General features: G+C 32.3%; 10 protein-coding genes, 1 long non-coding RNA gene, 3 other non-coding genes and 1 pseudogene across 18 annotated transcripts in view; 6 read left to right on the top strand and 9 right to left on the bottom strand.

Annotated features, from left to right (window-relative positions):
* Positions 1 to 5568: 5568 nt before the first annotated feature.
* Positions 5569 to 5675, bottom strand: LOC128283274 (small nucleolar RNA R71). Its single transcript, XR_008273615.1, has one exon. It is a non-coding gene; the product is annotated as a small nucleolar RNA R71 (small nucleolar RNA).
* Positions 5676 to 13243: 7568 nt separating this feature from the next.
* LOC128282999 (small nucleolar RNA R71) lies at positions 13244 to 13350 on the top strand. The gene has a single exon (XR_008273345.1). It is a non-coding gene; the product is annotated as a small nucleolar RNA R71 (small nucleolar RNA).
* Positions 13351 to 29609: 16259 nt separating this feature from the next.
* On the top strand, positions 29610 to 32709 carry LOC108487063 (uncharacterized). Its single transcript, XM_017791287.2, has 5 exons — positions 29610 to 29831; positions 30837 to 31093; positions 31176 to 31383; positions 31734 to 31771; positions 31855 to 32709. The coding sequence occupies exons 1-5, from the start codon at positions 29775 to 29777 to the stop codon at positions 32045 to 32047; spliced, it is 753 nt and encodes a 250-aa protein (XP_017646776.1). The 5' UTR covers positions 29610 to 29774; the 3' UTR covers positions 32048 to 32709.
* A 3994-nt stretch (positions 32710 to 36703) lies between these two features.
* LOC108488507 (uncharacterized) lies at positions 36704 to 39067 on the top strand. The gene is made up of 5 exons (XM_017792783.2): positions 36704 to 36902; positions 37387 to 37643; positions 37732 to 37936; positions 38243 to 38280; positions 38360 to 39067. The coding sequence occupies exons 1-5, from the start codon at positions 36846 to 36848 to the stop codon at positions 38550 to 38552; spliced, it is 750 nt and encodes a 249-aa protein (XP_017648272.1). The 5' UTR covers positions 36704 to 36845; the 3' UTR covers positions 38553 to 39067.
* A 9435-nt stretch (positions 39068 to 48502) lies between these two features.
* On the bottom strand, positions 48503 to 54172 carry LOC108488175 (plant UBX domain-containing protein 4-like; annotated as a pseudogene).
* Positions 53927 to 64355, top strand: LOC108489375 (kinesin-like protein KIN-UC). The gene is made up of 21 exons (XM_017793893.2): positions 53927 to 54605; positions 55480 to 55580; positions 55798 to 55920; positions 56139 to 56324; positions 57705 to 57926; positions 58012 to 58156; positions 58573 to 58722; positions 59094 to 59182; positions 59395 to 59607; positions 59801 to 59935; positions 60296 to 60475; positions 60602 to 60781; positions 61344 to 61463; positions 61599 to 61727; positions 61802 to 61937; positions 62034 to 62126; positions 62339 to 62464; positions 62833 to 62958; positions 63219 to 63362; positions 63443 to 63571; positions 63735 to 64355. The coding sequence occupies exons 1-21, from the start codon at positions 54374 to 54376 to the stop codon at positions 63887 to 63889; spliced, it is 3114 nt and encodes a 1037-aa protein (XP_017649382.1). The 5' UTR covers positions 53927 to 54373; the 3' UTR covers positions 63890 to 64355.
* Positions 64161 to 65388, bottom strand: LOC108489376 (uncharacterized). The gene is made up of 3 exons (XR_008272180.1): positions 65302 to 65388; positions 64710 to 64977; positions 64161 to 64544 (listed from the first exon to the last, which is right to left on the bottom strand). It is a non-coding gene; the product is annotated as an uncharacterized LOC108489376 (long non-coding RNA).
* Positions 65388 to 70010, bottom strand: LOC128279224 (uncharacterized). 2 transcript variants are annotated; one of them, XM_017793896.2, is made up of 3 exons: positions 69302 to 69432; positions 69140 to 69197; positions 65388 to 68564 (listed from the first exon to the last, which is right to left on the bottom strand). In XM_017793896.2, exon 3 carries the CDS (start codon positions 68520 to 68522, stop codon positions 65529 to 65531), a length of 2994 nt encoding a protein of 997 aa, XP_017649385.1. In that variant the 5' UTR covers positions 68523 to 68564; positions 69140 to 69197; positions 69302 to 69432; the 3' UTR covers positions 65388 to 65528. The 2 variants fall into 2 exon arrangements, with proteins under 2 accessions (XP_017649385.1, XP_052876012.1); XM_053020052.1 differs by having other exon boundaries at positions 69140 to 70010.
* Positions 70011 to 76478: 6468 nt separating this feature from the next.
* Positions 76479 to 96637, bottom strand: LOC108487187 (exocyst complex component SEC8-like). The gene is made up of 27 exons (XM_017791455.2): positions 96401 to 96637; positions 95736 to 95860; positions 94952 to 95164; positions 91602 to 91775; positions 91331 to 91435; positions 90367 to 90476; positions 90053 to 90163; positions 88448 to 88583; positions 88227 to 88333; positions 87548 to 87846; positions 87132 to 87277; positions 86893 to 87008; positions 85269 to 85339; positions 84357 to 84490; positions 82590 to 82639; positions 81786 to 81886; positions 81108 to 81220; positions 80740 to 80847; positions 80217 to 80414; positions 79915 to 80000; positions 79149 to 79317; positions 78991 to 79068; positions 78410 to 78511; positions 78210 to 78284; positions 77149 to 77244; positions 77009 to 77058; positions 76479 to 76923 (listed from the first exon to the last, which is right to left on the bottom strand). Exons 2-27 carry the CDS (start codon positions 95775 to 95777, stop codon positions 76836 to 76838), a joined length of 3078 nt encoding a protein of 1025 aa, XP_017646944.1. The 5' UTR covers positions 95778 to 95860; positions 96401 to 96637; the 3' UTR covers positions 76479 to 76835.
* Positions 96638 to 102462: 5825 nt separating this feature from the next.
* LOC108488729 (dehydration-responsive element-binding protein 2A-like) lies at positions 102463 to 103497 on the top strand. The gene has a single exon (XM_017793016.2). It carries the CDS (start codon positions 102709 to 102711, stop codon positions 103411 to 103413), a length of 705 nt encoding a protein of 234 aa, XP_017648505.1. The 5' UTR covers positions 102463 to 102708; the 3' UTR covers positions 103414 to 103497.
* A 2368-nt stretch (positions 103498 to 105865) lies between these two features.
* LOC108487420 (vacuolar protein sorting-associated protein 24 homolog 1-like) lies at positions 105866 to 108722 on the bottom strand. 2 transcript variants are annotated; one of them, XM_017791763.2, is made up of 6 exons: positions 108368 to 108722; positions 108120 to 108188; positions 107246 to 107348; positions 106875 to 106996; positions 106235 to 106429; positions 105866 to 106154 (listed from the first exon to the last, which is right to left on the bottom strand). In XM_017791763.2, exons 2-6 carry the CDS (start codon positions 108132 to 108134, stop codon positions 106074 to 106076), a joined length of 516 nt encoding a protein of 171 aa, XP_017647252.1. In that variant the 5' UTR covers positions 108135 to 108188; positions 108368 to 108722; the 3' UTR covers positions 105866 to 106073. The 2 variants fall into 2 exon arrangements, with proteins under 2 accessions (XP_017647252.1, XP_017647251.1); XM_017791762.2 differs by having other exon boundaries at positions 108120 to 108196; positions 108368 to 108721.
* Positions 108723 to 109754: 1032 nt separating this feature from the next.
* On the bottom strand, positions 109755 to 113759 carry LOC108489740 (uncharacterized). Of its 3 annotated transcripts, none has more exons than XM_017794462.2 (5): positions 113586 to 113759; positions 112191 to 112463; positions 111537 to 111624; positions 110458 to 110524; positions 109755 to 110161 (listed from the first exon to the last, which is right to left on the bottom strand). In XM_017794462.2, the coding sequence occupies exons 2-5, from the start codon at positions 112315 to 112317 to the stop codon at positions 110108 to 110110; spliced, it is 336 nt and encodes a 111-aa protein (XP_017649951.1). In that variant the 5' UTR covers positions 112318 to 112463; positions 113586 to 113759; the 3' UTR covers positions 109755 to 110107. The 3 variants fall into 3 exon arrangements, with proteins under 3 accessions (XP_017649951.1, XP_052876621.1, XP_052876620.1); XM_053020661.1 differs by lacking the exon at positions 113586 to 113759 and adding an exon at positions 113428 to 113577; XM_053020660.1 differs by lacking the exon at positions 113586 to 113759 and adding an exon at positions 112737 to 113404.
* Positions 113760 to 118243: 4484 nt separating this feature from the next.
* Positions 118244 to 118334, top strand: TRNAY-GUA (transfer RNA tyrosine (anticodon GUA)). Its single transcript is given in 2 exon segments — positions 118244 to 118280; positions 118299 to 118334. It is a non-coding gene; the product is annotated as a tRNA-Tyr (tRNA).
* Positions 118335 to 125568: 7234 nt separating this feature from the next.
* On the bottom strand, positions 125569 to 126789 carry LOC108488174 (stemmadenine O-acetyltransferase-like). The gene has a single exon (XM_017792471.1). It carries the CDS (start codon positions 126787 to 126789, stop codon positions 125569 to 125571), a length of 1221 nt encoding a protein of 406 aa, XP_017647960.1.
* A 17154-nt stretch (positions 126790 to 143943) lies between these two features.
* The window catches only part of LOC108487218 (probable cysteine protease RD19D), a 1962-nt gene continuing 1726 nt past the window's right edge, over positions 143944 to 144179 (bottom strand). The window contains exon 4 of the mRNA XM_017791504.2: positions 143944 to 144179. This exon is cut by the window's right edge and continues 148 nt beyond it. Coding sequence (XP_017646993.2) covers positions 144056 to 144179 — 124 coding nt within the window. The 3' untranslated portion in view covers positions 143944 to 144055.

Genomic DNA, 144179 nt, shown 5'->3' with positions numbered 1-144179 from the left:
TGCATCCTTGAATAATATTGGCCAAAAGAATCTGGCTTGCAATACTTTAGCCGCCGTACGAGTACCTCCAAAGTGTCCCTTACTCGGAGTTGAGTGACAATGGTATAAAATCTTTTGTACTTCATCTTCTGCCACACATCTCCTAATCATCTGATCTGCACACTTTTTAAACAAATATGGTTCTTCCCAGAAATAGTACTTCACATCGTGAAGAAACTTTCTCCTTTGTTGATATGTCTTATCAATTGGAATCAAACCACAAGCTAAATAGTTAGCAATATCAGCAAACCAAGGGGTATTATGGACATGACTTACCTTCAGTATATGTTAATCTGGAAACGTTTCCTGAATTTGTATAATAGGAGAATTCCCTTCTTCCGGCTCCAATCTAGACAAGTGATCTGCTAGTTGGTTTTCTACTCCCTTTCAATCTTGAATTTCTAGATCAAACTCTTGAAGTAGAAGCACCCACCGAATCAGTCTCGGCTTAGCATCTTTCTTGGCAAGTAAGTACTTAATTACCGAGTGGTCTGTATAGACAGTTACTTTGGTACCTACAAGATAAGATAGTAAGTACTTAATTGCCGAGTGGTCTGTATAGACAGTTACTTTGGTACCTACAAGATAAGATCGAAACTTGTCAAAAGCAAATACAATAGCAAGTAACTCTTTTTCTGTTACCGTATAGTTCAGTTGAGCTCCTATAAGAGTCCAGCTTGCATAGTAGATGGGATGAAAACTTTGTTCCTTCGCTGGCCCATGACAGCTCCTATCGCGAAGTCGCTTACGTCACACATCAATTCAAATGGCAAATCCAAGTCTGGTGTGACGATTATGGGTGCCGTAACAAATCGACTCTTCAAATCCTTGAAAGCTCTTAAGCATTTATCATCGAACTTGAACGTCGTGTCCTACTCCAATAATTTGCATAAGGGTTTAGCACTTTTGGAGAAGTCCTTGATAAATCTTCGATAAAAACCGGCGTGGCCCAAAAAGCTCCTAACACCCTTTACAGATGCTGGTGGTGGAAGCTTCTCAATAACGTCTACCTTCGCTTTATCTACCTCGATCCCATGTCTCATTATCCGATGCCCTAGAACAATTCCTTCTCGTACCATGAAATGGCACTTCTCCCAGTTAAGTACGAGGTTTGTTTCTTCGTATCGCCTTAGTACCTTAGCTAGATTGGCTAAACAATCATCTTTGAAATGTAGCAGGTGCATTATATAAACCAAATCGTATGCGTCTAAATGAAAATGTACCATACGGGCAGGTGACCATTAACTTGTGTTGATCTTCCAGTGCTACTGTAATCTGATTATACCCCGAATATCCATTGAGAAAATAGTAATAGACTCGCGGGCATCTGGTTTAAGAACGGCAAAGGAAAGTGATCTTTCCTAGTCACCTTGTTCAGCTTCCAGTAATCGATGCAAATCTTCCATCTCGTAATTGTTCTAGTTGATACCAACTCGTTATTCTCATTCTCTACGACTGTGATACCTCCCTTCTTTGGCACGCACTGGACTAGACTGACCCACGAACTGTCTGCGATGGGATAAATGATACCTGCATCTAACCACTTGATAATCTCATTTTTCACCAAGTCCTTCATTATTAGGTCCAGTCTTCGTTTCCATCAATCATCCCTTTTTCGCCATCTTTCAGGATAATCTTGTGCAAGCATACAGATGGACTAATACCGCAAATATCAGTTATGGTCCATCCGATAGCCTTCTTGAATTGTTTCAAGACTAAGATAAGTTTTTCTTCTTGCTCAATAGTCAATTCTACTAAAACAATCACAGGCAGAGTAGAAGCGTTACCTAAATAGACGTATTTTAAATGTGAAGGTAGTACCTTGAGTTCTAATTTAGGTGGTTCCTCGATTGACGCTTTTGGTTGGGCATACTCCCTCTTCTCTAACTTCAAAGATTCAAAATGGGATTGCGGATTAAATCCCCTTTGATTAGCCTCTAGCAAAGCTAAGTACTCATCCTCCTCTTCATCATTTGGAGGGTCCGATGCCAAAATTCTTTCCAATGGATCCTCAACAGAGTTGAGTTCCTTTTCCACTATTAAATTCTCTAAGTCAGATACTGTAGAACAATCATCAATAGCGTCAGGAAATCGCATAGACTTAAAAACATTAAATATTACCTGGTCATCCTAAGCATCATAAACTCGCCCTTCTGCACATCAATAAGGTCCTCCCAGTTGCTAAGAACGGTCTTCCTAGGATAATTGGCACTTTTTTGTCTACTTCAAAGTCTAGGATAAAAAATTAGCAGGGAAGATAAATTTATCTACACGTACCAATACATCTTCGATTTTTCCTTCTGGATGTGCTAAGGATCGATCAGCTAGTTGAAGTGCAACCGTAGTAGGTCTAACTTCACCTATCCTCAACTTCCTAAATATTGACATAGGCATCAAGTTAATTCCCGCACCTAAGTCACATAATGCCTTACCATAATACGTTGCTCCAATGTTGCAAGGTATGGTAAAACATCCAGGATCCTTCAACTTTGGGTGTAGTTTGTCTTGAAGATAAGCGCTGTATTCCTTCGTCCGAGCTAACGTCTCAAATTCTCCAAGTTTTTGCTTCTTGAACAGGATATCTTTCATAAACTTGACGTATTTTGGCATTTTTTCAAGTGCTTCTACCAACGGAATGTTGATATGAAGTTGCTTGAGTACATCAAGGAACTTCTTGAATTGAATTTCTTATTTCTGCTTCTGAAGTCTTTGAGGGTAAGGTGGTGAAGGTTTCCTTACTGGAACTGGTACTGATTGATTTGTCTTTGGTGGCAATTCTGCATCTAACGTATTTGTTAATTGATCAGAATTAGGTGGTTTTGAGGTTACTTTGTCGGTTTTTGCAGATTCTGGTTCTGTTGAAACTGGGATTTCAACACTTGGTTGAACTTCCTCAAAGTCTTAAGTGTCAGCTGGCTCTTTTTCAGCTTCGATGGTATTGGGCTCTACTGTCTTTTCGCTCCTCAATGTTAACACTTTTCAATGTTCCTTCCCCGGATTTCTTGGATTCTCCGTATCACTGGGTAAAGCACCTTGTGGTCGGTTCCTAAGTTCAGCTGCAAGCTGGCCTATTTGGTTTTCCAAGTTCTTCAATGTAGTTGATTGGCTTTGAATTAATGTATCATTCTTCGCCATGTAAGCCTTCAGTAGATTCTCTAAGCTATTGGATGATTCAGCTTGGACTGGTTTCTAAACTTGTTGGGAAAAACTAGGCGGCTGGGTCGGTCTAGGTTGGGCGTAGTTGTTACTGGTTCCAACCTCTTAGTTACTCCAGGAAAATTTTGGGTGGTTTCGCCACAATGGGTTATAGAAATTGGATTGCAGTCATTGCCTTCCTCTATTTTGGTTCTCGTTACCCATGTAATATACGAATTCGGGGTTCCATGGACATTCTTCGAACAAATGTTGTTCCCCACAATAAAACAGGCTATACTTTCAAATTTGTGAGGTATGATAAACCGTAATTCATACATATTTCTATCCCATGCCTAACACATTTTAGGGATGATTTTTCATTAAAATTGGTGAATTCGATGCTCCTAATGCCTTAATTTCATGTTTTATACTTAAGTGAGCATAAGAGAGTGTAAGGAACGAGAAACGAGCCAAAAATGGAGAAAATGGGCCAACATATGAAATCAACACGGCCTGGACTTCCTCACATGAGTAGACCACACGGCCATGTCAATTTGGCAGAATCGAAGCACGACTCATACGGATAGACTACACGCCCGTGCCTATTTAACAGGCTTGACCACGGCCTGAAGTAATCACACACGGGCGTGTCCCTATCGAGCCCAAGTTTAGTCTAATTCGGAAAAGGCCAATTTTGAGGGTTCTGAGACATTCTAAAGCCCATAAATACACCCTAGAGGAGGAGGAAAAGGGGACCACAGAGAGGAAGAAGGGAACTGCTCAAGGAAAGTCGATTGATCCATCTCAGAAGCCGGATTCATCATCAAGACTGAAGATCTCCCCTCAATTTCCCTTCAGGAGTTTTGGGTTTTTCTTTATGTTTTGTATTCATTATTCTTCTGAGATGTTTACCTTTTTAGTTATGAACTAAAACCCCTAAATACCTAAGGAGAATGAAACCTAAGACAGATCTTGTTATTATTATCTGAATTGTATGATAAATATTTGATTTATTCTTAATTATGTGTTCTTAATTCTTGTCTTTATATTCCAGGATATTGATTCAAGTTAAGCTCTTATTCAGAGGAGGAATAAACCCTGTCTAAGAGTACATTTGTCATAATTAAGCGGAATTGATTGCGCGCCTAGAGATAGGGTGACAAGATTTTACCGGATTAGGGTGAAACCTAATAAGGGTATCTATAGATCGAGTTAATGTAACCCTAGGGAGTTAATTAGAAAGAGATTTCAATTATTCAACCTAGGGTTAGACGTTGTTAGTCTCGAGAGGGATAATAATATAACTTAAGGATTTCTACAGATCAAGTCAAATGAATAAATCGTCAGATTCAGATTCAAATAACAAGTGAAGTATAGGTTGATTTTTCCTTAGTTATTGTCTTAATTCAATCATTTTTCCAAAAGTAATTCCCCAATCCTATTTTCTGTGATTTCTTAGTTTAGTTAATTAGTTAGATAAACAAAACCCTTTTATTTTTTTGACTAGATAATAAAAAGAAAGTTAATACTAGTACTTTTAGTTCCTTTAGGTTCGATAATCCGGTCTTCCTAAAGCTATACTACTGTTCGATAGGTACACTTGTCTTCATCGTGATAATAGTTAGTTTCAAGAACGATTCATTATAAATATTTAAAACCTGTCATGAATATCACGTATCAAGTTTTTGGCACCTTTGTCGGGGAGCTAAGATATTAGGAACACTCAATTTTTATTACTTTAGTCATTTACTTTTACTTCAATTTAAATTTTATTCTAATTTTTATTACTAATTCTTCTCTTTCTGTTTTTTCTGGCAAGTTTTTATAGTTTATTACTAGAAGAAACCCGTTAGGACTATTACTTTTTGACAGTGAGATCGATCACACAGTTCGCAGAAACCAAAGAGAAATAAGGCGAAGCTTAAGATACACAGATTACGAGCAAGAGGATGATATTCAAACCACAACCGAGGAGATGGCTGAAAACTAAGAAAATCCGCTACCTCCTGCAATTGCTGTTAATCAAAATCCTGCTCCGTACACTATTTATGATTATGCTAAACCTAATTTAATAGGAACTGAGTCAAGTATAGTTAGACCTGCTATTGCTGCAAATAATTTTGAACTGAAACCTAACACAATTCAAATGATACAACAGTTTGTTCAGTTTGATGGTTTGCAGGACGAGGATCCCAACGCTCATTTGGCAAATTTCCTAGAATTTTACGATACCTTTAAAATTAATGGCGTTTCTGATGATGCCATTCACCTTCGGTTGTTTCCCTTTTCATTAAGGAATAAGGCTAAACAATGGTTGAATTCGTTACCATGACTACTTGGGAACAAATGACCAAAAAATTTTTATTAAAATATTTTCCACCGGCTAAAACAACCAAATTATGTAATGATATCTCTTCTTTTGTGCAGATAGATTTAGAAACACTCTACGATGCATGGGAGAGATACAAGGACCTATTGAGAAGGTGCCCTCACCATGGGTTACCGCTTTGGCTACAGGTTCAAAAACGTACCATAATAGCCTGAATCCTTCGACTCGGCAGATGATTGATGCAGCCGCTGGAGGAACTATCAATAATAAGACACCTGAGGTAGCTTACGAATTTATTGAGAAGATGTCACTGAATATCTATCAGTGGTAAGTTATGAGAACAAAGCCGACGAAAACAGCCGGTGTTTTCAACCTCGACGCGGTTACTATGCTATCTAACTAAGTAGAACTCTTAAATAAAAAGATTGACGATTTGTGTGGTTCTACTCAGGTACATCCAGTGATGAGGTGCGATTCGAATGGAGGAGGAGCATGCACAGAATATTTACCCTTCAACCCTAGCATCGAGGAGGAACAAGTCCAATACATGGGTAACAATAACTCTAGAACCCAAAATAACCCATATAGTAACACTTATAATGCAGGTTGGAAGAACCATCCCAATTTCTCGTGGGGCGGTCAAGGAAATCAAAGGCTACAACATCTTCCGAGTTTTCAACAACCACCTTACCAGCAAGAAAATAAGCCGAACCTTGAAGAGATGCTAACCAAATTCATCTCGGTGTCAGAAACTTATTTTGAGAATACTGAGACAGCACTCAAAAATCAACAAGCATTGATCCAAGGGCTCGAAACTCAGATTGGACAGCTTACCAAGTTGATTTCTGAATGACCACAAGGTAGCTTGCCAAGCAACACAGAATCTAACCCAGGGGAGCAACTCAACGCGATTACTAGTCAAGATGAGGAAAGGTTAGTCACACCTGAACCAGAACCAAGGCAAGAAACTAAGATAAGCAAAGGTAAAGGTGAGGTAGACCACAATGAGCAGAAATCGATAAGTACAGAATACAATCCTCGTGTGCCACACCCCAATATGACAACGAAAGACCGCTCAGATGAACAATTTCGTAAATTCCTTAAACTCTTAAAAAAATTACATATTAACTTACCGTTTATTGAAGCTCTATCACAGATGTCAAACGCAATGAAATTTTTAAAGGAGCTATTAGCAAATAAGCGGAAGTTGGACGATGCTTCTCTTGTGAAGCTAAAAGCAGTTTGCTCAACTATTTTACAGAATAAGCTACCCAACAAATTGAAAGATCTAGGGAGTTTTACAATTCCTTGCTAAATTGGTAGTTTAGATGTTAATAATGCATTAGCTGATTTAGGGGCTAGTATTAACGTCATGCCTAACAAAATGTTTAAACAACTAGGTCTTGGGAAACCCAAACAAACTAGGATGAGCATTCAATGAGCAGATAAAACTATAAGATTTCCTACGGGTATTATTGAAGATGTGCTAGTTAAAATTGATAAATTTATATTTCCCGTTGACTTCGTTGTTCTAGACATAGAGGAGGATAGCAACACTCCTTTGATTTTAGGAAGGCCCTTTTTAGCAACTGCTAGAACGATTTTGATGTTGGCACAGGTGAGTTCACACATCGTGTGGGAGACGAAACAATCACCCTTCAAGCTCGCAATTCCGGTAACACATCAAAAATTGAAGGTGATTGTCTAAACCATTCTACTAAAACTGACAATATGGTGCAACCTACTTTGCTGGAAAGGAGTATGAAGGAAGTACATGAGCCATTTTCAAGCAATAGTAGAGGACCTATTCATGAAGAACGAAGGCTACAAATCGAGGAGCTAGATGAATGGCGGACACATAAACCGAGAACACACGATAAACCAAAACTATGCCAGAACAAGCTCAATACCTTTCCAAATCAACTTAAGGTTGGAGATAAAGTTCTATTCGATACCGCAGATCCTCACATTGTCACTGCCAAACCGAATGAAGAAAATCCTCTTACGGTACTTAGCATTTTCCTATTCGGTACAGTCGAGGTAAGTCATCCCAAGTTCGGCACTTTTAAGGTAAATAATACCCGCTTAAAATCTTATTTTCATGAGATTTACAGCAGGAATGAGGAGTATAAACTCCTCGAACCACCATGACCATTCAATGGAGAGGTAAGTCGAGCTTAGACTATAAATAAGCACTTCTCGGGAGGCAACCCGAGCACTAACTGTATTAACTTCTTTAAATTTTAGTACCTAACTTACTAACGGAGCTCTTGAATACAGGTTTACCACACAGACATGGCCAAGCACACGGGCGTGCTTAGGACCGTGAGGAAATAAGGTAAAGATTTTCCCTAGCACAGGCTACAATAAATCGCCACGATGGTGCGGCATGGCCATGAGCAAACCTGCCAAAACAACACGAGCGTGCAACACACCCGTGCCTTGAAACCGTGGCTGAACCTGTCAAATTAACACGGGCATGGACCTTCATACACGGGCGTGGTAAAAGTGAACAAAGACATACACGGCCGTGCAACACGGCCGTGTGCACTAACACGCCCAAGGTACACGGGCATGGGGAAATTGTCAGACGCACTAAAATTCGAAAAAACACGAAACAAACGGGCTGAAATTAGGGAACACAGGCGTGTCCCCTGGCCGTGTGTCCCCAAAATCTATAAATACCTTTCACTATTCATCATCTTCTTCATCAAAAATCCCTAACCCTAGCCGCTGCAAGTCCACACGGCCTCCCTACTACGCCCGTGCGCCGCTTCTAACCCTATTTTTGACGCTCATTCTCCTCTTTCTAGCATTTGTTTAATTTTTTCCTTTTATTTTACTGATTTCTAATGCTATTTATCATAGTAATCTGTATTTTTCATGTTATTTTCATATTTCTATCGCTCAAATTTTGTATCTAGAGTAGTTACCATCTTTTTCATGTTAAAGTTCTTACTTATTGCATGATCTATCTGCTCCATTTGACAAGTTTAAAGTGAATATTTATGGTTAGGATAATAGAAATACCCATACCTTTTGGGTTGACATTTTCCATCAATAAAATATGCTACATAGAATTATTTTCCATTTTTTATGAAACTAATACTATTATCATGGTAATGATACAACATAAAATTAACTGTTTTTGATTAAGTTTGCTAGTAGTCAGAGATTATTAGTTTTAATTTATGACTTTTGCCCTTTTGAATTTGTTTTCGTCTTACCTTGAACATTCATCACGACGAAATAATGGTTTTGTTTGCAGGTATACCATGTCGTCTTCACGAAGAAAGAAAGCCTCCGTATCTACTTCGAAGAAAAGGAAAGGAGCGTCATCTTCCTCAGGTCCTACCGCGAAAATTTGTCACCCTTTTCTGCAGTTCCCCATTGGGCCCAAGAAGAACTTCTCCAAATTCTACGGGCCCGACGTGGGCCGCTGTATAGACTAGGCCGTACTAGAACAAATCTAACTCGCGGATACAATTCGGGCCCTCCTCACCACCGATCCTTGGGGGCTTTTCTTTGAGATTGTCGAGCTGACATATCTCGAACTCACAATGGAACTCTACTCAACGTTCCATCTTTAGCACGTGATGGCCCACTTTGATGACCCGGGAACAATCCAATTTCGCATCTGTAATGTAGTCTGCCAGTTGAACGTCTCAGAGTTCAGAACCACACTGGGCCTTTACACTGAGGAGTTCATGGAGAAGAATGAACTCCACGCTCTCAATCGCCACATCCATCACTCTCCTTCACGGTGTTCGAACACCCTCACCCCCGGCGCTGCCTCCTACAATCCTAGCTGCTCCAAGGCATCGGCTCTCCCTCCATCTCTGAGGTACTTACATGTCATTTTGGCTCACACTTTAACAGGAAGGCGAGAGAGCACTGGCATCGTCAACACTCACGACGCCTACTTTCTATGGTGTATGTCATACGAGCACGTCATAGACCTAGAATATTTCATTGCCCTGGCCATTCAACATCAGACGAAGCGGCATAGGAAGGGGGTCATCTCCATTGGACCCTATGTGACGCGGTTGACTCGGCACTTCGGGCTCCTCAACACAGCAGCCCAATCATCCTCTCTCACTCTCATGGGCCAGATGTCCCCACAGGACATCTCGAGCATGCTAAGTATGAGGATGATCGAGAAACAACGTGGCACATTCCCTCCTCAGTACCGTCTCACCCAATCCACTGAGGAGGAGGCCCCTGAGGACATTACTGATGATGTCCCTCCACGTCATGAGGATTCACCATCTCAGCCACCACCACCCTCTCGTCCAGTTCATGCGGCAGCTTCATACGCTGACATCTTTGAGCGCCTAACTCGATTCGAACAGTTGTGTTTTCAGTGCTTCGATCACATTGATGCTACACTACATCAGATTTGTCAGCACTTCCACATCTCATCGCCACCCCCACCTCGCGAACCATCTAGCGATGAAGATGTTTAAAAACTTTTATTTATTATTTTATGTTTTTACTTTTATTCAACTTTAAAACTACTTTTTATTTTTCTTTAAGCTTGTTTTTATTAGGTTTTATAATTTTTATTTAAAAATTTTTACTTTCGGCTATTTCATATCGAGTAATTATGCTTACTTATATTTCCTAAAAAGTCCCTGATTCTGTCACAGTTATAAAGAGCTCCTAAGCTCATCATCGCATAGGAACTAAAAACTCCACCGGAAAAGGTTCTCCACGACTGTCATGTTCTACTCGACCACGACCATAGCTACCACTAGATATAATATTCTTTTGGCACAGGACTTATGGACTAATGAACCTCTACCACCACTGGAGTATCCCCCTTCACTCTCACGCTGATTATTCTCCAAAACACCAATTCAAGGAATTCATTCATCATTCAGGAAGTTTCACTTCTCTCCCTATCTTATGATTACATATCTATCTTTTTCAAATAGCTATCTTTGTACATTGAGGGCAATATACATCTTAAGTGTGGGGGGTCTTTTATATCAGAAAAATCCCTGAATTTTGTTTTATTCTCATGTGACCTTCTCATATCATTATTAGAATGAATTCCAATTAGTCTATAATGTTTATTGATATATCTTGAATTAAAACATAGGCATTTATGCATTGATTGTTTAAACTTTAAAACATTAGGGAATCAAGCATGATAAGTTGATTTTTGAAGAATTAAAAACTTTATGGTTGTTTCCCAAGTTTAGGTATTATTTTTAGTTGGAATATACAAGTTTAAACATAAAAAAGCCATAATTTTTGTGAGATCTTGAGCGTTTAGAGCATCTATTATTTCTTTCATACTCACTTTCATTATGAGTGCGTCAGTATTGAATTGTTATTCTAGAACTTGCTTGATTATGCATGTCAAGACCACACCGTTTGACTTGATATGTCAAAATGATAAAGGCACTTAGGTTTAACCCACTCACTCCATAAAAGCCTACCTTCATAATTAACCCTTTGTGAACCCCCTTGAGCCTAACAACCCATTCATTAATTTACCCTCAATGTTAACCCATAATTTATTATTGTTGAAATCCCCTAAATTAATTTGATCCCTATTTTTGTCGAGATTTGAGTTGGAATAGCTGCTTAGCTATGTTTTATTCTACTTTGTAATTTGACTTGTTTTAAAATAAATAAATAAATAAATACATGTATACATATTAGTAGTAGTGATCTTCTGAGCTAAACAAGTTAAATTCCATATTCTGAGAAAAAGCTCTGTTGTACGCAATTGATGACTAGTCATTTTTCTAGTTAGGCAATTTTTTAATTCAATCTCGATTCTAACCATTTCTTTCAGCTTGTGACCACACCCTCTAACCAAACATCGTTACAACCCTCTAAAGACCTTTTGATTGATGTTTCATCTTAATTTATAGTGGTGGAGATTTGATTTTCATGCAAGCCTATAGTAATGACTTTTCATTATTGACTATTGAGTGCTTCATTTATTGTCCTTAAACACCTCGAGTGATTTGAGTGAATCTTTAGTGAGGATGTGAAACTCTGTGATATTTTGAATCAAAGGTATTTACTTAGACGAGGGGAGACACCTATGTTTTCATGATAAAATACTCAACTTGGAATGTTTGAAACTTTGATGTTCTTTCAGTTGAATTTTCAATGTATGATTACCTATGGATTATTTTGAGATATTATCGATAGAAATTATAAGTTAAGAAGAATTTGTTTTGATTATGAGTTGAGCATTTTGCTTGAGGACAAGCAAATGCTTAAGTGTGGGGGTATTTGATAAACCGTAATTTATACATATTTCTATCCCATGCTTAGCACATTTTATGGATGATTTTTCCTTAAAATTGGCGAATTCGATGCTCCTAATGCCTTAATTTCATGTTTTATACTTAGGTGAGCATAGGAGAGTGAAAGGAACGAGAAACGGGCCAAAAACAGAGAAAATAGGCCAACGTACGAAATCAACATGGCCTGGACTTCCCCACACGGGCAGACCACACGGCCGTTTCAATTTGGCAAAATCAAAGCACAGCTCACATGGGTGGACCACACGCCCGTGCCTATTTAACAGGCTTGACCACGGCGTGTCACACAGGCGTGTCCCTGTCGAGCCCAAGTTTAGTCCAATTCAGAAAAGGCCAATTTTGAAGGTTCTTAGGCATTCTAAATCCTATAAATACACCCTGGAGGAGGAGGAAAAGGGGGCCACAGAGAAGAAGCAGAGAACTCCTCAAGGAATGCCGATTGATCCATCTCAGAAGCCGGATTCATCATCAAGACTGAAGATCTCCCCTCAATTTCCCTTCAGGAGTTTTGAGTTTTTTTTTATGTTTTGTATCCATTATTCTTCTGAGATGTTTACCTTTTTAGTTATGAACTAAAACCCCTAAATACCTAAGGGGAATGAAACCTAAGACAGATCTTGTTATTATTACCTGAATTGTATGATAAATATTTGACTTATTCTTAATTATGTGTTCTTAATTCTTGTCTTGATATTCCAGGATATTGATTCAAGTTAAGCTCTTATTCAGAGGAGGAATAGACCTTGTCTAAGAGTACATTTGTCATAATTAAGCGGAGTTGAATGCGCGCCTAGAGATAATGTGACAAGATTTTGTCAGATTAGGGTGAAACCTAATAAAAGGATCCATAGATCGAGTTAATGCAACCCTAGGGAGTTAATTAGAAAGAGATTTCAATTATTCAACCTAGGGTTAGACGTTGTTAGTCTCAAGAGGGATAATAAGATAACTTAGGGATTTCTATGGATCAAGTCAAATGAATAAATCGTCTGATTCAGAGTCAAATAACAAGTGAAGTCTAGATAGAACGTCCCTGAGTATCGCCTATTAAGAGTAAATAGGTACACTTACCTTCATCGTGATAATAGTTAGTTTCAAGAAAGATTCATTATAAATATTTAAAACCTGTCACAAATATCACGTATCAAGGTGCTTGGGCTGCAAAACTGTTAGGCCCATTAGTGGTAAGATTGTTAAGCATTGAGGATATTGAAGATACCTGAGTGCGAGTGAAGTGAGAGCGTCCACTTCATGTATTCCAGCGACTCGTCCTCCTGACACGGCTCGATTGGTTGGCCATTGCTAATTGTTACTGGCGATCCTCTCGATGATTTCGTAAGCCTCATTACAAGATTTAGAAAGGAGAGCACCATTAGCGGAGACGTCCATTACCATCCTCGCGTGAGCGTTGAGATCATTATAAAATGTCTCAAGTTGGATGCAATGTGGGATTCCGTGATGAGGGCATTTCTATAATAATTCTTTGTATCGTTCTCATGCCTCATACAAGGACTCATCATCCATTTGTTAGATGGCAGTGATCTCGTTCCTCAACTTAGCGTTTTTGCTAAGCGGGAAATACTTCATGAGGAATCTTTCGGCTAACTCTTGCTATATAGAAATTGAGTTTGGTGGCAATGAATTCAACCAGGCTCGAGCTCTGTCCCTAAGTGAGTATGGGAATAGCTTCAATCGTAATGCATCTTCGGGTACTCTGGCTAATTTGAAAGAGTCGTACACCTCCATAAATAGTCTTAGGTGAATATGAGGATCTTCAGTAGCCATTCCACTGAATTGGCCCGCAGTTTGAAGCATCTGGAACATGACTGGCTTCAGCTCGAATTGTTGTGCCTTGATTTCGGGTCTCCTAATACCCGGATTAAGATCGTTAAATACTAGCACATCATATTGTCTTAAGGCTCTATCCCTATCATCAGCAATAAGGATAGGATTTTGAGTAAGGTTAGCTCTATTTCCTTGATTCATATTCTCGAAATTTATTCCTTTAGTCCTTCTCTGGTTCGCTTGTCTTCTTCACTGTCGAAAGGTTCGTTCTATCTCAGGGACTACAGAGAGTAAGTCAATAATCTGGTCAATACTCATAAACACCTGAAGTAATCATAGAAAAATTAAGTAAAAATTTAAACAGGAAAATAAACCAAAGTGTAAATCTAACAAATTCACAAATAATGGCTTTTTTTTTAAAATAGTCCCCGTCAATGGCGCCAAAAACTTGGAACGACGGAAAATGTGCAAGTGTACACAATGGCAACAAGTAATAAAGTGACAAGTAAATGTTGAGTTATCGTACCCACAGGGACTGTAAAAAGAATTATTTATGAAATTAATTGTAAAACACTTTTGTGAGGTAAAAATAATTTGGTTTTAAAAGATGGTCAAAAACTATTTAAAAACTAAGTAAATAATTAAAATAAAACAAATGAGTTCTAATGCACGATTTCAAATAAGATTTAATCAAGATAACATACTTGTGTTGGATTAATTATATTTCTTTAACTTAGAGTTGTTAAACTTATGTTTATATTGCTACGAATAAATTCACGGCAACTCGGTAATTTGCTAACTACTGCTCATACATACTTATTAAATTAATCAATCTCTTGAACATTTTTCAATGTCAATCCAAGCGGTTAATCAATCTTCACAAGCATATAAAAGATTAAGTGAGGTAACAGGGTATTTCTACCTTGAAACAGTTTAATCACAAAAATCTTGCAAGTTATGTAAGGCATATGTATCGCCAAATACAATGCTAATTTAAACTGCAACTACCTTAGAAGAATAAACATGCACTGATTAAGCATTGTGTCTATTAATTATAATTTCAGTACGATTTAATAATTAATTCATTAGTTATTTAACAATTATATTGTAAGAATAACTTAGGCATGATTTTACTTAACCAAGCAATTTACCGAGGCCTATAACAACATAAACATCATTTTAATAATTCAAGCAGGCAGAATATAATCAACCCAACACAAACTTAATTTAAGCTAAATTGATTAAAATAACCATTTCAATAGCATAAATATTCATAACCATGTTCATCAAAACAATAACAAAAATTAAAGAGATAGGGAACAAGAAGTAAATCTGATGTTTCTCCGTGGCTTGACTAGTTGCTTTGTTCTTCGTTCTTCGTTGCCCTCAGCTATCAAGGTGGCTTATGAACACCTAATTGCTGCTCCAAAATGGCTGATGAGAGCCTCTTTCCCAAGAGAAGAAATCGGCACTTGAACAAAAAGGGAAATGGGATGAAAAAAAATGGAGAGAAAAGTGAGAGAGGTGAAGAGAGAATGAGAGAATGTTGTGGGATTGAGGGATGGTTTGAATGATCAGAAAGGAGTGGCTTTTATAGCTGATTATGGCTGCTAAAAATAAAAAATTCCAGCAGCCAAAAATCCCCCCTATGGCCCGCCATCTACTTGGCAAAATTTGAGACTTTCAACTTTGCTAAAATAGCCTGGGGCAAATCTACAAAGCCACAATTAAAGGTGAGGTTTGAATGCAATTTGGAAGTCTTTCAAGGGTGGCCTTTTTGCAAGCATATTTTATCAGCTAAAATGCTGATTTGGGTCAGCATATGGACCGTTTTGGGCTGCCGAATTAGTGGCTGGTTCGGTTCACTCAATTTGGTTCGACCAGTGCGGTTCAACTTGACCCTTTCTCCATAATTAATTAAAAATAATTTATTTAACCCAAATTAAATGGGGAATAAATTAAAATTAATTAAATTATGAATTAATACACATTTTTGGACCATCTTATGCTGGAAATTAATGTGTCTCGATACTTCAAATTACTTCTCGATTTTGTGCTTTCAGCAGTGTCAGCCGAGCCAATTTTCGCCCTTTGTACGAATCTGTCGAAAAAATACTCAAAATTAATCAAAATTAAGTATAAAATTAACTAAAATTCACCATGTTCATATTTTTAACACAATTTAAATATATTTAATTATTTTTCGACAAGAATTTAACCGGATTTGCATGAATTTAAGTAAAAATGGGTATGAAAAAGTATATAAATTTTTGTGTTTCTAGTCATGTCCATTGCAGCATGTGTGCCACCCAGGACATAAGGGGCATGTTGACTTGACGTCATCCTCACCTTTTTTTAGCTAATCACCGATAGTCTATTCAGGGTTTCAAACTCAACAGTGGCAACTATATACGAGAGTTGTACTCGCTGCGTGACTTAACCCAACACCTTACGGTTTGAGCTGGAGACAGCCATGCACCACCTATGTCCGCATTCCTGAAGGCACCCCTCTCGTTTAAGAGGATTCGCGGCATGTCAAGCTCTGGTAAGGTTCTTTGCTTTGCATCGAATTAAACCACATGTTCCAACGCTTGTGCAGGTTGTCGTCAATTATTGAATTGTTATTTCTTTTATAGAAATATTGACTAAATTGTAAAAATTTTAAACATGATGGCTTGCATGACAATTGACGAGTACTTCATACTAATTTTTAAATTTTTATCAATTTTTTTATTTTTGTATTATTTTATTATAATTTTTGAATATTTTTATAATTAATTTTTTTTAACATAGCATACAAAATAAATAGTATCATGTCAACATAAAATACATATAAACTAGAGCTGATCATGGGTCGGGCCATCCGGCCTGGTCCGAAGGCCCGCCCGAAAAATAGGAGGGTTTGGGCAAAAATATAGGCCCGAAAAATGGGCATGGATAAAAAAACGAGGCCCATTTAGAAAACGGGTTGAGCCTCGGGCAAGATTTTTTTGGTCTGGGCCTGGCTCGGCCCAAATTATATAATAATTTTGTTTTATTTTATTTTATTTTTAATCATTTTAAATTTTTAATATTACCACTTTTTATTATATTTTCAATTTGTTTATTGTTTTAAGAATTGTTTTAATATTTTTTTTATTTGTTTTTATGTTTTTAAATGTATTTTATTTATTATAGTTTAAATTTTTTTATTTAATAAAATAAGCTAAAAATTTTAATATAAATTTGGTCGGTTTGGGCTCGGGCTTGTAATTTTATTTTGGACCAGGCTTGGACAATTTTTTAGGCTCATATTTTGGGTTGGGTCGGGCCTGGGCCTAGAAAATGAGCCTAAAATTTTTGTTTCGGCCTGGCCCAGCCGATGATCAACTCTAATATAAACTATCATGCAAGTTCTCAAATATATAAACCTTAAAAGCTATTTTTTTTATGTCATAAAAATTGAAAATTTTAAGTATAATTATTTCCTGTTTCAAGAAAGTAATAAATCATTGTTTCGAAATCCGAATTATAAAACCATTATCTGCTGCAAATCTAATTAAAATTGGAATAGTTTTACCAATATATCAACAAAAAGAACCCTAGTGATGACAATTTCAACATGAATTGATTGAGAATAATTATTGCATGAATAATGACAATTTCAACGCGAATAATTACAAGAAATTAAATAGCTTTTTCATAAAAATATCCAAAAATTTTTGTTATTTACATAAATAATTCGCTTTAAAAATTATGTACATAAATGATCTGTTTTGAACTGTAAACGTCAGTGATACTACTGACATTGGCATCACCACTTGTCACTTCCACCCAATCATTGGTTGTAGGCAATAGAAAAATATTTTTTAAGGTCACATAAATCAATGGCAATGGCATCATCGACGTTTACGGTTCAAAACAGGCCCTTTGCGTACATGGTTTTCAAAGTGGGTCAATTTGTAAATAATCAAAAGTTTTAGGTTATTTTTATAAAAAAAACTCTCACCGTTGGCCTAATCAGGTATGGAGGTGGGTCAAGTGTAATGTCGATGCAGCAGTGTTTCAAGGTGAACGCGCAATAGCGTGGGGAGCAATGTTGAGGGACGAAAATAGAGTCTATACTGGCTTTTCTCAAAGGGTATATGCTTTTCATGTTGCGTAAGCGGTTTCGAACAGAGAGGTGCTATCTTGCATAAAGTCTTTGCATCTTGAAAATGTCGTAGTTGAAATCAATTGCCTTGTAGTGCTTCTAGCTTTAGTTAATAGATGGGCTGATTGTTGGAAAATAAGCTACTACAAAACAAACTCTACTTTGTTAGCACTATTTGAAAAATAAATAACGAATTAAGAAATCAGAAACTTACTGCGTCATGGTAAACCACTGTCTTAGAAATGAATTTGCCCTGATCGGTGTAATCGTGTAGTAGATGTTGTCCCCCAAGGTTAACACAGTGCTTCAATATTCGTACATCCGAATAAGGAAGATGAAACTCGATTGGTGTTGCTCTTCTCAGGGAAATCACAATAGGATCAATTCCTAAGAAAGTTTGGAAGGGTAATAGTCGGTCTCGCTTAAAACCCAAACTCCTAGACAGAATTTTCTCTAAAGTGATTTAGGGGAAAAATTGATAGAGAGGGAAAAGTTTTTCAGAGAGTGTTGTGTTTTCTTTCTATGTGTAAAAATGAGGAAATCAACCCTTTATTTACACTAAAAAGTGGAAAAGAAAAATGGTAAATAGGTAGGGGAAAAAGAGTAAAAAATGCAGGAACAATTTTGAAACAATCCCACAATTTCTGCCTAACAGCCAAATTCCAGAATTTTTTGAAATAGTAAATATGGAAAAAAATTTGTTTAAAGATATTATTTTCTGAAAAAAAAATAAAAATTTTATCCAAAAAAATATACTTTGACAAATGTTAACATAGACACAGATCGAACTGAGCGAGTGGTAGCAAAGACAGGGGATCTATTCAGTTATTAAATGATAGGCCCAATTACTCAATTAGAGTAAAAGTAAAACTATATAAAAACTCTCTTGATAACTTGTACTTAACCAATGTGAGATATACCCACTAACACTAACACTAACACCAACACCAACACTTTGCATTACCAACACTAATGCCTCTATATTTGGTTCTGTTATTCATGACTACCTCTGTCTGAAATTCTAGTTTCATTCTATTTCTTTCCATTGGAAAGGTAGAAGTGTTAATAAAGCATATCATAGCTTAGTGTGGATGGCTTTATTTAGAGGCAAAGCTAAAAAAAAATTTTGAATGACTAATGTCGAAACCTTTTTTTTTTAAATTGACTTTTATTTTAAAAATGACTATGGATTCGCCACCAATATTTTTTAATTAGGCGTGGTCGGATCACCTCAAGGCCCAAAATTGGTATGAGGAAATGGGTTTGGGAGTCATTCTCTGTCTATAAAAATCTAGGAAATGGGTTTGGGAGTCAAATACGTATGAGGAAGGATTAGCACCCTCATAACACCCAAAATTGGTACCAATTTGATTATTTGAATCTTAGTGTCAAAAGTTGAAAATTCAAAGAGAAACTAAAACACAGTCCCTCTTTGCATAATGTTCTTTTTTAATTAAAATCACTTAACTAAATTAAAACTTATGTAAAATGTAACAGCCTGATTTTAGGCCTAGTCGGAACAGTGGTTTTGGAACCACTGTTTTGGGGCTGGAGAAATTATTTTTAATGTTATTTTATGTGTTGTAGTTTGATTATATGAGTGCATGAAAATTTTGGTGAAAAAATTTTAGCAATTTCATGCCTAATTGCGAAAAAGGACTAAATAGCATAAAGGGAAAAAGTTTTGTTTTGCTAGATAACTATGTTAAATAGTTAGAGAACCAAATTTTGGGGTATTTAAAGTGCAAATAAACCCTAAATAGGGTGCTTGGCCGGCCATAAAGAGAAAGAGTTTGAAAAGTCAAAGTTTATGGGTATTAAGTAGCTTATTTGGCATTAAAATAAAACAAAAAGAAAAAGACGTCATCTTTTCATCTTTCTTCCTTCCCCCACCGAAAATACCAGCAAAATAAGGGTTTTGAAAGCTCAAAATTTCAGCAACTTTCATCCCTTGCAAGTAAGTGATTTTGATGATCATTTTTGTTGATTTTTGTGTTTTTGGGACCCTTATAGCATGAACTAGCTAATGGGGGATTATTTTGCAAAATAGTTGAAAGTCTAGAGTTTTTCCATGTGAATATTTATGTTGTTTCCTGAATTTTTATGGAAGAAAATGAGTCTTGTTGTGTAATAAACAACTTTTGTGAAGGGATTTTCATGAAAACACCTAAAATGGACCATTTTGTAAAGATGGCAAAATAAGTGATGAGTATGAGTAATAATGAGAATTGTGGGCTGCTTCTAGTATAAAAAGAATTCGGCTAGGCTTGGGTAGTGAGGAAATTCAATAAAAATTGATTTACGAGCCTAGGGGTAAAATCGTAAATTTGTGAAAGTTTAGGGGCAAAATGGTCATTTTGCCAAAGTATAAATTATAAAATGTATTGGTTAATATGATTATTAAAATAGTTGATTTTATCATTATAGATCAAGAAAATTAGGATTCGAGCTTAAATCGGAAAGCACGACGTTATGGGCTAAAATGGAATAATTGGCCAAAATTTTCCTTCAAGGTAAGTTCATGTGATAATAATATTGCAATGTTATAATTGAAATTCTTTATTGTTATTATTATATAAATTGTATGATTGATTATACGAATATTCTTGATGAAAATTAGACAAGGAAGTACATAAGTAAATAATGTGATGTTGTAGTATATTTTAATGCTTTGATAATATGTACATTTAAATGTTTTATTGCTATCATGAAAGTATGAAATGTATTATGGAAGAATAAATGACATTATGAGCAAGTGCATCGACATTGAGTTAGACAAGAAACCCGATTTGAACCTCAGGAATAGTATAGGATACATTGGATATGTCATAAGAAATAATGTGATCTGAACTCATGGGTTGTGTCTGAGTTCATAAGATGAGTGATATATGTAATGTGGGTCCGGGTGCTGACTATGTGATCAAGCCCATGAGTAACTCGCTAAGCGGGCATATCATGTTAATGCTTTGGGGTCCAAGTGCTGACTTCGTGTACAAACCCGTGAGTAGCTCAAATCCGAGCATTACATAGTATGTAGTAGCCTTAGCTACATATGTTATGCGCTATGAGCTGGTTCTAGCCGTGTATATGACACTATGTGCAGGTTTTCATGTATCTATTAGTGTTCCTAGTGTTCCTAGTGTTCAATGGGTAATTCAAGAAGGATTTGATGATGGTCCCAATGAGGTATGTCATTGGTGAGAACGAACTTTAGTTATGTTACGAATGAGTACAGGTATGTACAAAAACTCAATTGAATATGAAATCTACGAATGGTAAGTCCATGAGTATTGTGAAATGATGTTGTGTTAATTTGGTGGACTAAGATCTATGTTTATAAATGCATAGATTTCTAATTTAAAAGAAATGAAGGTGTGATGAACTTAGTCATCATCATTTTTGTACTAAAACTGTTTTGGACAGTAGCTATAGTCCAAGTTTGAAAATTTACCAAAAATTTTGGAATTTGAATTTGAGGTTGAATAAAATATGAAATTAAATATTATTGAGTCTAGTTTCACATAGAAGAAACGGTGTAAGAAAATGAATATCAGATTATAAGATATTTATATTATTGTGAGACAGAGTCAAAATGATTTCGAAATCCCCTATTATGATTTGAAAAAATCATTGGAAATTGTAAAAAAATAGTTATGGATTATAATTTATATGATTAAAATCATTAATGAATCTATTTTCAAGAGAAATAGATGGGAACATCATCTGAGTCCCGTATTATGAGAGAATTAATTTTTAGTGAAGAAGGGTCGAAATTGTCAGACAGCGTAAAGGGGTAACTTTGAAGAATAAACTGTAAACCAAAAAATTCTAAAAATTTTATGGTAAGAATATATGTGAGTCTAGTTTCTGGAAAAATTAGTGGATTTTAATTTGGAGTTCCGTAACTCTAGATATAAATAATTTAGTGACTGTGACTTGGGAAAACAACTTGACTTGAACATAGGTAAAAAGGCAATTATGATAGTATTACCTTGAGATCATGTTGTAAGAATTGGTGGAAGCATATTGATAAATTTCTTATCATTTTCATATGGACTTGCTAAGCTTGAAGCTTACTCCCTCATCTCCATTTCTTTTAGCTTGTCAGGTTAGCTCAGGGTTAGAGATCGCCGGAGGCAGCATCACACTATCAAGTCACTACTTTTGGAATAATGAAGCATATATTAGAATTCAAGTGAGTGGCATGTATAGGAATCTAGTTTTATGACATGTGTCATTACGCATTGGCCAAATGTATTGACTTGTATTGAGTTATATGTATATGGCCATGAGATATGGCTCATATTGATTATGACTTGTAAACCTAGCTATTCATGTCATGTCTAATGTTTATGTTGTGATTATGTTTGTTTGCCATGTATGGTTGGTAATATGACATGCATGTTGGATGTATGCTCTATGACCATTTGAGGTGATCATAACCATGTAGTCATTGTATGTTATAGAAACAACATGACGATGGTTGAATATGAGTACTCGAGGGATAAGTTGGTAACTTAGCATAATGGTAAAAGTGGTCATCAAAATGACGGGCCTTATGAATATGAATTAATGAATCTAGACTTGGTATTTTATGAGTAGGTGCATTACATGTAAAAAGATATGTCAAGGTTATGAATGTGTCTTAATGAAGGGTGTTTAATCACTAAAATGATGCCATGATTTGAGATTTTGATGTGCATAAGGCTGTAAAGGATTATAGGTAACATGAAGGCTTAGAAAATAGCCTAAGTGTTGGCCACACGGGCTGAGACACGACCGTGTGTCTCAACCGTGTGAGTGACACGGCCTGGAGACACGGACATGTGGCCTGGCCGTGTAGTTAGATTTGCACGCTGACGTCATAAACAGAGAGTTACACGGCCTGAGGACACGGGAGTGTCAAAGACACACGGACGTGTCCCTATGCACACACGGGCGTGTGACCCTGTTTCATGGGAAAATTTTCTAAGTTTTCCCAAAACTTTCTAAGGTTCTTGGTTAAGTCCCTATCTACTTTCAATGCATGTTTAGGGCTTCGTAGGCCCATGAATGGGACATTATGCATGTGTATGAAAAGTTTTGATTTGAATGGAATTTTGTAGCCCAGTTTTTGCATGTTTGTGAACGATTAAGTCCGGTAATGCCTCATACCCTATTTCGGCGTTGGACATGGGTAAGGGGTGTTACATAAAAGACCTTCTTATCTCGAGGTAACTAAAACGAAAAGGTCATATCCCGTAAGTTAGGGTACGATATCTCGAATCCTCGAAAATAAGATTGCTCATTATTTAATTACTATTTAAATCTCATGTGTTTTTAGTTTTAAAAAAGATGTTCAGTTATTTAGGTTCAAAGAGAAAGTCGAACCCCGTAAGTTAGGGTACAACTTCTCGAATCTCTAAATAAAGAATGTTGCCTCGGTTTTAAAATTTTCCTTTTTTGCATCGGGTAAAAAATAGATATGACATTTAATGCAATATGTGATTGATTTATTCAAGTGTTGTTACAAAAATAAACGAATATTTAAACATGTTGCATAATATGGAAATGACAAAAATAGTATAGAATAACTTAGGTGGTCACAAAATGATAACAAAATAATAACATATGATAGTCGGAATAATTTTTAGCCGATTAATAATACTATTTAATAATGGTAACAATAGTAAAATAATAAGTGGAACATTAGTAATAACCAAAAAAGGTGAAATAAAAAAAATATGATAATGCTATGATCACGGTTGTGTAGTATTAATGACGACAAAATAAAATATTAATTAGCAAAAATAATCATTTAATAATAACATCAACATAAAAAAAGAACAAAAAAGAACTAAAATGAGATGATTAAGAAACTTAAGGATAAAAATGCAAGCTATGTAAATTAAAGGATAAAATATAAATAATGAATTAAAAATATTGAAAATTAAATAAAAAAGATTAAATCGAAACCATAATAAAATTTTAGGGATAAAATAATAAATAAAGTAAATAAAAGGCGTAATTAAATAAATGAAGGATTAAATTGAAATTTAAACAGAACTTAAAGCATAAATAAGAAATAAATAAGAAAAAAAGGGAAGTAAAGGACTAAATTTAAAATATAACAAAATTTAGCACCTAAATTACAAGGAAATAGAATATAAAGGATTAAATTAAAATAAGATAGAAAACTTTAGGGGGTCAAATGAAAATTATCCCTATCATATTGACATGTGTCACTCCCAAAGGGGTTCACAGTGGGTCAGGGGAATAAATTGCACAGGAATTTAAATTATGGGGCAAAAATTAAAACAAATAAAAATAAACATGACTAAATTAAAAAGATGAAAAAAAGCAGAAGGACCAAAGCTGCAAATATCCCCTCCCCTAAAAAACATGCGGATCCTAAGGGAAACTGGTCGGTTTTCTGGTTGAATTCTAAAACGATGTCGTTTTGGGGTTTCTGAAGCCAGGCCAAAACGACGTCATTTTGATATACCTATATAAGTCAAAAAAAAATTAAATCATTTTCCCCTTGTTTTCAAAAAAAAATCACTTCTTCCCCCATTTTTTTCCTCTTGGCTCCCCCTAAATCCGGCCACAAGGTCGTCGGCGCTCCGCCATGACAACCGGTCATAGGCGACGTCGACCGTCGCCTCCGATAGTTGGAAATTTCAAAAAAATGTTTTTTTTTATCCTTTAAATGCATAAAATGCGAATATGGGGTTAAAACCCCCAAAATCTCATCCAAAATCCGACCCAAAGCGGAGAAATCGAAACTTTTCTAACGCGGCCTTTGACAAATTCCAATGGATTCGGAGCCCTCTAAAGTCGAAAAAGAGGACCCTCACGACGGAGGGGCGGCAAAACAGGTAAAAATGCGCTTCGTTCTTTTTTTATATATATTTGCTTCAAAAATAGAAAAAAAATAAAAAAAGCTACCTTTTTAAAACTCTGTTTTTTTTTTTTTGTATCTGATCTCTTGCGTGTTACAAAGATCGGTTTTTATAACTGAAATAATATTCCAATATATGTTTTTCCCTATTGCTTGTTTTTGTTTCTTTTCCTTTTTTGTGTTTCTTGCAAGGTCGATGGAAGTCAACAAGGTTGCTGCGGCCGTTTTGGTGCGAGGGGGAAGGTTTCGGGTGCCGCGTTCACTGACATGTCGGGGAGCGGCATGACAGGTGGCTAGGGCAACTATGGTTTCTGCTGAAAGATTAGGATTTTGGGTCATTAGACCTCTCTTTGTATTTGGGCTTGTAATAATTTTTTTGGGGTCTCAAGCCATGTAAATGGACTGTTATTCTTTTTTTTGCTGTTGTTTTATTATTGGGCCCGGGCAAAATGGAGCTCTTACAACTAAAACTAAATTGTATATTTTTACAATAGTAAAAATACAATTTTACCATTTTAATAGCCTATATTTTATAATTTTTAATAGATTAAATCAACTTTTTATCATTTTAGGGTCCAAAGTACTATTTTATCATTACTAATTTAAAATTTTATAAATTATAATAGGGCCAAAATAAAAATTTTTCCATTTTAAAGGGTGCGAAGAACCTTACCACCCCTAACTTCGCCACTAGCTTTATTGAATGATTGGAATAGTCCTCCTAATTTTATTATTAATGCTTTTAACTTTGATGCTTGTTTGACCGGTCCTTAAAATAGGTGCCCGAGAGAAACTTATTGGCATGAGTCTATGACTGATCGTGAAAATTCAACTTTTTTACATCAGCTTTTTATGGTACCTTTAAATTTTCTAATTTTACCTTCTTTCTTCTTTTACATAATCACTGTATCAAGAGTTAGCTTGATCACATGGATACAATTTATAGTAACAAAGCAAGCCAACTATCGAATTAATAACCATTGCATATGAACCAAAAGCTTAGTTCAATTAGTTCATATAGCTATCCGTAAGAAATAATATTTAGAAGGTTTAAAATTTGAATCTTATCATTTGCAGTTATGGATACCTTATTTGTACAAAAGAGAACCATCACAGTCCTCTAACCTTGAATTAATTATCCTACTGATTATTTAACCTTCTTAAAGTACCACTTTCAATTGTAAGAGGTTTCATGAGAGCCCTATATTTTCCCCATGGAGGAGGCTTCAATCAGATATTACACATCCCTCAAGCCTTGTATTTATCGAGAGCATTGGAATTGATCCCTTCATGGCAACAATATATAAGAGCATGTCTTAAGCGTGCCAGAAAAAATAAAAAATTTAAGTGTTAAAGTACAATTTTATCATTATATTAATTTGTGATTTCATAAAAATTGAAGGGATTATATAAACCGTTTTTATTTTTATTTTTTATGGAGGCAAGGCCACTACTATCCTGATCTTCATCTCTAAGCTTTATTTTAGTTGGTACCGTTGTTATTGTAATAATAAGAAGAACATGATTAAAGTTTATTTAAGCGCATATTTTCATTATTTGAATTTGTATTCAATGAATTAAGGAATTCGCTTCTTTATGTTTTTGTTTATGATTATTAAGTACATATTTAATGGAAATTGATTCTTTGAAATATAATTGTTAAGAATGTAGTTACAAAAATATAACATTACAACCTTTGATATATACGAAAAAGTGCTAATTAATAATATTACCAAAAGATACATTTTGTTCATTGTGCAATTTTATAGGAATGAAATAGTCAATTTATTATTAATAAATTTGTAATTTAATATATCTATTTTTTAACAATATTTATTTATTTTAAAAATAAATTAATATATGGTTAAATTTAAAATATTTAATATGTTTTAAGTTTTTTATACAAATATTATTTAAGTTAGAATATAGTTTTATTTTTAATTTAATAGTATTCAAAAATAAATTTAAAATTAAATAGTTTTAAGATTTTATGGGGAAAAGTAGAATAGATTTTAAGAAAGGTTTCTTTTATAAGTAAAAGACTTGACAATTCCACTCAATTTTGAAATTGAACAAATTAGTTCTTTTAAAACAAATCAGAGTTAAAGATAATTAGTTATGAATTTAATGTCTTACATCAATTGTACATAATTTTGAGAGCCATATTATTTAATAACTAAATAATATTTATTTTCATAATATTTTAATAAAAATGTGGAGGGAGAAAGATTTATCTTTCCTTAAAAGAAAAAAAAGGCAACAAATGGGTTTTAAGCCCAAAAGTGAACTGGGCCTGAATTTTTTGTTTTAGACCCGCATAATAAAGCCCAACTTTTCTCAAAAAAATATATACAGCTGTCTTATACATATATACAGCTGTCCTAAAGAAAGAGATGATAAATATACAGCTGGTAATAATAAATTAAAGAAATTTTAATTTTTTGTTTATTAAAGAAAACGCTCACAATTTCTCTTTCTCTTCCTCCCTTCTTCTAAGTCTGTTTCATTTTCTCAAAATTTCTTTGACTTTTCAATTTTTGAAAGTAAGGCATCATAAGTTTTTTTTTTCTTTCTTTTTTAACTTTTTTATGTTTTCTTCATGCCCCCATTTAAATAATTTTTTTTTCGAAAACAACCAAAAAATATTTTCGGTGCCAACAAAGAAGTTCGACACTAGAATAAAACCTGACAAAAAATTAAAAATACGATACCGGTGCTAGCAATAGGGATGCCGATACCTATTAAAAATATTTTTTTATCCCGAGAAATACACGTATTTTGCAAAAGGAAAATAAAAAAATATATACCGATGTTAGTTATAATAGGGCTAACACCAAAAAAATATATATATTTTTAAAGTTCAGGCGAGGCAATAATTACACGATGATGAGTGGTTGTTGGCCATCAAGGTGCCAACATGTGTTGGCATTGTTCATTTCAAATTATTTTTATCATTATTTTTAAATTTGGGTCATTCTTATTAATATTAAAATTTTTTAAGTTAATTTAGTAAACTAATTCAAAATATAAATATTTACAAAAATGATCTAAAATTTACGGTGTCAATTGGCATCACTCACCCCAATTATCAACATCGATATGTATTTTTTCATTCTCTTTTTACAAAATGTGTATATTTTTCGAAATAGAAAAATAAAATATTTTTTAATAGGTGTAAACTTCTCTATTGCTAGCACCGATTATTTTGGTGTCGAAAAAAATAAATTTAAATGGGGGCATGAAAAAAGCAAAAAGAAAGAAGAAAATGATAAAAGAGAACATGGTTTACCTGATTAGAAAATGAAAAGCTTGAAAAAAATGAAAAAGTTAATTTTTTTTCCTTAAAAGAAGAAAAAGACAAACTATACCTCCGATTATGCTTCTCTAACTCTACCTGGCGTGTATTTGAAAATGAGATTCTATTACGAATGATGTCAAAAGTTTACTTTTCTTTATATATATAATTTTATATTTTATTTCTTTTATTATTAATATTGATAGTTATTTTATAAGACATCAACTTAGGATACACGTACAAATTATATAAAGGGTCTGTTTATTTATATTTTAAGAAATTTTACAGAAAATATTTTTTGTATTTCTTTAGGTTTATTTTATAGAAAAATAATTTGATCAACGAAAAATTACTTACAATTTAACTTAAATTAAGTCGCTTTTTCTGTAAAATTACTTATTTTTTAAAAAGCATAAATCATTTTAGAAAAAGAGATAATTTTATTTTATATAAAATTAACTTAAATCAAGTTTAATATTATTATATTGATAATACAATTTATTTTTATTTTTAAAATTATATAAAATATTATATCTTTTAATATTATTAAACATACATATTTAATTACTTATTTTTAATCATATAATAAATTATTAATATAATTAATATAATTTATTATTTTAAAATTATTTAATATTTAAATTTTATTTTAATAATAAATTTAAATAATATTCTTCACATATTATTAAAAATATTCAATATTAATATTTTAATAATAAATATTTATTACAACCATAAATATATTAATAATAAATGTTTTGTAATATAGAGGTTAAAATATGTTATTAGTCTATGTACTATTAACAAATTTATAATTTAGTCTCTATACTTTTATTTTCAAGAATTTAGTCCTCTACTTTTTACATTTGAAAATCAAGTCCAATTGTTGACATTGTTAAATTTTTTGTCAATTTTGTAAATAAGAAATACTCACTTGATAGTCATGTAACTAAAAAATGGCGTTTTCATGAACTGAATTTAACAAAATAATTTACTATATGCAAAATAATATAAAATATAAATTTATAATTTTTAAAAATTTTATATTTTTTATATTTTTATAATTTTCTTACGACTCTATAAAATATTATAAATTTTCTATATTTCTATATATTTTATAATTTTTTACGATTTTTATAATTCTTTTATCTAATTTTAAATAATTATTTAATTTTTAATTAAAATTTAATTATTTTTATAATTTTTATTTATTTTTATTTTTATTAAGTTTTTGCCATAAATGACATCGTGGTTGTGACACGTGGTGAAACTAAAAAAGAATAGGGGTGGTTTAAGTACCCAAGCAAAAAAAACAAGATCTTAATTTTTTTTTGAAAAAAATTTGAGGATTTTTTTTTATGTATTTTGAAAATTTAAGTCCATAGTTGAGTGGAAAAAAAAAACAGAGGCTCTTTTTAATGCATTGTGAAAGTTAAATGAAAAAAATAAGAAATTAATTTTTTTTATTTTTTTTTTAAGTTTAAGGGTCTTTACACCCTTTAAACCTAAAAATATAAGAAATTAAATAATTATTTGGAATGATATGGTGGTTTCTGGATTATTCTGAAATCTAGATGGTCTTCTCACGGCAACTTGATTCAGGAAATCATCCGGTCAGCGCATTTGAAAAAATGATTTATTACGTGGCGGTGTATGAACTGAAAAGGGCGTGCACATCTATTTAAATTTAATTTCAAAATTGCAAAAATAGGTCAAAACCCATTTAATTTGGTGAAGTTCTACTAACAGGTGGCAACCTTGTTTTAGCCGTATTTGCCTTTGCTTTACATTGAACAAGTTTTATGTTACTTTAGGAAAATTGCTTTTCTTAAAAAGTGACCATCTATAAATCTTTCCTTCATCTTTTAGTTAACAGAGTTACTTTGAAGATGTTGATATCCAAATTCAATGCCATTCAGAGCAACACCCTGTCTCAGCTTCATAAGGTAATTATTAACATCTCTTCTCAGTCCTTTGTGTTTGAGGTCTGGGTTATCCCTGTCTTTGTTTTTTGAGGCTGTGAGAGGTATACTGTTCCATTGGGATTTGCTTGGTTTAATCAGCGCATTAGGTGAATGAATCTAATGGCTGAAGCCCTTGTTTTGGGGTTTAATTCTCTGTGTTTTTGGTATGATGGAGCCTATGTTACCTTTTCACTTCCTTGTTTTTAGCAGGGTGTCACATCACAGTCCAGCGCATTCTATTCCTCGGTTTCTACCGCTAAAATATACATAAAAATATAACTATCACTATTATTTATTATATGTCTCATAAACGGTTCAATGAACCGTCTTCCTTTTCTTGCCTTTCCGCTCTTCGGGCGGTGAGATTGGAATGAATCTGTTTTCCGGCTCTCTTCCTTCTCCTGCTGCCAGGGCCTTTGTTTCTTTTGGGTGCTATGCAGAGGCTCCTGAATGGTTGTTGTGCGGCGGTGCCAGTCTGCGGGTTTGGAGAGTTAGGGGTTCCGATGATGGACTACCCGAGCCTTTTGAAGGGTCTTGATTTGCGTGCTTAGTCCTTTTTGTTTGAGGTCTGAGTTGTCCTTGTCTTTGTGTTTTGAGGTTGTGAGAGGTATACTGTTCCATTGACATTTGCTTAGTTTGATCAGCGCATTAGGTGGATGAATCTAATGGCTGAAGCCCTTGTTTTGGGGTTCAATTTTCTATGCTTTTGTATGATGGAGCCTCTGTTACCTTTTCACTTGCTGTTTTAGGGCCTTCCTTGCTTGCTTTGGGTATGGCCTTGCCTGAAAAGAAAACAAGAATCTATTATCACTCTGTTTCAGATCTAGGAACCTTTTTTTTTTTCCATCATTTGTTTTCTCATAAACATGTTGAGATATCTGATGTTGATGACGAGGCTCAGCTTAAAGAAGTCTGAAATCACCCTCTTCATCACTTGCGCCTTCCCAGATTTCGGTGTTTACTTACTTTATTTCTCGATTTTTGCAGTCTGGACTTGCTTTGCCCAAGAAATTGAAGAAGGGTGACAAGTTAACCAAAGCAATACTGGCTTTTGCCTTGCCCTGCTTGCTGCTGCTGATTCAACCAGTACAAGGGGCTTCCAAAACCCCAACTTTACAGTATGGCACAATTGGGAGGAGGAATAATGCTCCTTCGACACACCCTCCACCTGTTAATGACCCGACAAGGGGTTGCAATGCCGAAAACGGTTGTCGCCAGTTTACTCTGAGTCTTGAAAACCGCAGGTGGGTGAAATGAAAATCCATGTTAATGCTCATTCATTTTCCCTTCAATACTGTTCCCCTGATGTTGAAAGTGTTGATACAGAGGAACCCTAGTTGAAGCTGTTGGCAATGTTACAATGGCGGAAGGAACTTTGAACCACAGAGAGCCAGGTACCGAGGCCATAGCTGCTGGGATTGCCACTTGGTTCTTGAACAAGACTGAGTCCAATAGCAATACTTATGGCCGATTAAGCATTTCACAGGACCCAATTTCCAGTGCCGCAGTGTCATCACAAATGTTGCAGCTACAGGTATCTGAAAGGGAGTCCCATCCTTTGGTTGTTTCCTTTAATAGCAACTTTCAATAGTTAATGTTCATTCAACAAATTCGTTAGCAAGAAAAAGAGATTGAGGAGTTGTTTAATATTGCTAATTGCATAACTCATTAGGTGAGGTTTAGTTGTAATTTGGAAGTGCTATTGCCTAAACCCGGCAAATAAACTCTCTAAAGAAAGTGAGATCTCCATTAATTTCTGTTTCCATCTACTCATATATTACTTCTCAACATTTCCTATGGCTACTACATCTGTTATATCAAATATGGGTTCTCTTTTTTGCTTTGCTACAAATGATTTGTTTACTTATCTGAGTTTGCTTGCAGGCTGTTTCTCGAGGGATTGCTCGTATGGGACTGCAAGTGTGAGAATTCTCATAATATTTCAAATGAAGTTTGTAAACAAGTGATTGCTTAAAGTCTTTAAGCTCCCTTACCTATTTTGCAGGTATTCATCAATGTCAACTGAAGATAACTCCAAGATACCTCCGGCAGATGGAAACATTGAAATAAAAGTTAATTCAACATCGAACATGGTGGACTTGAGGTTCTTCACTAGCCTTGAAATCAGTCTAGGGGAACCTGATATTACACGCGTCTTGGAATCTGCTAAAACTATATTACAGTCCACTCGACACTGAAGCTGAGTTTAGCATGGCGGACTTGAGGTTCTTCACTAGACTTGAAATCAGTCTTGGGGAAGCTGATATTATACGTGTCTTGGAATCTGCTAAAAATATATTACAGTCCACTCGACACTGAAGCTTAGTTTAGCATTGTTGTTCCGGTTAGGAAAAAATCTGTTGCGAGAGAAACCAGTGAAAAACACTTGCACTTTCTTGAAGTTGCGATGTCAATCTACTGTATTTGAAGTCGCAACACTGCATTATTGAAGTCATGACGCCAAGCATCTGCCGTTGATGTCGCTATGTGAGCCTTCCATGGTCGCGATGTCAACTCGATAAACTTTGAAAACTTTACATTGTGGTTCTTGAATGGCCTCGAGTTAACAAAAGAGTTTTCGTAAGCTCGTATAAACTCCAAATTAGAATATATAATGGGTTATAAGGGTGAAATGATCTTATCAGTTGGTATAAATTGTGGAATTGATTGAAATTTGTGATTATAGTTACTCTGGTAACGAATATGGCATCTCATGACTCGGACTTGACGATTGTATTGAGTTTAAGGTGTTACATTTTCCTTATTTGGTTGTGTTGTTACCTTGTGTATGAGTTTAGACTTTTTTTCATTCGAGAGGTTATTATTACTATTATTATTTTATGATAGACAGATTTTTAAATGATTGTTTTTTCTTTAAATTGAATCCTTAAAATGATGCTAATGTTGTATAGTTTTAAGTTATTTAATTTTTATACAATTTTAACAATCCCTAAAAAGAAAGTAAAAATGATAAAATAAAGTGTTACATATATTTTCAATTTATTATAAATAATGTGAAATATTTAAATAATAATCATTTAAATTCTATCAAATTGTTTAATTATATTTTATAGTTAATTTTAAGTAATATATTGTATAAGTGTTTTTTTCAAATAAATTAAAGGGTAAATTTTATCCAAAGTCATTAAATTATTAGTAAGTTCATGTTTTAGTCATTTAATTTTAAAAAGTTACAAAATGGTCAAAGTTTTTATTTAAATCACTAAGTGGTTAAAATTATTGTTGTATGACATTCTCTATTTGCACTGCTTGTAGTTCAGTTTTTTTCATGAAACAGCTTTGAACGTCTTAAATTTGCAGATCGAAATCCAAATAATTGTATTCTTTGATCGACTTGGATTTAAAGTATATTCTTCTCCTCGTTGACGGATATTGATCCACCATATCGATCATCGAATCATCGCTTAGACTTCGATAGCTAGACTTTAAAAAAACTTAACAACTCAGTGATTTAAATAAAAACTTTTAAATAGTTTAATAACCTAAATGAGAACTTTTAAATGGTTCAATAACCTAAATGAGAACTTTTAAATAGTTCATTAATTTAAATAAAAACTTTTGAATAGTTCGGTGACTTACATGAAAACTTTCGAAGAGTTCGGTGATCATTTTATAACTTTTAAAGTTAAATGATAAAATGTAAACTTATTAATAGTTTAATGACATTGGATCTAATTCACCTAAATTAAATTCATGTTTATGAAAAATTCATAATTAAAAGAGTTGAGTTTGCTATGTTGAAAGTATGGTTTTATTTTGATGGAATTGAAAATTTATGATTAATTTTTCTACAATATTTTTTAGATAAAAGTAACATTTAATTTTTAAATATGGTAATTTATCTAAAAAAATTGTAGAAAAATTATAGTCATTAAGCTTTTCTTTGATCCACATTTGTTTTAAAATTTAATAATTATGTATATCCTAAATTTGAATTCCGTTAAAGCATGATAATGTGATGTGAATATGAAGGTTATAAATTTTCAAACACTTTTTCTCATATATAAGAAAAAAATAATTATTTGACAAAACATGATACGGATTGAATTAATTAGAGATATATGAAATAAAATAATTATTTAGAAAAATAATTAATGTAGGCAAAAAATCGATGATATTTGAAATATTTTACATATAAAAGTAATAATGATATTTAAAATAATTATTTGTTTTATAATATTAAAATAACCATACTAATAATGTAGGTAGAGAAAATAAATATTTGACATATAAAATTTATATATAAAGAAAAATATGTCAAAAAATTAGTTGGTATTTTACAAAAATAAAATATATTTAACATAATTATAAATATAAACAATATATTTTCATTATATAATTACATATTTGTTAATTTATTTTATATAAATAAAAGAGTTATTAGTCAAAAGATGAATTAAAAATATAAAAACTTTAAAACAATGTTTATTAATTAAAAATTAAAACAAAGCTTGAAACAAAATAAAATAAAATAAAATAATAAATATAAATATATTTATGAGATGAATCGAAATTGGGACTAGAGTTGTTCATGGGTCGATCGAGGTTTGGATAGGGCCAAATAAAATATTAGGCCCATTTTCTAAGCTTAGGATAGTCCGACTTAAAAAATAAGTCTAAAATTTTGTCCAAGACTGATCCAAATAAAAATGTTAAAACTTGAGCCCGACCCAACTGACATTAAATTTTTTTTATAAAAATAAATTTTAAAAACATAATACATCAAATACACTAAAAATTTAAAATAAATATTTGTCAATAAATGGAAAAAATATTGAAATAACACTAAAATAAATGTAACTTAACAAGCAAATACCTCTAAAATAGTATTTAAATAATAGCAAGAAAATAGTAGTAATATAATAGCGAAATAATAGCAAAACAATGAAAAAACAGTAGTAAAACAGCAACAGTTGTTTTTTTTTACAAATTTGGGCTGAGCTAAACTAGGGTCAAAAAAGCTTGCCCAAGGCTCGACTTGTTTAGAAAATGAACATTATTTCTTTTGTTAAAATCTATTTTTTAAATTTATATTTTTATCCAAATTTTTTTTTAATTTTTCAATTGGATCAAATAATCTGATATAATTCTATTTGGGACTCAACAATGAAAACAATTACATTTGATGAAAAGAAAACGTTTTTGTCAATGTGTACGTTAATCAGCTTACATTCCATTTGACAATTGAGTTTGAGTAGTTGCGTGTGTTTTCCTTTTACCTGTACATTCAACCATGTTTATTTAATGGATAAAGAAAGAGACATAAAGCATGTGACTCAGTTAATAACTAGGCAGCTTCTAGAATATATCACACCAACTTGATGCGACCTTTCCAAAATATCATATTCGCAATCACCAGTTCGCCGCATTTGAATGGTAATTCATTACTTATATCACTTTTCAATAGATTGAGTAAAATACAATTAGATTTAAAGAATTTTGAATTTTGAATTTTAAATTATTTAAATTATTTGAGTTAATTTAATTTAAGTTTTGAATTTAAATTGAATTAAATTTTATAATTTAAATAATTTAAATAATAAATTAGTGTAAATATTATTTTGGTCACTGTCAATTAGATCTAAATGTCCATTCAAAAAATAAGAGGGTTTGGATAAAAAAAATAAAGCTAATTTAAAAAATAGATCAGGCCTCAGATAATGTATTTTTTGCCCCTAGCCTAGCCCGAATTCACAAAATAACAAAAAAAAAATTACTATTTTTTTCCTGTTTTAATGTTGATTTCTTGGTTTCTCACTATTTTGCTACCATTCCACTATTTTGTTGTTATTATAAGTATTTTGTTGTTAACTTTGTTATTATTTTTAGAAGTATGTACTTATTAAGTTGCATTTATTTTAGTATTATTTAAGTATATATGTATTTTTTAAAATTTATTTTTAATTTATTGGAAAATATTTATTTTAGTGTTTCTAATAATTTTGATGTATTATATATATTTAAAAATTATATGAAAAATTTAATATGGTTAGGTTGGTCGGGCTCGAGTTTTAACATTTTTATCCAAGTTAGGCTTGAGTAAAAGTTTAGGCTCATTTTTCGGCTTAAATCCAACAAATGAGCCTAAAATTTTGGTTTAACCCGACCCATGAACTTCAACTTTAAATAAGAGCAAATTAGTCTTACTTTCAACAAAAATTTAAAAAAATAAGAATACTTAAAAAAAATCCAAAATTTGTTTTTTTCAAAAAATTATAAAATTTCTAAAAAGATAACTTCAAAAATTTGAGAGCGATTACCAGATGATCACCCTCTCTCACCTTCATAAGGTATTTATTAACATCTCTTCTTCAAATATCACCATTATTATTATTGTCATTACTCTGTCATGTCTCATAAAGCCGCAATCGAATTGGCCCGGTTCAATGAACCTTCTTCCTTTTTTGGCCTTTCCGCTCTTGTGGAGGTGAGATTGGAATGGTTTTCCTGCTCTCTTCTGGCAGAGGCTCCCGAATGGTTGTTGTGGGGCGGGGCCAATCTGCGGGTTGGGGATGGACTACCCGAGGCTTTTGGCGGGTCTGCATTTGCGTGCTTCTCAATCCTTTTTGCTTGAGGTCTGGGTTATGCCGGTCTTTGATTTTTGCGGCTGTGAGAGGTATACTGTTCCATTCACATTTGCTTGGTTTAACCGGCGCACTGGATGAATGAAGCCCTTATTTTGGGGTTTAATTAAAAAAAGCAACTTGAAACATAGTGAAAAGTACAAATATCCTTAATTTATTCTTGAAATCAACTTATATTCCTAATTTTGCCAATTTTGCCCACACTACTAGTTTGAAAAGGCACACAGTCGGCTTTGATTAGTTGCACGTGTCCTGACTTTAGCAAAATTACTTTCCGTACAAGGAAACCTGTCAAAACTAGAATCCTTTGGTAGTCAACATCACCGTCCCAAGACCATTGTTAAATCTTCCCTTCATATTCTCGTTTTTAAGTTTCAGAGTTACTTTAAAGATGTTGATATTCAAATCCAATGCCATTCAGAGCAACACCCTCTCTCAGCTTCTTAAGGTAATTATTAACATCGCTTCTCGGTCCTTTGTGTTTGAGGTCTGGGTTATCCCTGTCTTTGTTTTTTGAGGCTGTGAGAGGTATACTGTTCCATTGACATTTGCTTGGCTTAATCATCGCATTAGGTGAATGAATCTAATGGCTGAAGCCCTTGTTTTGGGGTTTTAATTTTCTGCGTTTTTGTATGATGGAGCCTCTGTTACCTTTTCACTTGCTGTAGGGCATTCCTTGCTTGCTTTGGGTATGGCCTTGCCTGAACAGAAAAAAAAGAGAGAAAAGAAAAAAAGAATCTATTATCACGCTGTTTCAGATCTAGGAACCCTTTTTTTCCCTTCATTTGTTTTCCCATAAACATGTTGAGAGATCTGACGTGGATGACGAGGCTCAGCTTAAAGAAGTCTGAAATCACCCTCTTCATCACTTGCTCCTTCCCAGATTTCGTCCGGCTTTGGTATTTACTTACTTTATTTCTCGATTTTTGCAGTCTGGACTTGTTTTGCCTAAAAAATTGAAGATGGGTGACAACTTCACCAAAACAATACTCGCTTTTGCCTTGCCCTGCTTGCTGCTGATGATTCAACCAGTACAAGGGGCTGCCAAAACCCCAACATTACAGTATGGCTCATTTGAGAGGAGCAATAACGCTCCTTCGACGCACCCTCCACCTGTTACTGACCCGACAAGGGGTTGCAATGCCGAAAACCGTTGTCGCCAGTTTACTCTGAGTCTTGAAAACCGCAGGTGGGTGAAATGAAAATCCATGTTCATGTTCATGTTCATTTATTTCCCCTTCCATACTGTTCCCCTGATGTTGAAATCGTTGATACAGAGGAACTCTAGTTGAATCTGTTGGCAATGTTACGATGGCGGAAGGAACTTTGAACCACAGCGAGCCAAGTACCGAGGCCATAGCTATTGGGATTGCCACTTGGTTTTCCAACAAGACGTCCAAAAGCAATACATATGGCCGACTAAGCATTTCGCTGGACCCAATTTCCAATGCTGCAGTGTCATCACAAATGTTACAGCTACAGGTATCTCAAAGGGAGTCCCATCCTTTGATTGTTTCCTTTGATAGCAACCTTCAATAGTTAATGTTCATTGAACGAATTCATTTGCATAACTCATAAGGTGAGGTTTAGTTGTACTTTGGAAGTGTTATTGCCTAAACCCGGCAAATAAACTCTCTAACGGAAGTGAGTCCATTAATTTCTGTTTCCATCTACTCATATATTATTTCTCAACATTTTTTATGGCTACTACATCTGTTATATCAATTATGGGTTCTCCTTTTTGCTTTGCTACATGTGATTTATTTACTTATCTGAGTTTGCTTGCAGGCTGTTTCTCGAGGCATTGCTCGCATGGGACTGCAAGTGTGAGAAGTCTTATAATATTTCAAATGAAGCTTGTAAACAAGTGATAGCTTAAAGTCCTTAAACTCCCTTATTTTTCAGGTATACATCAATGTCTACTGAAGATAACTCCAACACACCTCCGGCAGATGGAAAAATTGAAATAAAAGTTAATTCAACATCGAACATGGTGGACTTCAGGTTCTTCACTAGCCTTGAAATCAGTCTCGGGGAAGCTGATATTATACACGTCTTGGAATCTGCTAAAACTGTTTTACAGTCCACTCGACACTGAAGCTTAGTTTAGCATTGCTGTTGCTGTTGGGAAAAATGTGTTGCGAGAGAAACCACTGAAAAACTATTGCACTTTCTTGAAGTTGCGACGTCAGTCTATTGTTTTTGAAGTCACGACACTGCATTATTGAAGCCGTGACGCCTAGCATCTGCCGTTGATGTCGGGATGTGAGCCTTCCATGGATGCGATGCCAACTCGATGAACTTTGGAAATTTTGCATTTTGGTTCTCAAATGGTCTCAGGTTAAGGAAAGAGTTTTTATAAGCTCATATAAACTCATATTAGATTATATAATGGGTTATAAGGATGAAATGATCTTATTAGTTGGTACAAATTGCGGACTTGGTTGAAATCTCAAGATCCGACAATTGCTTCAAGTATAGAGTATTGCATTGTCCTTATCTGGTTGGGTTATTACCATGTGTATGAGCTTCAATGTTTTTAATTAGAGAGGTTATTGTTACTCTTATTATTTGATAATGAACATATTTTCAAATTATTGTTTTTTCTCTAAATTGAATCCAATGATGCTAATGTGATGTAGTTTTAAATTATTTAATTTTTATACAATTTTAACAATCCTAGTAAAAATATTGTAAAAATGATAAGATGAAGTGTTACTTATATTTTCAATTTATTTTTAAATAATGTGAAATATTTAAAAATAATAATTTTAATTCTACATTTATCAAATTGTTTAATTATATTTTATAGTTAATTTTAACTAATATATTAAATAGGTTTTATATATTTTTTGAGGTTGAATTATGTCGATTTGAATTACAAGTGAGTCTATCCAAGTCCAAGACAATTCGAGTCAGGCTAGACTCTCTAGATAGATCCAAGTTATGCTCGAGTGTTCTGTTTTTTTTCCAAATAAATTAAAGGGTAAATTCCACCAAAATTACTAAACTATTAGTAAGTTCACGTTTTAGTCACTTAATTTCAAAATTTTATAAAATGGTCAAAGTTTTTATTGAAGTTATTGGGTTGTTAAAATTGTTGTTGTATGACCTTTTTTGTTTGCATCACTTATACCAATCGAAAGCTCTCCTTCTTTTTTCTTCTATAGTTCAATTTTTTTCATAAAATCACTTTAAACGTCTTGAATTTTCAAACCAAAATCCAAATAATTGTATTCTTTGATCTCCAACACTGATCATCAGATCGAGTTGAATCCAATGTATGTTTTTCTACTTGTCAACGGATATTGATCTACTATACCGATCATTGAATCATCGTTTAGAGTTTTATAGCTAGACTTTAGAAAAGGCTTAACAATCTAGTGAGTCAAATAAAAACTTTTAAATAGTTCAACAACCTAAATGAAAACTTTCAAAGAGTTTAATAACCTAAATGAAAATTTTTGAATAAATTAATGACTTGAATGAAAGCTCTCGAAAAGTTAAATGACTATTTTATAACTTTTGAAGTTAAGTGATAAAATATAAACTCATTAATAGTTTAATAATATTGGGTATAGTTCACGCTAAATCAAATTCATATTTATGAAAAACCATAATTAAAAGAGCTTAATTTACTACATTGAAAGTATTGTTTTATTTTGATGAAATCGTAAATTTACTATTGATTTTTCATATAAAAAATTTAAATCTAACTCAAAATACAGATAATTCCGCATTTTATTTAAAAATGCACAAATTGATATCTTACTATAAAAATATTTTTCATTCATAGCTATTATGAAGGAGAGGGGCGTATCCATTTTTTTTTCCCTTTTTTTTTCATTTGAAATTTACGTAGTGGGTACATTAATACACCAACAAATATCAAAAATTATATTTGAATTTTGGTTTCACGTTGTTGTTAATGCAAAGGGTTGGTGTTAATAGATATATCTCACATTGGTTAAGTACAAGCTATCAAGAGAGTTTGTATATATCTTTACTTCTTATCATTATTGAATAATTGAGCCATAGGTCTATTACACGCGTGAGTTGTTGTTGCTTGCTTGTTTGTGTTTGTTTCTTTGACATGTATCATATGTATATTTTTTTGGTTATAAGTTATTATTTTTCTAGGAAAAATAATATCTTTAACAGTCTAAAAATTTTGGTATTTTTTTACTATTGGGCGTGAAAATAGTGAGGTGATTTCAGTGCATTTTTTACTCTTTTGCCCTGTCTAATTAATGTTTCATATTTTGTTATTTATTTTTCAGTCAATGCTAATAGATTTGTTTTGCAGTAGTCTATTTTCCAACAGATATGATATAAGAATTTTAATTACATCCATTATATACATGAAATTTAGATTTAATTTAATTTTTACAAATCACTAACAATGTTATTAGATATAATATTATTTTACATTTGCTTATTGCATACACCAACAATTATAGTTTTCTAACATGAAAATAGATAGATGCATTTATTTTTAAAACAAGTATATTTGAACAAAAATCAAAACTTTATGTATATAATTGAACCAAAATCAAAATAATTTTATATAATTATGCTAAACCAGAATTCATATATTACATTGCAAATCGAACCAAAGCTTACACATGTAAAATTGAGATTTATCCCTAATAATGCATGGTACAAAATAACAATAAAACAAAATGAATAAATTAATGCTTCAAAATTTATATAATTCAAGTTATTAATGCATCGATGAACGAACGGATGTCACCCATTGTATTGTGCAAATTGAAGCGAGTGACCATGTGAGTCCCGTCAACCAACCTATGTTGAATTGAGGTTGATGGTAAACTTTCATCTACAATAAGGCTGGGAGATGGATTTGGAGAGGATTGGCACTGCTGGTTGGTTTAGGAGGATTGTGGTCTTACGAATCCAACCTCATCTTTTTCATCGGCGGCCCCTCTTCTTCAGTGTCAACTTTAGCATTTTATTCCGAATATCACAAATGACATAATCACCGATCTACAATATTTAAGAAGAAATAATTAGTAATCTCAACCCTAGATGAATAAAATATATTATTTACGAAATTAATCAAAAAGATTTTGATAAAATAGGGCTAGGATGAAATAAAGAACCTACTTGTTCATCGTGGTGGTCAACAAGTGAAAACTCATGCATGAGCCAATGCCCTTTTCGGCCTTCGTTGGAACCCTTCACTTTGAAAACAAAAAGTTTCCGATTCCCGATTTTCTTCTTGCCACACATGATAGGATCCATTTTTTGACCTTTTCATGTGCCACAATAGCTCAATGTTTTTGCATTTACCCTTTTTCTTCAACTTGGTGAAGACGTAAAAAGTTTCAGTTGAAGTCTCTTCGAAAATCTTCCACGGCTCTTTACTTTTGTCCTCGTAGATTTTGTATTCGGAGATAATACTGTAGGGTAACGGTTCACTATTCTAAGGGTATTCAAATTCCAATTAAAATTAAATTAACCGACCAAATCGATCTAATTCGATTACGGTTAATCGATCTAATTCAGTTGAGATCGGTTAATAATTTTTTTGGAAGTTCGGTTAATTCGGTTCGAAATCGGGTAATTAATTGAATTAATTGAACTTAATAATTAATAATACAAATTATATATAGTTTAATACGATTAATTCGATCAAATGAACATTATCAATTTATTTTTTTTGATATGTTTTATACTTGTTTTAACCAAAAAACAAAAAAAAAAACATATAAATTTTGGTTAATTCGGTTAACCGACCGAATTAACCAAAAAATTTAGGTTCAGTTAATTTTTTTGAAAAAAATTTGATTCATTTAACTGTTAAAAAATTAAAAAATTCAGTTAATTCGGTTAATATAGTTCATTCGGTTAACTGACCAGTTAACCGTTTGAACACCCCTGGACCATTCACCTTCTTTAAGAGGTAATGTTAAATGAGCTCAACGTCAGTTGATTCAAACCGATAACCCAGAGGAATCCCCATAACTGATAATGGTAAGTATCAAAATCCATAAGTTGAATATCTGAATGAAGAAAACAGGTAGCTTAAAATTTGGTTTGCTCCTGTATTAAAGTTCTGAAAACCTAATTAACATGTTGATTAGCATCACAAAAATATATATGTATATAAGTACGGAATAACTTAAAAATATAGTTTTAAGCACCAATAAAATAATACCACATTGTCAAATTTTAAAAACATACAAATCACATAAAAATTATTATATATGGCATTTTCTTTAACTTAATTATACTTTAAGTAAATCACATAAAAATCATTAAAATTTTGAGGAAAAAATACAAATATGTTGGAACTATAGTGAAAAAAACGGTAACAAAATTAAAAATCCTAAAATAAATAATTAAAATTAAAAGAAGAGATAAAAGAAAAAGTTGAAAATAAGAGAAAAATGAAACTGTTAGAATTAAGTGACCAATTCTTATTTAAATAAAATACAATGGAAAATAAAATAAAAGTAAAATCCATATAGAACTAGACTTCTTTTATTTTATTTTAGAATAAGGTTTTTTAAACCTTATTAAACTCCATCTATTTTGTATTGATTAGGATAAGGTGCTTCAATCCTACTAGAATATGGCTTTATAAGCCTATAAATAGACATAGTCTATTCCTCTTGTATTGAATTCAATTTTTCGACATAGTGAATTTTCTTCTCCTCTGTCCGTGGTTTTTTCCCGAAAGGGTTTCCACGTAAAATTTGTGTGTTCTTTATTTTTTTATCTTTTTTTTTATTTTTTACAAATTGGTATCAGAGCTTCTGGGTTGTTCATCTCAATCACAGTAATGGCGTCTTTGAAGTATGAAATTTCGTTGTTGGATCACAACACTAGATTTGCATTGTGGCAGATTAAGATGCAAGCAGTTCTTGCGTAGATGGATCTGGAGGATACCCTGCTAGGGATAGATAAGATGCCTTCGACATTAACAGATGAAGAGAATAAGCATAAGGATCGAAAGGCGTTAACACAATTACATCTGCATTTGTCCAACGAAATTTTGCAGGATGTGATGAAAGAGAAGACTGCCGCTGCATTATGGAAGAGGCTAGAACAAATATGTATGTCAAAAACTCTAACAAGCAAGTTGCATATGAAGCAGCGTCTTTATGCTCATCGTTTGGAGGAAGGTGCGTCTGTACACAAACACTTAATAATGTTTAAAGAAATTAAGGTGCGTCTGTACACAAACACTTAATAGTGTTTAAAGAAATTTTCTCAAACTCGGAGGCCATGGAGGTTCAGTATGATAAGGAAGATCTAGGGTTGATTCTACTTTGTTCGTTGCCCCCGTCTTATTCAACCTTTAGAGACACGATTTTATATAGCCGCTAGTCTCTCACAGTTGATGAGGTTTATGATTCTTAACCTCGTATGATAAGATGAAGTATCTTATGGTTAAACCCGACTCTCAAGGAGAGGGTCTCATTATTCGTGGGAGACAAGATCGGAATGCTGATGATGATCGTAGTAGGACACAGGAACGAAATCCTTGTGGTAAATCTAAGGGTAAATCGAAGTCTTCAAATAGAGGTAAAACTTGTAACTTCTGCAAGAAGAAAGGGCACATTAAATCTGAGTGCTATAAGCTACAAAATAAGATTAAAAGGAGGCTGCGAATCAAAGGAAAACAACCGAAAATTCGGTGAAGGCGATGTTGTAGAAGACTACAGCGATGATGAACTTCTAATCGCTTCTGTCAATGATTCTAAAGTAAGCGAGGAGTGGATACTTAATTCAGGCTGCACCTTCCACATGAGTCCCAATCGGGATTGGTTTACAACTTACGAAATAGTGTCTGAAGGTGTTGTTTTGATGGGAAATAATGCTTCATGTAAAATCACAAGTGTTGAAACAATTAAAGTTAAGATGTTTGATGGAGTTGTCAAAACACTTTGTAACGTACGACATGTTTCAGAATTGAAAAGAAATTTAATTTCGTTGAGTACTCTTGATTCAAAAGGGTACAGATACACAGCTGAAAGTGAGGTTATAAAGATTTCCAAAGGGTCCCTTGTTGTGATGAAAGGGCAGAGAAAGATTGCCAAGTTATATGTTTTGCAGGTTTCTGCTGTTACTGGTGATGCAGGTGTCGTTTCCTCTTCCTTGTCAGATGATGATATTACTAAACTTTGGCATATGCGCCTAGGACATATGAGTGAGAATGGCATGGCAGAATTTGAGCAAAAGAGGACTTCTTGATGGGCAAGGAATTTGCAAACTGAATTTCTGTGAGTACTGTGTTTTTGGGAAGCAAAAGAGAGTTTGATTCACTAGAGGAATCCATAACACAAAGGGAACGTTGGAGTATATTCATTCTGATCTGTGGGGGCCATCTAGAGTGCCTTCGAGAGGTGGAGCTAATTATATGCTAACCTTTATTGATGATTTTTCCAGAAAAGTTTAGGTGTTCTTCCTGAAGCAGAAAAATAACGTGTTTTCTGCATTTAAGTCTTGGAAAATTATGATTGAAAAACAGACAGGAAAATAGATAAAATACCTCCGCACAGACAATGGCTTAGAATTCTGTTCTGATGAGGTTAATAGATTGTGCAAGTTAGAAGGGGTCATGAGACACTTGACAGTTCGTCATACTTCACAGCAAAACAGCGTTGCAGAACGAATTAACAGAACGATCATGGAGAAGGTTCGATGTATGTTGTTAAATGCCAACTTACCGAAGTTATTTTGGGCAGAAACAGCCTCTACTACATGTTTTTTAATCAACCAATCTCCATCCGTTGCCATTGAGAAAAAGACTCCACAAGAGGTATGGCCTGATAATCCTGCTAATTATTCTGATTTAAAGATTTTTGGGTGTCCTGCATATGCTCATGTTGATAATGGAAAATTGGAATCTAGATCCATTAAATGCGTTTTTCTTGGTTATAAAGCTGGTGTAAAAGGGTATAAGTTATGATGTCTTAAAAATAAAAAAATTGTGATTAGCAGAGATGTTGTTTTTGATGAAACTGCTATGCTACCTAACTTATCTCTTAAAAACTCTTCCAATAAAGAAAATCAAAAGCAGGTGGAGCATCAGATTAATACAGAGTCAACTCATCAAGCCGGAACAAAAATTGATAATAGAGTTGCTTCTTCACCGCAATACTCTATCGCCAAAAACAGAACTAGAAGAGAAATTAAACCTCCAAAGAAGTATGCTGAGGCTGATCTAGTTGCTTATGCTTTAAATGTGGCTGAAGATATAGATGCGAAGCAAGAGCCATCTAATTATTCTGAGGCGGTTAGCTGTGAAGACTCAGAAAAGTGGATGTTTGCTATGCAAGAAGAGATGGAATCACTCCACAAAAACAGAACATGAGACCTTGTGAAACTTCCTAAAGGCAAAAAGGCTGTTCGTTGTAAATGGGTGTTTAAGAAGAAAAAAGGGACTCTAGGAGTTGAAGAACCCAGATATAAAGCAAAGCTTGTTGTAAAGGGTTACAGTCAAATTCCAGAAGTGGACTTCACAGATGTGTTCTCTCCAATTGTTAAGCATAGTTCGATTCAAGCTTTGCTTGGTATTGTGGCCATGCATGATTTGGAGCTTGAGCAGTTAGATGTAAAAATTGCATTTCTGCATGGAGAACTTGAGGAGAATATTTACATGTAACAACCAGAGGGTTTTACAGTCTCAGAAAAAGAGGATTATGTTTGCTTGCTAAGAAAGTCCCTTTACGGTTTGAAACAGTCACCAAGACAGTGGTACAAGAGGTTTGATTCCTTTATGACTTCTCATAATTTCAAAAGAAATAGTTTAGACAGTTGTGTTTACTTTAAGAAAAACAGTGATGGTTCTTTTGTGTATCTACTTCTTTATGTTGATGATATGTTGATAGCATCCAAAGATAAATGAGAGATAAGAAATGTTAAAGCCCAACTAAGTGAAGAATTTGAGATGAAAGATTTAGGACCATCAAAGAAGATACTTGGTATGGAGATTCTCAGAGATAGAAAAACAAGTAAATTGTACCTAAGTCAGAAGGGGTACATTGAGAAAGTTCTTTGCAAGTTCAATATGCAGAGTGCTAAGCCTGTTAGTACTCCTTTAGCAGCCCATTTTAGACTTTCATCGGCTTTGTCTCTACAATCAGATGATGAGATTGAGTACATGTCACATGTTCCATACTCTAGTGCAGTGGGATCTCTCATGTATGCTATGGTTTGTTCACGTCCAGATTTATCATATGCAATTAGTGCAGTTAGCAGATACATGGCAAATCCCGGTAAAGAACATTGGAAAGCAGTTTAGTGGATTTTAAGATACTTACGAGGCACTACTGATGTTTGCTTACAGTTTGGAAGAACTAAAGATGGAGTCATAGGGTATGTTGATGCTGATTTTGCTGGAGACCTTGATAGAAGAAGATCTCTCACAGGTTACGTCTCTACAATCGGAGGTTGTGCAATTAGTTGGAAAGCGACTTTGCAAACTACAATCGCTTTGTCTACCACTGAAGCTGAGTACATGGCGATTACTGAGGCTTGTAAAGAAGCTATTTGGTTGAAGGGGCTATTTAATGAACTCAATGAAAACCTTCAAATCAGTACAGTATTTTGTGACAGTCAGAGTGCCATCTTCCTTACAAAAGATCAAATGTTTCATGAGAGAACAAAACATATTGATGTTCGGTATCATTTTGTTCGTGATATTATTGCTCGTGGTGATATTGTTGTAAGCAAAATTAGTACTCATGAAAATCCTGTAGATATGATGACTAAGTCACTTCCTATAACCAAGTTTGAGCATTGCTTAGACTTGGTTGGTGTTCATTGTTGAAGTTAAACCCTTAAGGGGTTTTATGGAAGAGGTAGAGAACTTGTTCATTAAAAGTTCGCGATGAAGAACTTGTTCATTGAGAATTTGTGTCAAGGTGGAGATTGTTAGAATTAAGTGACCCGAATTCTTATTTAAATAAAATACGATGGAATATAAAATAAAAGTAAAATCCATATAGAACTAAACTTCTTTTATTTTATTTTAGAATAAGGTTTTTTAAACCTTGTTAAACTCTATCTATTTTATATTTATTAGGATAAGGTGTTTCAATCCTATTAGAATATGGCTTTACAAGCCTATAGATAGACATAGTCTATTCCTCTTGTATTGAATTCAATTTTTCGACATAGTGAATTTTCTTCTCCTCTGCCCGTGGTTTTTTCCCGAAAGGGTTTCCACGTAAAATTTGTGTGTTCTTTATTTTTATCTTTTTTTTATTTTTCACAGAAACCAACAATTTAGAAAAAATAAAAACCTTTAGTAGGAAATTGAAAACTATAGCCTCCACTAATTGTATTATCAAACTATGTTATTTAATTAAAAGTTAAAAAATACATAAATAATAATTTAAAATGAAAAAAAATTAAATGCACAAGAATAAAAAATAATAACTTTTGGAAAAAACTAAAATATTTAAAAATTGTAAAAGAAAAATAGATGTATTATTTAAAAATTAATTATTTTAAGTAATTTAATTAAAGTTACATTAAGTTGAGAAGATAGTAGGTATAGATGAATGTTTAAGGATATTTTATTATCTTTAAAATTAGTTGATGTCGCAATATTTTAATAATACCTAAAAATTATACTTTTTAAGATAACCTTAATACAAATTATTCTTATATAAGTATTCATAGCATAGGTAGTTTAAAGCATTTATTAATAAAATTGTACTTTTACCACATTTATAGGAACTATTATGACGTAATTAATGAACTTTTGATTAATTGGATAAACCACATTATTTTATTACAAAATTATAATTATTTTTTTAATAAGGTGATGTATTTACCCATCAAAATATTAATTTTGATTAAATTAGATAAAGTGATGTAATTAATGAACATTCGATGTATTTCTTTGAAAGCCAAGGAGTCTATTAATAACTTGAGCCATAATCTTTGGTGTAATTCGATCCCATTTAACCAGACTCGGCCATCAAAACCTGCTTCTTGTACATACTTCACTCGGTACAATAAGCAGTTACAGTAATGACTAGATGGACGAGTTCTATGCAGCCCAAGCTAGAATTTCTGTATTACCACAGAATTGATCAGGCCTGCCTGCTCGACGGTTTGGGTTGGATCAACACGAGGTTTGGGAGGGAATTCCATCATCTGCAATTGATAAATTGTTGCACTCTCAGGTCTAAATGCATCGATGAACGAAATAATGTCTCCAATTGTATTGTGCAAATTGAAGTGAGCGACCAGGCGAGTCCCGTCAGCCAACCTAAGCTAAATTGAGGTTGATGGTAAACTTTCTTCTACAACCAGGCCAGGAGAAGGACTTGGAGCACTGTTGAGAGGACTGGTAATATATATCAAGGGTCGCAAATTTGTTTTTTTTTTTTTTTTAAGATTTTAAGGGCTCAAAAATCTTTTTTATCAACTTTTAAAGGACCTAAAATAGTTTTTTCTCCAACTTTTAATAAATTTAAAACCTCATTTTTTTTATTTTGATTAGGCCTCAAAATGTCAAGAATGGTTGTCGAGAGTTGTTCCAACACCCTGAAATGTTGTCTGGTGCTTCTTCTTTGGTTCCTGCATGAAAGATAAAACACGGGATTGATATCATCGAGTGGACTTCAAGAATCAGCCAGCTAGTGTTAAATGTTCGTAAGAAAAAGACAGATACATGTCTGAAGAAGGCCTTTTCGATCCCTTCCTAAATTCTATACAATGCTGAAAACAGAGACTTAGTGACTTACAGGGTATTTCTCGTTTCTCTTTTATCAGATTGACATGAACAGGACCTTTTATCAGCACTCTCAAGTTCTTTAGGACACCCGGACTTTCTGATGCTCCGCATCAAGATTCAGCCAAGTTATTAATAAAACACGAAAAGGTATTCTGAAAACATATAGAATGAAACAAATGTTTGCGAGATGCATGAAACAGAAACGACAAGAATGGAATGCCTAATTAACATTACCTCTAAGAAATGTGCATTTTCGGGATCATCCAACCTTCTCAGAGGAACATCATTTACTGTGAAGCCATCAGTCCAGAAAACAATGTTGTGAATAACAGTCTGAGGCAGCTGAGGTACAGAAGATACATTTTCCCCTGAATGTAATCTACCGGTTCCAGTAAAACTAGTTGAACTTGACGATGGATTAAGCTGTTCAATTGGCCGTTCTACGGCTCCCAGTTGCCTAGCTTGATTGAAAATCTCATCTACTTCATTATTCTTCGAAGGATCTTGAACAAGAATGCCACTGCAAAATCTAAAGAGTTATACTCGATCACCCTTAAGCATTTCATCATATTGAATTATAGGCTTGGTATTTGCTTTAAGTTGAACACCTTGAGAAAGCTTAACATAGAAAAGTAAATGGTTTCATCAACAATGAAAAAATGACGAATAGGTATATATAAAAGTTGTCCATTCCCCGGGACATTTGAAAAATGAGATGTTATGAACAAAAATTTAAGTTTGAAATATAGGCTTAGAAAAAAATTAGGTCCGTTTTCTAAACGAGTCAGGCTTTGTTAAGTTTTTTTTGGCCTGGCCCTCCCAGATACATGTCTTTTTAAAATTTATTAAAAAATATTTATTCTAATGTATTTGATAAATTGTATTTTTTGAAATTTATTTTATATAATAAAATAATTTTAAAAATTTTAATCTGAGTCAGGCAGATAAAATCTAAATTTAACATATATAATTTAGGTTAAACTTAAATAAAAATTTAAACTTATTTTTTTAATAAAATCGAGTCCAAATCTATATGGGAATTAAAATTTTGTTATGATGAACAAAAGTGTACAGGTGAGTGAGTATTTCAACACTCAATGTCAGTGCAATATTGCAAGTAGAAAATGACAAAACACTGAAACAAGGTACCTTTGTGATGTAATGCAAGTCTTGTAAGTTTGGATTGCATTTAATTATTAGGGTCATAAAATTAATGAAATAATGAATGTTTTGTTTTTCTTATGAAAACAAATATTTGGGCTATCATTTTCATTAATGTTACACAATATTGCCATTTGCCAGCAATTTAGTTTCTCTTAATAATTTTATGGTTAGCTTCACTCCTATAAAGTTGTTCATTCTTTTTAAGGAAACACACTCAACCACCTCAAGTTTATATAGGATTTTATTTTCTTTTTTGGTAGTATAAATAATGGTTAAATAGGTAATATGATTATTTTTTTAATTAGTTAAATAGATATTTTTTTCAAGATTTAGGAAAAGAGATTGATTTTAGAGAGTATGTGAAAACGCGTCCAACTAGACTTACTTTCTGCATACCAATTGAGCGAATTTTTCTGTTTATATACTAAAAAAAGCGTGCCCACCTAGGCATGTTTTTTCCTAAATTATAGTAGAAAGTTTGTCCAATTAGACGTTCTTTCACACAATCTCTTCAAAATCGATTTATTTTCTTAAATCCTGAAAAAACCGGCATATTTAACCTATTTAGCCATAAATAATATTTTATTGATGACTATTTTAAAATTGGTTTTATGAGAAATTTATATTATATAAAATAATTGATTATTGATATTACGAGTTAATTTAACATTAAATTTAATTTTAAATTTAACATTAAATTTAATTTTAAAATTTTAAAATACCCTTTAATAATATTTTATCTTTTCATATTTTATATAATCTTTAAATAAAACAATTAAAAATATTATTTGAAAATAAAACAAAAACTGATAAATTCATATAAAATTCTCTTACTACTCTACCAAAACTATTTATTAAAATAATTTTATAAATATATTTTAATATAAAATATTTTCTTCCACCAAAATGTATAATTAATTATAATTTAGTTATGGAAGAATATTTTGTAATCTAGATGGAACCATGAAATTCACTATTTTAAAGTGTTACAAGTACATTAAAATCATTTTTTTAGATATGGTAACGAGAACAAATTCCTTATGATAATACATTTTAGGTTTTATAATGCATTGAAAGAATTTATTTATTTACATTGTTGGAAAGGACAACTACGAACCCCCATATGAATCGTAAAATGAACATGTATAATATAAAAAACAAAAACAAAATAATAGACTAAAAAGTAAAACCTTTTAAATTCAAGTTAATAAATGAGGTCCCAATGGTTTTTCTACATATTTAAAATTTAATCTCTCTATTTTTATTCCAATTTTCAAGGAATTTAGTCATTCTATTTTATAGATTTAAAAATACAAGTTCAATTGTTGAAATAGTAAAATTCTTTGGTTAAATTCAGTTTTATTACAATATCAAAATTTTTGTTACATGACTACCAAGTTAATACTTCTTTTATTTCAAAATATCACCCCATCAAACTTGAAAGATTTTTAATGGTATTAATAATTGGATATGAATTTAAAAATTTAAAAAGTAAAAGGACTAAATTCTAAAAAGTAAAAGTTGAATGACTAAATTTCAAATATGCAAAAAGCATAGGAACTTAAAACATAATTTAACCTACAATTAATTTCATTAATGATGTAAGTTATCATTCAGGTTGAAGCAATGAGAATATTTCGCATTAATTTATTAAATGCATTTATCACCAGTTCAAATATGCGAGGGACCACAAAGATAGGAAAATTTATATTTAAGTGTAGAATATTTTGAGAGAAATATAGGATTAGTGGACCAATTTGGAAGGTTTATTTGATTAATGGGCCAATAAACATAAATATTCACCAAATTCATCAAGGTAGTAGGGAAGGGAATATCAGAAACTTCAATAATTTGTTGCTACTGATGGAAATAGAATTTATCAGATTTGTACCTATCATAATTCATAACAACCAAATCCGTCCTTCAACTTAGATTAATTTTCAATTCAAGTGAGGATTTAATAATGACCAAATTAAATAAGTTTATAATTTTATATAAATTGGACCGACTTGGTTAATTATTTGGTCAGTACAATTTTCTTTTAATTTGATCATTTTCTTAATTAAATTTCCAATTTGATTAATTTGTAATTCTCGATTCAACTAATTAATTCATACGATTATATTTTCTTAACAAATTAATATTTAATAAAAGTAAAATACTTAAAAGGGCATGATTAATACATTGACGATTTAACCATCATATTTCATGTTCTATTCATATATAGATCATGTTAAAAGAATTTCAATTGTGAGATATATATCAATATAAATAACATTTTATATCTATATGGTAGAGATCGCAACATGTCTATTTATTCTTAATTATGGTTTTATCTAATATAGCCGCTTAATGTTGTCCTTTTCTACCAAAAAAAATAATACTTGGATTGTTAAAATATCAATCATATAAAATAATTATGAATGTATGTAAAACTTCGTAAATTTTTATATCACTATAAGTGAATTTTCTTTATATTTAAAATATATTTATATGTTATTAAAACATGATTTCAATTAGGCTAAATTTATAAAAAATAATTTTTGTATTGAATTAATATTAAATTTAATCTAACTCTACTTTGTTACTTTGGCTTTCATTCTTATTTTGACGTCCAATTTACAAGTTTTTATCATCATTGGATCATTGGTTATAATCAATATATTGGAAAGTTATGAACAAAAATTTATTTAAAGAGAAATCCCAAAAGTGTAAATAATATATATTGTTATATTTATATTAATAAAAAATATACAATGATTGAATTAAATAATTTTACATTACATAAAATTATAAACTTATTTAAAATTTGACCAGTATAAATGAAGTATATATACACTTGTATATATAAAATAGGTCTTGTATTTGTCTTTGAAAAATTCTATTTTATAAATTTAAATTGAATTTGGTTGAACTCGATGTATCATATGAAATAAACAATATGATTGGAACTTGAAATTAACTTTAACGCAAAATACTAATATTTTATAATTTTAGAAATAATGTTAATATTTGTGAATATTTATCTTTTTAAATATTTAAATATTTTATAATTTTAATATCATTTGTTGATGTATCATTTTAAGTAAATAATGTCATGTTAACATGAAGTATAAATGAACTATAACGAGAGTTGACACTTCAATATCATAATAAAAAAATATATTTTAGTTAACATTTTCATTAAAAAATCAGGCTTTTTCTAAAAGGAAAATGATCAAATTTAACTAAAAATTAAATTAAAAAAGATGCAAACATTGAGTACTAAATTTGATATTATGCCTAAAAAGGAATTTTTTAAAGGTAAACTATACCATTAGTCACTAAACTATAGATAAGTTTTCGTTTTTGTCACTTAACTAAAATAATTATAATTTGACCACTAAACTATTCAAAAGTTTTTATTTAAGTAATTTTTTTTTATAAAAAAAGTTTCACTAACGAGTTTCAACCAACAATTCGACGACTAGTACGAGTGAAAAATCAACAAAAAAACTATATAACATCAATTTTAACAGCTAAATAATTAAATTGTAACTTTTGAATAGTTAAGCTACTAAATTGAAAATTTTCTAGTTAACTTACAGTTTACTTTTTTTTTTTTTTTACTCTTTTAGCTCGCAAAGCGAAGCTTTTTGAAAATATTGAAAAGGAACAGCAATGGTGACAAAGACACTACCTCTTTCGAAAGGAAGAAGATAGATATCCAGAAAGGCATTTGAAATGTGGTGAGTGCATTTTATGCCGGCCCCCCACCTTTTTTCCATTGACGTTTTCTCACACCCAACAGAAACAAACTACCCAACAACGCGGGAATCCCCCTTTGCCATTTCTTCTCTTTTTCATTTATTTCTCTTTGTGTCGTGCCGGCCTCAACTGCTACCCAATCCAAAACTTGTCAATAACCCTTTTTTTTTATTTGTTGTTTTCCATTTGGGTTTTGTTCTTTCTAAGTGCCCATTAGCTCACTTTCTTTTAAAACCAACTCTTTTTAACAATACCCAGTTTCAGATTCTTTTTTCACTCTGACAATGGCTACAACCAGTTCTGGTTTGAGACCAGCACAAAGGGCTGAAAGGCAAAGAGTTTCTCAACAAGGTCTTATCCATGGTGGGAATTCATTAACGAGAAGTTTAAATAATGGCCAAAACTCTCTTCGCTCAAGTGATACCAAACCTCTTCATTTTCCTCCTGCTCCTACATCTAGACGTTCAGTTACTCCAAATTCTCGTTCTAACTCCAGGGACTTTGATGATGATAATGGTTGTTTTTCCCCTCTGTCTTTAATTTGCTTCATTTTTTACTTAAAAGTTTCAGTTTTATTTTTTGGTGTGCTATTTTGCTTGCTTCTGTTTGAAGGTCTGAATTTTTTTGGCTGGTGGGGTGGAGTTGCTTTTGGCTTCCTTAAAATGGGTTTATTCTCGAGTTTCATTTTGACTTTGGTGGACTAATAATAATGACCGGTTATTTGTTTGTTGCTCTTATGCTTGTTTGATCTCAAGTTTTGGCTCTTATAATCATAGTTTCATAGTCAAATCATAAACAGGGAAAATATTTGGCTATTGATTTCCTACTCTTGGCCTTTCTCATTTGTACACAGAAAAAGAAAAGCTTTCAGAACTTACATGGGTAATATGAAAAATGTAGGAACTATTCTTGGTATGTTTTGTGGGGGGGGGGGGGGTGATGATGTAAATGAAGCCAGGCTAAAAACGTGAAAATTTGGGGGTCTACTTGGATGATGTCAAGGTTTTTGGCTAAAATGTGAAATTGGACTATCAAGTATCAACATTTGTCTTCAGCTTAATGATCTGCATTGCTGTTAGGAATTTAATTTCATTTCAAGACGAGATGAAATTTTTTCCAAAGAATCATGCATTCAAGGGCTTTCTTTTCTTTTCTTTTTGGCTTAGAGTTTACAATATCTTTTAGTTTTTATTCTGGAAACTTTAAATAAGGGGGAATAATTTTGGATATAATTTGTTTGAGCAAGGCTGAATTATTTGAAAACATGATTTTAAGATATGGGCTTAATAAAAAAAGTCCTTGCTTTATTGAAGGATGAAACCTGCTACTGACTGTCATTTGATTAATGTATTTTTCTGAAATGTCCTTTGATTCTGTACCTGGTTTATAGATCCTGGGAGGGTGAGAGTTGCTGTAAGACTTCGACCAAGAAATGCTGAGGATCTTCTTTCAGATGCTGATTTTGCTGATTGTGTTGAATTGCAACCCGAGGTATTAACAAATTCACAACTCTATTTTGACATTGTTGTAAATTATCAAAGCATGTTTTCTTTCTGGTTCATAGCATGATTTCATGGTTTTTTATCATATCTAAGTTGATCCTGCAGCATTTCTCTTGTTTTTGCAATATTCATTGACTTCCCATTTGGGGCCTCCCCTGGAATCATAGATTGATGGTTTCTTATTTATGTTGTTCGGTGCAATGTAGCTGAAGCGTTTAAAGTTGCGTAAAAACAACTGGAGTTCTGAATCTTACAAATTTGATGAAGTCTTCACGGGAACTGCTTCTCAGAAGCGAGTTTATGAAGTTGTTGCAAAACCTGTGGTCGAGGTGAGTGAGAAACATCTTAAGTGGTAGAGGTTTTCTTCAACCAGATGATACCTATTGCTTGTTCATTCTTCAATGCTCTCTCCATGTGTGTCACTTAACCCCCTTATTATGTTTGCATTTTCATCTTAAAATTGGTTGCTTTGAAGCCATTGTTTCTGCCTTCTAAGATTGTTTAGTTTATATTTAATCTTTTTGGTTGATTTAATATGTTTTTGCAGAGTGTATTGAGTGGTTATAATGGGACAGTTATGGCCTATGGTCAAACAGGCACTGGCAAAACTTTTACACTTGGCAGACTTGGTAAAGATGATGCATCTGAACGTGGTATTATGGTTAGAGCTCTAGAGGACATAGTGGCCAACATATCTCTTGCTTCCGATACTGTGGAAATCTCGTATTTGCAGGTAAGATTCATATTGCGTTCTTTTGTGTGATCGTTTGTAGGCACTTGTCTCATGGTTGTTGATTAAATTTACTGTTGAGGTGTGTTTTCTTCCTCAACCTATAGCTAATGTATTAGTTTTGAGTTGAATTTATCATTTGATGCTTTATCTACTAGATAGGCATGGTTGGGTTTTGTTGTTTGGACCTTTTTGATTTAATATTTAGCCACATGACAGTTATACTGGATGAAAACAAACTAACATACTAGTGATATGGAGAGAAACATGATATAGTCTATTGAGACTTGTACACAACAAAGAAGTAGCAAACAACAATAATTATGCGAAGACAGCACTGTGTTCAGCTACTAGGCTTCAGAATCAAGATCCTAAAATGTGTATAAATATGGCGTAATAAGTTGATGAAAATGGAAAGCATGAGCCCCATTTGGCTCTTTATTGTCAGTCTAAGGGTTGAAAAGTGCCTTTCAACCCAAATCATGATTTCAAACCAAAAATAATGTAAACAAGGAGTTTTTCTAGCCAAACCATGTTTTTAAAATGAGATTTTAACCGAAGCAAAAAGCTAAAATTTTTACCTTTTGGCTGAACTTAATTTCTTATCCTCATTAAAGAAGTCCAACATTTCTTCTACTTTACATGTCTAAAATGGACATTTTATTTGTTCAAAAGTACTTTTTGACAGCAATAGCAAACACTGTCAAAATTTTCAAAAGTACTTTATCACAACACTTTTCAACCTCAATGGTAAACTGGCCCTAAGAACCCTAAAGTTTTTAGTCAATTTCTTTCTGCATTATCTGAAATATCTCTTCGTCAACTGAAAACACAATACATTCAAGAGCCTTGTTGGTAGATTGAGTTTTGGTTGGTATCTACATTGAAAACAATGCAAAATTCAGTAAAAAGTTTGTGAAGTTTACAGCAAGTATGGTTACGGAAAAACTCAGAAATTCAAAATAACACTAATTGGATGAAGGACCCTACCATACCTTATTCACCTTTATGGTAATATTACAATTAGCATATTTATGGTGCCAAAGCTTATGGAATCCGTGCTTTAGAGGATGGCTCAGCAGATGACATTATTTGGATCAATAGCTTGTGTCTGCATCAGTCTATTTTTCTCTAGTAATCTTTTAATAGTTAATTATGGAGACACACACAGACACTTTTATGTATTAGTCAAAAGCAAACTAAATTGTTAACCATTGACCAGATATTTTACCAGACTGTTTGTGCAGTGATTGGTTGTTGGAAATTTTCTAGGTCACCAGCCTTTAAACTATTATTTTGTGTGCCTTCTCTAGTTATATTGATAGAAAATTTTGGATGAACTGATTGCTCTTTTAATTTAGTGTTTTAATTTTTATAATCCAGTTGTATATGGAATCTATACAAGATCTGCTTGCACCTGAAAAGACAAATATCACTATTAATGAGGACCCCAAGACTGGGGAAGTATCATTGCCTGGTGCTGTCACAGTTAAGGTCCAAGATCTTGATCATTTTATAGAGCTATTGCAAATTGGCGAGGGAAATCGCCATGCAGCTAACACAAAGCTAAATACAGAATCTTCACGTAGCCATGCAATTCTAATGGTAAGCATTCGTTAGAACTTGGTACTCTGGAAAGAAATGTTAGAAAAAAGGTACAAAACGGATCCTGAAATCATTTATCTCGCAGGTTTATATCCGGAGGTCTGTCCCTGAAAAAGTGGAAGATGATATTAACTCTCAAGATAGGAAAACAAAAAGCAATTTGCCTCTGGTTAGGAAAAGCAAGTTGCTGATAGTGGATCTTGCAGGTTCTGAAAGATTAGACAAATCAGGTATGTTCTTGATGGTTTCTATTTCCATTTAGAGGACTAGATGTATGCTTCAAACACGTATTGCCATTATCTTTTTTAGTTTTATTTTTGTACTGTGTCTTATACTCCAGTTATGTATATGTTTCTTGAGTAGAGTAAAAGTTTTATATAACTGGTTTCCAGTATGGAAAATTATTTGATCCACCATTAGGGCTAGTAGGGGGATATGTGTTTAAAATTATTATAATATAACAAAAAAGTAACACTTGTCAGTTTCTTAATCCCACTTGTGGAGTAAAAAAGCTCTACCAGCTGTATATAGGAAATGGACTCTTCCTATGTATCTTGTTTCTCTGAGTGTTAACAGCTGAAAGTAGGAGCATAATTTTATCGGATCATCCTTCAAAAACTTGCCTAACTGTTTATCCATGTTACAGGCAGTGAAGGTCTTTTGCTTGAAGAGGCTAAGTTTATTAATCTCTCTCTTACTTCGTTGGGAAAATGCATAAATGCATTAGCCGAGAATAGTCCACATATACCTACGAGGGATTCTAAACTTACAAGATTGCTTCGTGATTCTTTTGGAGGTTAGTAAGGAACTCTTTACTTTATGATTTGTCTTTTTGTTTCTAGTAATACCTTTATCAAAACCTGAAGGTTTTGAAGTAGAACATTCTATCAGTGACGTCTATCATCTCTCACACTAATATCACTGTTTCTACGTTTTTCTTGGTATTGTAATATGATTAATATATGTCTATATCAGTTGGTTTTCTTAATTAATAGGTTTATGACTTGATAAATGATTCTGTATTGTACTTTACTGGATATCTTTCAAAGGATGCTTATCTTTAGATTAAGTAAGCTTATTCTGCATGCACTATTAGTCTTTTAATTGTAATATGCTTGCTCGTTTTATCTTCAAATGTTCTTATTAGATTCATATGTAAATGGATAGGCTCTGCAAGGACTTCACTTATAATAACAATTGGGCCATCTTCACGACATCATGCAGAGACCACTAGCACAATAATGTTTGGGCAGCGGGTGAGTATATGAAGAATATTGCGATTTAGAAGTTGAGAATCTCCAGTTGAATGCATGCTATGTTATGTTTAATCATCAACAAACCTCTCTTTCCCCCTTGTTTCTTTTGTGCATCTGCTCTGCATTATAGTTAAATGCTTGAACCATTAATTTTGATGAAGACAATGCATTATATGTTTTTCCTTACGCATCCTAATGTCTTGTTTTTGCAGGCTATGAAAATAGTAAATGTGGTAAAGCTTAAAGAAGAGTTTGATTATGAAAGTTTATGCCGAAAGCTTGAGACTCAAGTAGACCATTTTACTGCTGAAATCGATAGGCAACAGAAATTGAGGGAGAGTGAAAAATATGATTTAGAAAAACAACTGCGGGATTGTCATGATTCTTTTAATGAGACAAGAAAGAATCTAGTCACAAGGTCTGAGGTAGTTTTCTTTCCTGCTTTACTCAACTAATTATAATTAATATTCAATCTGAAAATTGTTTCCTGGCCTTTTTCTAACTTTTCATATTTTAAATCGCATTACCATCTTGTCATGTTTGGATCCAATACGCATCTAAATGTTGGTATAATTCTATTTTTTCTTAAATTTGTAATATTTTAATATTCTTTTGCAGTTTTTAGAGCAGAAAAATACTCGCTTGGAGTTGGACATTGAAGAGGCTTTAGCTGAATTAAACTGCCAGAAAGATCAGAACTCTTTGTTGGAAGATAAAATTGCAGACTTGGAAATGAGTTTAAAACAGAACAAGGTAATTGTCTTTGATAAATATTTGCTATGGCTGTTTTTCCATGCATTAAGGTTATATGATTCAAGCAAGTCTTCTTGTCAGTAGCATTCCAGTGGATCTCTAAGTCTGTAAAAGTCTTTCTTATAATGTTATGGTCTTCAAGAATAGCCTTACTTTGTACCAAGAATCTTGATCAGTGGTGGGTGTAAACAGCTTTGATTTATATCTACACATGATATCATGTGAAAGTTCTCGCTCTACATTAATTCTAAGGATGCAAATGGACAATTGAGCTAAATATATTTATGGTGTTCTTTATATTAATAATTTCTATTATCCAGAAAACAAGAGTATTTATGCTGTTCTTTTGATTGTTAGTAGCAAAATCAGCTGGAAAATTGTACATACCAGAAAGCACTAGCCGATACCACTCAGATGTATGAGAGAAAGATAGCCGAGTTGATGAAGCAGCTAGAAGTCGAGCGAGCCAAGTCTGAAAGTGCTGAAGAACAGTTAGATGCAATGAAAAAGCTTTCAGATGAGCATAAAAAATTGATTCAGGTTAGTGGTCCTAACTTTTGTTTCATCATTCTTTCTGTGAATTATTATTTTCTATTTCACTGATTCCTCAAATTCAATTTTGTAAAGATTATGCAAACCCTGAATATATATTCTTATTGCTAATAGCATCATGAGATGGAGAATTCTAAATATCAGAGGGCTCTTGCTGACACTACTCAGATGTATGAAATGAAAATCACGGAGTTAACTAAGCAATTAGAGGACGAGCACACCAGGTTTGAAGGTGCACAAGAACAACTAGATTTGGCAAACATGCTGCTAGCAGATTATCAGAACTCGACGCAGGTTAAGCTTCTTCCAAAAATGAAATGTGAAATGATCTTTTGTCCCCCCTCCCCTCCCCCCAAAAAAAAAATATCTCCTTACAATCTAATTGCTTTAACGGTACAATATCCTCTTATTTTCTTCCCTTCCTAGGTCTGCTTATATTTTATTTGTTATCATCACTTTTTAACAATTATATTACTCAATCGGCTTTTTTATTTTGGGGTGCATCTCAACATTCGGGCATATATCCTTACACTGCCAAATATTGTTTATCTGCCTGCCATTTTCTTTACCTGAAACCTCAGTAGTCTGTCTGTATTAGACAACATAGCTTCACATTTCAATCTGTTTCTGGCCCTTGGAGAGAGTCAGATGCTCCATGCCATTGCTAATTCCGTGAATTTATCTTGTTGTCTTTGTTGCATATTTTGATTACTAAAGCAGTCTAGTCTTTTTGAGCAGTTAAACATTCCTGGAATGCCTTTCCTTACATTATTCTGCTGCAGATAATTTACCAGCTTTCTTTGAAGTTATTCAGTTTCTGAACTCTTTTTGCACTTTTGTTTTTCATGATCTCCAGGAGCAGGAAGAAACCAGTGAACTGAGATTGAAGTTAGAAGAAATGTATCGGCTTCATGAATCTACTGTAAATGAACTACAATCCCTGAAAGCAGAATTTAAAGATCAGATCCAAGAGAAGGTATGATTGGTCATGCATATGCCGGCATGCATAACTTTTAGTTCAAGTTTTGTTTAGACATCCAGCAGCTGTGAACTATAGGCCCGAAGTTCTAGCCTTAATGCTTTTTTCTCTGAAATAAATTGGTTTTCCTAGGAAGCAATTAGTGAAAAGCTTTATGCTGTTCAAGAAAAATTATCGGCAGAAGAAAAAAGGAGGAAGGCTATTGAGCATGAGCTTGTAAATCTTAAAAAAGGTGCGCCCGAAGGAGATAAACATTTTGAGGTAAGTTGTTTGTACGTTTTTTACATCATGTCAATTATTATTTCTTTATAGTATTATAATATCAAGTTTTGCAGGATAAGAAATCGTACGTGAAGGAAAATATCAGAGGAACTTCAGTGTTAGGTACCTCAGCAAGCCTCAATAAGTCAGGCACATTAAGGGTCACGCAGTCTGCTCAGAGGGCTACAATTGCAAAGATATGTGAAGAAGGTAAGACTTTTGCTGTAATAAAATCGTATATCATCAAAATATTTCTCCTAGTCGACAAGCAATCTTGACTTAGATGTTTTTGGTTCTTAAATGCAGTCGGACTTCAAAAGATAATACAATTGTTAACTTCTGAAGACTTGGATGTGCAAATCCATGCTGTGAAAGTGATAGCCAATCTTGCTGCTGAAGGTGGAGTTCAATATATATGACTACTGGATTTGAATAAAATGCTTTCATTCTTTTTGCCTTGCTTGGACAATCCTCTGATGGAATTGTGTTTTTGGATTGATTTTAATGCGTGGCTATTTCCAGTCTCTTTTTTCATCTCTGCATCTTTTTGTTATGTGCTTTGAAAGTTTAAATCATTTCTCCCGAGGTGATTATGGTTTTATATACTGCAGATGTTAACCAGGAGTCTATCGTGGAGGAAGGCGGTTTAGATGCCCTGCTTACGATGTTGAGATCATCTCAAAATGCTACTATACTTAGAGTGGCTTCTGGGGCAATTGCTAATCTGGCAATGAATGGTAATTGCAAATTACTATCTTCCGTTGGCATATTATTCACTCCGAATCTGGCAATTGGTTATCAATGATGGATTCAAATTGAACTCTTTTCCGTTTTCTAAACATTTCCACATAATATCTTTTATTGTTATAAATGGCAACACTTTTTCGTATGAAGAATTAGCTCACATGCATATCACCACTTTCATTTCCAGAAGTACCTTTACAAGAAAATCTCAGGATGTACCATGGTTTAATATGCAAATAAATATAGTTTTTCACTCCAAAGTCAATCATCTCATTGATGCATTATCTCCATGCTGAGATGTTTAAATCCTCCATAATGTTCAGAGACTTCCTATGTTAACCTGTTTCTGAATCATTCTCAGAGATGAATCAAGGTCTAATAATGAGCAGAGGAGGTGCTAAGTTACTAGCAAAGACAGCTTCTGGGACAGATGATCCGCAAACTCTTAGAATGGTTGCCGGTGCACTTGCCAATTTATGTGGAAATGGTATGCCCTTTTTCATGTACACTATGGATTTCTTTTGATTGTGGCTGAAGCCGAGAAATTAACCAGTCAGTCATACCAATTGGAATTTAGGAACTGTTTTGTTCAAACTGTAGTTTCCTTCAACCGTAGAATCCGTCTTGCAACTTAATGTTTCGCAATTTACCTGATACACATTAAGATAACTGATCTTATCAAAACGGGAAGTTTAAGTCCTCATCTTGATTTATGCTGTTCATTTGGATGTTTTCGTCATTCAACAGAAAAACTACACACAATGCTAAAAGAAGATGGAGGAATCAAGGCAATGTTGGGAATGGTTAGATCGGGGAATAATGATGTGGTTGCGCAGGTTGCTAGAGGACTGGCTAACTTCGCTAAATGCGAATCCCGAGCAATGGTTCAAGGTTCATCCATGTCTCTGAAGTTTGATAGCCTATGTTGGTTATCTTCTCTTCACAATTCTAACGAACTTTGGTCGCTGCAGGACATCGCAAAGGCCGTTCACTTCTAATGGAAGATTGTGCACTTGAATGGTTGATTGACAATTGTAACACCACATCGGCTTCAACCCGACGTCACATTGAGCTGGCGCTTTCTCATTTAGCACAAAATGGTAAGGGCCTAGGGCCAAAATTTGATACAAAAAACGTACTTCACTAAAATCCGATTCCAGTCTTTCTCATTCTTGGATTATAAACTGTAAGGGCCAAAATTTTCATGGCTGAAACTTATCAGTTTCTTTTAATGCTGACTTCTTAATCTGCTGCCTCTTGTAGAGGACAATGCCGGGGATTTTATATCGAGTGGAGCATTACAAGAGCTTCAACGGATATCAAATGAATCAAGCAGAGAGGATATCCGCAACTTGGCAAAGAAGATGCTGAAATCAAACCCTGTGTTTCAGGGTGAGATGCGTTTAGGACAGCAGTAAGATGTACATACAGTATGAACCTTACAATTTGTTTATGTATTCTCTAATTTACTAGATTTCTATTAGGGATAGTAGTTTCCACCTTAAGTTATTAATATATATCATCAAATAACTTCAATCCATCAGCTCAAGATGACATTAAACATTCAGTCGGTTCGATTTTAAAAATTCAGAAAATTGAACAAACTCCTTGAGCATGAAGAACCGGTCATATTCATTGATCTTAAACCTTAAAACTGAAATGAAAGATCCAAATTGTCATGAAAAGAACTTTCAGAACTTTCTATTTTGATACGGCAATACAATCTGACTGTTACTTAAGAATGTCGAGATCACATGTTGAAAGCTCATTTGCAGGAAAACGGTGAACATTTAGTATATATCACTATGGAGATACGGCTGGGCAATGCATCACTTAAAATAGAACAAAAGTGTGAAAAGGGAATAAGTTTGATCGATATACACAGGCATTTCTTCTTTGAGCAGGGCATCTTGCCCCATGTCTTACCTACAAGGTACTATGGTAGGTACTATGGTAGGCACTAGCAGGTTCCAGGGCAAATAGACTTGGCTCTGGCTGCTTGTCAATGGCTTCAAAACCTTTCAAAGATGTGATCTCACCTTGAAAGAAGAACTGCAGCAGCAACTTCACTACCTATACATTTCAAAGTAACATTAGACAGTTTGAATCACATCTTTAGGTGTCAAATAACACCTAAACCTATGCAACTAGGGAGAGGAAATATTGAGTATAACATCTATTCAACATTAAAAACTATGTAACCCTAAAAGATCCTCCAAATATATGAAATAGACATACCTTTGTCATCTGCATATCCGTATTTGATGATCACAGTTTGAGTAGCATAGGTCTAAAGTTTTTAGTCAACAGCATTAGACAAGTGTATTACATAGTAAAAATGAAACAGAAGGAATGCCAAAAACAGACCAAACAATAAAATAATGGGAATGAAAAAGTACTTGATTGATCCAGGAATAAGATTAGTATCTGACAAATGTTACAAGAATGGTACAAGACTTAGATCCTTGTTGTTGCCCTTTAGCATTCGGAAACATATTGTAGAAACCTGCATGAAATATGTAAATCAACAAATACTTTCTGTCAGAAAATTTATGATGACAACTAAATAAGCCAATCGTATATCGGTTAATCATTTAGGAAGAGACTACAATCAAATAAACATGCCAATGGTGCTCTTAGCCTGTATTGTAATATTATGCACCATGCTTGACACAGAAAAGGTACCTTGGAATTTAACAAGCTAACTTTCTCGACTTAGCTAATGCAATTAAGTTGTCAAACTTTGAGCCATTGAAGAGAATAAAGCATAGCACTATCAAAATGTGAGACATTGTTAGAAAACAGCAAATTCATCGAGATAAGAGTTTACCTTTTGAGAGTGAGAAGTCCTCATCTTGGTCAACAGGCTCTCCGTGTTAAATGCTAGTTTGAAACAAGAAAAATCATATTGCAACATTATGTAAATTCAGTACTGTAGGGCATATCATTCAAAGTTAAAATGGTATAAAAATTCTCAGAATTGTTTACAGGAATTTTATTTGTAAACCTTGTATAAACTAACGTAAAATTTGCTAACAAGAAACATAGAACCTATGGTTAAGTATGAGTTTGAACATTTGCTAGAAGCCGGGTGAGTTTACTTAGAGTTTCACGAGCAGATACAGTATCTGGATGATCCTCACCACAGATTGAAGTTCTAATAAAAATAGCTTTCCTAATTAGGTCATCTCCTATGTCAAATTGCCCCCCTCTTAGCAGTAATTTGGCCCTAGTTTCGAGCACAGTGGCTCTTGATAATGCCAAGTCCTGCCAAAGACAAGGATTCAATTGAGCATTAGTTTTGATGGGCCTCCAACAAAGTGATTTGTCCAACCACTTCTCGACTGGGGTAACAAATGCCTGGTCTGCTACCTCCAACGCATTGGTGCATAGCTGGAGCAGTTCAAGAGCAGGTCTGCATCTAGAGAATGTAATGAATGTCCGAATTGCAAGAGGCAAAATCACTTCTTTGACAAGGTATAACAGTTCCGAGACCCTGAGTTCAACAACTATCGGATCATTACCAAATCCAAATAGCAAGAAACATGCTGCCCATATATGTTCCGAGTGGAGGGATAGAGATCCACGACTAACAACAGCTTGAACCATGGCATGTGCAACACCAGTAAGTCCTCTCTTCCGAGCATAAACCTTGATGAGCTCATTGAAATGGACATAACCGTCCTTGGTACTACTTCGTGCAATGTTGAATCTCAGCAACATGGAATATGCTTCTGTTTCGGATCTCTTGGAGTATGATGAAGAAAAACCACATGTCAGGGAACGCAATACTTTTCTCCAAAAACAGGTTCTTTTATGTTTCTCGGGTATCTTGCGAGCAGCTAGGGCTAAAAGGGAAACTGGAATGGCAGCAGGAGCAAACCAACCACTCACCAGGACCATTCTTGTCGCTAAGCTCCTTGGTCCATCAGCATGATCAAATACGGAAAAACATACCTCAAAGAGTTGGAGAAGGAAAGTGTTTTTCCTCAACGAGTGAGCCTCCCTACCACTCAACGAAATGTCTCTCAAAGGTATACGATTGATAGTATCCAGTAGCCGGCTCGGATTTATCGGTAGCTCAGATAGAATGGCGCCTACAATTGCAAGGCCCAAAGTCAGCCTTCCAACTTTCTCCTCAATAGTCCTCAGCACATCAATCTCTGCAATAGGGTACTCTTTTGCACTTAACTGCATTAATGACATAGCCTCTACTGCAGACAAGTATGAGAGTTTTAAAGGTTCCAGATTCATTACACGTGGAAGCCGAGTGGATATCAGAATGTGGGTCTCTCCTCCAAAACGAGGAAGAAGATCCATTATGAGCTTTTGATCCCACCAATCCTTTTCACTCTCTAAATTATCAATCACTACCAGAAAAGGTATGTTTCTCATTAGCTCTTTCCGGATTCTAGAAATGGCAGCCTCTTCCTGCTCATCGAAGCTTTTCATCTTGCTTTTGTCTGTGCAATTTTCGACCCTAACATCAACCTCTAAAAGAGATCGGAGATTTAGATAATTCTGCCTAATATACCGGCTTTCCCCTCCTACCCATAGAACCATCTTATACCTCTGGTGATATCTGTAGGCAAATTCCAGAAGAAGCTCTGTCTTCCCTATTCCCGAGTCCCCAGTTACGCAGGCAATGCCCTTTCCGTATACAATTTTTGCTGATTTCTTTCTCCGTGAAGTCCATCCACCACCTTTAGGTCTTTGATTCTGTTGCCTTTCAGTGCTTTGCATCTCAATCTCCTTTTCCGACTCTTTCCAAATGACTGGTTCTTTACCCTTCCTACTGCCACTCCCCCACTGTCGTTTCCCGAGTCTTTCCTCTACTGAACTGCTCTTGCTCCAGCCAATCATCAAATTCTTTCTCTTAGATCGAGCTTTGAGCTCAAAATAATCTCTTTCCGTTTCTCCACTAATGTCACCAAAAAGTATAAACTCTAGCTCGGACAATTCTTTCTTCCTGCCAACAAAGTTCTCATTTCGAGGAAATGGGAATTCCTCTTTTTCTACCTTTTCTCTCCACTTCATCATTTGCTCTACAACACTTCGTCTTCCTAACCGCATTGCCAAGAGTGTAACAGCTCGTGATATGCAGTCTCTCCAACTACCGTCTTGAGCTTCCAATTTCCATTCATCAACTCGAAAGAGGCCATTAACAGCTTCCTTCCATTCCTTCTCCAACCCTCCATACAAAAACCATAATTCACCCCCGTGTTTTTCCCACAGCTCTCCCCTCTTCTCAACTATATCCCGGATGAGACAATCACTGGGACTCAAATCAAAATAGATTGGCACCAAATTTTTCTTGCTTGAAAAAAATCTAAGCTCCTCAATAGTATATGGATTCTTGAAAGACTTCCTCGTTAGAATTACAACCCCGAAGGAAGAAACATCCATTGCCTTCTCCATAAGTCCAAGCTTACGAGAACTCCTAAACCGTGCTCTATCAGATACAAAACAACTCATCCCTTGAAGTTCCAGCTCAGCACGGAGCCAATTTGCAAATCTTTGTAAGGAAGGTTTTCGACCATGCAAACCTATGTAAATGTCATAGCTTCTATTTCTGTTAGAAGATAATGATATCGGAACCGGGGAAAATGACATGTCGTGGCTTCTCATTTGCTTTCTGTGCTTTGCTATAAGGTCATAGTAACCGTTGTCACCTACATGACCATAACTAGATAAGGTGCCATTGGAGACAACATGGTCGGACTTCCGGAAGTCACTTGAAATACACGCAGTAGGTTCCAATTTCATATCTGGCAAATCAAACTGAGCATTTCCGTGGCATTCGGTTCCCTGAATTCCGGAACAGGAACTTGGAGGATCAGCACTTAAATTAGCACTATCACATTGAGCATCAGACCTTGTTGATTCTGAAAACTGACAGGTTGATGATCTAGGAGAGAAGAACGGTGATTGGTTCGCAGAAAAGAATGCCGACGATGATGATGACATATTTCTAGAGGTTGTCACTGGAAGCGACCCCAACGTGCCGCTATCTTCTTGGAAATCCATATTCAAGGTACTTCCCATCTCCATTAGGTAAATCCCATGAATATAATCAAGGTATAAGAAGCCACTCTGAGATAAAAAGGAATGAAATTAATCATTAGCAAAAAAAAGGGTATTACCATAGGAAGACCTGCAATTTTAATTTTAATTTATACACAATTTAATGCTATAAATCCATACCAGTAATGTTTTAGTTGAGAAACATCAATGCCAAAAAAAGAAAGAAAGAAAAAACTTGAAATAACAATTGCAGAAAAAAATTCATATATTTCCAAACGATTCAATTATTTGGAACACTAAGAACAAAAAAAATCAACCAGCAATGTGTGTTGGAGAAGAAATAAAAAGAAGCAAAATATATGTAATATATGCAATATAACCTAAAGTCTTACAATAATCATATACCTAAAGTCATGAAAGCTAAATACAAGTGTACAACACATAAAGAACAAAGAGGACCCCAAGTTTTGAAAATTTGAAAGATTAAAGAACCAAAAGGGCAATGAGTGAAGCATAATCTCAAGACCCTTACAGATCTAAAGAAACTATTAAATATACAAAGAAAGTTTAGATATAAAGACCCACTTCTGAATTTAGTAGAATAAAATAAAATTTCCACGGTAATTCAGATCTGAGGAACTTACTTGGCTTCAAACTATGGGTGCCAAACCAATCAAAAAAACCAAATTTAACTTCAACAGACTGCAAAACAAGGGGGCATTTAACAATAAAAATAGTTACCCAAATGAATATTTTTGAAGGCAAAGTTGATAAACTGTTTGAGAATGAAAGAGACAAACACTCACAGTATTGCAATCAAGGTAGAGAATGAAAACAATGAAGCTAGTTAAGCTTTTACCATTAAAAGTTAGATTTGATAAAGACCCATTTTTAAAAGCATACTAAACAAAGTAAAGGTTTTCATCAATGCCCCCCCAAAAAAAAAAAAACCAAATTTAACTCAGTAAATTTCAAAGAAATTATATGAACCCAACATAGTGATCCAAAAGCTTTAAAAAAACACATTTGTTTGTTTTCTTTGTCCAATAAAAATGGACCCCTTATTTTCTCTCTCCCTTGTCTATTGAAAATATAGTTCAAATCTAAAACAAGGGCTTTTTTTCCTCTTTCAGTGTCTTTGTCTATGGGTTTTAATTATTGATTGTTTTTCAAAAAGAAGGTGAAGCAGAAGAAGAAGCAGAAGCAGTGAAGTACTGAAGAAAGGGCAAAAATGGGGACCCAAAAGGACGGATCTGACGATATATACGGGTTGGTAGGCTCCATTACAGTTTACACTGCTTCCATTTTTATAGCTCTGAAAAAAAAAACACTCTTTTTTGGCTGAAAAGAACAAAATCCACTGTGTTTTTCGGCTTTTGGGTTCACATTTAAGCATGGGTTTTTGGTTTTGTCACTGTTGTTGTGGTTATTGTTGTTTGCTGATTCCTCTTCTTCTTCTTCTTATTAGTCTTAAAAGGAAATAATAGATTTTGTTTATAAAATTTTAATATGTTTTTCAATAATTAATATTAGAAAATCTAACATAATAATATACTGGTTTTTTATGGAATCAAAAATTTTATTTTAATATAAAATATCATTATATAAAATAAGAAATATTTAAAAAATCAAAATATCATTTCATAATTTCATGATGATTTTTTTCCTTTTATGATTTTTCTTCTTTTTTGTATTCTTAATGATGACATTGCATGAAGGATGAGCAAATTGGTAAAGAAATCCAAAAAAAAATTCGATTAATTTCAGTTTTTCGGTTTCGATTCTATTTGATTAAATAATTTAATTTGTATTTATGGAAAATATATAGTTTTTTATAAATATATCCATATATTCAATTAACATGATTTCACCTAATTTTTGGCATTATTAAATTGTGAAAGTGAAATATGGATAAATCATTATTAATTGATGAGTTTGAGAGAGGAAATGGCATCACATGACTGCAAACAAAAACAATGGTGTTGAGAATTTAATTGAAATTATATTAAAATAAAATGTATTCAACATTAGTTTAATTAATATTAATATTATTATTAATATAATAGGACATAAATTTGAATACGTTGAAATCGTATATATTATTTTCTTATTTAAAATTAAAGAGAAATTATAAATAATATCAAATTTTATATTATCTTCATATACAATAAATTAAAAATCAAAATATAATTAAATAAAATTCACACACCATAAAACTTAAACCAAGAGCAACTTAAAGAAAAATCCGCATATAATATTTATGTATTGCATGACTCGAATAGAAATACGTAACTTCTCTTTGTCCACGCATGCAAGACTTCATTGACTATGAGGTGATTTTTAATTTTTTTACTTATATTTTTCTCAGAAAAAGATATTATTTTTATAAGCATAGTTGAAATTATAGTATAAAAATGTAAAAGAATATAGTGATGATGTTAACAATATTGGTAAGTTAAAAATAAAAATAGGTAATAAATGAAATGACATGAAGAATGTAAATGCCGCTATAAAAGTAGACATTGAGTTGATAGTTCAATACTTATGATACTGACATTTTATTTTCAATATTTATTCATCATCATTTTTATTTTGTTTTTATTTATCATTTTATATATTTAAATTAGATTTAATATTTAATAAGTACTCATTTGAGCCTAATTGAATTATTTTCAATTATAATTTAGAGTTTAGAGTTTATTTCATAATTGGGTTAGTAAAATTCATTTTAAATAATTATTTAGCAATAAATAATTTCCTAATTGTCAATCACATAAATAATAATATAAATGTATATATATTAGATTATGAAGAAAAATTATGTAAATATCTAATTTTTTATAGAAAAACAAATGAGACATTAATTAAAATAGTAAAATTGTGATTTTGAAAACTTTGATAAATTCAAGCCTCATTATCTATAATGATTTTTATAAAATATTTATTTTGAGTTTAAGTTATTCTTTATATATATTATATAAAAACATAAAACAAATATTCTCATAATAATATTGATTATTTTTATAAAAATTATAAGATTTTTTAATTGAGTTAATATTTAATACAGTTATAATGTAGTTATATATTTGAAGTTAGGAGAAAATATAATTGGTATGATATAAGTGACAAGTGTTGGAACCCTAAACCCATAAGGAAACAAAGGGGTTTTGATTGGGTGTGCTGTTACATGAAACCACGTGGTAGCAACTAGCAAGTGGTATCAACCAAAGGAGTCTTTTGGACTTATGTTCAAACCACTATTTCAAATTTTCAAAATTAATTTACTCATTTAAATCAATTATAGTAGTCCTTTTGGTAGACAGCCTCATTATCATTTCTTATTATTCCCATCAACAATTAAACACCCTTATTTTTATCATACTTTTTTAGATTAATATTTGATACAAAAATCATCTATTATTCTTTTGATGAATAATTTTAAAATAATATTTTTTAAATTTTTAATAGATGATATACACTGTGAGTATAATTGTAATAGTTTATGTCAATGGACTAAAATTATCAACTTTGGGGTAGCTTTTAAAACAATCACTTAAGTTTCATTTCAGTCACTCAACTTTTAAAAAGTTACAAAACAGTCACTAACGTTATGAAAAAGTGACAAAATGGTCACTGATTAACAGTTTCCATTAGGGGGTTTATGGGACCGCTGACGTGGCAAGTTAACCTGCTGATGTGGCAAGTTAACTTGCCGCGTTGGTGATGTGGCTGAGCAGCTGATATGGCTAGTTTAGGGAAAAAATTAAAGGGTTATGAGTTTAGTTTTAGGGTTAGAAACAGATTAGGATTTAAGGGGTTTGGGGAAAAAATGATTTGGGGAAATTTCTGTTGTGATTTGGGTTTTTTTAGGGTTGAAATTGATTTGGGAATAGATTAAGAAGAGTTTAGGGTTAAAAATCATTTTAATAATCGATTAAGAAGGGGACGATTGGTCTTTTTTGTTTGGGGAGAAAAGAAGACGAAACCAGAAACCATTCAGTGTTTTTGATTCTCAGCGACAATGGGCAATAGAAGAGAAGCTAGCTATGTTGTTACATCCACTTTAACGGGTAAGTTGTTGCATTTAGTTTTAAATTTTTGGATTTCAATGTTGTTATTTTGATTTAGGGTTATTTCGATTTTAATTTTAATTTCGATTCTGATTTTGATTTTGATTTTGATTTCTATTTCGATTTTGATTTCTATTTTGAAACACTCACTAATTCTGATTTTGATTTTATTTGTTATTAAAGTGTATGACATATAATGTGTATCGTATGCCATGTGCATGATGTTTATTATTTGTATCTGTCATTGTATGAATGTCATTATCAAACTGATATTTGTTGTGTATGCCTGCCATTGTTTGTATCCCAGCTGCTATATTGTATGTAGCAAAATCAAAATTTGAATGCCATTATCAAATTGATGTTTGCTACGTATATCTGTCATTGTTTGTATCCAAGCTGCTATATTGTATGTGGCAAAATCAAAATTTTTTATTTACCTTTTTTATTGTGCTGGTTATTGTCTGTTATTGTTTGCCATGTGCATGACAAAAATGGTTGTGTTTGTATTAAATTATTTTAGGGGGTGTGTGTGTATCATTGTTGGTAGGGTTACTCAAAAAGTTGTTTTAGTGATTATTTTTTAACCAAGCATGCTGACTGCTTTTTAGGAGTGTTCCATCACATGCTGGTGGGGACAAGTATCAGGTTGAATGTGGTCCTGGCAGCCAGCATGTGGTGGACTTAGTTGAGAATTACTGCTCTTGCAGGAATTGGGATCTTACTGGAATCTCTTGCATGCATGTTTTGGCTGTCATTTATCTAAAAGATGAGTTCCCAGAGAACTATGTACAAATCTGGTATACCAAGCAAACTCAGCTTCAAATTTACTCCAACTTTATAAGTCCAGTAAGAGGTTCTAAACAATGGTCCTCTTTGTCAAACATGCTGCCAATACTGCCTCCTACTCTAAGAAGACCACCTGGTAGAACTACTAAGGTGAGAAGGAAAGAACCTGATGAAACACAAACAACAGAAAGGTTGAGCAAGAGAGGGGTGGACATGAGGTGCAGTAAATGCAAAAAAATAGGCCACAATAAGAAGAGTTGCAAAGGGGAAGTTGGCCAAAATATTCCAGTAATTCATTTACCTTAAGTTTTTGTATACTTCTATTTATGAATTTGTTTGACAGATTTCTCTTGTTCCTGTAGGTCAAAAGACATAAAGTTGGTGTCCCAACTCAGCAACAAGCTACCCCAAACTAGCAAGAGAATACCCCAACTCAATAAGCTGCCCAACTCAGTTACCTAGTGCCTTAACTTATCAACAAGCTGCCCTAAGAGAAAAGCTCCAATTCAAGAGAAGACCAACCACTGTTAGATGGATGTATCCTACTCAAGGGTCATCCATGATAGACCATTGATGATGATGTGAACAAACCTTATTTTGTTAACTTTTTGAAAATGTGTAAATTTGTTAACTTAGGTAGATAAATTTTTTGTAAATTTGCCTATGATTGCTACTGTTGATAAACTTAGGCATATAGTCACTGGAATTTTTTGTAAATTTCCCTACAATTCACATCTGTTCACTTGTGTTAAATTGTAGGAAAATTTGGCAATATTTTGCCCCTCATTCCTTTTATAAACAGTTTGGCGTTTTGGCCATAATATATGAGTATTGATCCATACTATTTTTGTTATCTCTTATCTTCTAACATATGAGTGTAGAAAAAACAAATGTGTGAGAATTAAGAAATACATATGTGTTTTTTCATCTGTTATCTTTTTCTGTATTTTGAATATTGAGAAATACATGTGTTTTCCATCTGTTATCTTCTCTTCTAACTGTCGTAAGCAACAAAAATATTAAAAAACAATTTGTAATCAACAAAAATATCTCATTTCAAGTCTTTCAAGTGTTTGTAAACAACAACATCAGCTGGTTAGCCATGTATACCAACAGCTATGTATAACATATGTTAAGCAACAATACACCAGCAGCAATATTACAAAACATAAGTTGGTTTTCAAAGCTAACAACAAAAACATAAGCTGATTTTTAAGGTTTAAAAAACAACAACAAAGTTACAAATACAAGCACCAAAAACCAGGTCCTTCTCTCCCTCCTCCTTGCGTCCTCCAATGTCCTCACTTTTTTCAAAAGACCCAACAACCATAATTCGTGATCGAGGCGTCAATGACGGATCAAACCAATTGAAAAATCAACATGGTTTTCGAAATCCAGAGCCAAATTTTTTACACCCAAAAAACCTCCTACCTGGGTTGTCATTGGACCAAGACGTGTTTAACTTGGCTGAGTTTCCACAATAGCACACCAGAATCACTTCAGGCATCTCTATTTTTCCTCTTCTCTTTCTTCTTCTTCTACTTCTTCTTCTTCTTCTTCTCCTCCTCTTTTTCTTTTTTTTCTTTTTCTCTAACCCTAAAATGTTGCTGGTAGGGCTATTAAGTAAGAGTAACCGGCTAGTTGGACTGTTTTGTGACTCCAACGACGCCGTCAACTGCCATGTCACTTTGCCGTGACGTCTGTGACGAAAAACGACAAAAATGATTGTTTTGTAACTTTTCGAAAGTTGAGTGACTGAAATGAAACCTAGGTGACTGTTTTGTCAGCTACCCGAAAGTTGGGTGACTGATGGTGTAATTTACCCTTTCTTATTATTCCCACCAACAATTAAACACCCTTATTTTATCACACTCTTTTAGATTAGTATTTGATACAAAAATCATCTATTATTCTTTCGATGAATAATTTTAAAATAATATTTTTTATTTTTAATAGATGATATACAATGTGAGTATAATTGTAATAATTTATGCCAATGGACTAAAATCATAAACTAATTCAATGCATTGGCTATATATACATTCATCCATTTTAAAAGCCTCTTTAGTAAAATTTCTTGTTATTAGTAAAGGATTATTCAATTACCATTGGAAAATTTTTATGGGAAATATATATATTTTAAAGAGTTTATAAATACAATTATAAATAAGTAACTATGATAAAATTTAGTATGAAGTATAAGGAGACTGAAAATTAAAATATATTTAGATAAAATTTAGAAGTAGTAATACTTAAAATTAAAATAAATTTAAAAATAATTCACTCGTAATGTAGAGTGAAATTTTAAAAACTTCAAATTTAAATTATAAATATATTAAAACGTAAGTCTTAAGTGGTTATTCTCATCTACTCTGTTGCCTATTTAGTAGCTTTTAATTTCTCAAAACATTTATTAAATCAATTCCAATAATTAATATTTTGAGTTCTATAGATTCATTAAAGGAGTGCCTACCTAGTATTTGATGTATAAACCAAAGAAATTATTAGGGTTTTTATTTGTTGCAGACTTAGTTGGCTAGAAAAAGAATAAGGTTTTTGTTAAAAAAAAATTAAATGCAATGAACTTTGGGGTTTGGGATTGGATGTACATTAATATATGCTAGTAAAAGTTGGACAAGTAGAATTTTCAAATTCAAAAATAAAATAAAAGAAAAAGAAAAAGAAAGAAAAAAAGAGAGAGAAAATGGTACAATGTGCTTTGAAAATCGTAATTAAAATAGCCAAACCTAAGATCTTATCTCTTTTAAATTTTAACCAAATATTAAATTCAGTGCTCCCATAATTCAAGTTTGTCGCTGAATTTTAAAATGAAAGGAGATTAATTTAAGAAAGGTTGAGCTTTGTATAAAACCAAAAGGATATCCTCAAAAGGTACACCTATAATTCAACTTTTTAATTATGAATGATAATGAAAAATTAAAAGTAATATAGGAAATTATTTGATTTAGTATGCAGGTACAAGTTAAGGTTTAATTCCAAATATTATATTTACTAACCATATTCCAAATGAATTCAAATCCAGACATCGCACCGGTCCATTTTGTTTTTAATTACAATAATCTTTTTTTTATATTTATGTAATTTATTTCGTACGAAGTGAAATATATTATTTAAAAAGAATAAATATATAATAATATAGGGTAAACATTACATTTTACATTTTGTAGTAAGAAATAACATGAATAGATATAAATAGGTTGGAATTGTTTATTTACAAGTATAATGGAATTCATACATAAGCTCGATCTAAATCCGACCCCGGCTAAACGTAGCCATACTTTTTTATTTGCATTTTTTTTTTTATGTCTATCACCAACCATCAACCAAAGAAAGGCAATAATAGAACAAGCCTCAATTTATTGATGGACATGCTGAAAGATAACTTCCATGGAAAAGGCTACGCACCGTTCTATATGCAAGAAAAAGATACGATTTCGGAGGATGAAATTGTCGGTTTTGAGTGCTAATGGGACAAAATTTCTTTCATTCGGTCTTGTGCATCGAGAGGTACCTCTCTTCCGGGAATCTGGACTTTTAGAAGATTAATGTACCTGTCAAAACAACAGCATGATTCAAGGATATACGGATATGCAAAATATTTAGGTCCAACTAGGAGGGGTAGTCGGTGCTACTAACTCTGAAGGTGTAAACAAGTGCTCATGCTCTGTAACGAAGGTGAGCAAGGCCTGCAAGCATGGATAGATCAAATAATTTGGAATGATGAAACTGTTTATTCGATAATCACGAGAAAGGGACTATGAGTTCAGATATCTTGCCTCGGATGTCATATTTAATAGTTCATAATAGGTTCGAACATGCTCTAACTTCTGCTGTGCAGCTTCACTGTCAATTGAAGGGATTGCTGCAAGAGTCTGTAATGGGATTAGAGATTGTAAATCAGAAGATTGATTTGTGCACATAAAACTGGAACTGTAAGCATACATCCGAACATTTAGATTTTTGACAGTTTGACATGGAATGCAAGGATTGAGCTTATTTTTCAAACTCTTGGTCAAACATAGCAACAAAGTCAAATCCAAGGCTAATTACAGGTAAGGATTGGGTTGTGACAGCCATGAGCAAGCATAACCTAGATCCTTTTTTTCACAAGAATACATCATCCTTGTCTGACAAGAAAACTAACTGGAAGAAATGAGAAGAGGAGGAAAGGGTGTACGGAAGTAAAGATCTGAGCGAATAACTGGAAAAGGGAATCATCACTGTCTCAGACATCCGAGAACCTAAGAGCTACCAACTATGATTTGTATTAAGCTTTATAGGAAATAGATCATTTTAATTTGAACCACGGAATATACGGTACTATTATTTCAGGTATTAATAAGTGCCTCTTAGCAATTAACAAAGACTGATTGCAGTCACTGCACGGATATTATTGCATCCTATGTTGCTTTGACTCTTCATTTGTTGAAAAGTAATCATGTCAGAACACATATCATACGCCTCAAAGAGGGCAGGGACTGAGCTCTAGAATATAACTCAAATCTTACAAAAACTTACAGCGACTGTCTTACAAAAACCCATGTTTGACTTGCTGCTGAGCGCAAATGACATAGGTTTCACCATTAACTTGACAAGATTGGTTTGAACATAAGGGCAGAACTCAAAAGACTATAAGCTTGACATGAAGGAAACTTGAGACTGGACTCAAAAGACAAGGCAATCCTCTTTATTGGTAATTAATTTATACAACGGACAAACTGCAAAACACACACACACACACACATAAATGGGAATATTTTCATATTATTTCAAGCACCTTCAGAGATAAGAAAATCATTCATCCCAGCATCCCCTCTGAAAAGAAAGACATACTAACCTGTTCTAGAGCAATTGAATTCCGACATATCTGCTGAACTCCAAACAGGTTGATAGATTTAAAGTCGGCCAAAGCCTAATCAGAAGTATTCCCCCATTGGTAAGAGGAATAAAGTAGGTGCTATTCTATACAAAATGGAAACAAATATAAATAATGCACAAATTATAGACTCAAAGTTAAACTTTGCAATGACTTCCAACCTTAATGGATGCATTTGCAGCAGTACCACATATTCCACCAAATATGTAATTCCGCTTCACTCCAGAAACAAAAGGCGCAATTTCTTCATCCCTGCGTGTTATCTATACATACAGAGAACGAAGAGGAGAAACTTAAACGATGATAGCATTATATTATTCATTGAAAAATCAAGCTTCTGAACCTCTGAAATTGGGGTACTAATGGAAAATTAAATGCAGGATTAAGATTTTCCAAGCAATCTGATCATTTTTTCTATGCAAAAATAAAGTTCCAAGAAAATAATGCCCAACACTTTTTCACTTCATTTTCTTCACTGACATTGACAAACCCAAGATGCAGCCAAGGATAAGCTGAACGTTAAGAGCCCTTTATATTAAGCCAGCAGCCAAACTCTATCATACTGCCATGAGGTTTTATGAGGTGTTTTTTTAACCACTTAGTATGTTAGAACTTTATTCTAACTTAAAGAAGCATGGACTAATGGACAAATTATCCATTGGAAATTTAAAACTGACGTAAGTTTCTGTAAAACTGGCCAATGGAACAAAAATATAATTTGATAAGAGTTGGAGAAAGTGACCTGTGCAGTAAGTGAAATAACAAAATCATCAGGCTCTTCTGCATCTTGGTTTTCCAGGTATTCCCTATGTGTCATTTCCTGTTTGAGCCATAATGCTTAGTTAGTTACAGACTTACTGGCTTCTCAAGTGTTTCTGAATTATGCTATTGTGACAAAACCTGTAGGTGGAAAATTGTCTCCAACTGCATCTCCACACGTAAAACTTTCAAGCAATCAATTGCTAGTTTTCTGTACTCGTTTGCAGACAACGCCAGATCCCTAGCAGGGGAACTGCTTGTTTGGCTAGGGTTGCCACCCTCCACATTTTGTGGCGACACTTGTACAAGTCTACATGTTGCATTAGATATGTGTAAAATGTAAGAAACAGCAGAAAATTTACGAATAGGAAGTTCTCAAATGCATAGTTGTTTATTATCACAAACAAATCTTGCAGAAGCATCTGCTCCTTTAATAACATAAAGTGCAAAAAGATATGCCACTCTTTGTATCTATGTATAGAAGGACAAGAGAAGGAGGAAAAATGTAAAAATATGAAGATACTGATGGCGTAGCATTTTGATTTTCTTTGAAAGCAAAGCCCCCCTTGGTTGCATATACAAATTTAGGTTACAAATGTTAATGGCCTATCGTGACTCCTCAAATACAATTTAGGTTACAAATGAATCATCAACTTTACCTGGATCTATAAGTACATGACTGAATCACTACAGTAACGAGCTGCTTGCATAAGGTATTCATAACTCATGGGTATATGTAGATAAACATTGAGATGCATATTCTGGAAAGCAGGGAGTAGATCCCATGTCTCTTGTCCATATTAATAGCTCCTTATGTCATTATAAAATACTATTTAAAACCCATTGTCACTTTACAACATTGCTCAATATATCCAAGTGCCAACTTAAGTGAGATGGATGAACTTGCCTTTCAATTGAGTCTGCTACATACTCCAATGAATCACTCAAGGATGCCAGCAAAACAATTTTATGGTTATCACGAATTAGGTTCTCCTGCACATGAGATGTGGTAAGAGAAAAATGAATAACTTCAACTGATGCTTTGAGCAAAATTATATAAAAAATGGCACCTAGGTTTCATTCACAGGTAAAGCTCAAATGCATGATGGATTCGATTCTTTGGAAGATCAAATAGTACATGGCTAGGAAATTTACTCAAAAAGAAATTTCGAACCAGTAGGGCAGAAGTGTCACCAGGCATATGTTTACCTGCCTAATAGGGCGCAAATTTAGGAGAAGGACACTCAGTTCTGATTCAACGTCAATGCTTCCAGCACCAGAAGAATTATTTCTCACATTTGACTGACTAAATGCATTGGGTAAACATGCACTAGCTGGATCAAGTCGCATCAATTTATCAATATCATGCCTCCCAATGATCATGTAACTCTGTTTCTCAAGAACTGCCTGAAATGTTAACAAAAATGTTTACGAGTGTAAATTGTTGATTACCATATGCATAGTAGCATGGACAAAAATAGAAGTTAGAGACAACTTCTCTATTATATTCTCACTAAAAATGACAGAAAGCATTAATTTATTTGAAAAGCAAAACAAATAGAAAATTTTACCCCTCCCCCCGCATCCTTGCACAAAATTTTCTTCCTTCATAATTTCAGAAAATAGACACACCTAAACTAATAAGAGCTGGTTGACATAAAAAAATCAACAAAAACTAAAATTATGTTAAAAGCAAACATAAGGACAGACATGCATACAGAAGAATCCAAACCTCCATGTATGAGGTACGACATCTCTCATATGTTCGTTCGAGAAAAGTTTGCACATACTTCATAAGGTCAGCAGCAAATTTAGGGATTGCTTGAGCCCAACCAAGAACCTAGAGTTTGAGTAAAATTAACTATTAGGAAAAAGGAACAGCTGTAGAAGTAGATGGTCCTGAAGCAAGTATGGAAGATGTTCAAGACAACAAAGAAAAATGCTGAATAACCTTTACCCGAATATACAAAAGAAAATAAAATGAAGAATCCAATACTCACTTATTGCAAAAAAAAAAGAAAAAGAAAAGGTAATAATATTATTAGACAGGAAGGAGAGAAAAAATAGTTTATTACAGAAATAAGGACAGGATACACTTGCCTCTTTTGCTAAATAATCAATGGCCAAAAGCCCCTGCAAGACAGGTCGACCCTTCTCAATGGATGAAGCATATGAAGCATGATTATGTGCCCGTGGCCGAAATGCAGCGGGACCTGTAAAAAACATTTCAGGTTAAGAGTTTTAAAGGAGAAACATAGATGGAACGAAAACTGGAGCATCGCATATGCAATACAACTGATGTTCATTATTGAACCCCAAATTTCCTAATACAAACCCACTTGTCACAGCATGGTTCTCAATATTCTCCGCTTTCTAAAATGAAATTACTACACTTCAGTACTCAGAAAGATGAACATGCAAATATTCTTCCATCCAATCCTTGTAAATTAGTACTGAGCATTCCACTAATTACATTGCTGCTTTATTTAAACACATTTTAATTATATTGTGCTAACCATCTTTCAGAGTACCGACTAACATTGATGAAGCAAACCTAGTTCACATCCATCAAACTTAGATCAGACCCCTCCCTATATTTCTTGTGATAGCCATCATAAGATACTGAATATTGAATTACCAACAGTATATGATTAATGAAAAATGAGAAAGGTAAACAGAGTTTTCAATCAATCAAGTTGACAGTTAAAGCAATTATAGGGCATGGATTGCAATTTGACAATTAATGCCTCGTGGGACTTAAATGGTTACAGAACTTGCTTGATATAGCTGCTTGTACGCTTTTCCGGTAGTCAACAAACATAGTTGGTAAAAGGTGGTCTTTCACAAAGTTCTCCACAAAGGCTAGCAATCCATCATTCCTGCAATTATAGAAATTTAATGATACAAAAGAACATCAATGACAAATTTACAGCTCACTTGCAAAAGAGTTGGGGCACATAATTTACAAATTTCACCTAGATTTGATGAAATGAACAAAAATTTCTACTTACACAGCGTGAAATATATTACCACCAAGATTTGATTAGTCAAAGCACACATATAATGATCGCCATGATCCAATAATATATAACCAGCTTCAAACCAGAAATAATTACCAAAAATTGATATCACTACTAAGAACCTTGGAAAAACTCAAGCAAGCCATTAACCTCGTGCAATAAATAATGAAAAAAATGCAACAAATAATTCCTACAAAATTAATTATGGAAAAACCTCATCTATAGATATAAGGAGGGGAAACAACTTTCAGTAAAAGAATCAGCACAGATAGTGTTTAAAGATGCCACAGCAAGGAACAAGGATGAAAGCATTTGGAACCTTAATAATTATATCCGTATGATAATACTTATAGAAAGAAAAAGGTTGTATATTCTCCCCCCTCCGCATCTCACTTTAAACTCAAACATTACAAACAAGAGATTGAAAAAAAGAAGAGCACAGAGTGAAAAATTAAAGGTACTTATATGCTTTGGCTAACAGCTATCCTTTAAAGACTTATCATATCATTTACACAAAGTGACTCTTCTTTGTATGACATACAAACATAAAACGGAGACTTACCCAAGCTGGGAATACCTTTTTGGCAGCATTGAAGCAAGCCTTTCTGTAAACTGCACCAGTCATCAGAATAAAAAATAAAGGCCATTTACAGAACCATCTATAAAATCAGTGTTGTCAAGAGCACAAAAAGCACCCTAGGCACTAGAACCTTTATATTTCCTTAGGAGCAAGGCAGGGACGAAGCCAGGAATATTGGTAAAAGGGGAGGGGAGGGGGTCAATATATATGCAGATGCTAATAGTGAAGTTAGAAATATTGTAAGACTGAAATATATATTGATTTTACAAAAAATAAGTTGTTATGAATAGACGTCTAAAACTTAGATAATGTATATAATTTGAGAGCTTAGTCCGAATAGTTTTCTAAAGTTTGAATCAATTTGGATTTTTTAATTTGAAAATATTTTTATTAATATCAGAAGAAGCATAAAAAGTTAGACGGGTTAAACTAGGCTAAGCAAGAAATAGTTAAACTAGGCTAAGCAAGAAATATTTTTGTTATCTAAATTTGTTCTAAACTTCTAATCTAATCCTTTAATGATGCTATTAAACATATGTTAAATATTATATTTAAATTAAAAATAACATATAAAATCGTATGGTACAATTAATGGAAGAAGCCATCATGCAACCTAATCCGCGCCAAGAATCTTTTTTTGGTGAGTCATCCTTAATCCCTAAATCCACTAATAAATTAGATTTAACTATTGCTCAAAGAAAATGTGTTGGGTCTTGTATCAAACATCCTATTTTTAACTTTATTTCTCATGATTCCTTGTCCCCTTCCTATAGAGCCTTTGCCTTGTTCTTGTTCTCTGTGTCTATTTCACAAGATTGGAGGGGGGGGGGGGGAACTTGGTCACTTGGAGAAGCAAAAAACGCAGTGTTGTTTCTCAATCAAATGCTGAGGTAGGGTATAGAGCAATGACTCAAGGCGTTTGTGAGCTTCTATGGGTACAGAAAGTAATGGAAGAATTAAAGTTGTTAGGAAAAGGAAAATGATCCTTATATTGTGACAAAAAAGCTGCCATCAGTTTAGCCCATATCCTGGTACAACATGATCAAACAAAGCATATAGAGATTGGTTGACACTTCATTAACGAAAAGTTGATTACTAGTGCCTTGAGTTTAGGTCATGTAGCTTTTAAGAAGCAGTTAGCTGATGTGTTCACCAATGGACTTAGCAACAAAATGTACCATAATTTGGTCTGCAAGTTGGGCATGTGTGATTTTTATGCACCAACTTGAGGGGGAATGCTAAGCAAATTGAATTTGACAGCAGAACCTTAATTGTTGACAAATTTGATAAAGTGATTTTAGGCTTGAATTTTGTCATTTTATTGTTTTGTAATTATGCTAACCTTCCTTAGACTATGTCGTCGTGTATGTTTTATCATTTGATATACAATAGAAGCAATTCTTCTTTATTTTTTGGAATACTTTGTCTTCAGCAATGCTCTATATTTGTTGTTCAATGCTCAAAGAATAGAGTTTGATACTGTCCCCTTTTTTTATTAGTAAACATACACCTAATGGAAGATTTTTAAAATAAAAGACACCAAAAAAATTTTAATCAGGCGCATTTTTTTAGGCCTATCCCCTTGCAAAAAAGTACACCTACGTGCAGCAGGTGTGTGCCTAATAAATGTGCATCACCAAAAGGGTCTAAGGTGCAAGGAATAGGTGCAAACCTTGAATACGCTACTATGAACATGTAATAAAGAATATACTTCAAAAGGATAAATATTTGATTCTCAAGGTCTCAAACCTGATGAACAGGCCGGTATACAGATGCCGCTAGATACATGCCTTGCTCAGGCAAGACAGCTGCAGAGCCATAGCCTTCTTGTGAGACATCGGAACCCTTCTTACTCCATCCCCCCTGGTGTTTAAATTCAACTCCTATATAGTAGACAAGGCATTCAATAACAAATAATGACAGAGACATGGTCAATATAATTATGTGAAAAAAGTTACACCTAAAAAAATTGAAACATAACAAGGGAAAGAAAATTTTCCAATCACCACACAAATAGAACTTGCTGCCGCAAAGAAAAAATGGGGGGCGAGAGACAACATCTATTAAATCAACAAAACAAAAAATCTCCCACTCCAACTGCTTGGTAAATCAAACAAATTGGATTAGAAATTGACATCATTTGAAAGAACCAAACCACTGAACTTCACATTTTGAGAGCTAACTGAAATTTTCAATAGGCTTCCCCTTGCTAGCTAAATATACTATACCTTCAATGAAACTTTCACTAAAACGCAAACTGTCAGTTAAATATAAGTAGGAACTATAACTCTACAATGTTTACAATGAAGAACAACAAACTTCTATGACACGTTTTTGTTTTTAGAAATGAGAAGAATTTTCCTTTCATTTATGTTTCTCTTACCATTTGTATTTCCTATACTATCAAAAATTGCTACTATTTTCACTCTTAAGGATGTAAACTCAAATAGTAAAACACATCAGCATAGAATTTTACCTAACTGGGCAGACATAAAGCTTTTCTTGGCTGATTAATACTAATAATCACAAAAAAGGAGCTACACCAAACAATAAACTTGATAAGAGAAAATAATATATATCAAAATTAAAAAATTTAGATAAATCATGGACAAAGAGCTAATAATAATTTAGTAAGTTTGCAGTAATTCAAATTTAGCATACCCTTGTTAGGAACTGATAAGGTGGCGTCTGTGAAACGGAAAGCAAAAGTGAGGCCATCTTCTGACCCATCACTGTAGCCAAACATATTAACTTTCAAGCTTGTATGAAAAAATAACCAATAAGAGAACTAATAGGCATATGTTAAGCAGCTATCCTAAAACCAATATGCTATAGGATAGAAGCCCCTAAAATAAAGCCAGAGCAAACTAAAGCCTTAATAGGCATGGGATAAAACTATTTAATACTCTCCATCATCTATAAACCAATATTAATACACCTAACATGTTCATAAAAATGTAAAGGGAAATAAACAACATAACAACAAACTTGGGCTCTAATGCTATGTTAAGCATCCAACCATAAACTAAATGGCTATAAATGGAGATGCCCTTGCTTAAATGTAAAGCACAAGAAACCTAAGATTTAATGAAATCAGATAAAACTGCTTAAAGAAATAACAGCACAATATGTAGCATACAGAAAAGAACTAATAGAAGAACGCTAACCATTTTGATTTCTTATTTATGCAATGCTGCACTTATGATGAAAATGGTATTTCACTTTAGCAATGATTTTAGTTCTGATGATAAAAGATTACAACTGATTCCAGCAATTCAGCTGATTTATTTTTTCATTTTGGAAGTCATGGCACCCTGGTTTAGAATTTTTTTTTTCTATCTTTATTGTCAACTGATATTCTAACAATGAACCGAGGATGGAAGCAGAGACAATACAAAGGCATTCTTGCACCAAATGAAATATGCTGGGGAATAAATGGTGACTTAAAAACCCATTTAACTCATCATGGCTGCTATTGAATAGCATCACATACTCTATTTTTCAGTCATTACTCAACAATTCAAACACACACAATGCTCTTTGAGGGTGTGGACAATATCATATGCCTTTCTGTTGATAGCTAAGAATAATTTCACACCCCAAAAGATAAATGCTAACTTTAGGGATTAGATTACAATTTATATCCTCCTAACTTGTTGCAAAAAGGTAATGAATTAATTATAATTAAATAAACAAAGAGTAATCTATTAAACAGCTACTCTAATGGCTAATGAAAGGAGATAATTCCAGTTGGATTTTATTTGAAAATGTGAGATAATTCTCAAGAAAAGATGCAAAACTGCAAAGACTATCAAGTGGTTCAATGAGAGGGGAGGAAAGAACTTTCACTTCATGCAGCTGGAATATATTTAAATCCACAACCATATCTCCGCAGCTCACTGCCATCATGATGTCACATACAAATTCTTCCACATAAAATCCAAAATAAAATGATAACTTCTGAAATCCTCCAACACCAACATCATCAATATTCACACTCGCTCTCTTCACAATAAACCCCATACCAAAATTATAAATAGGTTTTATTTTAGTGATCTACTAAATATTGTTGAAGCACTTACTCTTTCTCACCCCTTCCTAAATATAAGAGGAGGTATATATGGGAGCAACTGCACTCCCCACCCCCCCCCCTCCTTTCTCAAAAGGAAAAAAGAAAAAATAAATTTCTATGTTAGCAAAGTAGAGATGACTAATGGGAACTATAACTGAATCCTTACTTTATCTCTTCCTCCAAGTACTAACACAAGGGACTCTAGTTACTTGCCTCTTTTCTTTTGTAGGAGCCTTGCTAGCAAGCCTGGCAGTTTGTACAGCAGCGTCTGCAGATGCAGCCTCATGGGTTGCTCGAAGAATCTCACATATGAGTTGTTGGCATTCACTCTGCATCACATAATTCAACAAAAATTGTAAATTGAAGAAATAAAGTCAACAAGAAGTTATCAGGCCAACACCATTCTAAAAAGAAACTTGGTGAATATGAAAGCACTGGATAAGATAGATGACCTGTAAAACTGTCAACGAAAAGCCAATACTAAAATGAGATGCTTTAGAATCAAGGTATGCATCTGTTGACATCGATTTTAGAATCTTTGTATCACTTTGCGGGGACGATTTCGACTCAATAAGCTCTCCAATAACAATATGATTTCCTGACCAATTACAGCTCAGAGATTTCGTTTCAGATTTTAATTTAAGAGTAAATGAAATAGCAAGGAGGAGGAGGCCCTGGAACATTGAGGTCCCAGGTTCAAGTCACACCATGTATAGATTTATTGTTTCTATTGAAATTGTCTAGATGTTTTCTGCTTTGTTAGTTTCATAGTTCACTTATTTAGTGATACATGGATGTAATGATTGACTCTAATTGTAACTTTTGATATAGTTGTATTTCCAATAATTATAATAATTAAACGTCTCACCAAATATCCGAACAACAGAGTCCAGAATTGAATTAAGAAGCTCTTTTGCAGCAGCCTGTGCTTTTCCTGTAGGAGCCATCACAGGTGAGACAGGGCTCACTGCTAACAGATTCCCAGCCAATGATATCCCATTCTGACGCTTTTGTTTGGATAACTGATAGCTTTCTAACTGTCCCTTCATAAGATGGAGACTGGTCGCACCAGTTCGAGTAGCTTTATCAACTGAAGAATTTATGAATTCTGAATGGGCTTTAATCCTGGATGTGATAATCCCATGAACAGTGGGTCGCAATCTTTGGCTGTTACATTAATTTCGCAAGTAACAATTCTTAAATAGGTAAACCATTATGAAGACAAGTTACAGCAAGAGCAGCATAAATTAAAACTACAAATATCACAAATAAAAGAAACAGAAAGAAAGAAATACATGGGTGTTAGAAGTTCAGGTCATTAGTTTGTTAAAACACAACAGATCTTAAAAGGGATAAAAGCTCAAGACTACTTTCATCGTGCTCATCATGTATCTTATAAGAAAACCATCTTATATAAATCAACAGTAGATGATCCAAGAAAGGAAAATTACGGCATATTAGTACCATTTTCAGAGTCTATCTAAAAGCACCAGGGGAAAAACATAGGTTCCATTAAAACATGCTACTACATAAGCAAAGCAACTAACCATATTAAAGCACTAGCTGCAGCTATTTTGTTAAGTAAGCTGAGGCACTCCACCATGGTCTGCAAATACTTCACGTGAATTGGAGCGTCACTTTTTTTAATTGTTTCCTAGATAAAAAATTTAGAGAGAGAAAGAGAGAACAGTGCTTTAATGTCAAAGTTCAGAAAATTTAACAAAGTCAACATTATGAGATGAGATAATATTAAGTGAAGTATTCATACAACAAATTCATCAGGAGTGGAATTAAAAAGCCACAATGGGATTTGATGGACTTTGACATCCTTTCCATCACCACCATTAAGCCTTTCATCATTTGGCTCCAAAGAACTATCCCCATCATGACCATCATAAGATGACCTGGAAAAAGGAAAATGTCAAGTACAAATTCAGACAACTGAACAAAGTATAAAATATAAAAATCTTTAGAAGAGAATAAAAACTAAATTAAGAAACCTACGGGAAAAAATAATAAAAATAATGACCTCTCTACATAACTACATTACCAAGCAGAATAATATTCTGATAATGTGCGCATGACAAGAGCTTAAAATCAACAATAAATTATCAAAAAAGATGGAGAAAACGTAAGTTACAGGATCCATAAGAAGGTTTTTGATAATTTTACAGGTTTAGAGACGGACATTAACTAGAAGAAAAAACTTAATCCCATTTGGGATTGCATGCATTTTATGACTTTATAATTCAAAAGAAAGCTTGGCGTCCAATTCTTTCTATTTAAAAGTTAGTTTGGCATCCAATTCATTCCTCCATAGATGGTAGAAACCATAAAACTCTACAAACTAAAACAGAAATGAAAAGGTTTGTTTTCCTGTATTCTAAAAAAAATCCATTAATATTCAGACATTGAAATTTGTTATTAAGTATCAAACCTAATACCACTTGGTAATAGGTTAAGCATCAAACCTAAAACCGCTTGGTAATAGGTGGAGGGGCCCAAATTTAATAAAGGACCATGATGCATAACTTGTGGGACACCACCAGTTATCACTCCCCTTCACATGTAGCTCATAGGGCCTACACATCAACAACCTCACTAGGGGCGGTCAGCCTCACATGAGGTTAGGTAGGAAGAACAACATGACAAAACATGAGCTCTGATACCATGTTAAACATCTAACCTAAAACCAATTGATAATAGGTGGAGAGGCTAAACTTTAAATAAAACCACAAGAAATCTAATACTTAGATGATGTGAGATAACACAATAATCATGAGGAAACAATGTTAAGTTCTGTCCATAGTCCCTAATCTTTTATCTCGATTCCATTTCAATCACTAACTACCGAAGTGTTCCATTCAGACTCTTAACCTTTTTACGTGGTTTCACTTTGGTCTTTTTATCACATTTTTCCACTAACAGTTGAGGAAAATATCCAAGTGACAAGACAAGGGAATGTTTACACACTGTGCCACAGAAGCTACAACTTGGACATTACATTAGAATTAACAAAATTATTAGTAGGAAGGACTAAAATGAAACCATTTTAAAAGCTTGAGGACCAAAAAAACAGTTAAATAATTGAGGTTCAAAGTATAATCAAAATAAATGGTTAAGGACCATGTATGGAATTCCCAACTATTTCAACCAAGATCCAATAGAAGAAGGATTGGTTTAAAGTTCAAACTTAAAGTAACGCAAATAACAGATGTGAGGTTTGAAACTCTTATAACTTCAAGAGGAATGCACAAAAAGACAACCAAATAAAAATTCAATTTTAATTTTATGTAAGACAAGGAAAAGAGACTAAATTAAGAAAGATATTAAAAAAAAAAAAAGAAAAAACAAATGAACCATCTCCACTTACCTTCCATCAACTGGACTTAGAGACACAGGTTGCAAACTATTTGCAGTGATTGCAACAACAGTTGTTGTTGGCACTTCATCATCCTTTTCATGCATGCTTGAAGCAACTGAGCTGCAAAATTTAATCAGCTTAATGACCAAAAGTTCTGTAAAAGCGAAATCTTTCTGGAAAATGCCTTTTATCGGCATAAATAAATTACAGATAACATGTTTAATCAAATATCTCTTTCTTTCTTATTCAGTGTGAACAGATGACATCATGAATCACCAAAAGAATAAGACAAGGAAAGTTAAGCTGTTAATAGACAGAAATACCTGAATTCACCCTTATTGTAAAGATGTGCATGCAAATCCTCCAAAATTTTAAAGAACAGAATACCTTGCAACTTTGACAGATCAGATCGAATGTCTTGGAGAGCACCAACCTAGATAACAATAAATGCAAGCAGAAGATCTTAAAGTTCTCTATATAATTTCAATTGAAAAAAAAGGGTGAAGTTATAGAAAAGCTGAACTATTTAAAACTGTAAGATTTCCTTTATAGTTAGGTTGACTATTTGCTATCATTAAACCTCTGATTCATGAACATATGACGGCATCAATTGTTCCATTTCTGTTTGGGATAAATTTGCAATTAACATGGCATCAGTAGGCTTCTAATTTTTAATTGACTCAGCCGTCATCTTTTTCTTTTCTTCTACTTATTTATGTGCCTGTATATTTTTTCCTTTTTTTTTTGGAAGGCATGTACCCGTAGATTATTTTGCATGTTCAGCATAGTTTCAGACATTTTAACGGTTGAATTTGATTTTTGTTGTTAGCATTGAGTATACTCCACTATGTTGGCATCTCTTTGGAGCATCAGATGCAGCCCAAATGCCAATTAACAGTCTACTTAATTGAAGGCTAAAACTGTTTAACATATTTAATGTAGAGGTTAATGTGTTAACTTTCTAAACATTAGTGTTCAACTTGAAACCAGGGTAACAAGGTTTTAACAAACCCCCTATGCTAAGCCTTGGCCATAACTGTGTCATAAATATGGCCATTTAATTTGGGAGGCCTAACAAATTAAAGATGGGCACCTGATCTATTTGTGTGAAAGCAACAAGTTAATCTAAAAGATAAAATGTAAGAGAAGCTGAACAATTTTGATAACATATTATGCCAGAGGCAATCTATCTAGGGATCAGTAGCAAGATGAGCTAAACCAAAGTTTTACCAAAAATAAAGTCGAGAATAGAAACAGATAGACTGCTTGCAACATTTTATAAATTACCGATTGAAGGCCCTCACGCTCAAGCATCAATGCTGACTGAATATGCAATTGAACTGCAGCATAATACTGCTTATCAGAAATGAGCTTCTCAATACGAGCAGGAACCTGATCCAGGTAATAAACAAACCAGGCGATACATCAGATTTACTGGATTTCTTGCAGGACCAGAGGAAGTTGTGGATGGAAGTGAAGTGCCAAATCCTAATGAAGATAAAGCATGTAAATACCAAAAAAATATCATTTGAATGAAAGAAAAAAATTATGAACAAACCTTAGCTATACCCTCAATCTGATCTAGCAAGGAGATTATGTGACGCAAAGTAACAGATCGATACCACAACTGATGCAACTGTTTATTGCGTGCAGAAAGACGTTTCTTGGACTCAGCCAAATCTACCTTTAATACTTCAATACTTTCAGAAGATTCACTGAATAACCGCAAGATCTGAAGAAGAATGAACAATTACTCATAAAAATATATAAATAAATGCAAAGCATGGTTTTTTTTACATGTCAACAAAAAAAGAAAGAAAAGGAAAAGAGAAAATGGCAACAACCATTGACACAAGAATTGGTAATTGAATCAGAATATTACTGCTAATATTTTCCACAAAGAAAGACTATTACATGTTCCCCACTTATAGACTATACAAAATCTAAATAAGGAAAAGAAATATATTAATCATCCACGAAAGATGGCACCTCATTTAAGTTATCATACCAGAGATTTTATTGGTTTCAATGAAAATTTATTTATTCTCCAAGACCTGCTTATTCAGTATTATAATATTATCAATTACTATGTCCATAAACTCTCGTCTGCAGATTATTTATCATGTAAAGGGATTCATTACCATGAGTATCCAATGGACATCACATTGATAGTGGACTACTTAGAAGACTGATACTGGACTCTCTCATACAAGATAGACAATCAAAGGCAAAATTAGAGATAAATAATACTCAATCAAGGTAAACCGCTTATGTCAAATTTGTGTTTTGATTTTATAATTCAATTTTATATTATTTTGCTTCTGTGCATCAGCTAAATTTCAAATCAAGAATAGAATAAGCCTCCCTCTTCTGATATATTTAGCTTATCCTATAGACTTCCTACTTTCTAAAGGGGCATCATTTACTGTTCTCACATTGGTCTTAAAATGCATTCACTTCCAAAGGTTTCCCTAGCAAATTCTTGCACACAAGCTGAAGTGAAGTAACAAATGCTAGTTTTGCAAAATTAACAAAGCATTCATTGACCTCCCAAAATAAACAAATATTTAGGACCAAACAAAAGGATGGGAAAATTTTACTTAGATAGGAATATTTGGGAGAGGGCTCTTCTAAGAATATACTAATTATATACTGGGTCTGGTTAGTCACTGCTTATAGGCACCCGTTAAGGTTTCTTTAATTGCAATTTTAAGAAAGTTTTTAGCATTTATTGCATTACTTTTTTAAAATTAAAAAAGATGCATTAATTTCATTTTTTTTAAAAAGCATTAATTGCATTTTTCTTGACTAGAATATCACCTTAACCAGTGTCACTAGGCACTGATTAATATTTTCCTTAGGTCATATAAAAGAAACAATTGCATCCTAAAAATTTTTGGAGTTCCAAATGCGACAATAATTATGGGAAAGAGGAGAGATACATAAATGGTTGAGTCTATAAAAATAAAAACCACCAAAGACCATACTGGAAGAAAGAAAACAGTAGATAATGAAGAATTGCAACTTTTTTCTCCCTGGTACCAGCAGAATCATAGGATTCAAGTACAAAAACTATAAAAGAAAAACCACAAAAACAGAAAAATATCTCTTAGTTCAGCGACCTTCAAGAGCATATCTATCAATGGTTTGAGGGGTGTGAAATTTTATTACCTTCTTACTTTTAAATATAGTACTTACCCCTATTGGACTATAAATATCATTTGAAGAAGTGAGCAAACTAGATAATGATTGTTAGAGTGAACAGTTTCAAGAGAATTATATTCTATTAAAATAACTTACTATTGTTTTCATTGAAAACATTAAGATTATATGGTTCACATGCAATTAACTAAAAGCTAATGCCAACAAAAGACACAAAATGCCATCAATGTTTTAAAAAACAAATACAAGATAACTTCTAATATGAAAATCTCTGAATCATACGCTTCAATCTATCCACTTATAACTCAGCAACCCCTTGAACCAGAAATGATGATTGAATAAAACATCAATTTTTTCAGTACAACCCCTAAACCCCAATCATGTCAACATCACAACTATTGCACTTATCAATCTAGGTCAAAACCAAACACTGATCTTCTCCATGAATGTGAACGTAGACTAAAAGATCAGTCATACCATGCATGGTCACTCTGCAATCTGCATACAGCAACAATCAAGAAATCAAGAATTATAGGCTTTCACAACATGGTGCTCCAATGATTGTTCATTCCTTTTTGAAGTTCCCATGTCCAACATTTGTGTCCGGCACATATCCAGATATATGTATGGAAAGATGACCATCCAAAGAGTCCAAAGAATCAAAAATTTAGAAAAAAAAAAAAAATGTTCCCACATTGGACACATACTTATTTACAACACTGGCACCCAACTCCAATTACCATAGTTCACAACAGTATTTTCCACCTAAGTTAAGGGAATTCCAATGATAAAGAAAAGCACTAGGGAGGCTAACGAGTATGTCACAAAACAATTCAAAGAAGCTTGACCAGCAGCCACAACTAGCAGTGCCAAGACATGACCTAAAATGGCTTTCAAACATACAAAAGCCATCACTAACATCCCAAAGCTTTTCAACCATAACAACAATAAATTCACCTTTCAATTGCCACCAGCCAACTCCTAACAAATTAATACAGCAACCCACCCAAAAATGGCAATAATCAACCAAATTGATGTATGAAAGAATTCATGAGGATTATGCCTGGGAGGATAAACTCTGCATGCTAAAACACATATTTCTTCAAAAAACAAACTTGCGTCCCGATAGTAGATACAACAACATAAAAACATTTTAAGAGTGCAAGCTCATGGGAACACCTTACAAGGATAATCATCATTCAAACCTCCTTCGTAATCTCAAAATTTGTTAGCTTAAACAAAAGAAATAACAGTAGCAGAGTTACTCAGTCTTCTACTAGGTTTGCTAATATTTGTGGTGTCCCCGCATCTAAAAGTAAGTAATTTGTAAATGACAGAGAACTGACAAGGGATATCCAATGAAGCTTAATGTTTATCCTTAACAGAAACAATAATTATGGTGATCAATGAGAGATTTTTTCATTTATATATATTTTCCAACAAGATTTAGAATAAAAATCAAATGATTCTATGATCTCAAACTATAGAAAAAATCCTATATTCGTTATCCAAGTGTGGACCCAACTTTAACAGAAGAAAATAATTAAGAAAATATGAATATGCGATACATGTAATTAAGGAAATAATCACCAGGAATGGTTTTTGAAGCAAATCGATTGCAATTTAACTAAAAAAAAGGAACACAAAAATAGAGTCATTACTATAAAAGCAAAAAAAAAAAAGAAAAAAAAGGAACACTTGAGAAGCCTGTAAAAAGTTTTAGCATCACAGAATCTATTAAAGAACCTGAGAATAATTTTGAATTGCTTTGTTGAAGCCACCATGATAAGCATGAACAACTTCATCTACAACATCCTCGATAATATCTCTTTGTTCCTTTAAAACCCCGAGCTCACCTTCACGATCTTTTGATGACAGGATACGGACAACATGAGGTAGTGAATCAAAACGTGCAGCAGCCCAACTCTCTCTTATTGTTAAAAGGTCATCCCTTAAATACTGTATTTAATCATAAGCAAACAGAAGACGAACATAAGAAAACCTTAACACATAAAACACAGCACTATTAGCTTCCCACTCTTTTATCAAATTTCTAACCACGTACTAAATCAATGAAACACAGCATTATTTGCTCGATAACAACAAACTATGCTGTCCGCAAATCAGAATAATACCATCGCTACCAGCCTCAAGATGGTTGCCAAAACTTGCAACAAATTGCAAAACAATTTTGTTGTGGCTTTTATTATTTGATTTTTACTTCGGGATGAAAACTACAAAAAAAGGGATTGTTTGGAAAAAACATCTTTCAAGTAATTAAGAAATACAGTGTCACAAATTTTCCTCGAGATCAAAGCACCTGAATTTACAAGTATATGAAAATAACTAAATTAGAATTGGAATAACGTTTTAGTCATTTATTTATTGTTGATCAATTACAGTTTTGCTTTTCGGCAAATTTTTACAGGCTATAAGCTTTAAAAATAAAGTAGCGAACGCCGCAACCAAAACGCCGCAACCAAACAGAGCTTTAAATCAACGGACTAGAAGAAGAATGAAGTAAACTTACTTCTTTATCCGGAGGAAGCGGAAATCCATCAAACATCCCCATCTCACACAACCTTTCACTTTTCCCACGCTATAAAAAAACGCGCGGACTATTAATCACAACAAACCCTTTAATCCTACCTGTAACTGAAATAAAAAGAAAAGGTAAAAATATGTATATTTTATACATCACTAGCTAAATTCTTAGAGCTCCGTGCAAGAAAAGAGGAATTTGAGCTGAATTACTTATAATAATAACAGAAAGGAATTATATTAAAAAGAAGTAATACATGCAGAATTTCCTTTACGTTAAATTTTCCATTGTTTTCTCAGCAAGCACACAAGTGATGCAAAAAGAAATATAAAAGTTCAAAATCGAGAGAAACACCTACTGATCCTGCAACCTGAGCATCAGAATAGATAAATTTCAAGCAATGTAGAAAGTAAATTAATATCTCCAAATAAATAAAAACAAAGAAGATAAAATCTTAAACACGGAAATGCAAGTGATTCAATGAATTAAAACAGATCATAACAATATTCATTCAGATTGAACAAAATCTTTTTTTAACGAGAAAACAACATCGTGTCTTCTGAAAACGAACGAGAGCAAAGAAGCGAAACGGAACAGTGAATCAGTGATGAATAACAAAGAGAAAGTGAACTCTCGTTCATAGTTTCAGATACCTGCTGAAAAAAAAAACGCTTTCGTTCCAAAGCGAGTGCCTCATTCTAGACCGAGCTTGCCTGCGATTCGGATCTCTTCAATGGCGAAGAACAAGAAGAAATGTCACAATCTTGGAATAGAAGACGATGATGAAGATTGAGCGATTTTTGTAGGGTGAAGCTGTGAAATATTGATTATTTATTTATTTATTTACTTTTTAAAGGGTCTTGAATTTAGATATTTTATTTAAAATGGGAAAGAACACTTTATTTCCGGAACTGAAAAGAATGTTTCTACGTATTTTGGTCTAATTTTAAATTTCATCCTCTATTTTATTTAATTAAAATTAGTCTTTTTATTTTAATTTATCAATATTTGAACACATATTTTATGAAAATTGAGAAACTAGTCCAATTGTTGGTAAACATGTAAACTTAAAATGTTGATTTTTGTTAATTTTGACAATTTAAAGTAAATGGACTATTTTTATTTTGTAGAAGGATGAAAGTAAGAATTAGACAAATTATTTAAATCTATTTATTGAATGAAAAATAATTTATTTTTAAATCATTTCAAATTTTACTGGGGGAATAAAGCCAGGGGCAGACAGCCGCTTTGAGCCCTGGTCTAATGGGAAATTTTAGTAAGTAACCCCTTTAAAATTTTGATAATTCATTTTAAGCCTTCTAGTTATTGAAATAATTATAATTTTGGTTTTTTATAATAAAAAATTCGATACAATATAATCTCAATCTCATACGTTCACATACGCGTGCTTATTTAAACTACTACATAAACACATTCTGTAAATCACTCTCACGACTTTAAAAATATGATAAAACAGATCAAAAAACACGAAATGTTAATGTTGATCCCATTATAAAAATTAATAGTAATAAAATTTATAATCTCATCTTAAAATTTTTAAATTCCATCTCACTTCTCTTGAAAAAATTTGCTCATGTGGTATATAAACTAATTAATTTATTTAAGAATAAATTAAGAAATATAGAAAAAAACTTATTGTGTATGAGATTTTAATTAATTAAAAGGTTAACTATATGTCAATATACAATTCAATTATAATAGTTAATTAATATTAAAATTATTTTCATAATATAAATATTTATCAATGTTGTATTTATATTATTAAGTTTAAATTAATTAATTTTAAGGGTAATTATAAAAATAGTCACTTTTATTTGTCTCATATTATATTTTAGTCACTTACATTTGAAATATTACGTTTTAGCCACTTACATTATCGTTTTGTTATGGAGTGATTACTCTACCATTAAACTCCATTACCTCTCTAATGGCGATCCTACATGGCAATCCAAATGGGCATTTCCTACGTGGAATATCCAAATTAGCATTTAAAACTCATTTGGATTGCCATGTAGGACCGCCATTAGGGAGGTAATAGAGCTTAACGGTAGAATGATCACTTTGTAACAAAACCATAATGTAAGTGACTAAAATGTAGTATTTCAAACATAAATGACTAAAATGTAATCTGAGGCAAATAAAGATGACTATTTTTATAATTTACCTTTTTTAAAGAAAAAAAATGGTAGGGAGGATTCTTCAAGAGCAGTAGGAGTGAAAAAGCTGGAATTCAATTTTGATATTAAAGAAAAGACAATGAAACCATCAACCATGTGTATCTGCAGCTAATTACAAAACTCAATCTTCATTTTCAAGCTAAACCCCACCTGTTTCACTTTCTCCCTTGCTTCTATCCAATTTGTCTTCACATCCTTCCAACCATGGTTCCAATTTAGATTCTTTTATCAGCCTTAAAATCATTGTAATCTTCAGACACGAACAATATACTCTCACCGGACACTTCGCCATCCGTTTCGACCTTCCGTTCTTCTCCATGGAGTTCATCCGCCGGTTGACATTGAACCGGCATCTGGGACTCGGTTTCTATCGGTTCCTTCGACTCCAGTTGTGGCCACTGAAAATTATCAGGTATTGAACCAATGCCGGCAGATCCAACCCGTATCATCGGAGCAGGACACCGAACCGCGGGTTCTATCGGTTCCTTCGACTCGAGCTGCGGCCATCTAAAACCGCTCGCCTTCTCTCTTGCAGACTTGATCATGGTCGAAAAATAATTACTTCCATCTTGCTGCACGTCTTCAGAACCATAAACCCAAGCCATTGGTCCCCAAGACATGGTTCTTCTCATCGTAAAGCTCGAATCGGTACTGTCGATCAATCCACGTTTCAGTTGTTTCGCCGATATTAAAGTTAATGAATCCGTGATGTCCTTGATCATCTCATCGGCGATTGGGAAGCCGCATTGCTTCATGTAGCTGACCATGGTGATTGAATCTTCCAAGTCTTGGGTGTGCAAAGTGGCTTGGCGGGACTTATCGGCGAGCCGGTTGCTGAGGTTAAGGAGGTTGGGAACGGCGTCCCGTGTGTGCTTTTGAACGTAGGAAAGACCCAACGACGGTTCGTTGGCGATGTACTTGATCATCTCTGCCAAGGATTCGGTTATCTCCACGAAGCCGTCCACGGTGGAGAATCCATTCATCTTGTTGAGGATGAACCACGGTTCATCACTGCTTTGTCAAAAATCTCGAGAATGGGGAAATGCATATCAAAGTTTGGCATTGGAAATGTTAATATAAATTTGGCGTTGGAAATGTTAATTATCATTTTTAGAAAGATAATACCTTCAAGAAATCCTCCTAGTCTTCTTTAAATTTTTTTTTAGAAATATGTGATTACTTGAAATTTAGTTTTTATTTTATTTTTAAATTTCAAAATTTAAATTGACTATTAACACTAATTTTGTTAAAATTATTAGTGTAACAATTTAAAGTATAAAAAATTCACTTAGTAACAATATAATTAAAAAATTGATACTGTAAAAATAGTCACTTATTTACTATTAAGCTCCATTAGCTCCCTAACGGTGATCGTATGTAACAATTTAAATTAAATTTATTAATTAAAAATCTATCTTTATCCCAACAATTGAACATTCAAGTTAGCATTTTGACTATCACATAGGACTATCTTTAAAGAGATAAGAAAGTTTAACAATAGATTGACGACATCGTAACAAAACAAGAGTGATTCGATTATATATAATCCAAGACAAACAAGAGGTTTGAATTTTATTTTAATTTTAGAGATTTCTTAACAAATATATGTTAACTTAAGCGAATTTCTTATAAATTGTTTGGTGATTCGGTTCGTAACATAATAATATAAAACTAAAAATATTCTGTTAAATTAAATCGTAATTCGGTTCATAACTTATGTCATTCTATTTAAATTTAATTTGATTAATGTTTATATATCCAATAATTAGTAACAACTATAGATACTCTCGTGAGTTAATGGATTTTGATTGTAAAACCAACAGCACCACGATAATTTTCAGATTAATTCCTATACCAGTTCATCGCTTCAGAACCCTAATTCATATTCTTCCCGAAAGGGTCTTAAACTCCTACGGATTCTTTTTTCTGGGAAAAAAAAACTTTCAATTTATACCAAATCATTCCCACACAATTTTTCCGGGAAAAAAAATACAAAGCGGAAAGATTTTGAAATGTACGGTTTAATTCCATACAGTTTACAATTTGTTCCTTTTAAGCAATTCATTCCTCAAAAAAAAAAAAACTCAGAAAAATGAGCATAAATTCTTCAAATTCATTCATAATCATAACCAGCCATCTTCGATATAAACCAAGAAAAATAGCAAAAAACCAGAAAATCAAAATGCGATATAGACTTTGATCTGTTCGATTGGAAAACGAGAGGGAAAATGACTTACCAAAAATCCCGCAAGTGGAACGGTTACATTTGCGTAAGAAGAAGAAAATCTTCCAAGTTGATCAGAAATAGAAAGATTCAAAATCTTCAAACTTGAGCATAAATTTGTTTTCATATATAGTAGTAGTAATAAGTTTGTTACAAATAAACTAATTAGTGGATTGCTCCCAACAAAAACCTAATTAGTGGATTCCCACACAAAAGGGAAATTTTGTTTTATAGCTTTGTTTTGGTCTAATTTTAAATTCAATCCCTCTATTTTATAAAATTAAAAATTTAATCACTTTTATTTTAATTTATTAAAATTTGATCTCGTACTAAAACTAGCTGATCAAATATCAATGGTTCTTGTAAAATTTAAATCTGCAAATTTGTTTAAATAATATTTTTAAAAAGAAAAAAAAAGTGTAATGGATTCAGATATTCTAATTAGAATTCATTACCAAAAAGGGCAAAACGGATTTAGATATCCATTACCGCAAAAATAAAGTGGATTTGGATAATGAATCGACATAATCCATTGCAATCTATTGAAAATTGAGAAATCGGTCCAATCAAGTAGCACTACTAAACCATGACTTAGATTACTGAGTTAAAAATTAACTGTTTATCAATTTATAATATATGGAATCAGAAGAAATCATCTGTTCAAGTTCATTTATTTACCTAGAAATGGACTAATTTCTCAACTTCCATAAAATACGAGGATTGAAATTATGATAAATTTAAAAAAAATAAAGAGACTAACTTCTAAGTTTTCATAAAGTAATGGATGAAATTTATAATTTTACCATATCTTATTTTTGGAATTTTCTCTTCAAATCCATCACTGTCTACACTTTACGAGTCATTGTATGGTGAGTCGTTTTCGGATCTCATATTGACATCAGAATAGACCATCCTTATCCACAGACCAGAAAATTTAGGATCTCATTTTGTTGGAAATAAAATATTTTTATATTATCTATTTTAAAATTAGAGTTATCAGTGGGTTCCAGAGCTGAATTTAGAGGGATAACATGCGCCGGCCACTTTAAAATACAAAATTACTATTTACATCATTTGTTTTTTTTAAATTTTAAATTAATAAAAATAAAATTATTATTTAACCCTTTAAAATTATAAAATTTGATTTGATCATTTAAAATTATAAATATATAAATTATAAAAATTAAAATTTCATTACACCCTTAAAAATTTATTCTGGTTTCGCCCCTGATGGGCTAGGCTAGGTTCTGACCAAAATGTTAGGTCCGTTTATTAGACTTGGCCCGATCTAAAAAAAGGTTTAAATTTTTATCTAAGCTCGACTCGGTTCAGTCAGATTAAATTTTTATATTATTTTAAAAATATAATATATTAAAAATACTAAAAATATTAAAATAAATGTTTCCTAACAAATTAAAAATAAATAAAAAATATGTATACTTAAATAAGACTAAGATAAGTACAAAATTAACAATAAAACAAGAGTTATATAATATTCAAACAATAACAACTAAATAGTAGTAATATAATAATAAAATGATAACAAAATAGTAAGAAAACAAAAAAATATAAAAGTAAAACAACAAGAAATGGCAAAAAATAGTAATTTTTTCAAATTTGGGTCAAGTTAAGCTTAGGCTAAAAAAACATTACCCAAGACCTGACCAATTTAAAATCACTCAAGTTCATTTTTTAAATTTATATTTTAAACTCCCCTATTTTTAGAGTGGGCTTACAAGCCAGACTGAATAACCGGACTTATAAATAAATCTATTTAAAATATCTAATTATTAAATTAACTAGATTTGTTTATTTTGAATAAAATATTTCTAAAAAAATTTCTACCTTCTTCAATGTTTGTTTCTAAAAAAGGTAAGTTCGGCTGAAATATAATTATTTGAAAGAAAATGGCATATGGGCCTATGGTTGGTCAAAGCCCATATTGACTTATGACAGAAAAGTCCTTATAGCGCTAACAAAGCTAGTTTGTTTAGTAGTAGCTTGCCTAGTAGTTAGTTAGTGGCACACATCTGTAATCAACTCAAAGAACCAGGGTTAAAGACGGAAACCGAGTAAAACAAAATTCTTCGAAAGGAAGTAAACTAAGGATAATCTCTAGAATACACAGGGGAAAACCAGGTGACACGTGCCAGCTGTCTCCTGGCGACGAAACATCATTCAAAACAACTCAGTATCCGACACGTGTCTTTTTTGTTAATCTTTTAAAACAAATTCAAATTAATGAAAATAAAAGGTGCAATAAATATCTCCCGGAAAAGTATTAAATATCATCCTCAGTTCTCAGAGTGTCAAAGATCTTTCCTGCTCTCCAAGATTTCACTTTCAAGAAAAACGTTCACGAAAGCAAAAAAAAAAATTCCTTAAATTCATCAAAACCCAGTTTAAAACTAAGCTTTGTTCATTGTTTTTCGTTCGTTTTTGTTCTCTCTTTTTGAGCTTGTTTGTTTTGGTTAGCCCCTGTTATTGTTTCTGGAGATTTCTGGGGTTTTCTCGTTTGAAATTTTTGGGAAATTTTGGTATGGGTTTTAAGGATAATCAAAACCCAGAGATGGGTTCGTCTTTGTTTCCGGTTTCTTCACGTAAAAGGAAGAGACGGGACGGGTTATCAGTGGCGGATACTTTGAAGTTATGGAGTGAGAACTCGGAGGCCAAACAATCACGTAAAGCGCCGGCGAAGGGTTCCAAGAAAGGGTGCATGAAGGGTAAAGGCGGGCCGCAGAACCAGAACTGTAACTACAGAGGCGTACGGCAGCGTACATGGGGTAAGTGGGTAGCGGAAATCCGCGCTCCGAATAAAGGGAAACGTCTCTGGCTCGGCACTTTCCCTACTGCCGTCGAAGCTGCTTCGGCTTACGACGAAGCCGCCAAAGCCATGTACGGTGCCAAAGCGATCCTTAACATGCCTCAGGGTTCCGATTCGGACTCAGTCGCCACTCCTTCACATGGGTTTTCTCAGGCTACAACTACAACAACGGCCACTTGCGGTGGCTCTGAGTCCGCTATGGATGGTCCTGTTGATTCTGAAGCGCCGTCGACAAGTGGTGCAATGGATATGAAAGGTGAAGGTGGTGAGGTTAATAGAAGAGGGGATGATACAGATTATAGCTGGCTTGAAGGATTGGAATCGTTGCAGTTCTTCGATGACATTCCAATGGATTATGTAGGGAATAATAGTGTGTGGGATAATTGTGAGCTTTTTGATATTGATGAGTTCCTTGCTTGACTTGTACGTTACAACATTTTACATGTTACAGATTTTGTACCCTTGTTTTTAAGTGAAATTATAGTCAGAAAAGAATGTTTAAAAGATGGCACAACTACTTGCACACATCTTCACTACATTTGTTGTTTTGTTGTTTTTAAGGTACACGAAGAAATCAAGTACACATAACATCCTTACAGTTAGATCAAATTAATTTTTCTTCTTCTTCATTAAAAAGTAACTTTTGAATGTTAAAGTACATATAACATATTATAGTAACTCTCTGTTATCACGTTAATTTTTAATTGTTTACTCTTTGATCCAATTAGTGGTGTTTCAATACTCGGGCTGAATTACTTAAAATATAAAAGTTTTTAACCGTTAATTAGAATGAAGTTTATTTTAAATATACCAATCAAATCGAAATATTTTGATTAATTTGGCCTGTTAATCGAATAATCAAAATTTACATGTTTTTGCTTTTTGATTAAAATTAATACAAATCATATAAAACATACATTGCTAATGTTTATTTCTTTTATTTAATAGTTTAAACAATTGTAGATAGAGGTGAAAATAACAAGTAAAAAATTAGAGCAGTAGATAAGTCTTGGAAGTTAACAATCAAACACTGCGTAAGTATTGAAAACAACAAATATTTTGGTTAATTGATTAATTCGGTTAATTATTCTATTTTGAATCAAATTAACCGATAATTAAAACTTTAAAATATTATTTATCAACCTCCCATCGAACTAAATTTGACTACTAACTAATTAATTAGATTAAATTAATTCAATCAATTAATTCGATTCTACCATAACTATGAACACCGATCCTTTTCATAAAACTTTTACCTATAAAATTCATATAAACATATGAAAATGGTGGAAGTTGACACATATGAAACTCGAAAATGGGTTTTTTTTCCTTTTAATTTATTGATTACTATTTTTAAATTATTCTATATTTAGTAATTATACAGTTATATTGGATATTAAATTTGGAGTCAAAATGTATAATAATTAAATTCAAAATGTTGTCTAAAGCATATCAGTGGACTCACCAAGTTTCTTGAGCTTGGGTCAGAACATAGATTCAACGACAATCGAAAAAACCTACTTTTAAAAGCAATATGGTGTTTGAAAAAAATTGAGATTTAGACAAAACATAGGTTTAAGAATGATTGGAGAAGTGCTCTTTTTATTTACTTTATTAGGAAAGATTAGTGATGACTCTTGTCCGTGGGCGTACAAAGGTTCATCTATCAAATCAGAAGGCTGTCTGAAATAGTTGAAATAAAAATATATTTACTTATTTGGTGAAAATTAAAGAAAGTCAAAGTTGAGATCACCATTTGACCTCTTTTCTTTGTATACTATAATAAGTTGAGTATTTGTTTTGACAAATTTATCATGATTTGATCCGGTTTAATCATATAATTAAGTTGACTATTTGTTTCTAACATGTAAGACCAAGTTTATTTTGATTTGATGATTTTTGTTTAATTTAATGTTGAATATTTATATTTTTTATCAATTTATTTTTAAAATATTTTATTGTATTTTATTTTTAAAAAGTCAATTTAAACATTCATATATTAAAAGAGTTAATTATTATTTTTAATAGAAATATTGACTAAAATATTACATTGTAAACATTGCAGTTTGCATAGTAATACATATGTACTTAATGTTAATTTTTATAGTTTTTTAAATTTTTATACAATTTTTAATTTATTTATTAACATAAAATATAACTAGATCGATCATGACTCGATCACTCAACCAAGATTGAAGGCTTGTCGAAAAAGTTAGAGGGTTTAAGCAGAAATATAAGTCTAAAAAGTGAGTTTGAATTAAAAAAAAAAAGTCTAGTTTTCCAAACAAGTTGCATCTCAAGTAAATTTTTCTGGTTCGGGTTGAGTCTAAATTTTTTTCCCTGCTTCTCTTTATTGTTATTTTACTATTATATTCTTACTATTTTATCGTTATTATTTGGATACTATATAACTTTTATTTAATGTTTTTAGTGTATTTGATACATTATATATTTTAAATTTGTTTTTATATAAAAATAATATAAAAATTTGATACAAGCGAACCGTATTAGGCTCGGATTTAGCATTTTTTATATGGACTAAACTTCGATAAAATTTTAAGCTCATTTTTTGATCCCAAACTTAAAAAACAAGCCTAAAATTTAACATCAACCCAACCCGACCCATAATCAGGTCACTAAAAAAATTAATAATTAAATTTAACTAAAAAACAAAAAAAAGTTAAAATAATGAAAGTGATTAACGTTAGAAAGCTAAATTTGATATAATACATCAATTATATAATAATTCATGTTTCAACATGCAAAGACAAAGTATGTCTGGATTTTACAATGAAGTGCAAACTTATAAACTTGTTATACAACTTGCAATAAAATTTTTGGAGTATATTAAACTTGTAATAATTAAATGATATTATTTAAAAGAATTAAATAGAATTTCATTGAAGCAATTGGCCTAATGCTCCACAGTGTAAATCCATACTCACTATTGAATGTTTGGGTTCAAAGCTCTCTTCAAACACAACAGATTAGCTCAAAGGCCCCTTTAATGAAGTAATACAATACAAGGCACAGTTTCAGTTGATAGATAGCTAAAGAACACCATAAACAAGGTGAAATTTTCATGATCGAACTCGAGCAAGCCGTGCCCTTATCTCTTCTAGCTCTTCCTCATCATCGACACCCTCCGCTATAGTTTCTTCCTATACAATTTATAAGAAATTGAGTTCCTTCAGCGTTTTGCAATATCAAGTGAATGAAATGGGTTTAAAGTTTTGCATACCTCTCGGGAAGTGCTTTCTTTTTCTGCAGATACCCTCGCTCTTTCCTTCCGAACAGCTTCAGGAAGCTGTGCCGCAGTTTCACCGGCAATTTCCGAAAGAACCTTATCAACTTCTTCTTCGGTCTCTTCTTCAATATCTTCGGAATCCAATGCCGAGTCAAGGGCATCATTTACCATTTCTTCAATAACACCTGCCTGCATGGTTGAGCAGAGGCATTTATCTTAAAACAGAAAATAAGAAACTCGAAAAATATGTAGAGCATGTAGATGCTTCTCACATTGCACTTGGAGTCATTGTACTTTTAAAAGAAGATGCTCATTAGTTCACGTATGCTACTAAATAGTTGTCTAATTTCGTTCTTTCAATCTATACAACATGGATATCGGTTGTTAACTTTAGACTTTGATTGGACACATCCAAAAATGAATTTCCCGACAAAGTTCACTTTTGTACAACTTTCAGTAAAAAAAACACCACTAAAAAACCAATCTTGAGGCAACATAGCAACTCCGAACAACAATAGTAGAATACCAAGTGTCCTATGCTAGTGTCAATTCCAAGGTGTTTGACCACGATGGTAAATATTATGAAACAAAAACTGGCACGTAAATGCAACAAAGTTACAAACTTGAAAATTACCTTGATCATTTCTTTGCTAAATTCTTGCATCGTGGCAGCCATTTGTGGAGCTTTCATGAGGTTGTTTACAAGTTTCATGACTTCAGCACTCTTGGACAAATGGCCAACGGTTCGAGCAATTGCTTCAAATACAATCCATCATAAAGAATATTTAGAAAGAAAAGCATTTCTTCCAAAAAACAGAAATACATGTTCACTTATGTCAGATGATAAATCTAATACTACAAACATTGATATATTCAGGGAAATAAGCACGTGCCAACAACATTCTCAGCCTATGTTCGAATTAAAAATGTTTCCAGGTACTGGGGCATAAAAGAACCGTTGGAATAAATGCAATGCACAGATTTCAGATGCATAAGTTGTCATACCAACACTTTCTCCAAGGTGCATTGATATTGAATTAAGCTGCGCTTTATTCTCATATAGACGGTTCACAGCTTTTCTCGACATTAAAATTTCTTTTGCAAGTGCCTAAAGATGAATAAGATCACAACAAGAGCTTACATAAGAAATGACTCCTCAATAACGAGGCAAATGCAAAATTGCGGACATGAAAGCATACACAAAAAGACAATAAATGATTTTCACATATAATACACGTGCTAAGGCACATAGGTTTCATCAAATTGGACCACCCAACGAAAAGATGATCTTTTCATTATTCCAAAAATCAACATCTTTCGTGATTTCAGTGTGCAGTTCCAGCTTAGAACCAATGATGAGTTACATCTCCTGATCCTAAGATCGACTAGAAAACTCATTGGACGAATACCTATTGGATGAATACTGAAGATCAGCTAGACTTAGGATAATCAAGTAGCATCCTTTTCGTATGAATGACCAATCATTTCATCTAATAAACCACAAAATCCAATTTACTTCAGCAACTTAAAACATAAAGTCATTCTACACCATATAATGACCTAGATCCTTTTACAATGAACTTTAGATTCACAAGATGCCATGTTTAAAGGTGACTACATGAACCGATGGGTTCGCCTCAATGATCTTTTTATTTGCTAAAATAGAGCCAATCCCCATTGTTAGATGCCACTCTTAAGGGCAGCCGAATTAACCAAAAGGTTCTCCTAGATCATCTTTAATGTAATTACATAACTTATCTTCCTAATCAAACCATTCCAATTATAAAATATTGAATTCCCTCAAAAACTATGACATGATTAATCTATATAGATAAAGTTCCATTAGAAAGAAAAAAAAAAAAACCCAAGAATTTTTTACCTTAGCAGAACCCATGTCATTTCTCTTAGCGGCTTCTCGAATTGCCTTCTGTACACCTTTCTCCTCTCTCTGAATATCTAATACAAAATCCACATAAAAATCCCATAAATTTTCTTATAAAAAAACCCCCTTATTTTAAACCTGAATTCTCACATACCCATTAACTGAAAGATTCAAAATTACCACTAAAAAGCAATCATCAATTTTTTTTTCCAAACAATTAAGGGAAAAAGATGGAAATATCTTGCCTCTAATTTGGCGTTCAATGTTACGGCACTCTTGACGAAGCTTTCTTTGCCAATCTCTTAGTAGTTGTTGTGGATTCGGCTTGGGTTTCAACATATTCTTAAATTTATCCATCTTTACCTTTTCTTTCTCTAAAGTAGTCCCTTTTCCTTTCCCTCTCTTCGTAACTTAAAAAAATGGTGAGAAAATTTTGCTAGGAAAGCTTGAGCTTTTAGATCTTTCTATGGAATGGAGCAAAGAAAATGGCTTAGAATCAAAGCTTTCCTGTTTTTCTTTTCTTTTCTTTTTTGCCTCAATTTTCTTTTGCCGTGTTTCGTTTCGGAATCTTTTACCTTTCCCTTTTCCTTTTATAAAATACGTGTTATAGAACAGTCTGCAGCGTACTTAGCAACACGACGTCGTTTCCCCCACCGCGTTAACATTTCCTTCTCGTATTTTTAATTTTATTATTTTATTATAAATTTGAATTAATGTAAACTAATTTATCACAATTTGTATGACAAAATTTATTTCAAACGACAAATCGTGATTAATTAATTTTTTTTATATAATATCTAGAATTACGTACAGTTTCCTTTAATTTATAAATAGGAGGATAATATATTTCAAGACACTCGAACTTACGTGTTCCTATGTTAGCAATAATTCACATACCTATCAAATTAAGATTTAATCGAAAATTATAATGTCATTAAAATACAGAAAATCTAAAACATAAGTAATTTTATGATTGCAATCAAAATAACAATTATTTTATATAAAATTTTAATAAATATATTTATTACATAATTTATCACAAACTCATAAAATTCATATTTTTTTTACTTACATTAATAACTATAACAATAAACAAATTAGCTCATGGAATTTAATATTTAACTTGTTTATACTTTACTTTTTTTTATACAATTTTAGAACTAAAACTATCTATAGTCGCTCCAATTAGAAGAATAATACGTTTTAATACACTCAAACTTAAATCTTCTTACACTAACAACAAATAAATGATACAAGGCTCCAACTCTGATTTTTTTTTTCCACCTAACAACAATTTTTTGCTTGATTTGTGCCTATTTTCTTGATGGTTGTATTTAAAAGTTATTTCATTAAAAAAAGAAGCAAACATTAAATTAAAAATGAATATGAAGTCATGGATGAAGAATTAACTTGCTAACAGCTTATGCTAAGACTTAGTGATTAAAGCTTCCTTTTGACACTCCATATAATAAACAAAAATTGCTAACACTTTATATCATCATCAACCTTAAACCAATTGAATTGAAAATACAACCAGTTCAACCTTCAGTTCAGTTCTGGGATCCATGCTCATCACAATGCCAACCAAAAAGTAAATACTATGATGCGTTGGACATGAGTAGGACAATATGATTTTCCAAGAAGCTTCCTAACATATTTATATCTGGAAAAAATCCCCTTGTCGAACACATTTTGAACAATGGTACGTAGTTAGGATCCTCTAAATAGAAAAAAAAATATCATCATACACGTGTAAGACAGATATCCGTATCCAACATCCTGGAATGACATTCACAATGTGTGTTACATAAATCTAAGGAGGCAAACACAATCTAGGCTTGGAACTGCCACTCTCAATCTTGAATATCAATGGAGGTAATCCAAATCTATAAATTTGTAAGACCCAAAAAAGAAAAAGAAAAAACTTCTCCAATTGTCTACCAATCTCTGATGCCAGAGCTTCATCATAGTTCATCACTGATTATCTAATCGTACAGCCCGTCGTCGTGCCAAATATCAACTAGAAAATCTACCATTTCCTGCATTTAGAACAACAACATTCATTGCAGTAAGTTTCTTGTGGCTGCAGTAATTCATTTAAAACAAGGAACTCTGGTCAGTCCCTTTCTTTTTCATATGTATGAGAAACATGAGGGAGGGATTTGAATCGTGAACTTTATTCCTCCTAAAGAGAAGGGTAATGACGGCTCAACCAAGCTCGAGTTGCTCGAACAATCTATTTTATGTACTATACCGCTGCTGAACAAGTCTCCTTAACATCCACATCTATTGTTTGATGATTGATTCAATAATCATTGCAGTTTCAGAAACTTACCGGCAAAGGAATTGGCTCGGAAAATGGGTCATTAGTTGAAAGAAGCTCCTCATATGTTGTAGACCAGCTGCAAAACAAAGTTTCTGCAGTTATTATTCGTCTTATCCAGGCAACTATAAGAAAAATTAGAAAGGTAAAATCTACATATCGAGCAATTAATATAGTACAACAGATGAAATATTCTTCATTTATGCGTAAGATATGTTATACATAACAATCACTATTTCTATGCTGCAACTTTGTAATAGTTCTCTATGAAGTTCGATCAAATATATTCCGTTCAAGCTAACAATTTTTCGGTGTTTGAGAAACCATATCTATAAATATCAACAACAGTCCCCTTTTTGGAAAGGAAGCTGAATCAATCCAAGGCCACCTTCCGGTAAATATGGTACATAGCAAAGAATATTTGCCACCCTAAGAGGCATCTCAAATCGTTCCAACTTCAACAGGGTCTGCAAAAGTTTCCTTTGACATTGAAGTTTAAACAATCATTTAAGAGAGAACACTAAAAGAATTTATTTTTTTCAACAAACCTGAATTTCCCCCAACAACTTGAGCCTAGTTGGAATAGCAACTTCAGCTCAAACTTTAACTGCACATCTTGAAGACGAAAAAGATAGCGAGCCAAATGTTTATAACCTTACCTTTGCACTAATATTTTGGTTCTTCCTTTCCATTTTCTACTAGAAGCAAAAATCCATTACATTTCTTGTTTAAAGAAAACATGATTACCAAGAAGTCTATTTTAAGAAGGGCTGTAATATGCAAATTGTAAAGATAGTGATGATGCAATTTCAACTTCTGTTTCTCGGAGTTTTCATCTTTCATAAAATTCCCATCTTTGACATATGATCCTTTAAATATACGAAAAAAAAAAAAGCATAGAAAAAATTGAGCATCTGTTCAGACACATGCCCTGATCCAACATTCACTACCAAGTCCAGGTAACATAGGTTCCAACTAGGCCATTACCATATACATATATATTGTTTAGCTTCCCCACCAAAATAGTATCCAGTAGAGCAATACCAGACCATCATTGAATAAACAGAAGAAGAATGGGGTAACTGGTTTACCTTATAACTTGATCCTTACTGATCTTTCGTGCTTTTAGAGATTTATCTCCTGTCCACTTTCTTCTGTTCTCGTGCCAAGAGATTGCAGCTACATAATGGATTCAATTAGATTATAACTTCATTCTCAAAAGTCAAAACATAAATATATACTCAGTTGAAACAAAAACAATAGTTCTAATCCTGCTTTTTCTTTTGAATGGCAACCATAGAGGACAGATAGAGCAATTGTGAATTATCAGTAGCTTGACTTTTCAGAGGTAATAGAATAGAGGTAAGGACAGGATATGAAGTGCTGGCAGAAGAGCTGGCTCTTCAATTTCATGAAAATCTTAGGATGATACTATCTTTGAAAAGATATAGTTCAGTGTCAAATACTCTAAGCCTGTGTTGCTCTGACTTTTCAGTTTCATAAATACCCTTGTTGGACACATTTTCAGACACGGTATGGGCCTATCTGTGCTGGATGCGTACCATACATGGTAGCAATGAGTGGGACAATCTGGTAGAAAAGCATGTAAACCATACATCTTATCTTAAAGTTAAAACAGACATGATGGCAATGATAACCCTTGAGAAATTTCTTCATGTCATTGGAAAAAGTGGGAAAATAGCAATAATCAAACACCATTAACTCATCTAAAGCAAGGAACGAACCATGGTTTACAAATGCAGAAGCGCTTGCATCTTTTTCTACTGGCTTTTTCCCTTTATCAACAGATTTTCGACACTCTGGCAGTTGTTTCTCATTCGAACGGGAATATCCAGCGTTGACCTCCATCATCTTCGAACCAAATGATCATTCCCTTCTCGTAATAATTGAAATACCCGGTTCCTCTTAAGTTTCCTCGATAATTTAACCACAAAAACTGAAGGAGCTTCAAGACCACCACTACGCAAACCCAAGATCTTCTAAACAATGAACATCAACTAAAAAGGAAAATAAGAAATTTTCAGCATGGATATAGACCAAGCACAACATATAACTCCATTGATTGAGCTCAGTAACATTATATGCAATAGAATAAATAACCTTGTATATGACAACATGCTCCATTTCTATAGCATATCTATCTAACACCATATGACGATCTTTTTTCACCATTATTTTAACTTTCCTTGTAGCTCAGAATCAAAACATCTTAGAACATACATACATACATTTATCAACAATAAAAACTCAGTTCTATATCATCAACTTACTTCTTCCCCTAGGGCTTATATGTTTCAATCCAACATATTCTTATCCTTGTGTACACGAAACAAGAGCATGAACTTGTGTTTCAAGAACGAAAGTTTAATAAACCGAAAATACACAACTCCTCAAAGAACATTTATGCATGTAAGAATATTATATAAGGATTAAGAAAGTCTAGATAAATAGCATATCCATTAACATAAAGTAAGATCTAGCTTATTTAGCTTATCTACATATCTTTCAGCATTGGTACCATAGAGCTTAATGCACAATCCTTCATAAAATAGTAAAGACTGTTTCACTCTATAGAAACCTATATATGAATTTCTTCTAATGGAAAAAAACTCCCATATAATCCATCAAGTTTTTGGTTCAAAGAACTGAATAAAACACCACTGGATCCCTAAAAATTTCCATGAATTGGTCCCTAAACAAAGCAAAAACCTAAAGAATCTTCTATCGTTTAGATAGTACATTTTAATAATCTTGACAATAGATACATAATGCAAAAATACATTCCAAATTCATTGCTTTCTCAACTTAAGAATCAGCTAGAATAATAGCATCTATTTTACAAGAACGGTAATGTGAACAAATCAAACAACCCATAAAAAGAAAACAATTCATAAAAAAACACCAAAAACCGAAATTAACAATGCATTTGGCCATGAAAAAAAATAAAAAAACAAAACAAACCCATTTCAGAATCAACAAATCCAAACAATAAAACAACAAGAAAAATTCAAAAACTGGGGAAAAAAGAAATAAAAGAAAGATAGAAAGAGAGAGAGAGAGAGAGAGAGAGAGAGAGAGAGAAGCCAATAAAAGAGCAAGTAAAAAGAAAACAGAAATACCTTTGAGGAAAAAAAATAATTGCTAAAGTGGGATATTGGAGATGGTTTATGGGAAGAGATTTAAAAAAGACATTAAGGCTTTTTTAAGTAAATAAAAAAGGAAGGAAAATCATTGTGTTATTGTTCTGCAAATTTCTTGTTTTGTTCGCTTATTGTTTTGTTTTTATCGCTGTTAGCTTTGGTTTTGTTTCAATTTTCATTACATTTGCATGTCTTTGTCTAAGCTGACGTGGATGTGATTTGGAATTTAGACACGTGGAATTTTGTAATGGATGAATTTGTTTGCAAGTGAAGTGAAATAATTGTACTCTTTTCACTGGCCCCTCCCTAAAATAAGAAGAAAAAACTTTTTCTCATTTTATGTGTTTTATTGTCATTTCCCTCAATAATTCAACACATTTGTTTTCCATCTTTTACTTTTCTTTTTCGTTTTTCATTTTTTATTGAATTGAAATAGAAATAAAATTGTTCGAATCATATATATATATATATATATATTTTTTGAAATAATGTCTAGAACTATTTAAAGTCCTTCCTTAACCTAAATATAATAAGATAATGGGCTTTAATGCACTTAAACTCAAGTTTTCCTACCAGTCGAGCTAAAACTTAATGGACGAAACAGGATATTCTTAATTTATGAAATAAAATAACTTACTAATTTTATACGATAATAAAATAACTTTTGTTTATCTCAGGTTACATTTTAGTCACTTATGTTTGAAATGTTACATTTTGGTCACTTACGTTAACGTGTTGTAATATTTTAATCACCGAGTCATTAATTTTCGTTAACGGTGTAACGGTAATTGACTTGGCACATTTAATCATCATTTCAAACAAAAAATATAGGTTAAATTTTAACCAAAAAGAGAAAAATATGGTGACCAATTGTATAATTTAATATAATATTTTTGTTTGAAATGATGATTGAACGTGACAAGTCAACTTACCGTTACACTGTTAACGATAATTAACAGCTCAATTACTAAAATGTTACAACACATTTACGTAAGTGACAAAAACATAACATCATAAATGACTAAAATATAACCTGAAGTAAACAAAAGTGACTATTTTAACAGTTTACCTTAAAACAAAATAAATGATTAATACAATTTGAATTTAATCTATAGAATTTTGTTAAATATTAGTAATTACTCTTGAATAAAATGGGAATACATTAGAAGTATAAAAATCTTGTAGGGCACAAATTTACAAGGCGTGGTACATTTGTGCACTAGCAACTTTTAAAGCTTATCCTATTATTTTCACTGACATCTTTGAATGCTCAACTTTAATTGGAAAATTCATAAATAAAGCAAAAGTAATGTATTTTTAAGGGACTCTTTTAGGAAAAAGATTAATTATCCCAAAAGTAGAGTAAGACAATTTTATTTCCTTTTCTTCATTTTGTCCAAATATTTAAATGAGGAAAAAAACATAGATTTTTTTTCATTTTTATCGAGGTTTGTTTTTTTTTAATTTTAAAATTTTAATTTGGATTAAATGAAAATAATTAAATCTATTTAGTTAAATTCTGCTATTAATCCGATAAATTTAACTCATGTACTTGATTAGATAATTTTGTAGGCGATAATTCGATTAGACAATTATAAAATCTAGAAATATCAAACTGACATTATATTCTATATGCGATAATATATTTGACGATCAAATTTTGTAAAATAACATAACTTAATTTAACGAATTTAACACCATTTTAATTTTAATTAATATTTTAAATTTTAAAAGTATAAAACTGAAAAATAATAAAATAAAAATATACGAGCTAAATCTATAACTTTTAGTTTCAATGAAATTGGATTAAATCAATAGTCAATAATTTAAATAGTTATTATGAAACCATTTGTTAATTATATAACTAAATAAATTTAACATAAAAATAACAAGTTATTGATAAGGAAATTTCAACTTTTTAAAAAGAAATCGAATTTAAAATAAAATAATATAAATATTGAATATTAATCATAAATATACCTCTCTAAATCTTACATGGGTAGGTATGAAGAGTTAGGTAGGAAGATTTTTTTGGGTCATTGTTTGGTAGGTAGAATTAATGCGGTTAAATTATGTTAGTATTCCATGTATTTTGTAAAAAGAGAATTTAATTTTTATTTTTTATTTGATAAATTTTAGTCTTTGTACTTTTTAAATTGTTCAATTTTAATTCTTTAACTTTCTAAATTTTGAAATTTTAATCCTGGCCCAATGAGTTGCAGTTAAACTTATTTGGTTAAAATTACTAGTTATGTATTGTGTGTATGGCTGTAGATTTAATTTATATTCTTCAATTGGATCATTCAAGTCCCTATACTTTTTAAATTTAGAAATTTTAGTTTTGACTTAAATAACCGTTGTTAATCCATTTACTGGATTTTTAGTAAATAATATGTGAAAATAACAAGCTTACATAGCATTACGCATATGATAATATGTTTGTTGCATCAGGTTTTGAAAAATAACAGAGCTTTATTAATTTAAAATTTATTATTTGGTGAGAACATAAATTTTAAAATTTGAAAAATATAAAGATTAAAATGACCAAATTAGAGTACAATAATTAAATCCATAATTTTAATAAAATACAAGGACTAATAGCAGAACTTAAGCAATAAATGTTAAATGTTAAGGAAATATACTATTTAAACATGAATTGAGTGAAATATTGATTGCTTGTTGAACCCTGTGAATTGCATGAAAGTAGAATACTCCAAATTCGGGGATCCAAGAGTTTTATAAAATGTTCTTGGTCGAAAAAAATGTGAATGAAAGATCCAACTAAATTGAGTTGGGTCCATGAATCTAAGAAAAAATGAGAATTTTTAGATCTCTCTCAATTCGAAAATCCAAGATTTGAATTGATGTCGTTTCATTGATTATTCCTAAATTGAATTGATTTATCTTAAAGATTTCATTTCAATTGGAATTTGGTTATTCACTATGTACGAGAATCTCTGCTAAACATCTATGGCTAAATGGTTAAAGCGCACAACTCATAATTGACGAATTCGTAGGTTCAATTCCTACTGGCCTACATGGAAATCTTGTGTACTTTGTGCTATTTTTTTATGAACTTTTCATTATTTTTTTAAAAATTTTGCATTTTTAAAATTTTTAAATTACATGCTAATGACAAATAGTAACATGTTAGTATAAAATACATGTGAATTGCTACGCCAATATCGTTTAAAAATTAATTTTTCATTCATCATTTTTGTTCAAAAATGAATTTTCCAATTAGTGTGCTTTTTTTTTTCACAAATAACCTTAAAAAATTGACATGTATATGTTTTTTTTTTAAATATTTTATTATATCTTGTTGAACACTTATCAATCCTCTAACCCTACTCGTAAAGTCTAAAAATTCCATTTATAGCGTATCAAATAATTTTTTAAAAAATACAAATAATTTTATGTGACATTATATTATTGGTATTTGGGAGGGGGCACGAAAGATTCAATTCATTTCAACTTCATCCATTTATATGTATTGAAAATTGGATATGTCAAAGATTTCGTCCATATCTCATCAAAATTGTTAGGGAGCATTGACAAGTCAATGGACCAAATTAGGAAAAATATTAAGTAATAATGCAATTTTCATTTATTCATTTTCGAAGAAGAATGAAAAATTAATCATAAAAAATGTATAATTATAATTAAAATTAATCATTAAAATTACGATTATAGTCTGTATCTTCGAATTTAGAAAAATAAAATTAATAAATAAAGCTCACACGATAAAACTTCAACTAAAATAAATCTAAATAAAAAATTCATTCATAATTTGCACAAAATAAAATTTTAACCTTAAATCTCAAAATTACCCTATTCTAAACTTTGACATTAATTACCTCGTATACTTGTACAACCATTTTCATAAGCTATGTTGTATAAGTATATGAGATCATTATTATAAATGAAACCTCATCAGAAAATAAAATTTATTTTTAAAAAATATTAAAGAGTTTTTTATTATAAATTTTCGTTATTAAAAATGTTTAATTCTTGAAATATATTATTTTTCAAGTTGATATTTAATTTTTTTCTAATTTGATACTTAAAATATTGTTAAGTTCTGATTTTTTAGTCTAATCTGCAATAAACGTTGGAAAAATGGAAACTATTTTAGGTAATAACATAATACCACATTGTCTTTTTAATAAAAATATTTTTTAGAAATTATATATAAACTTTAAATATTTATAAAATTAAAAATAAAATATTTAAAAATAGAAAATATATAATCTAAAATCATATATGGATTAAAAGGTAAAAAATAAATGTTAATTTAATTATAATTCTTTAATGAATCAAACTAAACCAAGAAAATTCTAGATTTAGATGTCAATAGTTACCACTAGCCGCCATGTTCCATCGTCGGTCACCACCATCGATCTCCATGTTGCAAATTAGATTTTAATTCTAAATTGATATTTTAACTCAAACTAAAAATTAAAATAAATATTCTACTTTACAACATCATTACTAAAATTATCATTTCATCTTTTCAAAAATACTTTTCGACTAGTAATAATAAACATTTTCAGAATTTTCATAAAGAACATTTTCGGTCATTATAATTTGTTTAGAAAATTATTATTATAAAGTTATGTTGCATCAAATTTCAACAACCGACCTTAGCTCAGTTGGTAGAGCGGAGGACTGTAGTGGGTGCCCCCCAAAGTAATCCTTAGGTCGCTGGTTCGAATCCGGCAGGTCGGAGTTTTAAAATTTTAAAAATGTATAAACAAATTGAACTTAAAAAATATCAAAATCTATGCATTTTAAAAATTGAAAACTTTAGTTTTTTTTCTATTTTTTTTGCCAAACAAATAATATTATTTATTCACTCCTCGATTTTAATCTATTGCTTCGATATGGGTATATTTGTTTCTATAATTTTTCTATCTATGAATTTAACACAATCTTACTGTTTTTTATAATGCCAAGATGCAACGTAATGCTCTGATTTTTAACCCCAAAAATAATAATTATAATGTTTAAATCTCAATATTGAAATTGTGAATTCCTTGTGTTAATTGAAATATTTTTATGTAATATAACAAAAAAATTGAAAAATAAAATTCTGAAATTGGTAATATTATATGTAAGTCAAATTGGAATAGTTGATCCCAAATTTCAATCCTTATTGTTTAAGTCAAATTTGCAAGGTATATTGGTATTACTTGTCGTCAAAGTTTCAAATTCATCCATTTATTCCTATTAAAATTTGGATATGTCAAAGATTTCCTCCATGTCCCATCAAAAAATTAACCCAACATTGACAAGTCAATGCATGGAAAAGATTAAAGGACAAAAAAATTAGGTAACAATGCAATTTATATTTACCATTAAAAATTAAGATAATAGTCTATAAAGTTGTTATAGTGTTAACAAAAGCTGAAATCTTAGAGATTTTAAATACTTAAATTTAAATTTCACTAATGTAAGAGGATGTGGGTTTGAGTGTATTGAAGCCTATTATTTTTCTATTTTTGAGTTGATAGGAGCTATGAGTAGTTTTAGGTATTATGTTAAAAATATATATAATTAGAACCTATAACAAAATTATTAAAAAACCCTAAAAATAATATACTTTGAAAGTTAAATCTTTCTCATAAATTAGGTTGTATAAGCCCATGAGACAATTATTATAAAGTAAAATATCGTTTTATACTAAGTTGGTTTTTTAAGTATATACTAAGTTGTTGAATATTTGAAAGTAAATATACATAAACTTTAAAAAAGTTTTAAAGGTTTAAAAGACTCTCAATTTTTTTAAAAACATCAATTAAGTTCCTATGATTTTTTACACTCAATTGAACCCCTCAACTAATAAAATTGGCCAAATAGACCCTTTAATTAACATTGACTATTACAATGCTGAAGTGGCCATTAACGCCATGTTAACAAAAATAAAAAAATAATTCTTTTAAAAAGTAAAAATTAAAAGGAATAATTAAAATTTTTACTGGAATGAACTTGTCCAGTTAATTCCTTTCAAAGTTTAGTTTTTTAAATTAAAAAATATTTTTAAAAATATTTTTATAAAATTTTAAAATATTATTAAAATTTATAAAATTATTAAATTTATTTAAAAATAATAATAATAACCATTTAAAAGTTAAGTCCAAAATGAATCTAGATATGTGATTGTTTTGATTCATTTTCTAAATTATATAAAGTGGAAAAAATTTAAAATTAATTTTCTTTAAAACATTGATATGTTTATCAATGTTTTAATTCTATTATACCTTTTAGGATGTATAAAAATAAAAATATTTTATAAAATAAAGAAATAAAAACAATTTTGAATTTATTAATTGTACATGTAAAGGAATTTTTAAATGTGTGAATATATTCAATCTAAAAAATACCAATTATTTTATTACATCTAAAAGATGTATCAATTAGTTTGTAGCCTAAAATTTTTAAATAATTAGATATATTTATAAATTAGAAAAATACACTTATGATTAATAAAATTAAAATTATTTATAATTATTTATTTTTATACATCTTAAAAGGTACTAATAGAATTAAAATGAAAATGCAAATTTAATAATTTTAAACTTTATATAATTTAAAAAAATGTCTTGAATGAATCTGGACAAGTGGTTGTCCAGATTTACATTCTGACAACCATATTGTTCACATCCATTTTAGACTTAAACTTTTAAATGGTTTTTATTAGTTTTTTAAATTTATTTAATATTTTTATAAATTTTAATAATTTTATAAAAAGTATAATTTTTAATATATATTTTAATTTTTTAAAATTTAAGCTTTGAAACAAATGAGCTTAGACAAATTGATTCTAGTAAAAAAATAAATATTCTTTAATTTTTTTATTTTTTATTTTTTGTTGACGTGATAGTAACATGGAATGCCACATTAACGTCATTAATGGCCATATCAATGCTGTAACAATCCACGGTAGTCAAAGACTTATTTGACTAGTTTTATTAGTGTAAGGGTTCAATTAGGCAAAAAATACCATAGAAGCTTAATTGATTTTTTCAAAAAGTTTTAACCTTTTAAAACAATATTGGAATATATTTGGCAGAAATTTTTAAGATTCAAGTATGATTTTTAAAATACAATCCTAAAGTCGTTGGTTCAAATTAAACCTTTTGATTTGCCTTAATTTTAATTTCAAGTGATTTAATTCTTGTTAATTTTGAAAATGATCAATTAAGAATAATTAATAACAACGTACATTTCTTTCATGAATTTTTCCTACTTTTGATTGATATAATAATATGTTCAATGTCTACACATTATTTTAATTGTTCCTAATTCTAAGAAAAATTAATAAGTTTAATCCTAATATTTATATATTCTAATAATTTAGTCTTGACTCTAAATAAATTATAAAAAATAATTTTATAAAATCTAAAAATTCAAAAGATATATATAAATTAAACTTCAATATGTATATAAATCTAATTTTGTCTCAAATTAAATATATATATATATATATATATATATATATAAATATATACAAAAAAATTTGGTTGATATCCGATAAGAATTCCCAACCCTGAACAAAAATAATTTCATTTCCTCATTATAAAAAAGCTCCATTGCTTTCCACCAAAAATTTCTCAAGAAATCTACTTCCTATTATTGTCTTTTGTGGGACAGTTATTCCAATAAAACTATGATTCCCATAGAATACAAAAACAATTTGTACCGTATGTAATTTCAAATCCCGGAATCTTATAAATACAAGTTAACAAATCCATCATATTATAAATTATAACGTAATATCAAGGACATGCTTTTCATAAGGCAAATGACTTTTACCTGAAAAATGATACACTTTGCCTTGGGACATTTGAAGCTCTGATGAGAAAATAACTCAACCTGGAATTTAAATGTTGGTTGTGAATTTTGTACAAAACCATATATATATAAAAAATTTATCAAACTATATAAATTTTGTTGGAGATTGACTCGTATAAATAACAAGAAAAATAAGGAATAGAGAAAAATTGAGCACACAAATTTACGTGAAAATTCTCTTCCAATCAAAAGAATAAAAAACTATGGGCAAATGATACTTCACTAATGAGCAAACAAACGAAGAGTATAAGATGGAGAAATTCAAGACAAACTCTAAACCCGAATACAAAGCTCTCTAGTTAAAACACAAAATTCCCTTAAAGTTCTTTAAAACCCCCTCTTAATTTTCTCTCTAATGTTATTGCTCCCCAATGTTAGGGTCGTTATGGTTAAGGCCAAAATTAAATATTGAAGTTTTATTTTATATATATCTTTTGAATTTTTAGATTTTTAAAAATTTTTATATATTTTTAGATAATTTTTATGATTAAGATCAAATTGATAAAACAACTAAATATTGAGAATTAAATTTATTGAATTTTTAAGATCATGATCGAATTGATGAAATGTGTAAACATTAAATAATAAAATTTCTATTATATCAATAAAAATAGTACATTCAGACTTAAATGCACAAAACATATTGCTGAAACAAAACAAAATAGTTTTTATTTATAATTAATTAAAAATAATAACATTTTTCATTTTCATTTATTGTTTAAAAGATTTTGTTAGTTCTTGTACTTTGACAAGATTTGAGATTTAATCTTTGTATATAAAAGGCTAAAAATTATGTTATATTTTTCTGATTTAAAATCTCAGTTCAATTATCAACATTTTTAGTATCTCCTATCCAAACTTATCGGCTTGGCAAGTTGATTAAGGCGTATTAATATTATGTGACGTATGTCTAGCTTAAAATAAACATGTTAAGTTAAAAGAAAATTAGAGAAACTATCAACAATGATGATTATTGGATTAAGATTTTAAAATAAAAAAATTAAAAGAATTGAAATTTTAAATTTTAAAGTACATTGACTAAATCACAAGTATAAATGTAACATAAGAACCATGCAATGGAACATAACAATGATTGATTAAAAAAACTTTCAATGGAACAAAAATATTTAGATTTAAAATTAAACCATTTATTTCAACAAATTTAACACAATCACATCAAACGCTTGAGATTTTGTTTAAGTTATGTTAATTAGATAATTATGTTAATTAAGTAATTTAATTATTATATTAATGATGTTATTAGAAGTACTTGGTAGAAGTAAGTAACGTAAATATTATAAATTGTAGTTTTGGTGTATCATTATGAAGAATTATGGTGATAGTGAAAATGACTAAATTGAAAGAAATTAAAATATTTTATGATATTGTAATATGTGGAAAGTAAGTTTAGATAATTAATATTAAAATTATGATGTTGTATGTGATGAAAGTGAATAGAATTTACAAGTTTTAGTGCTATTATTGTGATAAGAACTAGCTCGTGAAAAATACAAAGTTGTATTATTTCTGTCAAGTGAATGAATGGAAATGTTTAATAATTAGAAAAGCCCATGTAGACGAGTCCTGAACTATTAGGATATTGATGACATGCCATTGAGGAAAATTAGTGCGCTTATTGTATTATTTCATACTTCGGTGCTTATCATTGTAAAATTTGCACTCCGGTGCTTATTGATATTGTTTTGCACTTTAGTGCTTATTATTATTTGTACTATGTGTTTAGTGACATATGATATGCACTAACAATCCATTATCGATTCATTTCCATATATCCTGAATGTTCAGCTAGTCTACATTGGGCTACAGTATCGTAATTAACTATTATCAATTTATGGGTTACGATAATCAATGGTAAATACGAATTTAGAAAAAAATGTTGAACTTCAGGGACTAAATTTGATGTGAAGTATGTGTATAAAATGAATACAATTTAACTTTATTTTTAATAGATTTTTAAAATCTTAAAGTACTTACTAAGTCTTCATAGACATACTGCATTAATTTTCTAATGCGTACGTATAGTAGATCCCATCGGGATAATACCGAGGTCGAGTGCATCCTATCTCATCACCACTTCAAGTAACAAGATTGTATGTAAGAATTTTGGGGTTAGTATGGCATGTATCAAAAACCTTGTTGCTTTGGTGATCTAACGACATAATTTGTTAGTATTTGAAATGAATTTATAAGGGCTTAACATATGCATGCATATATGATATTATTATATGGTTATTGTGATGAATTTAAATGAGTTTGAGGTGAATTGAATTGATTTTGAAGTTTTTGATTGTTTTGAATCAATGCAGATGGTTTTTAGTAGTTTTTTCAATTGTTTTTGCCTTAATTTAACCCATGGTATAGATACCAAGGGGTAAGGTATTGATACCTGGGCCTTAAAATAAAATAATTTCAAAGCAGAAAGTAATTTTGGCACATGGCATCACACACGCCCATGTGGTCCATGCGGCCCAAATAGCCCAGACCGTGTGTGACACACGGTCCAACACATGGTCTGTCACATGGTTGTGTGTCATACACGGCCTGGCACACGGCCGTGTGGCGTCGATAGAAGAATTTTTTGACTTTCACCATTTGCTATGTTTCGTGATTAGCGTTACACGCTTGATCCAATTTTTACACGAATGCACAACTATCTCGAGATTAACAAAATTTAGTGATGATTCACAAGATTAAAACAAGTAACTGTATAACACACAACGCCTTCAAATAATTCCCAAAACACAATCGAACCCTTACCGAAGAATGTACAACAACCAAACGATTCAAGTTGCTGGAGGGACGCCAACCATCTCACCACCATATCCTAAAATGATTCAATTAATTTAGTACAATACACAAAAAGCCGAAACCGTAGTGTTCCCCAAAAACTACTCACAACAATTCTAATTTAAAGAACAAAGAAGGACAAACGACTAATACCTTCACGAACTGAAAACCAAATAAAACGAATAAGCTCAAGCACAACCGTAACAATCGCAAGCGAGCAAGAAGGCTGCAAGAACGAAAGGAGAAATAATGGCAGAATGGGGAACCAAAAGATTAAAAGCCAAACAAAACAAAGAAAAGAAAAGAAAGAAAAGAATGAGCAAATGATAGTAGCAAGCAAATTGAAGTGACGACGTGGATGTGGGAGGGGAAAAAACGTGGACTTGTTTGATTTGAAACAGAATAACCATATCAAGGGTTATTTACTAAACATAGGCAGCAAAATAAATCCAACTACCTAACAATTATCTAAAAAAGAGTTTAAATTCAATTAAAACTCGTCGGCCCCCTTGATAAAAGGAATAAAAACACTCTTAACGCACACAAAGACTTGAACATAGAACCTTAAGCTGATACACCAAGCATTTAACAACCCAACCAGGACACATCACATGAAAAAACCCAACAAAACTAAACTTTAACGTTTTTGGGCGTTTCACTTAAGGTATCGATACATTAATTTAAAACTAAACTAAATTTTCTGTTAAATAACGTGGGAAATGCTGAAAATTATTTTTTTTGGGATAAACTATATAAATGATCACTTAACTATGCATTTCGTTCTATTTTGTTCACCCAACTATTAATTTTTTTGAAAAAAATAATTAAGCCCCTGCGACCTTTTAAAAATCTCAGTCCAATTACCAACATTTTTAGTATCTCCTATCAAAATTTATCAACTTGGCATGTTGATTAAGTCATCTTCATATTATGTGCCATATGCCTAGCAGAAAATAAATGTGTTAAGTTGAAAATTTTTGAGAAAAACTACCAACAAAAATGGTGATTGGATTAAGAATTTTAAAATAAAAAAAGTAGGATGATTGAAATTTTAACTTTTAAAGCACATAGGCTAAATCTCAAATTCTATAGAAATGTAAGGACTACTAGTATATTTTAACCATTAAATAGTCCACTTTTTAGTGAAGCATAAATGTAATATAAGAACCATGCCGTGGAACATAACAATGATTGATTGAAAAAACTCCCAATGGAACATAAAATATTTAGATTTAAAATTAAACCATTTATTTCAACAAATTTAACATTTGATAAGCATTAGAAATTGAACACGATCACATCAAAGGCTTGAAATCTCAGGGTTTGGAGTTGCAAAATTGAGGAACTCTGCATCTTTTTCCAACACAAGCATTCTCTTTTCATCCAATGTTATCCAAGCTTCGATGCCTTTGCCACACTTTGTTTCGATGAAAACCACATTGTTATTGAACTCAGACCCGGCTTCCCCGAACGGAGCAACCCATTGCGGGTTGCCCCATCCGAAATCGAGTTCGTAATACTTGATGTTGACCCAACTTGTTGAGGAAAAGATATCTGGCTTTTCAAAGGAAAACATGTTTTCAAGCTGATTAATGTACTCACCTATGATTTTAAACCCTTTCTCTCCTTGTAATGCATTCAAGTATTCAGCGTTGATAGTCGCGACGGATTTTCTCATCAACTTGATCAACTCAAATAGTTCGATGTCGGTCTGACCGGTAAGATTTGTAACACAATGTGTCCAGCAAAACAAGTTTCCAATCGAATTTTGTAATAAATTTGAGTTCATTCTTGGCCTAAGGCTCACGGCTTGAGCCAATACAAATGGTTTAAAGGATCCCGAGATCATCCTCGATGCTGCCATGGAATGTTTCCAGATAAAACCCAATACAGCTTGAATCCTAGACGGCATAGCCTCGAGTTCACCTTTAGCAATAGCCCTCAGTTCAGCTATGGATTTGGCATCAAATGTGAATCTCATTGTAATGGAATTATAAGGTTCCGTGAACCATAAGTTTTCCACCTTTGACAAGTAATCTTGTGCAACTTCATTTCTCGGTGGAAACAACATCGATGCCTCGGCTAAACCATGAAACCCATCATTATGATGATGGGATCCTCGAGCGATTTTGCTCCAAACATCAAGTAAATGAAAAATTATTGCCGCATCAAAAATCTTATGAGAAAAGGCAACGCCTAGAGCTATCCCACCACAAGCGAAAATAGTGACTTGGCACACAAGGAGGGGAGCCTCATTGTTGAATTCCTTGGAGAAAGGTTGGCATGGAAGCAATTTGTTCAATGACTTAACCTCATGGTGCTTAAGAAACTCGGACAATCGACAACCAGCTTGAGCCGATAAAAATGGCACACCTTCATGGAAACAATCGATGAAAATGTTATCTTTGATCCGACCAGAAATTGGATATAAGAGGTTTAGAGTTTCAGAAAGCGAAGTCTTTAGATGAGGCAAGATGTTGGTGGTAGTGAAATTGGCTTCACTCAAGGAGTAAAATGCCATAAATGAGGCATAAGTTGTGGGGGTGAGTTGATCAAAGATACTGAGTTTGAAAGGTTTCATGCCATGGATTTGTGGTAAAGATGGTTTAATGATTTCTTTTGCAAATACTTTAGCTTCAAAGTTAAGCATTTTGCAATTTTCAGTCTAACTCTTTGCTATAAGGGTTTTATTTCACCATGGACAATCAACTCAAGCTATAAATAGGGTTATAAATGTATGTAATTAAATAATGTATTATATAATTCATATTATATAAAACATTGCATGAACTAATTGAGTAAGATTTTATATAATTAAAGAAAACATTATGACTATTTTTACGAGAGAAAATAATAAATTATGCATTCAAAAAAATGAAAAGTTCATTTAAAATAGCTTTCCTGAGAACTTGTCAATTGAAATTAAATACTGACAATAATAGATTAGGTTATGCATAATTTTTACAACAACTAAAAAGGTGTCCCTTCAATTGCCAGAATTTCAGTTTAAAACTTTCCTTCTCTTGCCAACCAAAATTTTTAATAAAAAGAAATATAATTTATGTTTATTTCTAGAACTTTGTGGGCTTTTATGTGCAAATTATTATAAAATCATATAAAAAAGTTTTTCATGTTCACGTGAATCTTGTGTTGAAAATATTATAATTCATTTTATATTGAATTCATATGATAAATAAAAATGCTTAGGATTAGTGACGTAAAGAAAATAATGATATTCACACGCTACTTGAATTTGACATAAAAAATTTGAACTTGATGATTATCAGTCTGAGCTTGAATTTAAGCTATCGGTCAAGCTGAATTCAAGCTTAGTAATACTCCGCTTGAATAGCTCAAAAGCTTTATTGAACTTTACATATTTTTATATTATTAATTACGTTATTGTTCTTACTATATATTATTAACCTTAAGCTTAGTTATGGAGCTGAGCTCGAGAACAAAAATTGGTAAACGAGTTTAGTCGAGCTCAAGTAGATCAATTATATCTCATTCTGCTCAACTTAATTATACCCCTAATTAGAATATATGAAATTATATAAATTTTACTGATTAACTTTATATTGGGGATCTATCCATATAAACAATGAGGTAGTAAAAGTTGAAAAGAATGAATACAAATATTTAAAGTGGAAAACTCCTCCGAAGAGGATAAAAACCATGGGCAAAGGAGACTTCACTTAATAAGAAAATAAATGAATAGTACAAGATGGAAAAAATAACTTAAATGAGCAAAAACCTGAATACAAAGCTCTCTAAAAAACTCTCTCCAAAATTCTTCATCAAATCTCACATAAGAGATATTCTGTTAAGTCCTAAAAAAAGGGTTGCAAAGACCCTTTAAATAGGCTAATATTAAAGTCCTAGATTAATCAAAGTTTAATTGGGAAAAAAATAGTAAAGTTTAACTAGGAGAAGAAACGTGGTTTGATTTGAATACACGTCGCCATGTCGTGATGAGGCATATTGCCTCTTCGGGACGTCATCCATCGTATTCGTGCTCCTTTTCGTCATGACATTGATTTTGTTTCTTCTCTGGTTTGCCTAAAAATGTGAGGCATACCCCACAAATCTTCACCTTGACTCATATTTTTATAACACCTTCTTTGATGAGCCCCGTTAGGGGCCTTACTTGATTATGTAGGATACTTAACTAATTCCAAACAGTTCTTGGACTTTGAAACTAGAAGATTTTGAAACTGGAAGACTTTTAGTTTTCTGAATTGCCAGATCAAAGCTAACTCATTTTTGCTTCCCATAAACGCAATGCTTTGTTTTTCCAACTCTTGCACTTGAAAGAGAATCTCTCTTATTCAAACAGTCATACTTTTTTCCCTTGTATGACTAAATCGCTTGTTCTTCAAATGAGTAGACTCCGACTCCTTAATAGATGAGGAAATTTCTACTTTACTTATAACACCTTTTACCTGACACGAATCATCAAATCATGATATTGGATGTTACAATGCAAAACACTTAACAAAATTCTAAACAACAGGCATAAAATATTTTTAAACATATTTCTTATTTTTTTTTACTGTTCATTAAAATAAAATAGGGTTTAAAATAATTTCATTAAAGTATTAAATGGTTTGTAACGTTAAAACATAAACTTTATTAAAAATAGACTCTTATTGCATAGTGTATTATACGCCATACTCCTAAGATGTCTTCTATATGCATAATATCCTAACCCGTTGCTACTCTGTCTCATCCCTGGCTCACTCTTACAACGAAACCTGAAACATGAACAAAAACTTGTAATTTCACGCAAACTTAGTGGGTTTTACCCCAGATTACCTTGCAGCCTTTCTAGATGGACTTCTTATCTTGAAGATTTTGGATTTCATCTCGGTCTTTGGCGAATACTTTCCTATTTGGTGTATACATATTCATCAACTTCCTTAGTTGACTTATTCATGAATCATTCTTTGGTCTGATTCTAGATTCCATTAATCAATTTTATTCATGAATCATTCTTTGGTCTGAAAACCAGATTCCATTAATCAATACATATTTCATTTTCTTCTCAGTAAATGTACCTCTTCAAAGAATATCCATAAAAAACCTAGCATTGACGAAGTCTCCTTCAAATAGACATAGAATACCTTTTTCCTCAAGATGGGTACTCACAGTTACTACTCTTGGTGGATGGTAAAACTAACGGGTCTCTTAAGTTGAACTCTATATTGATCTTAACTCTGGCAGATTCTCATATTGACTCTGGTAGTTATCCGATTACCAACCAGGTCACATCTTGAATCAACCCAAAACATATCTTATATTGATAATGAAATATTCCATACGATATAAAAGGATTCTAGATGACTAAGTTACATATCACGAGATAGATTCCAGATGCCTCTATACGAGACATGAAAACCATTGAAATTTGGCGGTTACTAGATAACTCGATTTACTTTATTAAATAGCATAGTCAAACTTAAGTCTAGCAAACACTTAACCTTTCATAACTACAAATACACCAAGCCCTTGTACAAACAAACTACTATGACAAATTCTTTCTTTAGAAATATATATGTAGACTCTCTTTCAAGAAATACCTCTTAAAGCACATTCAATTTCATCACTAAATTAACCAAACCATTTTATCTTCAAACTTATCAGATCCTTGTCATAGAATTAATTATCGAAGAAATCACGAACTTACCTTTTGCATCTTCAAATGAGAGTTTATTTCTACCATAAATTAGGATTTCTTTGAAAGTTTTATACAAATGGGGAAAGGAGCACAATAATAGAATAACCTGATTTTCATCATCTATATTAACCTCAACATTCTTCAGATTGTTCAAGAGAGTAACAAATTGGCTGATGTGACCCCTAAAGTTCTCACTTTTGTTAATACCAAGCGATTTTCGAGAAACTTTGTCATATAAAGAGCTTCTAATTTTCTCCATAAGGCTACTATCGTTTTCTCTATAAGTACCTCATGCGATATATTGTTAGTGAGCCACAACTATATTATTGACAGAGTCTTCTCATCAAGTTCTTTTCATTCTAATTGGTTAAGATTTTCAGGCTTTTTCTTGGTAATAACTATTTTTAAGTCGTTTTGAATTAGAATTATTGTCATCTAAACTTTTCACAAATTGGAATTTATGAACCCGTTTAACTTCTCGATGTTGAATCTTATTATTTACATCCTGAACGAGTCAATCTACAAAAGCTAAACCAAACTCTGATAGCAATTTGTTGGGGCTCGACTCATATAAATACTGCGATAGTAAAAGTGAAGAAGAATTAACACAAATATTTTACGTGGAAAACTCCTCTGAAGAGGATGAAAACCATGGGAAAAAGAGACTTCACATGATGAAAAAATAAATGAAGAGTACAAGATAGAGAAAATAACCTAAATGAGCAAAACCCAAAACCTGAATACAAATCTCTCTAAAAAACTCTCCCCAAAACTCTTCATCAAATCTCACATAAGAGATATCTATTAACTCATAAAATAAGGTTACAAAGTCCCCTTAAATAGACTAATATTAAAGTTCTAATATGACTTAAAATATTCCTATATTAATCAAAATTTAATTGGGAAAATATAATAGAGTTTAACTAGAAAAAGAAACCCAATCTAAGTTAAATACATGTTGCCACGTCGTGACGAGGCATATCGTCTTGTTGGGACGTCATCCGTCGCGTCATCATGACGTCGTGTTCATTTTCATCGTGACGTCAGTTCTATTTCTTCTTTGGTCTACCAGTGTATCCCTATTTTGACATGCCAATTAGCAAAAACTTTTCTTAAGAGTGACAAGATGTAGTTGCATATGAGTTTTGTTGAGAGTTTCGTGATAACTATGGAGTAATTTTGTTCCCAAGTTAGGGATTTATTTTCATGGTTTGGCTTTATATGTTTATCATATTTAGGTTTATTTTCTCCATATTGTATTCTCGTTTGTTTAATCATTTAATGAAAAGCTGAAGCCTCATTTGTCGTGGTTTTTATCTTCTTCGGAGGAGTTTTCCATGTAAATATTTCTGTTCGATCTTTTCTACCTTTTCTATTTCCTTGTTTATATAGGTTGATCCCTAACACTATAAGTAAATTTTAACATATTCGTATATGACATCCAGAACCCCCCAAAAAGATTACCCCTTTAGTCATCTTAGAAATCATAAAGTTATAAGTTAATTCAATAATTAAATTGTATTTAGGCCTCTACTAAATTTTAAAAATTCAATTATGACTTCTCCAAAAATGAAAAGTTTTGTAACAGTTGCATTTTGTCTTAAAGCTAGGTATAGTGATGAATCGGGTTAGGAAATAGTGTTGAATTTTAAAAATTGGCTAAATAGGTGAATGTTAGATGGACTAAAATGCAAAGTTTGAAAAAAACCTTGTTGCTTTGGTGATCTAACGACATAATTTGTTAGTATTTGAAATGAATTTATAAGGGCTTAACATATGCATGCATATATGATATTATTATATGGCTATTGGGATGAATTTAAATGAGTTTATGGTGAATTGAATTGTTTTTGAAGTGTTGGACTATTTTGAATCAATATAGATGGGTTTTAGTAATTTTTCTAATTGTTTTTTCCTTAATTTAACCCAAGGTATAGATCCCAAAGGGAAGGTATTGATACATAGGCCTAAAATAATAAAATTTCGAAACTGAAAGTAATTTTTGTAACACCCTAAACCTTAAGGTATCTCTGTGGAAGAAGGTTTTGTGGTTTGAACGTAAGGACAAGTTGAGCCCTAGGTTCATTGGGTCATATTGGATTCTGAAGCGTGTGGAACCGGTTGCTTATCAGTTTGAGTTACCTTCAGAGCTAAACCATATTCATGACGTATTTCATGTCTCTATGTTGAGGCGGTATCGGTCTGACCCATCTCACGTTGTTTTCCTTAAGGAGATTGAGGTTAGACTAGATTTGACATTTGAGGAGGAGTTGGTTTAGATTCTGGATCGAGATATTGAAAATTTTGAGGAAGAAATCTATTTCGTTAGTTAAGGTTCTGTGATAGAATCATGGCACTGAGGAAGCCACGTGGGAACTTGAGGACTTGGTTTGTCAGCAATATCCTCATCTGTTTGGATCAGGTAAATTTCGAGGCTGAAATTTTTTTTAGGGGGTAGAGTTGTAACGCCCTGATTTATTTAACTTTGTTTTTATGAATTTTGTCACAAATATATATCTTCTTAAGTGGTTAAATGATTTGAGGGTGTGTTTAAGGTGGGCTTATATTATATTTTCGGTCAATTCATACCAGAGTGAGCATGCTGGTTCAAGTTGTAAGGGGTTAGCTTGCCTTAGGGTCTTGTGTTCGAACACCTGTATGAGTGAAAGATGTTATTTTTGCTTCTCTGTGTGTGAGCATCGGTTGTGTAGTAGAAGTTTGGTGGGATTGAAAGTCTATGGTAGTGGTTGGGAATTAATGGGTTGGTTTAGTAGGATTTGTTAGTTAATGGGGTGTTGGAATATTCTTTTGATTTAATTTTTTTTATTTTTCTTTTATTTTCTCAAATTTTCTTTTCTTGCATTTGGTTTTTTCTCTTCCTCTTCATTTACTCTGTGAATTTCTATTGCATTTTCTCTCTATTCTGTTCAACAAATTGATTGTTCTAATCATTGGGGTTTAATGTTCCAGTTGTTCTCCGTTTGTTTTGGTAAGTTTGTAAGTTTGTTTGGTTTGGTTTTCTTTCCTTTTGAATTGGCGTTTGGTTTGTAATTAAAGAATTGAAATCCTGTGACTGTGTTGCATAGGAGAAGATTGTGAAGCAGTGAATTTCGCTCTAATGGCCTAATTAGTGATAGTGGTTGTTTTTGTCGTCGATAAGTTTGTGTGCATTGTTCGGGTTTATTGTCAAATTCATAAATTGTTCGCTAAATAGTTTTTGGGATACTATTTTTAGGTTTTGGAGATCTCGAGATTGCTTTCACATAAAAAACGAACCAGGTGTGTAACGAAAATGCGAGAAAACAACGATTGGCTAAAGTTAAAAATTTGGCCTGTCGACACCACACGGGCGTGTGCTCAGCCGTGTGGTAGGCCGTGTGTGACACACGATAGTATGACGGGTGTTTGTGTGTGGGTCACACGGCCTAGGCCAATTTGGGCGTGTGGGCCACACGGACATGTGGGCCGAAATTTTAAAATTTTTCCTTAGGGTCGTACATGTTGTACCCATTGACTGTGGGCCTACCGTGATTTGTTAAACCGATTGTATGGTATCTAGTATAAGCAATACCTAAATGTATGTGTTGTAATGCCCAAATTGTTTGATCTGTTATGTATATGCATGTCTACTATCTATTATACGAGCATGTTGATATAATAATTTTGGTATCTGGTATCTTATAATTCTAATTTATTTGGCATTCTGTTGTTTTTTACTATGGGAAGGGATATGTAATATATAGAGGAAGTATTCTGTGAGGCGATATTTTGCCAATATATTGGCAACACGACTGCGATTATTCTGAGAAGTGTCGTATAGACACTATTTGGTGTGTAGGGCTGGGTGGGTGTTTTATATCCCACGTGGTGTGTTGGGATGGTTGGAGTTAGTGTGTAGAGGATAGGGGTAGGACTTTGAATATCTGCATCTGTATGATTCTGTTGATAATCTGATTCTGTTAAGGAATTATGTCTGTATATGTTTTGTTATGCAATAAAACCTGAATTTATGTTTTCGTTAAGTTACACGTTGAGTTTTTAAATTCACTTTCTGTTGGTTTGTTCTGTTCATGTAACCCTTAGGCTTAGGCGGGTCGGTGCGACGGAGGCTCAGTCGTGACCACTTGTCTGTAAATTTCATTTACTATAAATATTTACTTAATTTTATGGTTTTTGGAGAGTTTTGTAATTTTGAGACTCTCTAGACTTTTGGATTTGGTTTAGATTTGAGATTTCAAGCGACGCTCGAAAAAATTATTTACAAAAACAACTGGTTTATATGATCAAACGATTTTGAGAAAATAAACTCGATTTTCGAAAATGTAATGACTTTTAAACTTCAACTGCAAATTATTGTTTTGTCCAAAAGAGTAAGCAATCGGTGGTTTTATTAATGAGTATAATGACAGATTCTTTAAAATTAAGAGGTACGATGTTTTTAAAGGAAAAGACAGATTTCTAATTTTTCTTTGTAACATCTCCAGATTCGGCCATAATGTCTAGTTCGGGTTTGGGGTGTTTCAATTTTGGTGTCGATATTGATTTTGGTATTGATATTGAAAGCTAGGTATCCATACCTAGGCTTAAGGTATTGATACTTTCATCAAAATTTTGAAATTCTGGAGTTCCAAAATGCTATTTTTGTATCTATACTCATAAGAGGTATAGATACTTTTATATAAGTCTCAATACCTCATTTTTTAGTACCGATACTTGTCCCCAGTATTGATTGAAAATCATATTTAAATTATTTCTAAACGTACTCGGTTAACCAGTAATGCCCCTGAACTTGGATTGTTTAAAAGAAAGTTTTATCTTTTACTGTTCAAAATACATATTGAATAGCCAAGGTTGCTTTGGAACCGAATGTAATATTCCTATTTCGGGTTCTAAAGGCTGGATTATGTATAGGAGTGTTACAAATTTATTGTTTAATCCCTTGAAAAAAACTGTAAAATTTTATATTAACACAATGTAGAAATTACATATTTACCTCTCTTGAAATTTTATAATAAAAAATGATCCTTACATAAAATTTCTGGCTTCAACCCTATTATGTTGTGTATATGTTATTTTAAACATCTTTATTTACTTAAAAGAATTAAATAATTATATCTACAACACATTTATATAAATGTATTTAAAAATTTAACCCAATTTTTGGAAGCAAAATGAAAGGTGTACTCTAATTAATTTGAAATTCATCTCTTTTCCTAATTGACTTTAACCTTTCACCTTCAACATTTATTTATTATCAATCATGTTCATAAACCAATAGAATTGGTAATATACATTCTATAATTTTTTTTTTTGTTTTAGTGGGAGGAAATTTTTGTTATCAATTCTATTCATGGACTTTGACAGCTAACAGAATTGCGTTTCCACCCTACCAAAATTTTCCTTCATGTATGTATATTAGTTATCAATCATATTCATGGGCCTCCACAATTGATTTAATTTATCTAAGCTACAAATATGCATCATACAAAATTTTATTGAGACTCAAAATTGAAGAATTCTTTCTTTTTTTTTAGATATTTAATTTTACTATTATACTAATTTATAATATTACAATTTTTAAGGAGATTTATATTAGGGTTGTCCTTACTCGCTTCTATCACATCATGAAAATGAAATATGCATGCCAAGTTGTAAAAGTATTAGGGAAACCCTATACTTAGGGATGGATTGCATTTTGATCTCACTATTGAAAAAAGATCAAATTAGCTTTTATACATTTCAAAACGTGCAAATTAACTATTATATTAAAATTTTCTGTTAAATAATGACGTGGGAAATGCTAAAAAAAGATATAGGTAAACTATATAAATGGTAACCCAACTATGCCTTTTGTTCTATTTTGGTCATCCAACTATTAATTTTTTGAAAAAAAATAATTAAGCCCCTGCAACCTTTTAAAAATCTCAATCCAATTACCAACATTTTTAGTATCTCCTATCGAAATTTATCAACTTGGCATGTTGATTAAGTCGTCTTCATATTATGTGCAGAAAATAAACGTGTTAAGTTGAAATTTTTTGAAAAAAACTACCGACGACAATGGTGATTGGATTAAAAATTTTAAAATAAAAAAGTAGGATGATTGAATTTTTAACTTTTAAAGCACATGGACTAAATCTTAAATTCTATAAAAATGTAAGAACTAATAGTATATTTTAACCATTAAATAATCCACTTTTTAGTGAACCAAAAGCATAAATGTAATATAAAGACCACGCCATGGAACATAACAGTGATTGATTAAAAAAAAAAACTCCCAATGGAACATAAAATATTTAGATTTAAAATTAAACCATTTATTTCAGCAAATTTAACATTTAATAAGCATTAAAAATTGAACACAATCACGTCAAAGGCTTGAAATCTCGGGGTTTGGAGTTGCAAAATTGAGGAACTCTCCATTTTTTTCCAACACAAGCATCCTCTTTTCATCCAAGCTTCGATGCATTTACCACACTTTGTTTCGATGAAAACCACGTTGTTATTGAACTCAGACCCAGCTTCCCCGAATAGAGAAACCCATTCGAGTTCGTAATACTTGATGTTGACCCAACTTGTTGAGGAAAAGAAATTTCGTTTTTCAATGGAAGAGATGGTTTTAAGGTGATTAATGTACTCACAGGGGCAAAGCCAGAACAAATTGTTAGAGAAGGCCGGATAAAATTTTAATTATTTATAGTTTATATTTTTATAATTTGTAAAGGATTAAATCAAATTTTTATAATGTTAGGGGGGACAAAGTGCAATTTTACCTTTACTAATTTAAACTTTAAAAAAATTTAAGGGCCAAAAGGGCAGATTTACATTTTAGGGGGGCCGGGGCCCATGCTAGCCCCCTCTGGCTTCGCCCCTGTGTACTCATTTATGATTTCAAACCCTTTTTCTCCTTGTAATGCATTCAAGTATTCATGGTCTATAGTTACAAGAGATTCTTTCATCAACTTGACCAACTTAAATAGTTCGATGTCGATCTAATTGATGAGATTTGTAACATAATGTGTCTAGTAAAACAAGTTTCCGATCGAATTTTGCAATAAATTCGAGTTCATTCTTGGCCTAAGGCTCACGGCTTGAGCTAATACAGATGGTTTAAAGGATCCGATATCGTCCTTGATGCTGCCATGGAACGTTTCCAAATAAAACCCAAAACAACTTGAATCCTAGACGGCATAGCCTCGAGTTCACCTTTAGCAATAGCCCTCAGTTCAGCTATGAATTTGGCATCAAATGTGAATATCATTGTAATGGAATTATAAGGTTCCATGAACCACAAGTTTTCCATATTTGACAAGTAATCTTGTGCAACTTCATTTCCAGGTGGAAACATCGATGCCTCTACTAAACCATGAAACCCAACATTATGGTAATGGGATCCTCGAAAGATTTTGCTTCAAACATCGAGTAGATAAAAACTTTTATTCTGTATCAAAGATTTTACGAGAAAAGGCAACGCCTAGAGCTATCCCACCACAAGCGAAAATAGTGACTTGGCACACAAGGAGGGAGCCTCATTGTTGAATTCCTTGGAGAAAGGTTGGCATGGAAGTAATTTGTTCAATGACTTAACCTCATGGTGCTTGAGAAACTCAAACAATCGACAACCAGCTTGAACTGATAAAAATGGCACACCTTCACAGAAAGGGTCGATGAATATGTTATCTTTGATTCGACCAGAAGATGGATATAAGAGGTTCAAGGTTTCAGAAATTGAGGTCTTTTTGGAAGATGATGTGCCTGTCAGAGGTACAAAAACCATCACTAATATCTATTAAAGATGTAATGTGGCTATACTGGAACCTTCAAGATTTGATAAAGTTGCTTAGAATATTGTTGAAAAAGTGCAATGCAAGCAGAAATAGAGATGATACACAGGAATGACACATAGGAACTGGTTGATAGGCCAGTCAAAAAAAGAATCATTGGTGTAAAATGGATTTTCAGAACCAAGTATAATGCTGATGGGTCACTAAATAAGTACAAGGCAAGACTTGTTGTGAAAGGATACAGTTAACAATATGGTGTTAAGTTTTCAGAAACCTTTGTACTAGTTGCAAGGTTGGACACTATAAGGCTTTTATTTTCCTTGGATGCTCAAAAGCAATGGAAAGTGCACTAATTAGATGTTAAATCTGCTTTTCTGAATGGTTTTCTTAAAAAAGAAATTTTCATTGAACAACCAGAGGGGCTCAAAGTGTTTGGTGAATAGCACAAAGTTTACAAGCTCAAAAAGGCCTTATATGGCCTAAAACAGGCACCAAAGGCCTGGTATGACAGAACTGATGCATATTTGTCTAGGCTTGGGTTTAAAAAGAGCGTAAATGAGACTAGTCTTTATGTGAAGAAATTAGGTAATGAAACCTTGCTGATTGTATCATTATATGTAGATGATCTACTAGTAGCTGGGAGCAAGAAGAAGTTGATTGAAGAGTTTAAAAAGCAGATGGAGGATGTGTTTGAGATTGACTTAGGGGAGATAACTTACTTTCTTGGCATGGAGGTAAACTAGACTCAACATGCTATCTTTATAAGCCAACAGGCTTTTGCCATGAAGATTTTAAGAAAATTCACCTTGACAAACTGCAAAATTGTTAACACTGCAGTGGCTCAAGGTGAAAAGCTCTCCAGCAAAGGTAACTATGAAAAGGTCGATGAGAAAGGGTATAGAAGCCTTGTAGGTTTTCTGCTCTATTTGACAGCAACAAGGTCTGACATTATGTTTGCAATTAGCCTCCTATCTAGGTTCATGCACTGCAGTAATGCAGCCAGAGACGAAGCCAGAACAAATTGTTGGGGGGCCGGATAAAATTTTAATTTTTTTATAGTTTATATCTTTATAATTTGTAAAGGATTAAATCGAATTTTTATAATTTTAAGGGGGAAAAATGTAATTTTACCTTTACTAATTTAAAATTTTTAAAAAATTTTAAGGGCCAAAAGAACAAATTTACATTTTAGGGGGGGCCGGGGTCCATGCCAGCCCCCCTGGCTTCGCCCCTGAATGCAACTCACTTTAAGGCAGCCAAGAGGGTCCTAAGATATGTCAAAGGAACTTTGGACTATGGGGTAAATTTTGTGAAAAATGAAGAGCTCAAGCTAATACGCTATTCAGATAGTGATTGGGCAAGCTCTGTTGATGATATGAAGAGTACATCGGGCTATTTTTTAGGCTCAAGTGTCTTTTATTGGAGCTCACAGAAGCAACAAATCTACTCAATCAACAGAAGAAGTAGAATATATTGCAGTTGCTGTTGCTGTCAATTTGGCCATTTGGCTAAGGAAGCTTTTATGTGATTTAAATGAGAGCCAAGATGAAGCCATTGAAATCAAAGTGGACATTTAGTTAGTTGTTGTCATAGCAAAAAATCTTGTGTTTCATGGCAAAACAAAACACTTTAAATCAAATTTCACTTTGTTAGGTAGGCTGAACAATCAGATAAAGTCAAATTAATCCATTGCAGTTCAGAAAATCAGTTTGCTGATATTTTAACTAAGCCCCTTAGAGGAGAAGTCTTGGTGTTTGTTGCATATGGTCCAAGGAGGAGTGTTGAATTTTAGCCTGCAATACAACAGCAAAAACGTTGTGGAGCCCAACCATGCAGCTGTTATGTTTTATTTGACTTCTAACTAGTTTAGTTCATTTTGTAATTAGTTTAGTTGATATACTAAGACTAGTTTGTTGATTGGTTTGATGATATACTGATGTTGTGCAAGATAACTACATAATTTACAATGTAATTAGTGGGAGTAATTATGCATTAGGTAATTTGTAACTTATATTTTTTACTTCAATGAAATCATTTATATAGATCAACTTGTAATCATCTTCATCAGTTTTTCTTTTCTTTTTTTTTTCTTTCCTTTGTCAATTTTTCTTCGTTTTTTTTTCTTTCCTTTGGCTGATAGCCCCAACAATTCCAGACTACTTTCTGAGCTTTTTAAGCTCGCGCGTTTGGCTTGGGAGCCTTGCATCATCCATCAAGCTTCTAAGAATAATAGGATTTATGTTAGGAATGATACGGTGATGTTTGAGATAAACTTTACAATGATCTTTAGGGGACTGTAACATCACAACCTCATTAACGGACCATGGATCCAACAACTACGGTCAAAACATCTAGATGAACTGTAGCTTGTTATTCTGTGGTGTAGCGGTACCACTACACTGTTGTGTCATAAAAGTTAAGACCTTAACTAAACCAGTGCTGTAACACCCCCTACCCGTATTCATTGCCAGAATAGGGTACGAGGCATTACCGGAGTTTACTGAACATTTTCAGACAATTTTAAGTCATTTATTATTCATATTTTAAAATAATCATAACGTCTCTCTATTGGACCCTCGAAGCCCAAAACATACATTAGAAACCAACTGGAATAAAATCAAGATCATAAAAAATTTCGCAAAATCTTAAATTATATTTTCATCTAAGTACTTACCATTTCAATGCTCCTTATAATTAAACATGTTACCATTCAATCAATAGCTTGGCACTTGTCTAAGCGTAAAACAACAACATTGTTAGTATACTTGCACATATTTCATATAAATTCAACATTGATATACCTATTTTCTCAACATATCACACTTGAGTTTAATAATAGTCTCAACATACATAATTTCCTTGTATCAACATATCAAAGATAATTATATATGTACATGTCACAAAACATATTATTATCTTCTGTTTCTTCATAAGCATATATCATTCATTTCGTTATATCAATATTTCATGCACCATCGTTCCTTATATCTTGTATATATTTATTTGGTAATAGTTCAGTATTAAACTTAACATAAATTAAATTCCATGTACCTATACTTATTTCATTTATCTATCTTCTTAATTATTTCATACAACTATTTTGTACATATATTCCATATGACCAATTCCTGTAAACATTTCACACAACCATTTCATATAACCATTCCATCTGATACATATTACCTGAATATCGATTGTTCAATAGATATCTTGGCGTTTCTCTTCCTTGATCTTATTTATCTTCGACATGATGTCATAGTATCTTTCAACTATGGTTTTACTCGTTTTCTGTCATGTTGCCATGGTATCTTTCAACCATTGTCTTATTCATTTTCCCGTCATGTTGCCATGGTTTCTTTCAACCATGGTCTTACTCATTTCATGTCAGGTTGCCATGGTATCTTTCAACCATGGTCTTATTCATTTCATATCACGTTGCCATGGTATCTTTCAACCATGGTCTTACACATTTCATATCAGGTTGCCATGGTATCTTTCAACCATGGTCGTACACATTTCATATCAGGTTGCCATGGTATCTTTCAACCATGGTCTTACACATTCCATATCGAGAGCACATTCCCTGAACCTCATCCTTACAGTGGGATTACCGGTCGAGCTAAATCCCAGAATATAAACTCATAGAGTATTGTCGGGATTACCACCAAAGCTAAATCCTCGCAACGACAATTACTCTAATGAGCTTGATCTCAATTACCAGTCAAAGCTAAATTGAGACCCTAATTCGGATTACCGTCCGGGCTAAATCCATTTTCCACATATTCTTGGAGGGCTATATCAGATAGGATCACCCGTCCGGGCTAGATCCTTTTTACCGTCAATTCCCTTTCAGAGATCAATCGAATTTTCCTTCCATTCAACCGAGATTTTTTTCCCCTTTTTTTTTCAAATATATCAATGTTTCATAAATTTGCATATAATGAACATTCAAATCATATTCATATAATTTCAAGCATTTAAGAATATAATTCAAGTTACACGAACTTACTTGGAGAAATTGCAGAAATATCAAGATTAAGGGGCATTTTGGTAATTTACCATTTTCCCAATTTTCACCCGATCTTAAATTGAAAATTTCATTCAATTTATTAATTTATATAATAAAAAATTCATTCCCTTCAATTTAGTCATTTTTGACATTTTTACAAAATTACCCCCTGAGGTTTTACTTTTATTCAATTCAGTCCTTAAGCCTAAAACATGCAAATTAGCCATGCTAGCTGGATATTCATATATATTTTCCTCCTCCTCCTCTCCATTCCACATCCTTAATGTATATAACACACTTGTAAGTAACATTATCTATAATCTTTATTATTTACTTTTATGAATATTCAAGCTGTCCATCTGTATCATAGTCACTAAATTATTTATATTTGGAGCTATATAACTCCAAATTAAGATCCGATAATTTTCCCTAAAACTAGACTCATATATATTCTTACCATAAAATTTTAAGAATTCTTGGTTTAGCCAATACGTACAGTTTATTCTTTAAAGTTACCCCTGTTCTGCTGTCTGATAGTTCCGACTCTTCTTCACTAAAAATTAATTATATCCTCGTACAAGATTCAAATGATATTTTAATTTGTTTCTATGGAAAGTAGGATCATTAAGGATTCTAAACATATAAATTTAAACCCATAATTATTTTTATCCAATTTTTTATGATTTTCCAAAGTCAAAACAGGGGAACCCGAAATCATTCTGACCTTGTCTCATAAAATTTATTATATATCATGATTCACAATTCCATTGCTTATATCGTTTCTTTTATAAGAAACTAGACTCAATAAGATTTAATTTCATATTTTATTCATCATCTAATTCGATTTATACAATTTTTGGTGATTTTTCAAAGTTACACTACTGCTGCTGTCCAAAACAGTTTTAGTGAAAAATGTTGATTTCCATTTTGCCCCAAATTTCACAGTTTATACAATTCATTCCTTGCTCAATTAACCCCTCAATTGAGCTAATTTTTCTCAATTAATACTTTAGTCTATCATTTTAAACTTCTTCATAACCCCTAAAAATCAGAACTTTAGCATTAGACATTAATTCCAAACTCTTTCTTAATTATGTCCTAAAATGAATTTTCATCAATTTTACTTGATAAAATCATTATATACCAAAAGTAAAGCTTCAATTCTATGATTATTCATCATATTATTTCAGAACTCATCCATAAAAACTTTAAAAATTAGCCATGGAATCAAAAACTAATGAAATAGTAAGTTGGACCCAATTGTAAAATTTCAAAAATATAAAAATATCAAGGAGAAAGCAAGAATTAAACTTACATGAAGCTAGAGCATGAAAACCAGCTTGAACCCCTTTTCATGACTGTTTTTCAGCTGATGAATATGAAGAGAAATGAAGAGGATTCTAAATATTCCAATTTAGTCCCATTTTTATTTAGCTAATTTTGGCAATTTTCTAATTTTGCCCTTATTTCACTCATTTCCTGAATTTTCTCAGTTATTGCCACCCAAAATATCTCTTTTGGGCTTATTTTCACTTTAGGCCCTTCCTCATTTGACAATTGAACTATTTAATCCTTTTAGCAACTTTTACACATTTTTCAATTTAATTCTTTTTATTTAATTGACCACCCAAACGTCAAAATTTTCTAAATACTACTTTATTGACATTCCGTAAATATTTATAAAAATATTTATGGCTCGGTTTATAACATTGAGATCTCAATACCTCTTTTTCTCAATTTCTTGACCAAATAAATCTTTATAAAACACAATTTACTATTCCAAAAATCTTTTAAAAACTATATTTAGCTCGTAAATATTAAATAATATAATCTACGAATTCATTTGTCGGATTTGATGGTCTCGAACCACTATTTTCGACATCGTTGAAATTCAGACTATTACAAGTGCTCCCCGAGAGATCATCCGAAGGTCTCAAATACCTTAATACAAGGTACCTAGTCATCAAGTAACTGAAATCCAAACTTCCTTGCATACTACATTTTGATCCTACGTACTATAAGATAACAAAAACATATTTACTATAAATAGACTCTCCTACATCGTAGCTGCTTTTCTTTGTTTCCCATTTTTATTCTTACTCATTTTCATCACATTACAATCCCAAGGTAAACCATTTTCATAATCATTTCTTTAATATCATATTGATCAATTTAGATATATGTCACTTTCTTCATAATCAGTTCTTCAATAGAAAATACATATATGTTGATTAATTTAATTTAGAAATGTTACTTTTATCACTAGGAAATATAATTGAAAATTACTATACTAAACAAAATGAAAACGATAATTTCAGTAGACTTGGGTTGCCACCGCTGAGACCATTGTGTTGATTCCACACATGGAATGACCTCGACAAAGGCGATAATAGCCATGTTCTCCCCACCGTTTGCCCCATGAGTTCTTTATGATCCAA

The sequence above is a fragment of the Gossypium arboreum genome, chromosome 10 (genome assembly GCF_025698485.1).
Source record: "Gossypium arboreum isolate Shixiya-1 chromosome 10, ASM2569848v2, whole genome shotgun sequence".
In the NCBI taxonomy this organism is placed as follows: Eukaryota; Viridiplantae; Streptophyta; class Magnoliopsida; order Malvales; family Malvaceae; genus Gossypium; species Gossypium arboreum.
Note: the sequence above shows the minus strand (reverse complement) of the source record. Positions and strands in the feature narration are given on the sequence as shown.

What these genes read in the sequence shown, in the direction of transcription:
- LOC108487063 (XM_017791287.2), top strand. Translation starts at nt 29,775, where the DNA reads ATGTTGATATCCAAATTCAATGCCATTCAGAGCAACACCCTGTCTCAG. An exon ending in CCCTGTCTCAGCTTCATAAG is followed by an intron (nt 29,832 to 30,836) that starts GTAATTATTAAC and finishes CGATTTTTGCAG; the next exon opens with TCTGGACTTGCTTTGCCCAA. An exon ending in CACAAATGTTGCAGCTACAG is followed by an intron (nt 31,384 to 31,733) that starts GTATCTGAAAGG and finishes GTTTGCTTGCAG; the next exon opens with GCTGTTTCTCGAGGGATTGC.
- LOC108488507 (XM_017792783.2), top strand. Translation starts at nt 36,846, where the DNA reads ATGTTGATATTCAAATCCAATGCCATTCAGAGCAACACCCTCTCTCAG. An exon ending in CCCTCTCTCAGCTTCTTAAG is followed by an intron (nt 36,903 to 37,386) that starts GTAATTATTAAC and finishes CGATTTTTGCAG; the next exon opens with TCTGGACTTGTTTTGCCTAA. An exon ending in CACAAATGTTACAGCTACAG is followed by an intron (nt 37,937 to 38,242) that starts GTATCTCAAAGG and finishes GTTTGCTTGCAG; the next exon opens with GCTGTTTCTCGAGGCATTGC.
- LOC108489375 (XM_017793893.2), top strand. Translation starts at nt 54,374, where the DNA reads ATGGCTACAACCAGTTCTGGTTTGAGACCAGCACAAAGGGCTGAAAGG. An exon ending in TTGCAAAACCTGTGGTCGAG is followed by an intron (nt 55,921 to 56,138) that starts GTGAGTGAGAAA and finishes ATGTTTTTGCAG; the next exon opens with AGTGTATTGAGTGGTTATAA. An exon ending in ATTATCAGAACTCGACGCAG is followed by an intron (nt 60,782 to 61,343) that starts GTTAAGCTTCTT and finishes CATGATCTCCAG; the next exon opens with GAGCAGGAAGAAACCAGTGA.
- LOC128279224 (XM_053020052.1), bottom strand. Translation starts at nt 68,522, where the DNA reads ATGGAGATGGGAAGTACCTTGAATATGGATTTCCAAGAAGATAGCGGC.
- LOC108487187 (XM_017791455.2), bottom strand. Translation starts at nt 95,777, where the DNA reads ATGGGGATGTTTGATGGATTTCCGCTTCCTCCGGATAAAGAA. An exon ending in AGCGTGAGGGCCTTCAATCG is followed by an intron (nt 90,477 to 91,330) that starts GTAATTTATAAA and finishes ATTGTTATCTAG; the next exon opens with GTTGGTGCTCTCCAAGACAT. An exon ending in CGTACAAGCAGCTATATCAA is followed by an intron (nt 81,221 to 81,785) that starts GCAAGTTCTGTA and finishes TGTTTTTTACAG; the next exon opens with GTCCCGCTGCATTTCGGCCA.
- LOC108488729 (XM_017793016.2), top strand. Translation starts at nt 102,709, where the DNA reads ATGGGTTTTAAGGATAATCAAAACCCAGAGATGGGTTCGTCTTTGTTT.
- LOC108487420 (XM_017791762.2), bottom strand. Translation starts at nt 108,479, where the DNA reads ATGGATAAATTTAAGAATATGTTGAAACCCAAGCCGAATCCACAACAA. An exon ending in CATTGAACGCCAAATTAGAG is followed by an intron (nt 108,197 to 108,367) that starts GCAAGATATTTC and finishes ATTTTGTATTAG; the next exon opens with ATATTCAGAGAGAGGAGAAA. An exon ending in ATGACATGGGTTCTGCTAAG is followed by an intron (nt 107,349 to 108,119) that starts GTAAAAAATTCT and finishes ATTCATCTTTAG; the next exon opens with GCACTTGCAAAAGAAATTTT.
- LOC108489740 (XM_017794462.2), bottom strand. Translation starts at nt 112,317, where the DNA reads ATGATGGAGGTCAACGCTGGATATTCCCGTTCGAATGAGAAACAACTG. An exon ending in TTCTGCATTTGTAAACCATG is followed by an intron (nt 111,625 to 112,190) that starts GTTCGTTCCTTG and finishes TCCATTATGTAG; the next exon opens with CTGCAATCTCTTGGCACGAG. An exon ending in AGTAAGGATCAAGTTATAAG is followed by an intron (nt 110,525 to 111,536) that starts GTAAACCAGTTA and finishes TTTGTTTTGCAG; the next exon opens with CTGGTCTACAACATATGAGG.
- LOC108488174 (XM_017792471.1), bottom strand. Translation starts at nt 126,789, where the DNA reads ATGGCATTTTACTCCTTGAGTGAAGCCAATTTCACTACCACCAACATC.